At 40.1% G+C, this 144179-nt stretch overlaps 7 protein-coding genes across 11 annotated transcripts in view; 3 read left to right on the plus strand and 4 right to left on the minus strand.

Moving 5' to 3' along the window:
* Positions 1-5035: 5035 nt before the first annotated feature.
* LOC124272196 (alpha-(1,3)-fucosyltransferase 10-like) lies at positions 5036-10179 on the minus strand. The gene is made up of 5 exons (XM_046707340.1): positions 10098-10179; positions 9441-9644; positions 7532-7737; positions 6679-6868; positions 5036-5974 (listed from the first exon to the last, which is right to left on the minus strand). Exons 1-5 carry the CDS (start codon positions 10098-10100, stop codon positions 5450-5452), a joined length of 1128 nt encoding a protein of 375 aa, XP_046563296.1. The 5' UTR covers positions 10101-10179; the 3' UTR covers positions 5036-5449.
* A 275-nt stretch (positions 10180-10454) lies between these two features.
* Positions 10455-21930, minus strand: LOC124272197 (proline-rich proteoglycan 2-like). Its single transcript, XM_046707341.1, has 4 exons — positions 21336-21930; positions 12151-12233; positions 11428-11496; positions 10455-10975 (listed from the first exon to the last, which is right to left on the minus strand). The coding sequence occupies exons 1-4, from the start codon at positions 21398-21400 to the stop codon at positions 10455-10457; spliced, it is 738 nt and encodes a 245-aa protein (XP_046563297.1). The 5' UTR covers positions 21401-21930.
* An 11296-nt stretch (positions 21931-33226) lies between these two features.
* Positions 33227-47664, minus strand: LOC124272198 (protein MOTHER of FT and TFL1 homolog 1-like). Of its 3 annotated transcripts, none has more exons than XM_046707343.1 (5): positions 47570-47664; positions 40512-40763; positions 38921-39022; positions 38330-38366; positions 33227-33487 (listed from the first exon to the last, which is right to left on the minus strand). In XM_046707343.1, the coding sequence occupies exons 2-5, from the start codon at positions 40728-40730 to the stop codon at positions 33294-33296; spliced, it is 552 nt and encodes a 183-aa protein (XP_046563299.1). In that variant the 5' UTR covers positions 40731-40763; positions 47570-47664; the 3' UTR covers positions 33227-33293. The 3 variants fall into 3 exon arrangements, with proteins under 3 accessions (XP_046563299.1, XP_046563301.1, XP_046563298.1); XM_046707345.1 differs by having other exon boundaries at positions 47555-47638; XM_046707342.1 differs by lacking the exon at positions 47570-47664 and adding an exon at positions 41723-41909.
* Positions 47665-47838: 174 nt separating this feature from the next.
* Positions 47839-54419, minus strand: LOC124272199. Of its 2 annotated transcripts, XM_046707346.1 has the most exons (4): positions 54175-54414; positions 50947-51061; positions 49418-49507; positions 47839-48100 (listed from the first exon to the last, which is right to left on the minus strand). In XM_046707346.1, the coding sequence occupies exons 1-4, from the start codon at positions 54267-54269 to the stop codon at positions 47888-47890; spliced, it is 513 nt and encodes a 170-aa protein (XP_046563302.1). In that variant the 5' UTR covers positions 54270-54414; the 3' UTR covers positions 47839-47887. The 2 variants fall into 2 exon arrangements, with proteins under 2 accessions (XP_046563302.1, XP_046563303.1); XM_046707347.1 differs by lacking the exon at positions 49418-49507 and having other exon boundaries at positions 54175-54419.
* A 20954-nt stretch (positions 54420-75373) lies between these two features.
* LOC124272201 (protein BROTHER of FT and TFL 1-like) lies at positions 75374-78546 on the plus strand. Its single transcript, XM_046707349.1, has 3 exons — positions 75374-75471; positions 76626-76662; positions 78239-78546. The coding sequence occupies exons 1-3, from the start codon at positions 75385-75387 to the stop codon at positions 78532-78534; spliced, it is 420 nt and encodes a 139-aa protein (XP_046563305.1). The 5' UTR covers positions 75374-75384; the 3' UTR covers positions 78535-78546.
* Positions 78547-85715: 7169 nt separating this feature from the next.
* LOC124272200 (sphingomyelin phosphodiesterase-like) lies at positions 85716-110538 on the plus strand. Its single transcript, XM_046707348.1, has 14 exons — positions 85716-85803; positions 91028-91428; positions 92333-92497; positions 97831-97954; positions 98732-98838; positions 100041-100210; positions 101327-101437; positions 102478-102558; positions 103484-103571; positions 105247-105329; positions 106075-106267; positions 107520-107612; positions 108708-108802; positions 109954-110538. Exons 2-14 carry the CDS (start codon positions 91066-91068, stop codon positions 110066-110068), a joined length of 1788 nt encoding a protein of 595 aa, XP_046563304.1. The 5' UTR covers positions 85716-85803; positions 91028-91065; the 3' UTR covers positions 110069-110538.
* Positions 110539-110594: 56 nt separating this feature from the next.
* The window catches only part of LOC124272202, a 129964-nt gene continuing 96379 nt past the window's right edge, over positions 110595-144179 (plus strand). Inside the window, exons 1-2 of one of the 2 annotated variants that reach the window (XM_046707350.1) lie at positions 110595-111636; positions 123527-123581. In XM_046707350.1, the coding sequence (XP_046563306.1) occupies positions 111610-111636; positions 123527-123581 (82 nt within the window). In that variant the 5' untranslated portion in view covers positions 110595-111609. Of the gene's footprint in view, positions 111637-123526; positions 123582-136156; positions 136246-137592; positions 137648-144179 lie in introns of those variants that run through there. The other variant, XM_046707356.1, reaches the window with a different exon arrangement.

Genomic DNA, 144179 nt, shown 5'->3' on the forward strand with positions numbered 1-144179 from the left:
GGACTGGCATTGTCGTGCTGGAACACAGTGCCCTGTACCTGTTAATGAAGGAGGGGAAGTACAGTATAGGTAGCTATAGGACATAATCTCTGTAGCGTACGGCATTCGCGTTACCGTCAATGATGACGAGAGCGACGAGGTAGCCTATTGGTTAAAGCGTTGGCTCGTCACGAAGACCCGGGTTCGATTCCCCACATGGGTACAATGTGTGAAGCCCATTTCTGGTATTCCCCGCCGTGATATTGCTGAAATATTGCTAAAAGCGGCGTAAAACCATACTCACTTACTCAAAGATGAGCAATCGCTTCCACTCGTCAGCACAAATGCCTCCCCTCATCATGGCAATCCTACCCTCAAAGGGTACGACCTCTTGTATGCAACAACGAGCAGTACGTTCTCCTCTTCGACGATAAGCACGTTGTCTGCCATCAGAATGGAACATGCAGACCTGCTCTCGTCGGCTGGAACGGACGCGGTGCCAAATAATTATGACGTCGCCAACGCCTCATTGTTTATGCCCATCTCAGTCTTCGACGATGATGTTCATTGGACAACAGGGGGCCTCTGTAGGATCTATAGGCTCTGATACCGGCTGCCCTTAGTCATCTTGCTACTGTCTACCTTCCGACCACACGACTCAACGCATTCGACCCCAATGACGTCACAGACAGGAATATGTTATGCAGATGCAAGTGGCGTAGGTAGCGATCCCTTGGTCTGTCTATTCTTGGCCTGTCTCTTGTCCGACCTGTTATTCTGAATCGCTGGACCAATTTGCCCAAAGCATGACGGGAGCAGTTCAATGTTGCAGCATGGGTCTGTGGTCCCTCCAGCTGCAACATTCCTGTGGCCCTCTCACGCTGTTCTTGTGTTAACCAGGGCATTTCTGTTGTACGCTTAATACTGCATCTCTAACATGAGAAGTGAACAGTCTTTATACCGTTTGTGCACGTGCAAGTTCTAAACACGCAAGTCAAGTGTGTTCTAAAACAAAATCACTTCTTGAAACAAAAAAGAGCAAAAAACTGCAGCCATAACACGGATTTGTATTCTGTTGGGTTTGGGGATTGGATTTGTCTTGGTTACGTTTAGGTGAAGGTATCTGTCTTTTAACAATTTCATGTTTTAGATGCCAAGTTTCATTTGGACGTCAGTTTAGTCAATCTTTCGAACAAACAGGTTCACTAATCTAGTCTGTGGATCAGAAACTCTATTATCTCTGTACTAAATTGTCTGGTCATAACAAGAGGTTTTGAGACGTGAACGGGTTTGTAATTGTGATTACGAATGGGATTTTGACGATTTCAAACGTTACAAGTTCATAAATGAAACGACCGCCTCCGTGGTGTAGTGGTTAGAGCGTCCGCCCGGAGAGCGGAAGGTCGCGGGTTCGATCCCCGACCACGTCATACCAAAAGACGTTAAAATATGGTACTTGTTGGTCCCTGCCTGGCGCTCGGCATTAATGGGTACAACAAGGACTGGTCGGCTCGGAGTCAGTGTAATGTGTCTGAGTGGGGTATTCATGCTTCACTGTGGCATGGTATCTCAGTGGGCTAGCACTATCAAAAACCAGCTTCAGTCTGGGCTAGTACAAGCAGCCGCACATACTCATACACACGCATGCACGTCGTCATATGAGCGAAATATTCTCAAGCACGACGTCAAACCCAATTTCACCTCACCTCATAAATGAAACACATTTTGCCTTTGCAATATGACAACCCATAAAGCGCACGTATAAGGGCTACATCTCTTATATACTCTGCATGTCTTGCATTTTCTATTAAGGCCGACGAAATAATAAACATTTTGGCTATTGTGTAGGTTTGACGCTTCATCTTTTTATGCGTGTATTTCATAATCTTTTGTTGTTTTAAAAAAGGGATAAGTCTAGTGGGCAAAGCTTTCGTTCGCTCCAGGTTCGATTCCCGACATGGGTACAAAATGTGAAGCCATTTCTGATGAAGCCTTAACCATATTAATTTACTTTAAGGATGGATGAAAAGACACGTATATCTCCAACGTAGGCAAAGAATTAAGTTTCTAATACTTTACATTGGATTTTTTTTCAGCAAACTGATCACATGGAACTGTGATGATGAGATGATCATGTCGTCCATTTTCAGTCTCAGTAAGCTGATCACATGGAATCATATGATAATCTGATCACATAGGACCTATGTCTTCGTGAACTGATCAAATGTCCATCTCTCCTCGTGAATTAACACTGACTAGAACGGCTCCAACGGGCATTGCCTTTCACTTTCTACATTCCAAGAAATCAGGAAGAATGTCTGTTACTTAGAATATGACAGAGGCTACTGTACATGACAAAGTGTATTGGACACACTTTTAGACAGCGTGTCTTTACTATCGTTCATCGTGAGTGGAGGCGGTGGGGTAGTCTAGTTGCTAAAGCGTTGCTAAAGCGTTCGCCGAAAACCCGGGTTCGATTCCCTAAATGGCTACAGTGTGTGAAGCCCATTTCTGGTGTCCCCCGATGCGATATTGCTGGACTATTGCAAAAAGTGGCGTAAAAGTAAACTCACTCACTTACTCATCTTGAGTGACAACACATATACACTAGATGGGCTTCCACCGCTGTAGTTCCATCACGCAACACATTCAACAGAAACATATAACAAACTCTTAATGAGATCATAGAAAAATAACTTTATTGATATCAGCTGTTACGTGAGACATTCCATATACTTTTATAACTTTCGTACATTAGGATGAGACATCATACTCCAGTTTAGGTTATAAACTCAGTATCTATGTATAAAATAATAACAACGAATAGTAATATCAATTATAAATCTTTCATATCTGGCAATTGCTGGCAGATTTATAAATACACGTTATGTAGAAGCCAACATCACCAAAGCACCCTTGATGGCCACCCAATCCCTCGTATCCACGCTGACGTCATACAATAAGGGTCACGTGAGCAGTGATGGCAGACCACCTGGCAAGAACACGCTCATCACCATAACTAAAATACCATAGGGGTTCGAATCCAGATTATGATCATATGGGTTTGGCACCACCAAGCATAAGCAGGTTGTTTAACAAAACGTTCCGCACCTGTGCAACTATGATAATATTCTGAGATGAATCAATGTGTTACAAGTGAAATACTGTTCAATATGACGTCATAACCAAACTCCCAGGTATGCCCAAACTAAATGGCATCGATACAGATTCACTGTCTGTTACTACTAATGTAATATGCTACAGTCTCTTACTACAGTATCCTCGCGTACAGGTTCCGCGAAACCAGTTCAACAAAATTAACTCAGCCTCAACTCAAACCTTAATAACCTTCATTCAAAACACTAAATCCTTCGCCATATAGCTGTGCGGCGTAAAACTAAAACCACTCACATAAAATCCTCAGGAAGGCGATGTTTCACAAAATGGAGCTATACCTACCGTCTTGGCAAACAGATCACTCCAACATATGACATGTTAAAGTGAGTGAGTGAGTGAGTTTAGTTTTACGCCGCACTCAGCAATATCCCAGCTATATGGCGGCGGTCTGTAAATAATCGAGTCTGGACCAGACAATCCAGTGATCAACAGCATGAGCATCGATCTGCGCAATTGGGAACCGATGACATGTGTCAACCAAGTCAGCGAAACTGACCACCCGATCCCGTTAGTCGGCTCTTACGACAAGCATAGTCGCCTTTTATGGCAAGCACATAGGTTGCTGAAGACCTATTCTACACCGGATCTTCACGGGTGACATGTTAAAGACCTGACACGTATGATTTGGACATGTCATTTGACCAAAGGCAAATCATATATCAATATAAATATATAGCCACCTATATCTCGAGTTACACAATAGCAATGTCACTGCGTATTATAAATGTAATGCACATTACAAACGAAGCACAATGGCATTTCTACGGTCTCAACCCGGACGTATCTCAGTGGATGAAACTACTTATATCTCGATATACGTGTATAACGAAGGTCGATTCACATATATCCCAATCGTCGAAAGACACAGGTAATTTAGCTCAGTGGCTGAAATGTGTAGTTCGTAATATGTATTACCTCGAGAAGTATCTATAATACATGTATAATGAGCATATCTCGATGGGCAATCACTGAATTGTCTTGATTTTTCACAGAACGCCGCACTCGCTGGAATATTACTGAGCACCGCGTTAAACAGGAAATTAACAGAGCAAGATATGTCTTATTTGGAAGTACACTTTGGCAGTAAAGTACAGAATTCAGTACTTTTGGGGTTGAATCCCCTCCGGGATTCGAACAAACACTCTTAGAGTGAGGAATCTAACTGCCAGCACACAAAGCCAGCGCTCTAACGAACTTTTTGTATCCCTCTGACAAGTGTAAATTCCCGTTGTGCATACACAATTCCTTCTATAAAGTTGTCAAATGTGATATACTTTGTATTTGGAATAAAACTGTCTTCAAATGTAACTTACGCTGCATTCGAAAACCCTCTTACCGACATTGTGTATTCAAATTACACTGTATGTAAATTACGACAGATACCACCGAACCCTTTCACCAGCAAAGCCTTGTTTCCGAACTTAAGTGAAACAATATCTTCTCAATCTCGCTTCTGTAAATAGGGGGCGGTGGGATAGCCTGATGGTTAAAGCGTTCGCTCGTCACGCCGAAGGATCGGGTTCGATTCCCCATATGGGTACAATGTGTGAAGCCCATTTCTGGTGTCGCCCGCCGTGATGTTGCTGGAATAATGCTACAAGCGACGTAAAACCATACTCACTGTAAATAGGGCACTTCTCTCGCCCATGGAGAAATGATGACTGTACGGCCATTTAGCGCCTTGTTACGCGAACACAATCTATGGTACTTACAGGCCCGAGAGTATCTAATGAAACACAATGGTATGCTGATAAGTGACGATGGATCGTCGATGCCCATATACAGTAAACTATAACGAACATGCTTGTAACGATATAACGACTGTTTCTCGTGTCCTGGCAACCTTCTGTATATTTCCGTCGAAATGCGTTATAACGAACAACGGCTATAACGAACAACGCTATAACGAACTACGGTTATAACTAACTACGGTTATAACGAACTAATATTATTCGTCCCTTTGAGTTCGCTATACTCGTATTTACTGCACGCTTTGTGCTATAACTACAACTACTTCAACGTCACCGGTGACCTCACTGAGAACGCTCAATACCTAGAAACATCATGGAAGCAAACTGACGAATAACGCAGATGATTCACCACAAGCTTCACCTACACCGGAAGGGGAGGCATGGTAGCCTAATGGTTAAAGAGTTCACTCGTCACAACGAAGGCCCGGGCTCGATTCCCCACATGGCCACAATGTGTGAAGCCCATTTCAGGTGTCCCCTACCGTGATATTGCTCAAATATTGTTCAAAGCGGCGTAAACCCCACCTCACTCATTCACTCACCTATAATGGAAGTCTGATTCCATCCCGTAGGGCCTGTTTCAGCAGCCTGTCTGCATACTTGTGAATTTCACTTATATTTGCATTAATATTATTGTCAATATGATAACGAAGAGAATGTTCATAAAACTCAGCGTATGAGAAGGGTTCTAACCAGAGATTGTTCTCTACCACATAACGTCCTTGATCATCAAATACCTTTGGCACAGGACACCCGTAATGGTCAAACTTGCCGGACCACTGAGTCACCGGTTGACCATTTCGAACCTGGTTTTTCATCTCATGAAGTTTGTCGCATACAAAACAGTTAAAACCGGTAAAATGAGAAAGGTAACTTTTGCCAATTCCCCAGTCTCGTTTCCTCAGCTCCTCTTTCAGTACTGGGTTTGTGACTCCTGTCTGTTTGAAAGTCAAGTACTTCAGGTACTCCTCATCATTTGTGTCAAGGAACGTAATAAGATCTGCTACTTCTTTAACTGACTTAAAGTCCCGAATGTCGATGATTGAGTGGTCCGAAGGAGCCATATCCTGGATACAAAACATAAATAGTTTAAATTCAGAAAGTATATTTTGAAAATACAAAGACTTTTATGACCATTGCTGCAAACACCTCAACATTGTCAGTTAATCAGTATGACGTTAATCCCAGCTGGACCTCACATCGCCTCGCTGTGATGAAACCTGTGGTTACAAACCTTCCTTATAATCATTGCAAGCCAAGATGTGTATCCACACCTAACAGACGCAACTCTGCACCGTTGACTGCGGCTCCTCAGACGCTGTAGGATCGATCGAGTACAAACGTTTTCCAGGTAAAGGTTCCAACGGTATGTGCGAATGTTAACTTTCGAGATTTTGTAAACTGTGTTCTGATTGGTCAATTGAAAAGGTTAACTGACGCGCCTTCTACTAGGGTTTGTTAAACTCGGTATAGCAGTATAACGAACAATACTGAGCCTAAGTTTACTTAGCCTGCCGCACAGCAGTAGGCCTGCCATGCGACGGCCACCTGTAAACAAACCAGACATCGATCGACCAGAATATCCAGCCATTAAACACTGCAGTATGTCAACGCCATGATACAATTCTTTGTCCTCTCATGTATGAAACATCCTCTTAAATTTCCAAAAGCCGTTGTCAACACGAGGTCGAAAGTTATCTGACAATGCCTCATAACATAAGCTCCTTTTGGGATTTCGGTCCTCATCGCCATAAGCTGAAATTATGCTCACCTTAATTGTTGAGGATCCAAAAACAATGGGAACGATCCCAAGTCGTAGTGGTCTCCAGAACTTCTCTGTAATGTAATCGTCGCACACAGCGTTTTCAAAGGCGAACGTAAACTTGTACTGGGCTATAAGTTTGAAGAAACCATCCGACAACATAGGTGCCATACCCTTCAGAGATCCGAAAGTCAAGTTACTGCAAGATAAAATTACGACAGTGAAAGATGATTATTGACGCATCTCAAAGTCAATTCCGGAGACGCCATATATTTTGTTTTATCAAAACGGTTGCTGTTCTTAGTGCAGTTTCATAACCACCAACACATGCTAGACAATCACAACTGTGTGAAGACTGAACATTTTCCCTACACAAAGGTTGTCGAATGCTATGGTTGAAGTGACCCGTTGAACGTTATGAATAAATGGACGTGTAGTGCTACACATTATCACTGAATGGACGTTGAAGAATCTGACCTCATGGACCCTTTGTACATTGTGGCTGAATGGACGTTGAATAATCCGACTACATGGACCCTTTGTACATTATGGCTGAATGGACGTTGAATAATCCGACTACATGGACCCTTTGTACATTATGGCTGAATGGACGTTGAATAATCCGACTACATGGACCCTTTGTACATTATGGATATGACTACAGAGGCCAATTGACGCCATGGCCAATCGGACGTTGAACACATGAAACAAATGACGTTAAATATTATGACATTGAACACAGTGACAAATGATCGTTGGACACTGAGATGAAATGGTCTTTAAACACTATGGCTAAACGGACGTTGGAGTCAATGACAGAATGGACGTTGGATCTGCCAGTAAGTTGCTGGTGAATACCTACTTGGCAGGGAAATCCTTGTTGTGCTCGCAGTCGCTGTAGGAGTCTATTTTTATGTATCGTTGCAGCAGTCGCATGTAATGGCTGCGGTCGGAGGCGGTGTGGCAGTCCATGTGGACAAACACCACAGGAGCCAGACCTCCTCGTCTCAACCGGTTCTTCTCAGCGATGGACACCATGAACTGGGTGTCGGTCAACTCCCGCTCATCCTGCAAGTCACAATCATTACTTATAGTGAAATGTGAACGAACAATTTAGCGAGGGCAACTTTTCATTCTTTGCTAAAGTGTTTTCAGGATGCTTCTTGTCTTTATTCAAGACTACCCATTTTTCTAGAAATACCAAATATTTTGACAGATTTGTGTTGAGCAAACAATAGTCCATGTTGTTGTTTCTGGTGTTCTTTAACATTAAAAGTCTTCACTGATTACTAATTATATATTCAAAGGATAATGATGGATTTTTCGTATTGCACATAACATATTTATCTATTTCCCTTCACAGCTCAAATATCTCCGGTAGACAAATGGAAGGGTCGTTAAAATGGCAACAGTTTTACTGGGACTAGTATATGAGCAACAGTTCGCGACTAGTTCCACACGTACTCAGGTCAGTCGCCCATTTCCTGACTGAATGATTCAGACAAAAATATCTGGTGAAAATTCGCACCAATGGCTTACATCAGTAGAACTGAATATATCCACTGTGAAAATGGTCGGCATGCAAAGCCAAGACACAAGATGCATTGTAAACCAAAAGTCACCATGTTCCTTAATCTGATTGGTTGAAACACACGATCGAATGGTATTCGATTCCCTGAAATTGCAAGACAATTCGCTGCGTATTCATGCGTACAAACATCGCACACACCATTGTATTGTTACGTCGTCAACAGTGGTGACGTCATTCAAATCATATTGTGAAGTAAAGTCCGAATGACGTCACAAATGCGCAGTTCCAGATGCTACCATAAGAGACAGCCGAAACGGCCGGCTGATGACATTTCACTCGATGTTAATGAGTGCAGACACAAAAACGTGTGTGGACGTTTTGGTTTACTTTTGTGTTTACAATGTCGATAAACATGTGTTGGCCAATTTCCGGGTGTTATTGAGTATTTGAAGCACGGGGATACAAGAGGTTTCAAATGAAATATTCCGTGCTTCAAATACTCAATAACACCCGGAAATTGACCAACACATGATGTTTATCTCCTAATTTAGGCTTTGTTTCAGGGTTGTTTGTTGGCGTGTTCTTGAAGTGGCAATCAGCAATATTCCAGCTGTATGACGCCAGTTTGTACGTAACCGAATCTCGACCAAATCAATTCAGTTGCCTCTTAGGATAAGCATTGCTGAGCCAAACCGGTATCCCCACGTTTGGACTGACTGACTGAGTTTGGTTTTACGCCGCTTTTAGCAATATTCCAGAAATATCACGGCGGGGGACACCAGAAACCCCACGTTTGGAGGTAACGTTGATGAGGGTTGTATTATCGGGCGGCAATGAGCAATGTTCACAGCAATATGACGCAAAACAACGAATACTCGACCAGAAAAAACTCTGGGGCTGAGGGAGGGGGGTACGTGGAATTAACCTGTCATATGTCATCGATTACACATTACCAATATGCCTGTTACGATAGGCATTGTTGGGGGGCTATACCAAACCGGTATCGCGATGTGTTCGGCAGCTCATGGCAGCTGTACAATCCGGCAACAAAAACTTATTATTCCTCTGGTTTCAACAATATATCCAGGCACAATCTGGGTTCGAATCCCCACATGGGTACAATGTGGAAAGCCCATTTCTGGTGTCCCCGCCGTGATGTTGCTGGAATATTGCTACAAGCGGCGCAAAACCAAACTCAGTCAGTCAGTCCAGGCACAATCTGGTTGTCTTGCATACTCACACGGAGCCACATGGTCGGGAAGGAGTAGTGAGACTGTCGCTTGAAGGTTGCCGTCAGATTAAATAGGGACATGGTGGATTTAGCGGAAAACAACCAATCATTATTCTTTGGAGATTCTTCATGAATTACAGACCATAGATGTCCCGGCTTTCGAGGTATAGGCAGACCACCGAAGCCAAAGTCAGTTCCATAAAAGGTGATGGCCTGGAAAATGAAATGTCATGATAAGTCTTCTAAAAATGCAACACTTACTTCAGCACGTTCAAACCCTAGCAAACGTCTTGAAGGTTCATTTCAGACTAACTGTTTTCCGATTCATTTCTTAATGGAGCGAATTTCATTTTCATGACACTCGCTTTTACACTTTCGAAAGCCTATCCGTGGCTATATTAGTGCAAATATATTGAATACCCCATTTCACCTAACCTGTTAAAAATATTGATGCGCTCTTATTGTCAACATATCATATTTGATGTCAAATTTGAATGACTTAGAAACAGATCTGAACAATTATGTTTTGTCATGATTTTAAAACTTCGCTATTGTCTCACTGTTTATGCATGCATGTCAACACTTCTAATTTCATGACATGGTATATCTGTATTGTGATAAATCACAAAATATGAGTACAGTTATATGAACTTCAATTGAAATTACCATGTAGTCGTGTTTTTCCACTCTTCGTGGTCTTTTACCATGAAACACTTGCGAGGTCCACACGTAATGGTCATATCTTGAGGTCCTCCGATATGATGCCACGAGAGTATTACTGGTAGCTCATCACCCCAGACGGCGCACCGATGTTCACCTGAGGTTGGGCAGCCTGAGGTACGCCTTGACGCACACCAGGATGTGAGTCCTCCATCCGCGGTATCATTCGGTTCACTTGTGGCACAACAGGTTGGTTTGCCTCGTCTACATGACCAATACCTGCTTGAGGATGGGCGTTATTCAAATTCTGCCCCTGAAGTTCAACTTGGTGCATTTGGGGATGGGCGGGTTGAGGTTCCATGTTCAGCTGGCCCATGTTAGGAGCTGCATTAGGTTGACCAGGATTACGATTCTGCCCTGCGGCTGGGCGAGTTGAGGTTCCATGTTCAGCTGGCCCATGTTAGGAGCTACATTAGGTTGAACAGGATTACGATTCTGCCCCTGTGGCAGGGCGAGTTGAGGTTCCATGTTCAGCTGGCCCATGTTAGGAGCTGCATTAGGTTGGCCAGGATTATTATTTTGCCCCTGTGGCAGGGCGGGCTGAGGCGCCCCATTAAACTCCCTTTGGTCTTGACCTGCCTCCGGTTGACGATGGTACAAGTTCTGCTCATTTGGCACAGCAGGTGCCCAATTGGGCTTGTCTTGGTCGGGCACTGCTTTAGGCTGACCTGGATTAAACTTCTGCATCTGATGTTCAAACTGGTTCATTTGAGGCAGGGCAGGTTGAAGTGCTTCGTTTGGTTGGCCTTGGACAGGGGGTTGGTTCTCCGGATGTGTAAACCTGTTTTTTCTACTTCCAAAGTGAAGCAGTTTCTCAGAAGGATCTGGAAAAACAGGACTGGTGATTTTAACGATAATTTATGTTTTTTCAATTTAGACATTATTGGATTATCAGTTCTCGTGTAGACAAACCATCTTTTGAAAGCCGAATGCTCACGATACCGCCTTAACTGAGGCCTGGTGAACTGTGACCATAGTTTATGAGAAGCTACGTCAACATGCAAGTGCAGTTACATCTTGAATTCAAATGGCGGTGGGATAGCCTAGTGGTTAAAGCGTTTGCTCGTCACGCCAAAGACCCGGGTTTGATTCCCAACAAAGGCACAACGTGTGAAGCCAATTTCTGCTGTCCCCCGCCGTGATATTGCTGGAATATTGCTAAAGGCGGCGTAAAAACATATTCACTAACTCACTCAATTGAATTCCACTGCTTTCACACTAACTACGAATAACGATATTACAGAACGACTTTCTAAAGAAAAACATCTACGCCTACCTTTTCTCCAGTCCAAGAACTTGTATTTTAGCTGTGCGCTTTGCCCATGCTGTTTTATTGACAACAGAGCTGAAATATTAATAGAATGTAGAAATGAATGGTCTTTGGCGCCACAGTTTCTGTGTTGTCCCTTCAGAACGACGGCATATAGATAATCTAGTGAGTGAGCGAGTTTGATTCAAAGTTCTTTGCCTTTTGGTATTTTAGTGATACCAGTGATTTTGTTTGTCCTCTGTCTAACACTTCTTCTCCAAATACACGATTTCTTTGCAGATAAAATAAATAGTTGCAACCCACGAACAACATTTTCCAGGAACGCATATATGCCCAGCGAATGAGTCATTGTTTTGTCTAAAACGTGAAAGTTAATTCCGTATTTCAAGCATTTTCAGGAATATACTAAAAAATTAGTTTGGATTTTTTCTTTTAATACCAGCCCCCATCCCCTGTTACAAAATAGTCAGTCCCGAATATCTCATGGGGAGCCGGGAGCGGTGGGTTAGCCTAGTGGTTAAAGCGTTGGCTCGTCACGCCGAAGACCCGGGTTCGAATCCCCACATGGGTACATTGTGAGAAGCTCATTTCTGGTGTCCCCCGCCGTGATATTGCTGGAATATTGCTAAAAGCGGCGTAAAACCAAACTCACTCACTCACTCACTCATGGGGAGCCTAACATAACCATAACTTTAAAAAAACATTTAAAACATCCATAGCCATTCTCACCCGAATGAAGAGTCCTGTTGTCCTCCCTCACACTCCATACAGTGACGCCCACAGCAGCGAGCCCTACCAGGAGGAGGAACAACCTGCAACAAAGGACAGAAATAGATGCACTGTCTGGAAGTCCCCCAAATTTGTAAAACACATACTTGGCCGATTAAACAAGGAGAATGAGGAAATACCTTCATTTACCCTTCACATAAATAATTGGGGAAAGCTCCAAGTCATACATACTGGCATTATTGTAACAAACCTAACATATAGGATATTAAAGAAAATGTTTTTATTAGCACTACTGATGTCCTGATTGTGATCAATTTCAGTTACAGTGACATCGATGTTGCTTAATGTCGCATACGCAATTTTGCATCTATTCGCTTCGTGACATAAAGAAGAAAACATGCTAATTCTTTTGAATACAAGGTGTCCACATCAATGTGTCCTTGTCATGTTACCCGTGAAGGTCCGGGTTAGAATATTGATCTTCAGTAACCCATGCTAAGGCGACTAACTGGATTCGGTGGTCAGCTTGACACAAGTCATCGGTTCCCAGTTGCGCAGATCGATGCTCATGCTGTTGATCACTCGGTTGTCTGGTCCAGACTCGATTATTTACAGACCGCCGCCATACAGATGTAATATTGCTGAGTGCGGCGTAAAGCTAAACTCACTAACTCACTCCATGTCATGTTGACAACGCTGTATTAGTTATATAAATCGAGGACCGATAAAGCGTGGGCGCAAGACAGCAACTGTGTATACGAATAAACAGACTGTATGTGTTTTAATGACATTAGCCTGCAATTACCTTGAGACGCCAGAGCAAGATAAGCTGACCCATTGCCCCCAATGCAAGCGTCTTCCCTCCCACCCAAACAATGACATGCTGTGGTTGAAACGTGTTGAAGAAGTGGGGAAAATAGGTCAAGTCAAGTTACGAGTCGACAATATAAATCAATGTATATAGCATTTGTATATCAGGACAGGGGTCACGTCGAACGCCAAGACGTCCATAAAGGCTCGTGTGATTCTTCTATCTGAATGTGACATGTTCAGCTTGGCTAGTCACACACACATGATTTAAATAAATACACAAAAGTGCTGTGCTTTTGTGTTATGATAGAGTATATTATATGGCTTAGCTTGACGGCCCTTTAAAGACGCATGTTCAGCTTAATCACCCTCGTCTCAAAACTAACAGTAAGGCGAGCGTTATATAGAGGACGCGGGTCTTCTATGTCAGAAGATAGACCTGTACTCAGCAGTCCGTGAAGCAGTGCTGGTCGAGAGCGCATCGTCATCGTTGCGTGGATCGATGTTCATGATGTCAATCACTGGATTGCGTGTACAGATTCGACCATTTACAGACCGCCGTTTGTCGAAGAATGCCTTACATCCACAACAATGAACAGTTCGAGGAACGATTGTGGAATAAAAATATAATCCCATCTTGGTGTTTACGTTATATTTATCAAACTCGTTCTTAAAGTGCGTGAGTGAGTTTAGTTTTGCGCCGCACTCAGCAATATTCCAGCTATATGGCGGCGGTCTGTAAATAATCGAGTCTGGACCAGACAATCCAGTGATCAACAGCATAAACTTCGATCTACGCAATTGGGATACGATGACATGTGCCAATCAAGTCAGCGAGTCTAACCACCCGATGCCGTTAGTCGCCTCTTACGACAAGTTAGTTAACTTTAGAGTACTCTTGGTAATTACATCCCATCTCTTTTTTGTTTCTTGGTTTCAGTTATTGTACGGACTGATTTATGTTTCGTTTCAGCGTGGTTATCAGCATGCAACAAAACAAAGTTAAATATCTACCGGACAGTTACACCTGTTTTGTCGACGACAACACATAGATGCTATTCTATATGTCACGTGGTTTATAATCCTCTACATTGTTTACAACGTCACATACTGTTTTTCTAGAGATATTTTAAGAGAAGAGCCATAAGAAAGTACAAAGCACATCTTCCCTTACAGCACGCTGTAAACAGGGGCACCACAATGTACCAAACCAGACATGTAACCTAACCCTGTGCAACCAGGACGTTTTCTATTACAACCGTATATATCCAAGGTCACCTTGACAATAAATTCGATAGCAGTTTCTCACTGCGACGCATGACGATAATACTTGATTAAAATCACTTTAATGTATTGTTAAAATTTTCAATGTAACACTGACATTAAGTTACTGTATTATTATATAATTTATCTTTACTTTGTTAAGTCACCGACGCCATTTAGCAGGAATATTGCCGAGTGCGGTGTAAAACTAAACTCACTCACTGTTAAGTCGATTGTGGAGATTATCTCCTTAATATGATTCTTCCAAGTATTCTGCACACTAGTCTACTGCTTTGTTATTTAACAGTTATCCTGCATTTCCCCAAGTTAATTGTGCAGGTACATAACAGTGTACAGTAATCGGATGACCGTTACGGAGAAAAGGTTTCGAGTCTCAAGAGGTATTACTATGTTAGATTAGTGTAAGCGTGGAATACCATATACCTCTGAATACACCTTCACTGTAAGACACTAACGTGTTTTTTGTTCGTTTTTGCTGCAATGCCGAATCTTCAGTATACGCAGAAAAATCGTTGTTTAAAGTAAGCATATGCAGCTGTCAACAACAGCAGTCAGCCTCTTCGTGTAAAACACTTGAATATATCAATACAGTCATCACCACCAACGGTGTGAACACATCAGCTGAGAAATACAAGGGGTAGAACTGATGAGTCATACCCTCTCTCAGGAAGTGAGTGAGTGAATATGGTTTTACGCCGCTTTTAGCAATATTCAAACAATATGACAGCGGGGGACACTAGGAATGGGCTTGTGACAATGTACCCATGCGGGGAATCGAACCTGGGTCTACGTGACGAGTGAACGCTTTACCCACTAGGCTACCCCCATCTCACTAATGTTAAAAGATACTCATGGACGTTAACTGGACTACTCATTTTGGACTGTCGTCACATCCCGATTTACCAAAAGACGTTAAGATATGGTACTTGTTGGTCCCTGCCTGGCGCTCGGCATTAATGGGTACAACAAGGGCTGGTCGTCTCGGAGTCAGTATAATGTGTCTGAGTGGGGTATTCATGCTTCACTGCGGCATGGTATCTCAGTGGGCTAGCACTATAAAACCAGCTTCAGTCTGGGCTAGTACAAGCAGCCGCACATACACATACACAAGCATGCACGTCGTCATATGAGCGAAATATTCTCAAGCACGACGTTAAACCCAATTTCACCTCACCTCACATCCCGATTAACGGGATGCCTTATAGACTCGGGTACAGGTGAACCCGACACCCAGTCAGCAGAATGACAGGGTGAAGCCGCCCGACCCGGTTTACGTGCAGCCTCCTCCCATAGGCGGCTGGGGACCTCTCCTAAAGTTAACAAGTCAACCGCAGAACGTTATGACGAACCCGACAGTAGAGTCCTGGCCACAGGTGTCTATCGTTGACGTTTGAAGTGAAGTGTACGCTATGTTGTATATATACAGACACTATTGCAGGACTATTGTGTGGACTTCTAATGACATTTTGACTTGTTCGGTCGGTACCGGCCTCCATGTTAGTTCAGAGGTTCACTTAGTTCCACGTGGTCGAGTCCATTTTGAATTCCAGATAGCTTGAGGTAATGCACACAACGGTTGAATGAGGAAAGCGAGGGTGATGCTTACAGTGTTTACTCGCCCATGAGACCAACTGGTCGGTATTATAACGCTGACGTCTAAACCCGAAATGAATGGGTAATGTCGTTTAATGTGGTGAAATGAGACAATGCAGGCCCATTGATATCCCGTGGGAATGTATCGTACCTTCAGGGTTGGTTGGTTGGTTAACGCCGCACTCAGCAATATTCAAACTATGAGGTCTGTAATTAATCGAGTCTGAAGCAGACAATCCAGTGAGCGACACCCACATATCGGGGTCTATTTTTATAGACACGCTAGTAATTTTGTGTGAACGTGCGTGCGTGTGTGTGTGTGTGTGTGTGTGTGTTAACCAGACTATACCAAATGATCGATACCGATCATAGTGAGTATCTTGGGAAACCTTGTGGTCGAGCTGTTTTGTCGTCTAAAGAGTTGTCCATAACGCAGAGGGCACGGGTTTGATTCTCCACGTGAACATAACCTAGCATGTGTTGTCCATTTCTGGTGATCCCTGACAATGGCCTCGCTTGTGTATTGGTATGGGGACGAAATACGCGCCAGGCAGGGGACCAACAAGTACCAATGCATTTCAGATATTATCCTCAATTTACCTAATCAATAACACTTCACAACATTGGTAGTGGGTGTGTCAGTGAGTATGGAGTTAACCAGCCGATTTTCATAAAGTAAATTAAACCTTGTGGTCAGCTGTTTTGTCGTCACGCAGAGTGCACGGGTTTGATTCTCCAGGAGCGGCTAGTCGGCGTGATTTCGACCGAATGCTTTACAGCTGAGTATGAACCTATTTTCATAAAGTAAATTATCTAATAAATAATACTTCAGAACTGCTGATTTCACGAGTAGTGGATGTGTGAGTGAGTGAGTATGGAGTTGAGCCGAATTTCGTAACATAAATTATAGGAGCGGCTAGTCGGCGTGACGACCGAATGCTTTTACAGCTTATCTAAATATACTACTCATCAAAAGTTTAGTATCACCTAAAGCACTCACTATATGTTATGTATATATATATACATGTATATGGTTACATCGAAAATGAATTTCTCCTCTAACTTGGGGGAACCAACTGCAAACTTTATGTAGATGAATTGTATGAGGATCATGCAAAGAAAGAAATTAAACGATTTTCATAATTTACGAAAAGGACGTGAAACATTTTAAATTTGCAAATATCGTCCATGTGAACAGCTGCGTTTTGGTGTAAAGTTTCGTTAAGAATTCGACAATTTTCACTGATTTTCATCATTTACTGAACTCATGACAATAATCTTTTCAACGTTACGAATTTCTTTTACAATACATTCGTTCATGAGTAAAGAGTACCTTTAAACTGAATGGAATATTTGCAAAATCAAGTTTAGAATAGTTGACTGAAGTAAGTGGCTACATTTACACTTGTGAGTCTAAACTTTTGATGGGGAATATAACAATAATTCAGAACAGCTGATTTCATGGGTAGCGAGTGAGTATGGAGTTACGCCGATTTTCGTAATGTAAATTATAGGAGCAGGTAGTCAGGCCCTAGTCGCCGCGGTTTAAAGAGAACCGCGTTGTTCAGCTTCAACCACTTCAACTGCCGGTAATGAAATAACTCCATGGGGGAATACATTTGAACATATTAAAGTAGTGTTACTGATTGTATATGAAGGTCAGGCAGTATACGCTAACATGTCAAACCACTTCCAAGTTTAATTATTATTAGAAGCTATGGCCCACGTCCTCTGTTTGTGTCACGTTCGGACTAAACTGATATTTACTTAGTGTCTGTTTGTGTGCGTGTATGTTGACGATCATGTACCCGGGATTGTCCTTTGGAATTGTGCCTTGGGTTTCATTATCGTGATATGTTAACAAATTTAAAATGTTTCACGTCCTTTTCGTAAATTATGAAAATCGTTTAATTTCTTTTAATTGACAAATTGGAACTTTAACGGTCCTTAGCTTCTGAGCAAGTGTAGATAATCCCTGTTTATTGTACACATAAGGGCTTCAGTTACTAATTTTATTCCATTCCATTTAATCTTATTATTAATTGGGAACTTTACCGATCCTCTGCTGACGACGTGGGGATGATTATCATGCTACCGGTCGGACAGGGCGTGCTTACCCCTTCCGTGAACACCCGGTGTCATGAATGATTTCCATCGATATAGTTTCCACTTTTATTTTGCCTATTACGGATGGAATATGTTTCGGTATGTTATAAAAAACTAAACTGATGTTCAAAGAAAGTACACACCTGATTCTTGGGTAAAATATTTTCTATCAAACAGCATTAATATTTAAAAAGTGTTTTGGTTCTGCCTTGTCACAAACATTGTGTAAGTGTATCCAAAACATCACAGATATTGTACACAATTACAACATTGCTAGCAAAATATTTATGGTTTTATTGGGAATAGTCCCAAAACACCAAGTGTGTACTTTATGTACGTCAGTATATTAATATCTGGTTTTGACTTAATACATTTTATTCTTTACACTGTCTTAACTGTTATAGCCATACCTTAGCGTTGTATATAGGGGCACAATAAATCTAAGACCTAGTCAGGGCTCAGGTGTTAAGTGTACAACCTTGACGGGTACAAATCAACTTGAACTATAAATCTCCATGCCATACAATTGGTAAAATGTAATCATAAATGTGTTCATAAATACCGATTCACGAGTGTTATTTCTCTTTTGAACACGATGAATTGTTACAGTCTCTTCCAGTCAACAACCAAAATATATCAAAGGGTCGTTTTCAAAACAAAAGATCTCAAAAGGTTTCATCTTGTTGTATATCGCAGTATACAAAGGCTGTCCCAGTAACGCAGACATTCGGGGAGGGTGAGATTAAGGTAAACATACCGCAGACACCAACGTTGGCTACAGCCAGGCGCAATACATAGACTGAAACGGGTAATTCAAAACTTTGTAACAGATACTCGAGTAGCTGGTATGACACTGCATAAAATCTACTGCGACATATTTAAAATTTAAAAGAAAATATTGTGCACAACAAAAAATTCTTTGATGAAAGATACTTCACAATAGTGCACTCGCACCTCTTTTTTTCAGGATGATTATTTACACAGAAGACGAGTGAATCAGTATCATGCTTCGTTGACCTGAATGTTTGCTTGAGGAGGATGAGCCATGACACGGCTTTATGAGTAGTCTCATCACACTTCGCAGGGGCGATGGGGTGGCCTAGTGGGTAACGCGTTCGCTCGTTCCGCAGAAGACCCGGGTTCGATTCCCCACATGGGTACAATGTGTGAAGCCATTTCTGGTGTCCCCCGCCGTGATATTGCACGAATATTGCTCAAAGCGGCGTAAAACTAAACTCACTGACACACACTCATTCCTACTTCGTAGCTGCATAATTCGTGTTCAAATTTCAAAATGTTAAACATAGAGGGAAAGCTCGGAAATCCCCGGATACAGTTATCGACCATAAAAATAAACATAAAAAAGGAAATACATATGAAAGGAACTCATGAAGTGAACATCGTGTATGTTCCACACAAATTGTTCTACTAGTAATACTACAGAGCGATGAGGCATTGTTTTAGGAAATATGTGCATCATTATATTGTATTTTTCTATGCTACAGAAAACACTCTTATAGGTTTCCGTATAGAGGGTACGTCGCTAACCGAGGTTAAATGTTTGTCTCGAATATCTAGATGTGTGGATGAATGTCGAGCTCACTTCCGCCATGCGAGAAACAACCAAATCGATGTTACAACGGTACATGATTTTCTTTGTGAATCCACTAACGGAATGGCAATGAGTGAGTATAGTTTTACGCCGCTTTTAGCAATATTCCAGCAATATCGCAGCGGGGGACACCAGAAATGGGCTTCAAGCATTGTGCCCACGTAGGGAATCGAACTCAGCGAACACTTTAACCACTAGACTACCCCACCGCCCCTGGAATAGCGATGAGAAACATGATCTTAAAAGAGCTTTTAAGAAATGATGTACTTTTGTTTGTGTTTGTGTTAAACACCGCACTCAGCAATATTCCAGCCATTTGATGGTGGTCTGTAGATAATAGTCTGGATCAGACAATCGAGCGAACACTTTAACCACTAGACTACCCCACCGCCCCTGGAATAGCGATGAGGAACATGATCTTAAAAGAGCTTTTAATAAATGATGTACTTTTGTTTGTGTTTGTTTTAAACACCGCATTCAGCAATATTCCAGCCATTTGATGGTGGTCTGTAGATAATAGTCTGGATCAGACAATCCAGTGACTGACATCACGAGCATTGGGAACCGATGACATGTGTCAACCAAGTCAGTGAACCTGGCCACCCGATCCCGTTAGTCGCCCCTAACGACAAGCATGGGTTACTGAAGATCAATACTAACGCGGCGTGTGTGAATTAGGAGTAAATGTATTTAAATGAAGACGAGAAGACGGAACCTCTGGTCAGAATCCCTGCAGTGGTTATGACTAGAAGAAGAAACACGTATGGCCGCTGTGTTTTGTTTTCGTTTTTTTGTCTTTTTGGTTTTTTTTTGTCCTCCGGTTTATATTTGCATATTGCCAATAAAACACGTGGATGAATGTAATGTCATAATATATTTATCATGACACACAAGGAAACGTGAATCGGCTTGTGGTTGTTCAGACAGGTTCGGGCTACTGAATACACACACGACCTGTGATTCAATACATTCGATAGAACACCAATACACATATCCTGGTGGCTCTTTGAATAGATTGTTGGTCACAGATCACCGATCGCTGAACGTATTGAGCGTACAAGTGCCCCAACCTTCATCATGATGCACACACTTCCCATGCAAGAAAAACACGTTATAAAATAACGCTATCGCGTACATTCAATTTAGACGTATGGGAATTTGCTGTTCGGACAACTGTCTCTTCAGGGCGGGTATCTTCAGTCCGCATGGACCCTGATTACAAACTTGTTCCATCTACCTCATATCTGACGTTGTTATCAAGTGTCCACTCCATTGTACACAGCGAGACAAGCATTTCAATACAGTATAGGCTCTTGTAAACAGAATATGATCTAATTTTGGGACGCAACAAGTTATACTCGATATGGGCGTGGCAAGCACACAAACAGGAAGCGTTATGGTAAAGTGTGTGGGGGGGTGGGGTCAAGAGGAAGGCTTGCTGAGACGGTTGGGCTAGATATAACAGATACAAGTTACTAATTCACAGAATAACGAATGACATCTGTCTTTTGATACAATATATCCTTACAGAATTTCTGCTGTTCCACGACAACCATACCTTACCGTTTTTGACAGACAGGTGATATTCAGTTTAGTATCGCTGAATCGTGTTTAGTTTTATATTTCCACAGTTAAATATTGATTGATGATAAGCGTTAATACCAGACTATCAAGCTGGGATGGAATTCCATCTAACGCATCCTCCTTCACCAATACATATTTTATGTATCACATTACCAGGGCGTCCTCATGTACAGGTGAATCTCAGTGAATGACTTACCTGCTCTTGTAGCAGTAGCAGTATCTCTTCATACGCCTATACACTATACTGTAACATCCCGCCATGCCGATGTGGTCGCCCGAGAATAAACGTGTGTTTCTCGATCGTCGACTTGTGTTCCTTGCTTCCCCGCTATACCGCCCCTACCGCGACAACTCTTTCATTTCAGGCGTCTCCCGTCAAGCAAAACATGTCGCCGCAACCTGGCGCGGTGTGATGAAGGCGAGAACCTAGTCGCTTTATTCGACGGAGTGACTGGACTGAAGTCAGGCATGCTGTCAGGTGACTTTGTATGTATCTCATTCTTTCAATCGTTACCTGGCTTGGTAAACGGGAAGAATACCCTTTCAGTACGAACTACTCACGATCTTGAATAGATGGCATTTCGCAGACGTAAAAAAGCTTGTTCAAGCTCAACGATATGAAACGTGTCCCACGCTTTCTTCAAAAACTGGAAAGACCGGCTGATGGTTTATAAAAATAGGCATTCTGGTTTCGAAGAGATCCACTGGGTTAAATGGAAACTGGTTCACAATCACAGACTGGAGTCATTATGATCTATGAGAGGCGTGACACTGTGCACCTTCCCCGTGTCGAACCAAAGACGGAGGCTACATACGTCGTACATAACGTAATTCGTGTTTCGTTTCACTGACCAACCTTGAAGTTACGGTCATAGGCGGATCCAGAGTGGGGGTTGCAGGGGTGCGCCCCCAACCCCCCCCCCCCTTTCTCAAAAAGCTGTATCCGTCCCTGTACAACCTCCAACCCTTTCTCACGATCCTTTCACCTTGAACATTTTAACAACGATCCTATGGTTTTATATGAGTGCGTAATTCGGTCCCGGATACACATGTGTAGTTACTTTTCATCCCGAAGTTGCACTTTTAGGTCTAACCCATCTTGACTACTATAACCAACGAAGGCGTCTCTGCTTTATTATTTTAAGCCTTCGCTCGTCACGTCGAAGACCCAGGTTCGATTCCCCACATGGGTACAATTTGTGAAGCCCATTTCTGGTGTCCCCTAACGTTATTACGTGGAAGGAAAAGTGAAAAAAGGGTGTCAACAATTAGCACATTTAGCTATGTAGTATAGCTAGTAAACGAAACCCTTTTGTGTCTTTCACTTTTACCTACAATAGTTCAGGACAAAACTACACCTAACGGCACCGCACGTAGGTTTTGAGCCATCCCTATTTCTTCAACCCATGTTGTCTTAGATGTTACGTGTCGATTTGGAAGTTGAAACAATACGTTAACCCGAAGCCTGTTCGTGAAAATAATAAACAATAAAGTTAGTGAGTGAGTGAGTTTAGTTTTACGCCGCACTCAGCAATATTCCAGCTATATGGCAGCGGTCTGTAAATAATGTAGTCTGGACCAGACAATCCAGTGATCAACAGCATGAGCATCGATCTGCGCAATTGGGAACCGATGACATGTGTCAACCAAGTCAGCGAGCCTGACCACCCGATCCTGTTAGTCGCCTTTTACGACAAGCATAGTCGCCTTTTGTGACAAGCATGGATTGCTGAAGACCTATTCTACCCCGGATCTTCACGGGTCATAAACAATAAAGAAATGTGATTTAAGTAACAGTTGTTCTCTAAAAATGACAAGTTTACGAACCAGTAGAAAGGAATAACAATGCTGGTACAATTGTTAGACCGTATGCTCTAGATACTTCAAGAACAGTCATGGCTCTCATTATACCCGTGAAGATCCGGGTTAGAATTGGTCTTCAGTAACCCATGCTTGTCGTAAGAGGCGTCTAACGGGATCGGGTGGTCAGGTTCGCTGACTTGGTTGACACAAGTCACCGTATCCAATTGCGTAGATCGATGCTCATGCTGTTGATCACTGGATTGTCTTACCAAACTCGATTATTTACAGACCACCACCATATAGCTGGAATATTGCTGAGTGCGGCGTGAAACTAATCTCGCTCACTCACTCTCTGTTGCATCTCAACATATCCAAGCAACACTGTTCCACAACGAATAACATTGTCACATAAGAAAGTGGTATAGGCGATTAGAAGCCTTACTCCGAGACTGTCGTTTCAAAATCCCTTAAATGTACTAGAATCTGCACTTTACCAAACCGCTGTCTACCATGGATACCCCAACTCAAAGCCCTCAGACAAGAGCCAAATCGCGTGATAAAGTCGACGTCTGATTCATGAACAATTGCAGGATTAGCAACTGGGCGTTGACAGATATTTTCCAAATCTGTTAATGTTTTCAATCAAGGTGGTCAAACAACTTAATCCGCTTAAGTCCTGTGTTATTACAAAAAAAGGTGTCCTCCCATTTGCGAGAACTCCCAGTTGCGAGACACATTAATTAATGGTTCAGTGCACACAGGTGGTGCTTCCCAATCCCTACGATGAAAGTGGGAACAGCCCTGTTGCTGAAGAGTACCCGCAGGAGGCATAGTTCATTAATGAGACACAGAAGACATTGTTCATTGAAGAGCATTTATTGTTTTCAATAAAGAACAAGTTAAATACTGAAATACTGAAAAAGATTATCATTATATTTACACAGAAGAAATAGTTCATTAAATACTTCATTATCATTTTTTATTCACACATTTTGATGATTTGCGTTATTATGATGTTTGTGTGTCATTATAAAACACTTTTTTTACATGGGTCCATATTTGGAGATTTTGACACTTTTCATATTTTCAGCAGTTTGCCGACTGCATCAAGATACTGCATGTGATTTTTCGATCCATCTGCAAGTTGATCTTTGAGTCTATGTAGTCGATTGTCTATTTCCCTCACAAAACGGAGGCGTTGGACATCTTCTGGAGGATCAGTCACATTCCGAATATAGTCGCCGACTGTAGTGCATTTGCCGTTGCACGTTCGTATTGTACATCTCCATCAGGCACAAGTCCGCCGCTGCTTGTTCTTGTAATACAGGTTACCCTGAAAGAGCACCTGAATACTGCCTCGTGAACTGGTGATGTATTCTACTTGTTGAAGGCCTGCCATAATGGTGATCGGAAAGAGCAGTCACAGGTTAATAAATACATTTGGATTAATTCACGAAGTTACCTACACAAAGTGTTTATTTTTTAAAGCCATTTAACTGAGTAGGTTAATTACTTTATCTTTTAAGCTACCTCCACAAGATTCAGTTAAATAGCTAATCCCTAATTAGCTGGGGTTAATCCATTCTATCAGATAGGGGAGTAAGGTGTGTTTTCTTTGCTACTTACCTTCTCCACTGTCTCACAACTGGGAGTCTCGCAACTGGGAGTTCTCGCAAATGGGAGTAGACCGCAAAAAAAGATCTTGATTATTGATTTGATCTTGACCGTGCGCCGCCTTTTAATTTGAAGCAAATGCAAATTATATGAAGGTCCTAATTTGACTTGTCGATTGGTGCTTCATGGAGGGTAGTGCCACTTTGGCTCTATGATCGAGTGAGTGAGTTTAGTTTCACGCTGCTTTTAGCAGTATTCCAGCAATATCACGAAGGGGACTCCAGATATGGGTTTCACACATTGCACCCATGAGGGGACTTGAACCAGGGTCTTCGGTGTGACAGGCGAACGCTTTGACTACTAGGCCACGCCGCCGCCCCCTCTATAATCGAGCTTTCCGCCCTGGAATCTATAGGACACAGACTCCCTGACTGTACGACACGTGGCTCTTGGAGCAAGTGCCAAGACATTTAAGGCAGCCTATTACGGAATACGAAATACGTGTAAGAAGCTATTTAGTTCATTGGTTGTTGTTTAACGTCGCCTTCAGCAATATTCCAGCTATATGACGCCGGTCTGTAAATAATCGCGTCTGGACCAGACAATCCAGTGATCAACAGCTTCATCATCGATCATCGAATACCATAATATTTATTGAAACAGGAATCAAGTCCATATTTGTTTACATGTCTTGTTTATTTACTACTGTATGTAAACAGCTTGTGTTTAATGGTATTTAGTTTAATATCGGGTCATACAAACCCTTTTTACAAGAGGAGCGGTGAGGTAGTCAAGTGGTTAAAGTGTCCGCTCGTCAGACCGACCATTCGGGTTCGATCTCCCACCTGGGTACAATGCCTGGTACCTATTTCTGGTATCCCCCGCCGCGATATTGCTGGATTATTGCTAAAGCGGCGTACAATCATTTTCAGTTTTCACAAAAAACGACTGTAATGACATCGGGATGCTTTCAAGATTTGTTTTCCATTTGAAGCTGCAACCACATTCCAGGAATGTCTGTTTGTTCTGTCTTTGTTGGTTTTGGCGTCGCTTTTAACAGTATTCAAGTTACATAACGGCATGTAGGTTCACTGTGGAAGGAAGGCCCGAAGCGATGCAGATCTCAGGCGTTTACCACTTTAGTGAAACGAGTTCCGGTAAGATGGTGATAAACTAGAACCATTATCGGGGCGAACCAGGATTCGAGTGAGTGAGTGAGTTTAGTTTTACTCCACACTCAGCAATATTCCAGCTATATGGCAGCGGTCTGTAAATAATCGAGTCTGGACCTGACAATCCAGTGACTAACAGCATGAGCATCGATCTGCGCAATTGGGAACCGATGACATGTGTCAACCAAGTCAGCGAGCCTGACCACCCGATTCCGTTAGTCGCCTCTTACGACAAGCATGGGTTACTGAAGGCCAATATTCGAACCAACAATAATAGGTTTCTGAGATACCCAAGGGAAGCAAATCTTCATAGCTAATTGAGGCTCCTTAGGCGAGGCTGGGCAACCCATGATACTTCCTGGCCGAGAGTTCCCCGACAACATGGATTACGTTCAAGCCTTGGGCAACTCCCGTTTCACAAATTAAGACGAGAAATCTGTTCATCCATAATTAGAGGAAATCTTAATTTCTAGAACGAATAAACGAACGGTCATTTGAACAATCGTCTCAAGCAGAGGGCGCTGCAAGTCAGGTAATGTGAGGACAATTAGGGCAGAATGAATATTTTTGTGTTTCTCATCGCCCAACCTACCCAATTTTTTATTGCCGACCAAAAATATAAAACAAAACCCCCTTTTTTCCAACCATGCCGACTCGAACCTAGAACGTATCGACCCGTCATATAAAATGTTACAACACAGAAGGAAAAAAATCAGAGTTATGGCCCTTGACAACAGACCGACCATGATGTCTCCTACTCGCATAGCAGAAGAAAACGAAAACAAACATCTGGTCTATTTTGAAGTATCACCTTCGTATCCCTTTTGAGTGGGAGTAGTGTCATCTTAATTTGATAACCTTTATATATTTATGAACTCTATAAACTCACCCAAGCACAATATATTTGTGTTAGATACACTAGTCTCTAATATTTGTCTTTATAAAGGGCAGACTATACTGTTGTTTCGTTGATCTTAAAGCTACATTGGATTTAGCTAAGATACATAGCGTTCACTCACATGAACGCTATGCAGCGCCTCCATAGGCTGCAAATTGTGGAAATCCTTTGTCGCACTTTCGCCCACTCGTTACGACTTTTGCGCTCGAAAAACCTATATGAATTACTTCTTTGTACTTATACCTACACGTGCGCCCTATTTTCGTTATCAAAATATCCAAAAAGATAGATTTACAAGCCATCAAACATCTCAGTCGATCGCTCACATGTGAGCGGGGCCATTTTGAATCACGTGACCTGTGACGCGAAGGGGATATCCCTCCCAAAAATAGTAACACACGTGTTCCATACCTCGTAGCTTGTTTACAACATATTTTCATACATTTTAGGCAATTAAAATGATTGTATGGAGATTTTCGTTTCCAATCTAGACTGACTGACCACCCCTGCTTTTTCAACAGCTGTTTTCAAAGGAATTGCTGATGAGTTTTCAATGCTTCATATAATATAAGATTATTGCTGTCACCTTCACAGTTCCATGGGTGTCTCTGTACTACTCCTGAATATTTGCCTGCAAAACACAGTTTACTAATAAGACTTATTAGAATTTAGAAATTAGATAATTAACGAGTTCACGAATCAATTATCTATAAATTTCATTTGTACCAAAAACCTTAAATATTTCTCATTTCACATTTCTCCTACCTTCATCATCATATTTATTTCCTCCTTGGATAGGAGATTAGATGTTGATTACATCAAGGGACAGTGTTTTTCATCATGAATTATGAACAAATACTAAAACAAGGGGATACATCTAGAAAGCAATTGTTAAAACGGGAAGGATCATTCAAATTACAGCACAAAGCCAAATGTCAAATTATTAAAATGCGTTCCGCCCGTCCGTCCCTGCACATTCGTCTTTTCCGGAGCAGAACTTCAAAACCGTTCAATATTTTTCACCACAAATTGGCATAAATATCAATCAGAACCTTAAGTGGTGCCTTGGCTATTTGCAGATTTGTGACATTTTTATTTTTCTCGGTTCCATGGAAACGATTTGGACTTCTTTTCCGGAGCAACCATCGAAAACCTTTCATTATCTTTCAACAAAACGTAGCAGATATATGAGACAGATCTTGAAGTGGTGCCTTTTGTTATTTGCAAAGTTTTAGTATTTATATTTTTCATGATTTTCATGGAAACAATTTGGACTAAGTAAAAAGATCAAGTTGGACTATCAGTAACCGTCAGAAGATTTGTTCTTTCAAATTTCTGGAGCGTGGGGGGATTTGTCATCTTTTGATGACTCTTGTTATCCCACCGGCATGTAATGCATTTGCAGATCTTTGTGATTTATTATTTTCTCAGTTTCCATGGAAACAATTCGGACTTAGTCTCAAAAGGGAGGGGTAGGTTTTGTTTCTGGAGCACAAGGCGAAAACTTCTTAATATCTTTCAGCAAAACTTGGCAGATATGTGAATCAGATATTGAAGTGGTGCCTTTTGCTATTTGCAGATTTTTGTCATTTACTTTGTCATGATTTCCATGGAAACGATTTGCACTTAGTCTAAAATCAAGCTGGACTTTTAGTAACTGTCAGATGATTTGTTCTTTCAAAGATGTGCGGGCCGGGGGGATATGTCATCTTCTGATGACTCTTGTTTTGATAAGTTATAGCAGTGAGTTTCACATAAAAATAGACACTAAGCTGTAACTATATCTCTTCTATCCCTTTGTTTTTCTCATGAACTTGCCCTTGCAATGGGCACACACAGTGTCATCCATGGTTTCTTCTCTCAACTTTCAACCTTGAATACCAGTAGATAAAGTGCATATAAATGTTAATTATTCATTATCACTTTAATTTAACATGAGTTTAAACTTATACCTTCAAAGGATTCAACTTCATGCACAATTTCATATCCATCTAATTATTGCACCTTGAAAAGCAGACTTTCTAAACTAACACTTCATTGATAATTTGGAAAGCCTGCTATTTTTGCTGTCAAAAGATAAGAGGTACTGTAATGTTTGCAAATGAATTTTCTTCAGTTGACCTAATAAATCAAAGCCTTCTGTCCAATGGTGTATGCACAAGAGTTTAAGTACGATATTTGGTAGTGTGCTGTAATTTGAATGAAGCCCTCATTCAACAATTGATTTATTGATGTATCCCTTATTTAAGTATTTGGTTATAATTCATGATGACAAATAACACTTTTTGGCCACTTGGTTGCTAATATGGAAATGAAAAGATGATTTTGTCAAGGTTTGTAGCTGATGCTTGAGACCTAATACAACATGGAAATATTTAAAATATTATTCAAGGTAGGAGAGTTGTGAAATGAGAAATATTTAAGGTTTTTGGGTATACATGAAATTTATAGAGAATTGATTCGTGAACTCATTAAATATTTAAGTCCTATATTCAATTAGTAAACTGTGTTTTGTAGGCAAATATTCAGGAGTAGTACAGAGACACCCATGGAACTGTGAAGGTGACAGCAATAATCTTATATTATATGAAGCACTGAAAACTCATCAGCAATTCCTTTGAAAACAGCTGTTGAAAAAGCAGGGGTGGTCAGTCAGTCTAGATTGGAAACGAAAATCTCCATACAATCGTTTTGATTGCCTAAATGTATGAAAATATGTTGTAAACAAGCAACGAGGTATGGAACACGTGTGTTACTATTTTTGGGAGGGATATCCCCTTCGCGTCACAGGTCACCTGATTCAAATAGCCCCGCTCATATGTGAGCGATCGACTGAGATGTTTGATGGCTTGTAAATCTATCTTTTTGGATATTTTGATAACGAAAATAGGGCGCACGTGTAGGTATAAGTACAAAGAAGTAATTCATATAAGTTTTTCGAGCGCAAAAGTCGTAACGAGTGGGCGAAAGTGCGACAAAGGATTTCCACCATTGCGGCCTATGGAGGTGCTGCATAGCGTTCATGTCAGTGAACGCTATGTATCTTAGCTACATTGGATTCCATCAATAGTTTGACGTATAAACATTGAACTGGCAATGTCGAAGGTAATTTTTTTAGATTGATTAGAAATATGTACACAAATGTTCAGTCATGTATATCATTGCAAGATGGCTACACACAACTGTTTGACTGTGTGAGCGGAATATAACAGGGTTGCCAAATATCACCACTGCTATTTTCATTGTATGTTAATGATATTACTGAAGTTCTTGGTGTTGATGGAGATAGATGCATTGACCTTGGTGTCTGTCGACTTGTCATGTTACTCTTGGCCGATGATATGTTACTGTTTGATAGCACTGTCCCAGGTTTACAAAAATAGATTCAATAATCTATCAATATATTCTAAAAAGTGGTCTTTAACCGTCAATATTAGTAAAACTAAATGTATGGTTTTCAGGAAAGGTGGTGGATTAAAGAAATTCGAAAAACGTTATTTTAATTATACCCAACTAGAAATTGTGTCTTCGTACAAATATTTGAGTGTTCATTTCTCATGCAGTGGGTCATGGCAGATAACACAAAAAAACTTTGTCATATCCAGAAAGTGTTAAATATTTTACGTTTACAGAAATCACATTTCAGAATTTAACATTATCTGTTCTTCTCAACATCTTTGACCACAAAGTATTCCCAACTGTAGCTTGCGGCTCAGAAAGATGGGGATTTCATCCCTGATTGGATGCGGACAGAGTACACAATAATTTCTTAAAGCAAATTCTTTTTCTTGGTAGAAATGAACCGAACTTTATGGATGTTTATCTATCAAAACTAAACAATATATAACAATTGTAAAATATTGGACACGGTTATTATAACTTACAATCATGGATGTAGGTGAGGTGAGGTGAAATTGGGCTTAACGTCGTGCTTGAGAATATTTCGCTCATATGACGACGTGCATGCGTGTGTATGTGCGGCTGCTTGTACTAGACCAGACTGAAGCTGGTTTTATAGTGCTAGCCCTCTGAGATACCATGCCGCAGAGAAGCATGAATACCCCACTCAGACACATTATACTGACTCCGAGCCGACCAGTCCTTGTTGTACCCATTAATGCCGAGCGCCAGGCAGGAACCAACAAGTACCATATTTTAACGTCTTTTGGTATGACGCGGTCGGGGATCGAACCCGCGACCTTCCGCTCTCCGGGCGGATGCTCTAACCACTACACCACACCACGGAGGTGGTCATCAAGGATGTAAGTTGTATAAATAAGTTCTTACTTGATTTTAAAAAAGGTATACATCAATAGATCAACAGACATGGTTTGAATTAATATATTCGTTTCCCAAACGTATTGTATTTCAATCTCTAAAGAAGGAATATGTTGGGAAGAATATTCGTAAGTTGTGAATGTTACTTCATTTGAAATAGCCCTTACTAAATTTAGGTGTTCAAATCACAGGTTAATGATAGAAGAAGATAGAAAAAATCACATGGCTAAAGATCAACTTAACGATTTTGCCATCTATATTGTTTCCTGTATTGAAACAGAGTACCATTTCGGCTTAATATGTCCATTTTTTGTCGGATTTGATAAAATTGTTACCTGAATATTATATTGTAAATCCAACATATCCCACATTTTATCAGCTATTATCATCCCAAAACCTAGATGTTATTAATAGTCTAGCAAAGTATGTATTTCTTGCCATGAAACAAAGAAATAATCAGTTGCATTTGTAAAGAAGAATATGCCTGGCCACCTCTATACATGGTGCATGCATGTGGCCACCTTAGTGTAACTCATGTAATAACGAGTACAATAAATGAGAATAAAGAGCACTATTCGGCATTTTTTTTCTTTTTTAAGTTTGTTTTAGTTTTTTTTTTAGTTTTCGCCGACCGTCCGACCTATGTTCAGAATTTGGTGGCTACATGAAACACATAAAATAAAATGATGCCCTTAGGTGAATCAATACTTTTTTGCAATTAAGGTGTAGCTTTACCAAACATACTGAAACATTATAAATAATCTTTACGTCTAGTTGAATCCTACAGCTTAACATGTCGATAACCAATGTTACAACTGTCAACTGATGTCAATTTGTGTAACATTTGCTGAGATTAATTGTGCCCATAAAGAATTGTTTTTCCTCTAATCTGAAAATGTCATTATATTGAGTGAGTGAGGTTTTACGCCGCTTTTAGCAATATTCCAGCAATATCGCGGCGAGCTTCACACATTGTATCCATGTGGGGAATCGAACCCGGGTCTTCGGTGTGACGATCGGACGCTTTAATCACTAGGCTACCCCACCGCCCAAATGTAATTATAGTTTGTCCTGTTAAAAGAATTGTGAAATTGTTTAACAATAACTGCACACAGCTTGTATAACTGCAAACATCCTAATTCTTGCTTATCAATTAGGAAGGTATATAGTAGATCTTTATCGTTCGTCCATTTGATTAAACTGAATCCCGTTAAGACCCCGGAGTCTTCAGCAAGTCCAATCTTGTCGTAAGAGGCGACATCCTGGATCGGGTGGTCAGGCTGACTTGGTTGACTTGACTGACTTGTTCGATGCATGTCATTGATTCTGAATTGAATTGACCGATTATCCATAGGCCCCCACTGCGGGTAAGAAAATCGATAAACTAGGCCCCGCTTTAGTATCCACACCCCCTACTATAACATATGTATAGGTTCATCACAGAAATACGGCGACATGATCGAAAACTGGACATTTACGCAAACGTCAATGAATATATCGTATTTTAAAGGTCTCAAAAGTATCAAAAGATTTTGTCCATTTCTCTGATGTGTGTAGGGGGCATATACATGCGCTTTCCGTGGGGATGCATTTGTTGGTTTTTATCAAATCGCCAAAGACCGAGTTGCTCTGCCGGAAGTATACAAAACTAGGTGGTCTGCGCAATCAAATTGGTTAATATAATGACAACAAATGCACGTGCGAAATTGAGAGGGAAACTCAAACGTCTTTCATCCAAGATGTCACGGTCTGATGTTTTATCATGGTAAGAATAAATTTAAAAACGAATAGAAATATTTTTTAAAGAAACACATAATAATCCATTCATTCAGTGTAATGTGTTAGCCAATGATATCGCCGGAAGGTAGTGAAGTCAAGCGCTGACGACCTATTTTTGTATACTTCCGGCACAGCAACTCGGTCTTTGGGGATTTAATAAACACCATCAAATGCATCCCCACGGAAAGCGCATGTATATGCCACCTACACACATCAGAGATATGCACAAAAGCTTTTGATACTGGTGAGACCTTTAAAATACGATATATTCATTGACGTGTGCGTAATTGTCCGGTTTTCGATCATGTCACCGTATTTCTGTGATATCATATAGTAGGGGGTGTGGATACTAATCCAGGGCCTAGTGTGTCGATTTCCTGACCCAGTGGGGGTCTATGCCATTATCATGTCATTCACTGGGTTGTCTGGTCATTTACTGGCCGCAACTATATTGATGGAATATTGGAGGGGATTACCATGAAACGAATTGCACATTTGTCTACTATGCTAATCTCGCGAACACAAGCAATCTTAATATATATGTACTTAAGAGATCTTTTAATTTGTAGTTTCCAAGAGCAATACAACGTGATATTATCTCAGCTGAAGATTATGTGTGCGGGACTTTCAACTGAAACACCGCAACCGGTTCATTCAAACTGTTTTCCGCCTTGAACTGGTTGAGCCTGAAGTGGCCTCTCGACTGGTCCGAGTTGTGGAGCACTGGCCTCTGACTGGATGTCCAGGGAAAGACATAGAATTGGTACCGGTGTGTGCCTCTTGGTGGGTGCGGGCCACGGTAACCTAGATGTGCAACACAGATGTTGTATCTTAATAACAAGCATTTCAAGAGGACTTTGTGACATCAGTTAGTGCCTGTGTGAATACGGGAACTTGAGGATGCAAAGGTTGTTGGTCTTAGCGGGAGGAGAATTGTATAAAATAGTACACATCAGCATCTTAAAACAGGTGCCCTTGGGATATCCATGAGGCACAGTTCGTAATAACTGTAGTTCGCTATATGAATTTCGACTAAAATATGCCAGTGCTCGGGGCCAAAATGTCCTTCATTGTACCCGTCAGTTCGTTGAAACTGCGTGCGTATAAACGTAATTTAATGTACATGGTTTATTTGTATACTTTGAGGATTTACACAATTATACAACGGAACTATTAACTCTGGACATGCTCTGTTTGATCGAACAGTTTACCCTAATATTAGACGTACTTGTCTTTTAGTCGACAGTATGTCACACATATTTTTTCCAGTGAAATGAATGACTGTTGTATGCATTATGTGTATGCATATGTCGTGGATAGGTTGAGTTTGGACAAGTATGAGCAAGTGTTTCATTTGTAATGCATCCCGTTTTCAATGCTCATAATGATTATGTCCCATGTTGAAATGTTCAGTATACAAAGCGTCTACATCAAAGTTAAACTTCATGTTCATAAAGTATTCATAAAATCTCTCTGTTATACTTCTGTCATGCTTGAAATGTGTATTATGTACAATATATGTGACGGACACTTTCCTCTATCTTTCTCATAAACATAATATTTTCGCATGTTTTTTTAACACTTAAGACGGCATTGCTGATACACAAGTATCTTTCTTGAATACTGAGAATTGAGGATGCGAGGGTTGTTGGTCTTAGTGGGAGGAGAATTGTTTAAAATAGTACATTTCAGCATTTTAAAACAGGTGTCCTAGGAATATTCATGAGGCTAGTGGTAACCTAATAGACATGCATAGCGTCACAAAGACAGCCATTATAAATAGATCCGATGATCGTCTGAAGTAAATCGACGGACTGTATAGATAATGTTGTCGTGTTGGGTTCCTTGTGTAATACGCAACTAAGCAATGTGTCGTTCGATCCATAGTTTGGATAGAACAAGGAATTATATGCATCCATATAAGGAAGTGCTTACTAGGATACATAAGGAATTTGGTGGCTAAGTGAAACACAAAAATAATAATGCCCCAATCGTAACTCCCATTCTCTAACACAGACTAAGCACTATGGCTGCTTTGTATAACGGCACCCAGTGAAGCTGACTCGCTAAGCAGTGTCCGAGAGTCTTAAAACGACTTGTTCTGTCTCTCTTTACAACTATCCTTGTGCAATATTATCATAATAACAAAACAATTCGAGGAGAGCATCTATGTTTCATACCACACTAGCCATAAAAGACTATCCTTATGAAAAATATTCATAATCATAATAGATGTTTTCGAGAATCGCATCTGCCGTTCATACCATACTGGACAGAGACTCCATCAGACATAGAACAAGACTATCTGCTCTTAGACACCAGTTTAAAAAGCAGATAGTGGACTACACATGCGTCCGACATGTTTTGTCGATTTGTCATTCCCCTCCAGATAAGAGAAAGGGAATGGTGACAAAATTACGTTCTGGTCAGATGAATGGATGGTCATGCAAACAGTCGCAAACCCAAGTTTGTACAATGGGCAGACCTCGTGTCAACAGAAAGTGCTGATAGTGAAGCTTAACGTATGGACATTGTCATTTTAAGCTATCGGTTCGGTTCAATGTTTCACGCGATTACAACTACTCTACTTTAAAAACACCCGACATTGTACTTGTAGAAAAGAATCAATAAGAAGTATAAGCAACATAACAAACAAATCTGTTTCTCATGATGAAAGTAATATGTAAAGCATATATGTTAAAAAGTTGGTTGCATATTTTGTCACAAAAGTGTGAGATCGCTGCTTGCAGAAATGTCCTGGGTCTAGAGTTTCGAAGCTCTCTTAGCGCTAAGATAGTCATAAGTGCCATACATTAACGTTAACTTACGACTATCTTAGCGATAAGAGAGCTTCGAAAATATAGACCCTGGAAGATCGCATACACCTTCTTTTGATATATATCTAAATCGCAATATTGTTGCATCGTTTCTTCTTCTTTTTATCATGCATACTATGGTATGTATTCACATTTGTGGAGACCATATCTCATGTTCTACCTATGGGTTGTCTGTGACTTTCCATCCCTTTAGAAAATATACTAATGAGCAAAAAAAACAACGTCAGTACGAATTCAAAATTAGATAGGTACCGTAATCAAACCATTACAGAAATGAACATAATAAGCGGATCAAAAACATATTTTGTGTACAATATCCTGACGCATCAATGAATAACTCAGCACAATTCCATGACGTTACGTGAACGTTTGTAGTCCATTCAGACCCTTGACTTCAGTATCTAGTGTGACCACCACGAGCGGCAATAACTGCAGCACAGCGTCTATGCATGGAGTGCACCAATCGATTGATAAAGGCCCTTGGCACATGGAACCACACTCTGAGAAAAGGCCTGGCGCAATAAATCGGCTGTGTTCGGCCTTGGTATGATATTATTCAGTCTCCTCTGAATTTCATCCCAAAGATGTTCAATTGGGTTTAAATCATGACTAAGGGCTGGCCACTTCATAATGTTGACACCGTTCTGCTGTAGGAAGTCCTGTGTAGCGAAATGTGGTATGACGTAGGGTCTGAGAGCTTGGTCGATGCAGCGCACCGCTGTGATACCGGCTCCTCTCCCCTGGACCAAGGTTCTGGAACACCACAGGACCCACTCTCTGGTTCAGGCCTATTCCATCCCATACCATGATGCTTGCACCTCCCCATGAGTCTTTCCATAACACATTGGTCTGAGTAACGCTGGCCACGTCGTCGCCATATTCTTGTTCTGCCATCTGCAGTTGATTGATACGCAGTACCGACTCTCATTTGTGAACAGACCAGTTCTCCATTGCCTGTATCGCCAGTTTGGGTGTTGTAGGGCAAACTGAAGACGTTTACGCCGATGACGAGGGGTGAGGATAGGTCCACGGTAAGGAGGTTCAATGGAGGTTCCCGCTGTTAAGACGTCGGCGTACTGTATCAGTACTGGTTGGTCTTCGGTGTGTTCCCACTGTCTGGCTTGCTGTTTCGGTTGCCTGCATGAAGGGATTCTGTACATGCTGTCGCACAACATGGCTGTCTTGCGGTCTTGTCGTCTTGTGGTCACCCTTGGTCTGCCAGTACGGGGACGATCATTTGTGGTGTTGGTGGCCCGGAAACGTTGCTGCAGCCTGTAGATGGTCCGAACGTTGACCTGGAAGTGATTGGCAATGGCTTGTGCAGTGTGGCCAGCTTCAAGTCTTCCTAGCGCCTGGTTCCTCTGAGCTGTCGTGAGTCGCGGCATCCTGCTGACGTTGTAATGTGAATGTTTCAACCCGGTCTTGGGGTGCATTTTATAGGGCTGGTCCTTGTGAATAGCACGTGCAGCATGAGTTGCATGAAACACATGGAGAACACCGTACCATCTCCGAGATCAGGTTGCGTTTTTGAGACCATTTCCTGGGTTCCATTCTGAGTCTGGGAAGGAATGTCTTTGCTCAGGTAAATTAGATGTTGCCATAAATATACAATCAAAACATTAAATGAGTTTACAGTTATCCGTTTCTGCGAAGGAAACTTTCAAAGTGACGTTTCTTTTGCTGCTTAGTATATTATAACTTAAAACAGCAATAAGTGTCTCCTCTGTTCTGACAGACTAATCCTCTAGGTGAGGGGACCGCCTCCATGGTGTAGTGGTTAGAGCGTCCGCCCGGAGAGCGGAAGGTCGCGGGTTTCGATCCCCGACCGCCTCATACAAAAAGACGTTAAAATATGGTACTTGTTAGTCCCTGCCTGGCGCTCGGCATTAATGGGTACAACAAGGACTGGTCGGCTCGGAGTCAGTATAATGTGTCTGAGTTGGGTATTCATGCTTCCCTGCGGCATGGTATCTCAGTGGGCTAGCACTATAAAACCAGCTTCAGTCTAGGCTGGTACAAGCAGCCTCACATACACATACACACGCATGCACGTCGTCATATGAGCGAAATATTCCCAAGCACGACGTTAAATCCAATTTCACCTCACCTCTAGGTGAGGGTTCCATCTGTTTCAGCCAGTCCTTGAAGGTGGACGTTCGTGTTTCGAACAGATACTGTCAGAATTGGATATATATACCAATGAATAGGTGCAAAGGTCTTTCAGGTGAGTCTCTTCTAGTTCACACAAAAAATGTGGATGTCGATACTCAATTGACAAATGGTTGAGAAGTCCTTGTTTTCATGTAATTGACATTCTCCTGACATGTTAGTAAATTTCCTTGTTCAACCTAGCCAATCTGTCTTCGCGTTATGTAAAACAGGACTATCAGTTTAAATGTTAATTATAAACATGCAAGTGACTGTTCGAAATATGCCTCCATTCATGACGAAATCGTAATGTGCCTTGTAAGGCAAGTGTGGGTTATATTCTGCGGAAAGCTGATACTCTGACCCATTGATGTGCAATATCGTAGTCTTTGTGCATGTTTAATGCATGGCATTGCGGTTATTATTGGTATTATTTCTCATAACGACAGATTGGAATCAAGAAATGCAGCATTGAGGGATCAGGCGATACTGGCAGCCCTGCTCATTATCAACAGACCTTGCCCCATCAAAACGCAGACCAGACCGTGATAGAGGAGGGAGGCGCTGCCTAGTGAAACCCATCAGGAACTTTTCCAAGAATGTGTAGACTCCCCAAAACTGCAGCTTATTATTGCGATATATATATTTTAATAATACTTACGAACTAGTACTTGCGATGGCTGCAATTCGCCATTCTTCTGCGGAACAAACAAGTGTGGATATATATCAACTGCTGGTTATTATTACTGCTAGACTGAATTCAGGATCAGGTGTAACATTACAGAGGTGCACAAAGACACACTGAAGTTGCAGCAAGATATGCCTAGCGATAACAGAACAGAAACACAAACGGCCAAATACGACAGATAAATGGGTCAATCAGAGGTACAAACAAACATAATCTTAGACATTGTACTTAACCTACACCATGAAACACAAAAAATATATAATATCACATTCAGCTGTCGTAGAGACCTGTTTACAAACCACCTACAGCCAAGCAACGTTAATCGTCGAAGTCCGAGGGACATACGTAAAGTCTTTGAGGTACTTTATGTTCGATAACGGCAAAATGATTACTACATAAGGAATATGCATGGACCAAGCTTTTAATTCGAGACAACCGAACCTTCGACACAATAAAAGTCAATACAAAGGTGTTTGTATTTGATTTCAATAGAGAAAGAACGGATTAGTGTACATGTATTTCGTAAAACATTATTGCCTTACTGCAACGAGATGTTTCGCTTACCTGTGTCACAACAGCAGCATAATGGAGGTAGTTGCTACCGTCGGAGTTTGCGCACGGGTATGGAGCGTCTGGATCAGCGAACACAAGGACGTAACTTTCTCCCTGACAACAAACAGGGCCCCGTTTCACAAGTTATCGTAGCGCAAGGACTGTCGTAAGTCTATGTTACAGTATAGGAAGTACGAGGGGCGGTGGGGTAGCCTAGTGGTTCAAGCGTTGGCTCGTCACGCCGAAGACCCGGGTTCGATTCCCCACATGGACACAATGTTTGAAGCCCATTTCTGGTGTCCCCCGCCGTGATATTGCTGGAATATTGCTAAAAGCGGCGTAAAACTAAACTCAGTCAGACAGTATAGGAGGTACGACAGTCGTAGTGCTACGATAGCTTTGTTAAACGGCGCCCAGGTCCATCAAACACGACTCCATTCTCTTTACTTCTATGAGATGGGTCGCTGAGTTTAGTTACAATGTTTAACGGTTAACCCAGGCAAGGTTTACTCTACCGATGGTCAAGAGAATGTAGTGAGTCTATGCAAAATAAACGATTTGACCAACATCTTGCTTTATGCTGACCCTGTGTAAAAACTTATCTGGGGTCAGTGTTCATTTCCATCTCTGATACAAAATATGACGCCATGTTATTTTGATCTAACGAAACCTGGGGCCAATAGCCGTGTTTTCAGCATGACAATATTAAGACACTAAGACTGACTGACTGAGTTTGGTTTTACGCCGCTTTTAGCAATATTCCAGCAACATCACGGCGGGGGACACCAGAAATGGGCTTCACACATTGTACCCATGTGGGGATTCGAACCCGGGTCTTCGGCGTGACGAGCCAACGCTTTAATCATTACCCCACCCCACCGCCCCAAGATACTAAGAAGCTGTCGTTCGAGTGACCTTGTAACACCAATGTCGTTTTGTCTGTTGTGGCAAGGTAATACTTGACCACTATGTTTGCTTGAAACTCTCGGATCTGCGTGGCTAAGGGTAATAAAAAATAAGTACTCGCACTATCAACCACTGGCTAGTGATTTTTTTGCGACATTTGCCAATCGTGTCGAGTATTGGAGAATAAACCTGGATGTTAAGACCATTCTGTTACATCACATAATGCACCTCCTACCATAGCGCCCCGCATTCCCTCATCTCGTGTCCAACGTCCCTCATATGGTGCCACACCTCCCACAACTCTGACCAAGACATGCATGTGATTTGGTTAGGATAATGTCCTGACCCAACCGCAGTGTGGTAGGACTGGGGATTCCAGGAGAGAATGATATTTTATTTTATAATGTTGTTTAACGCCGCACTCAGCAATATTCCAGTTGCTTGGCGATGGTCTGTAAATACTCGAGCCTGGACCAGACAAGCCAGTGATCAACAGTATGAGCATCAGTCTACGCAATTGGGATACGATGACATGTGTCAAGCAAGTCAGCGAGCATGACCCCCCGATCCCGCTAGTCGACAATCATTGGTTACTGAAGATCAATTCTTTCCCGGATCTCCGTGGTGAGAATGAAAAGAAAATCTGTCAAATGTACATGCCACATTTTACACGGCAGTTCAATGTTTCAATACTCACTTCCCTCCCTTGTTTGAACTCGATACGTGGCGCCTGGGTAACGTCTCCGATATGCAGAAGAGTGTTACACGTGATCTGGTGTCCGGAGTAGTAAATATCCAACTTGGGGGGTGATGGGTTCGTGCAGAGGGTGTTGTCAACGTTACAGCCCGCGATGAGAGCGTCCGACCTGCCAGTCAGCTGCAGCAAGCAGACGACAATAAGTCCTGTCGAAAACATCTTAGTCCTGGTCAATGTTCACGTGGGCTTTATCTGTTGACGAAGATTTCTTATCAGTGGTAAATGACCCTAACAGCGCATTTATATATATAGTTTATAATGTAATCATGAAAGGAAACTTTCTTATTCACCAATTTGTATGTGACTCGGGTCACACTCGGGTCACATAGTTAGGGGTCGTCGGAGTGAGTGAGTATGGTTTTACGCCGCTTTTAGCAATATTCAAGCAATATCACGGCCGGGTGACACCAAAAATTGGCTTCATACATTGTACCCATGAGGAGAATCGAACCCGGGCCGTCGGCGTGACGAACGCACGCTTTAACCAGTAGGCTATCCCACCGCCCCCGTCAGAAGGTCAGACTGGCAGACTTGGTTGATTCATGTCACCGTATCCCAATTATGAGCAACTATGCACATGATGTCAAGCACTGGATTGTCTGGTTCAGACTCGATTATTTACAGAATACAGGTGAAATATTACTGAGTGCGGCGTTAAACAACAAACAAACCAAACGAAAATATATCATAATATGCTAAGCGGAAAGAGTTCCTTCCGTTCCCCCAACTCTAAACCAAACTCTAAACCTAACCCTAAACCTAACCCTAAACCTAGCCCTAACTTAAATTTTGGACTTTTAATCATTTTGTGAGTTCTCTAGTAATTGTTGTGTTAAGCTTTGTTTATAGTTCTAGAATACTTATACATATTATGTGGGATGGGGGAACGGGAGGAACTTTTACCTGCTAAGCACCCATGAGACTCAAACGGTGAGTTCAGTTCAGATACATTCTTTAACAATACCGAGTACTTCACGAAATCAGAATGGCCGTGAGGGTAATGTACCACGGCTACGGCGCATGAGTCAGTAGACTTGAGGCAATGAACATACACGCGTGAACAACAACATAAACTATTATTTTCATTAGACGTCTGTTATTTACGTCAGAACATTTACGTATTTTTTACATTTATCAAACTGACAACTTGCCTCAATTGCAATAATTCGGTCCCTTAAACTGATCAAACTGCCATGGTCCTGGGTATTGGGGATGTTCTGCTGACGTAGCAAATCCACGTGATACACGTGATGATTGTGCACAACGGGTTGCAAATATAAACGACGTGTATATTTCATCTGAGGCAACTTTCACAGTACAACGAGAGGGCACAAATTTCAGTTTCAGCTTTAGTCTTTTGCGTTGAAAACGTACCGATGAATTTCACTTCAGATAAAAGTAAATGAAATAAAGTAAAACATCAAAATTGCGAATCCTCATAATTTTACCTTGCCAATTGAACATTTAAATCCCAGAATTGTATTAGCCGTAAGATAAAAGTTGTTGAACAAACGATCATAGTTTCAAATCGCTGTTATTGGTTTGTATTACAAGGGGGTAAGCGCAGTAGTTGGAACATTGAAACAAAGGCACGTGCGGTCCCTGATGAGCGTAACTTAGACTACAGTACATTTCCTAATAATTATATCACTTTTAAAGTTTTTCAATGGAAATTATGATAAGAAAATATTTTCGATTTCTTTTAAATACAACATGTTATACAATTGCTAATATCTAATGATTAGAATTATTACAGCTTCGGACTTTGAAACAAGTAAATTCACACCATTAAGTCAATAAATTGACCATTGTACTAGGTTTATGGTAAATACGGCCTAATCATGAAGTTCACTGAAGACGTGAAGGCGATCATCTTCCGTGTGTATGAACTTTGTAAGAATGAAAGTAACAGAAAGAGAGTTTACTGTTCTATCTCTAAATACAGAAAGAGGGCAGCTTTAGCGGTTGGAATTTCTGAAACCAAAATGAAATATCTAGGACAAATGAGAGAGCATAAGACAGACGATAACAAAGAAGAAGGGGTCGTCTCAAGGCCAAGAAAGGTTGATAAACTGGACAGCTTTCATAAAGAACTTGTACGGAACGCTATCAAGAAGTTTTTTGTTGACAACAAGTTTATTTCATTGCGACTTATAAAGAAATACATGCAAACAGAACACTTGTTAATTGTGACAAAACATTGTCTATGGAAATTACTTCATTCTTTTGGATACAGGTACAAGAAAGTATGTGGTGACATGTTTTATGTGAAAGAACAGATATAGTGCAATTGAGAAACAACTACCTTCGAACAATAAGTAAAAAACGTGAAGAAGGCTTTGAGATCGTCTACCTAGATGAGACGTGGGTAAACGCTTGTCACACAGCACAACAGTGGGTGTCATCAGATGGTAAAGCTTCCCGGAAACTACCGATTAGTAAAGGTGAAAGGCTCATCATACTACACGCAGGCTGTAAAAGGCTTTCTTCCAGGTTGTGACCTGGTGTTCAGGGCAAAAGCGAAGGATAACTGTGATTACCACACAGAAATGAACGGTGAAGTGTTTGTTGAATGGATACAGCGGCAATTGCTTCCAGGTCTGTCGCCAAAGTCTGTGGTGATTATGGACAATGCCCCGTATCACAGCGTACAAGACCCAGCAAGCAAAGTACCCACCTCAAACTCAAGGAAGGGAGACATGGTATCCTGGGCCAAGATTTTCAAAGCTCTCTTAACGCTAAGATAGTCGTGAGTGCCATATATTAACATTAACTTACGACTATCTTTGCGCTAAGAGAGCTTCGAAAATCTAGGCCCTGGTTGACAGCTAATGATATAACATTTCCAACAAAGACGACAAAACCTGTTCTCTATAATATCACAAAAGCCAACAAAACAAGACCAGTATACAAAGTGGACAAACCCTTAAGATCACATGGACATGACGTTCTGAGGTTGCCACCGTATCAGTGTGATCTGAACCCCATTTAAATGATCTGGGGCGTGGTTATTAATGAAGTTGGGAGACGGAATAAAACATTCAAACTGTTTAACGTCAAAACAATTGTTTTGGAATGTTTGGACCAAGTGTCTATTGAAACAGGATGAAAAGCGTTGAGGTGGAAAATGCTGTTGAAGATTCCTATTGGAAACGGGATGGTTTGGACAATGCAACAGTGAGGCCTACCATCATGTCTGTGGACAGTGACAGTAGTTATAGTGACAGTGAGATCGATGGAAATTCGAATTGAAACTTCTGAAACCAACCCTACTTGTTCTCGCTGTTTCATTTAATGTACATACTCCCTTGTAATACAAACCAATAGTAGCGATTTGAAACTATGATCGTTTGTTAAACAACATTTATCCTACGGCGAATAAAATTCTGATATTTAAATGTTCAATTGGCAAGGTAAAATTATGAGGATTCGCAATTTTGATTTCACTTTATTTCATTAATTTTTTCTTTAAAGTGAAATTCATCTGTATGTTTTAAAAAAAAACAGACTATAAAATATACCAGTGCTCGGGGCCAAAATTTCGTTCATTGTATCCGTCAGTTCGTTATAACTGCGTGCGTTATAAACGTAGTAGGGATGTCATAATACATAAGTTTCATCACTCGATACGTATCACGATACCTATTTTCGAGGCATTATTGCATAAATTTAGTTACATTTTGTACATTAATATTTCATATTGTATAATTGTTCATGAAAAGATTAACATTTTTTTATTCTCAGAGATTAAAATGTTCTAATTTCCCATCTTTGTGCATGAAAAATAATCATTTAGAACTCTCATAACATTAAAATCATGATACAATTGCAAAATGTAAACGATACATAAACATATAGAAACCAAACCTTTCAAAACTAAATATCGATACAGTTTGGAATGTATCGATAAATGTATCCTCTTAGGAAAAGTATCGATACATCGATGTATCGTGGCATCCCTAAAACGTAGTTTATTGCACATAATTTATTTGTATACTTTGTGAATTTACACAATAATAATAACACGGTAATATACACGCCTTTTCTTAGACATGTTCTGCTTGATCGAACAATTTATATACAACCTCACACAAGATACAAGGTGTTTTGTTTGTACTATTAGACGTATTTGTCTTAAGGCGACACAGACTGTTTATTTGGTTTTGTTTAGCTGTATCCGGTTCAGAAAGCGATCAAAGCACTGCGCGAGGTGAACTTCGATGTAACCTGGTGTTCATTTGCAAAGTCATGCTTGTCTACTCATACTAGCCAGGGCGTTGTATTCTAAGCTATGAAAAAACGTACAAAGTATTTTGCATCATGCTGATCTTATGATCACATCTCTTGTACACATTCACACATCGGTATCCATTCCGTTACTTTTATGGCGCTTCATGTCATATCTTAAACTTTTTTATATACTGAAAGCCATTAAAAACGCAATTTGACATTTATACTTTCTTTACTCACACAAATGTCAACGTATGTAAATGTAACTGGCAGATGTGTTTTAAGTGAACATCTGTGTTGATCCATCATTGTAAGTACAGCCGGACGAAGGATATTGTCCACATAACGTTGAGCATTCAGATTGCCGTTAACTACTACCATCTGGGACCGGAAGTTAGCATTGATAGCACGAGATCATGACACCTCCCCCTCCAAAACGATCATGTTCAAGGACACAGTTTGGCGCAAGTCTTTCTCATCGACGTCGATAAATCCGTTGACGTCTGTCTGCAAAGGATACGTTAAACCTCTATTGATCTGAAAAAAATGACAGCTCGTCTGTTGCCAATATTGGCCCCATCGCTCTCTGGCAAGTCTGTGGGACCACGGTGCGGGCGACGACACCGGATGTTGAAGGCAGCAAGGCGTCTGCGCACCGTTTGGGCGCAAACATGACGCTGTCTTGTTTCAATTGTCCTCCTTGCCGTATCAGCAGCTGTTTGGAACCGATTTCGCAAGTGTGAACTCGGTTATTGCTGTCCTGTCTAGCTGTCGTCACAGGTGGTGCACCAGGTCGCGGGCGCTCAGCAACACTTCCGGTAGCCCGAAAACGTTGTCTGAGTCGACCAACAGTGGATGGATGCACATTAAAGTGCCTGGCAATCATCACATCTGAAGCACCTTGGCTGACCATACCGATAGCCTGATTCCTTTCGTCTTGTGTCAAGCGTGGCATTTTCTCTAAGTGATTGAGTTTCACAATTCCTTGTGCTTTTAAAGGGCCTGGGTGCAGGTAATGCACGTGCACAACGTGTTTCATGACTGTGGTTGTGTTTACGAGAAATGTCAAAGGTTCAGTTTTAAGCATTGAAGTTCATGTGAGAGGAATGCTCGGGGACCAGAATAACAGCCCTTTATCCCTACATCTCCTCTGTATTGTAGGGAAAAAAATCTTCAATAGAAATTTTCCAAGTTCCAGGACAACAAATACCAGCATATACCAATACCAATTGCGTTTTTAATGGCTTTCAGTATATGAATGTGTATAATGGCCGGTACCCCTTTACTGAATAAACTCTCTCTATTGGTCAGGATAATATTGAGCTTTCGACCTTTCCGTGCTACAGAGAGTAAAAGGAAAGCTGAAATTGTCTTCGACGGTGCTGTTATTTCATTCTGATATTATAAAAATGGTTTAAACAAAATGCGCGTTAATCAACATTATTTATTCATTTATGGCTACATTACGGTGATGATACTGTATAAACATCATTCGAAAATGTACTTAAATAAATATTATAATTATAAATAATAGAACCTTATCATTTTGTAAAATTACTAAATATATTAAGCACTGATATCACTATAATAGTATTATTTATCAGACATGACTGATTTTGTAATAAAGGCTTTCTGGGAGTTCTTTGACTTAAATACTCAAAAGGGTTAGTTTCAAGTGAAACGAGTCGAGTTGAAGTTTTACGTTACATCGGCACTGTTTTTGCAGACGAGACCAAGTCTGCACACATACACATTTTATATAGTTACGAAGTTCAAAGTTGTTTCTTAAAATACACATTTCTTCATTACAGCATCATTTGCAAATAGCAAAACCATACCACCAAATTATAAAACAAAACAGCCGATTTGTCACACATATAATAGTTAAAATTTATGGTAGAGACCAATTTTTCTCAAATACTTCTTAATGAGATGCCCGAACACGCGGGAAATTAGAGCTTTCAGATTTCAAGTGAAATGAATGAGTTTTAGTGAGTTTAGTTTTCCATTCCAGCTATATGGCGGTGTGAAATTAATGACTATTGTATACGTTAATATGATTATGTGTATGCATATGTCGTGCAAATAGGTTGAGTTTGGCCTAGAACAAGTGTTTCATGCGTAGTGCATCCCACTTTCAATTCTTATAATGATTTTGTCCCATGGTGGAATGCTCAGTATACAAAGCCATGTTCAAAGTGTCCACGTGAACGTTAAACTTACTGTTTTCTGGCAGACAATGACGCATTCGTAAAATCCCTCTGTATACTTCTGTCACGCCACATATTCTGACTGAAATCTTTAATGTGCCTACTATAATATGGGACGGACACTTTCCTCCATCTTTTCTCACAAACAGAATATTATACTTAAGACGACACTGCTGATATCATATGTTGAGTATGAACCAATCGAAACTTTTTTGGGAGTAACAGTGTCTATGCGACAAACAAAGCCAGTTAACACTGCCATCCGAAAACGTGTGACGGTGACGGTGTGATGTCCCAAAACTATTTTTTCGACGATGGGTCATATTTTTTCAAGCACACATGCTTGTACGCTGACACTGACGGGGTTTTCGCACTATGTGAAAGGTAGCCAAGACCCGCGATTCGGTCTTACAGTCAAGACATGATCCTGCATTGCGGCTCTCGGTTATGTGAAACAATGCTAAGACGCCAGTATGCGTTACAAGTCCCATGGTTTCACGTGTACATGCTCTGTACAATTACATGTAAATCTATATCACATACAATGAATATACTGACCACGAAGCGGTGGTGGACAGTGTGGCAATACCAAGTTTTCGGCCTGTTCAAACCTTCCTGTTAAGTAAATGGCGCCGAAGTAATAGGAAGGGAGATAACTCACGATTTTGAGAAGCAATAGTTAATCCAGAGTGAACTCCCTTACCTCGGTAACGCTAAATTGCCTCGAAAACATTTAACGAAAAACAGACGCGCTTTTCTCAATAAGTATTCATTCATTTAATTGTATGTTTAATTTTGAAGCAACCTTTTGGAAAATAACATAGTTATCACGTTCTGAATACTTTATTCGAGTAAAACAAATACTTAAACAGGTGTTTAACTGGGGACGCGAAATTGGAACACGGCTACCGCTTGGGAAAGGTTGTTGTCAGTCTCCAATTTCGCAATGCTGAAGGGGCGGGGATCGTAAGTAACACTGTCATCATTGCTGACCCACTCGTACAGATACATCTGGTACCTGTGGGTGCCGCTGGGTGGCGAAGGCGCTCTGTAATCCAGAAAACTCGTTTCTGTGTTCATTTGTCCATTCTACAAACAGAACACAAGGTTATTAATTGAACAACATGTATAACAGCATGTATATTGTTATCGGAAAATTGTTAGATACTATTTTTCAAGAATGAGGTAAATTTTTATGGATATACAACTTCTCTATTCTGTATAGGCGGCGTCTCGACATAGATTGTAATGTCGCTGTAAAGCAATGTCGTTGCGAAGCATAGATTAAAATCTTTGTCGAAACGTCGCCTATACAGATTAAAGAAGTTGTATATCCCTAAAAATTGTCCTCATTCTTCATCTACTTAACCTCTAGAATGCCAATCAAAGAAGTACTATTTTCCATGTTATTACAGTATAGGATTTCAAACCTTATGCGATTTTTATGGGAATATTTTCAAGGATGAGAAAACCCGGATGGAAATGACAAGAAATCAACATTTACAAAACTCAACATGAAATTGGCGTTTTTATTATATACATGTATATACCTTCCAGGAGACGTTAGGGACACTTGATATACGTGAATATCCGGGTTAGAATGGGTCCGAACTAAAGCATGCTTGTAAGAGGCGATTAAGGGGATAGAGTGCCCAGGCCTGCTTACTTGGTTGAAACAAACCATCGTATCCTAGTTACGTAGATCGATGCTCATGATGTCAAACACTGGTCCAGGCTCGAATGCTTACTATCCGACATAATAGAACGGCAGTGTTGCTGAGAGCGGCGTTAAAAATCACACTAACACCCAAATGAGTGGGCGAGTGAGAGGGTCGAGGTGTTGTGACGATGGAGGTCGGGAGAGAGAGAACCAGAATCTCAAAGTGTGGATATTATATAGTAGTGATGCTTACCAGGAATTAGCTTCATATATCATGTCCCGGCTCAAAAACTTACAATCCGTCATCATAGAACGGCAACGTTGCTGAGAGCAGGGTTAAAAATCACACTGACACCCAAATGAGTGGGCGAGTGGGAGGGTCGAGGTGTTATGACGATGGATATTACGATGGAGGTAGGGAGAGAGGGAACCAGAACCTGAAAGTGTGGTGGGTGGGTGAGTTGGGTTTTACGCCTCTTTTTGCAATGTTCCAGCAATATCACGGCGGGGAACACCAGAAATGGGCTTCACACATTGTACCCATAAGGGGAATCGAACCCGGGTCTTCGGCGTGAAGGGCGAACGCTTGGACCACTAGACTACCCCACCGCCTCGCAAAGTGTGGATACTAGTAGTGATGTGTACCAGGAATTGGCTTCATATATCACATCCATGTGCGGATTCGACACAGTGACTTCATCGTAATGACTGACCGTCTCAAGCACTTGGCTCAAGCACCGAATTACCTGGAACGTCACCATCGCCAGTGCGTGGAGAAATGAGCAGCCAGGGACAGGCGCGTCCGGGTCGAACATGACGAACAGGTACCTCTGTCCCTGTAAGAATGTACCCAATATACTAAAGAACAGATTATTGTATTCCATATACCAGGGCGGGGTGTCCTTTCGGCTCTTTTAAAGAAACATACTACATACTTTCAGTCATTGTACACATTGCCGGATTGTAGACATTGACTGTAACATATACAAAATATATATACATGAAATCTACTTTTTGTTTTGTTTTCTTTCATAGTGATATGTAATGATATGCCCTGGTCGGATGTCTCGAAGTTCGGATAACTCGATACTTTGTTCTTGGTCCCATGAATATCGAGACAACGGTGCTCGACTGTATATATACTCATGCCAATAATGGTTGTCAGCCCCCTCCCCACCCCAACCTCACACACACCTTATACCTCCACCCCACCCCCTCTCCAATTAAAAATATTGAATGGGGTGACAACCATCATGAGTATATCTGAAAGAAATGACCGACATAATTCCACATGCATCCCCCTCCCTTCACCCGTCTTCAAACAGAATATAACATGATGGGTCCGTGCTCTGATTAAGGTCTTAAGAACGCTGTTGTGATTTTCCTATGCAAAGTATTCGTGATTCTTAAGATTTTAAACGCAGATAATAGCAAATTCTAAATGCAAATTTTCAAAATGTCGTGACTGATATTGATCTAATATCGGAATCAGAAATTTAAGATGAAGCATGCACGTGGTCCTACACCGTGACTGAAGTGTTACATAATCTATTGACAACATGGATCAATAGTAGCCTCGGTTGTCATGGTAATAGAAACAAAATAAATTCCACGCGCATCGGAAAAGAGCGCTGTCAGTTTTCCTTTACGTACATAGCTAATATGACACCTTCAGTGATTCTTTCATTGACTTATTCTTTGAAAGAAATGTCAACGTCCTTTATTGAAAATGGTGATCGACATGGAAGTTACTTCAATCGGCATAGACGGATCCAGAGGGGGGTGTAGGGTCCCCCATCCACACACGCACACTTCTGTCCTGAAAAAATTATTAAATTACCATTGAAACACTCGTGAAAACTTTGCACTCCCCTTTCTCTGTATCAGCCCCTGAATCGTACCCCCCCCCCACACACACCCAGCCTATTTCCGTCCGTGTCTATCAAATCTATCTTTAATCTATTTGAAAATATATTAACTTCACATGTTTCGACATGCAAAGCAAATACAACGTGCAAACCAACGTTTCAGAGTATGCCTCCAGAGCTTCCAGACCCAAGCCAGAAAAAAATGGAGATACCGAGGTCCAAGGTCCGCCCCCCTGGAGCAAACGCATAATTTCAAATACCCTTTTCAGAAAACGATGTATTCAGGCCAATTTGAGAGATTCTAAGTGGTTAAGTTATCAGTTTTGTCGCGAGAGAGTGTCTTGAATGTCTCAAGCAGAAGGTGTCACTCTCAAACCAAATGTGTGAGAGTTGGCAGATCAGCTTACATGTTGTGCAGCTGCGAAGTCCACTTCAGGCATCTCGCTTGTTCGGGCACGAGCGAGTGTTTCGTCACACCACACGTTACCACTCAAACCAAATGAGATATCCAATTGAGAATTTCTGTAAGAAAAACCTTCATAAATAGATGAAGCACATGCATATTACTCCCCTTGCCTCCCTTTTTGTGAATAGTGGTACGTTTAGTGTTACGCCGTGTTACCAACATTCCAGCAATGGGTTCACACATTGTACCCATGTGGGAAATCGAACCCGAGTCTTCGGAGTGTAGAACGAACCCCTTAACCACTAGGCTAACCGCCTCCCTTTTTGAATAAGTTGGTCAACTAACAGAGAATATTTCATTCTAGAAGCTGTTAGTCGGTTGTCAAAATCTTCATGTAAATACGATCCGTCAATTATTCACTGGCATTTCAGATGTCCTTGTTTGTGTTTAAACATGGGTAGGGTACTAGGAAAAGACGAATAACCCACATCGCAGGCTTATCACAAAAGATTATGGTTAGCACCTTAACTTGGAAACCTACTTTCGTGGTACCCTGTTAAAAGATTATGAAAGTCCCGCACATGTGTGGTTGAACGATCAGTCGGGAGGGGTATATTTTGCTGTAGTTAACCAAAAAATGGTCCAAATGCCTCGAGGTTAGGGGGAATCATATTGGAATATGATATTTGCCTGACAACGGTTTGTACACATCGCTGACGTACTAATTGACTCTCCTCCGTAACTTAGGTGTAAGAAAAATTACTTTTATATACATGTACCTCTTAAGCTTTAATAACCATTTTTACCCTATTATTTATGCATATATATTTATTGCATATTTTATGTGTATAGTCTCTCATAATCCCATAGTGGATGGCTTATCATATTTATTTTATCATGTGACTGGTATATATTATATTTGTATGAGGTGAGACTTAATTAATATATCTGTCTGTTTGTCCGTAACACTTTTCAGGATCGTATCGGGAGTCAAACATAAAAATGGCTCATATGTACATGTAGACTAACGCTTAGTTTCTGAATAAGCATAGATTTGATAGTAACAAATAAACCCATTTAAACTGTAAAGGAGCCGAAGTGAGATGGGAGATTCAGAACTGAGGAAATCTAGACTTGCTTCATTCAGAGTTTTAGCATTGGAGAAAGGGCAGTAGGGGAAATAATGTGGTTCAGGGACTGTCAGCGAGTGAGTGAGTGAGTGAGTGAGTTTGGTTTTACACAGCAGTCAGCAATATTCCAGCTAACTAGCGGCGGTCTGAAAATAATCCATTCTGGACCAGACAATCCAGTGATCAACAGCATGAACATAGATCTACGCAATTGGGATACGATGACATGTGTCAGCCAAGTCAGCGAGTCTGACCACCCGATATCGTCGCCTCTTACGACAAGCGGGGATTACTGAAGATCGATTCTAACCCCATTTTAATTTTTCTCTATCCCGGATTTTCAGGGACTGTGACACAGACTAGGCGAAAGGAAAATAATGCAGTTGAGGTGAGGTGAGGTGAAATTGGGTTTAACGTCGTGCTTGAGAATATTTCGCTCATATGACGACCTGCATGCGTGTGTATGTGTATGTGCGGCTGTTTGTACTAGCCCAGACTTAAGCTGGTTTTATAGTGCTAGCCCACTGGGATACCATGCCGCAGTGAAGCATGAATACCCCACTCAGACACATTATACTGACTCCGAGCCGACCAGTCCTTGTTGTACCTATTAATGCCTAGCGCCAGGCAGGGACCAACAAGTACCATATTTTAACGTCTTTTGGTATGACACGGTCAGGGATCGAACCCGCGACCTTCCGCTCTCCGGGCGGACGCTCTAACCACTACACCACGGAGAATGCAATTGCGGGACTGTGAGGCAGACTAATATGTAAACCATGCCACGCAGCATATAACGCAATTCTCGTTACGGGACTGTGAGGCAGACTAATATGTAAACCATGCCACGCAGCATATAACGACTGAGCTTTTGGAAGATCTTGGGTCTAACCCTTCTCGTTACACGCAAGTTCTCTTGACGTAACGTCACTGTAAAACTCGTACAATGGGCGATAACGTCTAGATCTCGATTATTGATATAACTGGATATTGCTGTAAACAAACTTTAACGCTTTGGATTCATCATAACTAGTATGGCAACATGGTAAATATAAATGTTTTCCATACAAATGTTTTCCTGTAGATATGCAGCGTCATGCCTTTCACTCCCTCTTGGAGTGGCATTTTAGAAGTGGATTCATCATAACTAGTATGGCAACATGGTAAATATGAATGTTTTCCATACAAATGTTTTCCTGTAGATATGCAGCGTCATGCCTTTCACTCCCTCTTGGAGTGGCATGTTAGAAGATGGAATGTACGATATTGTTGAAACTTTATGGAAAACAACTTGTTTTATTTCACTCCTCGGGTGTATTACCTCTCTGAATGCGGCGACGTTTAGACATTACTTATAAGTTTTATAGCACGTGTTTCGCCATTTTGGTTCCTTGAAACTTAAAACCATCTTGATCAAAAACGAAAGATGGAAATCATGGACCGTTAATGTTACTGCTAATTTTATTCCGGCATTTAGAGATAGTTTAAATTCTGCATCTATGTTGTTACCGGCAATTACCGCCATTATTGAAGACCCGGGTTCGGTACAATGTGTGAAACACCTTTCTGGTGTCCCCCAGCCGTGATATTGCTAAACGCGGCGTAAAACTATTCTCACTCACTTTTCCACGTTAATGGCTATGAAAAACAAAGGAGAAAAATGCATCATATTTTTTTCTTGTGTCATTAACGATACACACCTTTTCAGCAGGCCCTGTACTGTTAAAGGCAACGTAAAACTATACCCACAACCCGGGGCGGTGGGGTAGCCTAATGGTTAAAGCGTTGGCTCGTCACGCGGAAGGCCCGGGTTCGAATCCCCACATGGGTACAATGTGTGAAGCCCATTTCTGGTGTCCCCCGCCGTGATGTTGCTGGAATATTGCTAAAAGCGGCGTAAAACCAAACCCAGTCGTACTCACAACCCAATCTAATTGAAGTACGAGTAACCCACATTGTGTTCAGATATGAAAAGCGCACGATCCCATACGCGCCCTTTTACTTGCCGACTAACGCAAATACATTAGCGTAATCACCATACACGCGTTAGAATGATTCATGAATAATGTATATATGTATTGCAGTTGATGAATACTTACCTCTGGCACAGATCTGAGTCTACTCTGCAGGGTGTTGAGGCGGCGATTAATGACATCGCTGTGGCGAGGAGGACGCAATATGTACTGGTATGCATGTTCGATGATGCAGACAAACCCTTGATGACTTAGATGGACCTTGGTTTTCGGAGTAAGATCTTTGGCCTGTTTCTGCAAATGGTGCCTCGCCTGATCTACACCGCTTTATAACGCGTCGTAGTTTACAGGGGAGGTAACTCGTATGGTATATGTTAACTTCGTGTTATTCCTGGTGCCACGCAAATGTCTATGTAAAGGTACGTAACTGCAGTGTATGTTAATAATCAATAATCGACACAGTATTGGCTGGAGATTAGCGTAAATATGAACAGCTGCCGCTTGTTCAAATTGATCCAAGTTTCCGATAACAGACTGAGTGTATAATTACGACAGTAATATGACTTTTGTGAAATAAATGCTTCACACGAAGAATGAACATTTTCAGTGAAAACATAAAAGAATTGGGGGATTTCACGCATTCGACATCATTACTGCTCCTGAATTATCAAGACTAATTATCAAGCAGCTACATATATAGGGCTGCGGAATAGCCTAGTTATCGAAGCATGGACTCGTCACGAAGTTAGTGAGTGCGTGTAGTTTTCACCGCTTTTAGCAATATTCCAGCAATATCACGGCGGGGGACACCAGAAATGGGTTTAACACATTGTACCCATTTGGGGAATCGAACTTGGGTCTTCCGCGTGACGAGTGAGCACTTTAACCACTAGGCTAACCCACGACTCCGCCTACCAAGTGATATTTCGGCGATGTACATCGCCCCATTAACACGGAAGTTCCGTGCCCATATACGTACAATGTGTGAAAATAGATGCCCTCGCCAGAATATTTGAGGCATCCGCTTAAACCAAAAGGCACTCATTCCCTCGTGTAAACTGTATTTTAATTTCGTGACCTCTCATCTAAATCTCATGCCAACTATCACACAAAGCAATTGGAAGTCAATTGTAAATCTGACGATCCTTCTTATGTATTCTAAGGGTAATGCCTCATATATAGCATCAATGTTGAAAAAAAGGACGAATAATCCTTTATTTCACAGAGTTTTTTATCCATATATTCTTGCTAAGTCTACAATGAAGTGCTAAATGAAATAGTACCATTATATTGAATTGATAGTTATACGATACAGGGGTTTATCAGAGAGTATAAATATTTATCATAATTTACTTTGAAAGATGGACGAAAAGACATTAATTTGAATTTTGATTGCTGCAATATTTTAACAGTTGATGTTTTCAAATATGTACATATCTATATCTCTCAAACAAAAGGTTTCTCAGTTAGCTTCTGTTGTACATATCTTATAATTTGCCTATGTTTGTCACTTGTGTACATCGTTGTAAGATGAATTGTGTAATTATTGGGAGAGGACTTTTTCTAAGTTGGATAACTTGTGCCCAACCCTTTTCTTGAAAGAATAAAATGTGTTTAAATCAAATCAGAGAGTATTATTTACTTCTATTCTAGTAATTCAATCTATTTTATTGAACAAATATTTTACAGTCTCGAACAAGCCACTTCTATAGTGTGACATGAGTCTTAAGAGATCATATTCTAGATCGGCTCAGTGACTGGCTATGTGTTATGGCGATTAATGTCAAGGTGTCACGTGTATTGGAGATTTAGACCTTTGCTTGGTTGAGACGGATTTTTATCGAGATTTCTTATGAACATACGCGGCGATTCGTAAAAAAGAAAAGCAGCTAACTATAGACTGAAACATTTTTAGTCCACAAATAGACTTTAGTACATGAATTTTGCATCAGTTTAGAAGCAGGAAATGCCTATACAACCAAGTTTAGATAACGGTGACGTTGAGCGCCATGGTGACGACGTAGCACGGGGCCGACGTCGGATCTCCTGGCTTTCAGTCCAATTTCTCTCAACCTGTTTCGTACAGTTTAACCGAATATCCTCCGAAGCCCAGACACCCTGGCTGCTGTGCTCTCACCCGTGGCAGTACGATCACGCAAATGTAGTACCCGGATGTACCGATCTTGGGCTACAGTGGTGACTGTACGGGGATCCAGTCGTCGCTCCAAATCCCTGTATTTCCTTTTCTTGGACGGACGCTTCTGGCCAGCCGCATACTGAACCAGCTTGTTTTCGGTGTTGGTCTGTTCTCGTAACAGCAACGACACAATCTCGAAAATGAGCCTTGCCGACGTATTTCTTCAGGCGTGAATGCCACCCTTCTAGGTGGTTGTTTGTTCTTGGCCCATCTGTGTTGTGGTGGTTCCATTGCGTCATGTGCAGATCTCCCTCCACCCAGAAGTTGGTCATGTAGTCTCCGAATTGTCGGCAGCGGTCTTCATCAGTCTTTTGCAGGACATATCCAAGATATCCAGACTCGTTTTCTCTTGCTGACTCTGTACATGAACCCGCCAACAACCAAGTAACGACTGCCGCGAGCTGTAGGGATGAATCTCTGATCGAGCTGTGCATTTGCCATTTCGAAATCGAATGTGAATCCTTTGGCCATTCCATAGATATTTATACCCAAGATATGAACAGTGTTCAATATTGGCACTCTGCTAAGTGTTATTGTAAACTTTTCAATCATTTGGAAGTGATATGTGCGACGAGTTCACCTTATCAAAACATCTAGAGTAGATTATCCGCAACGCTAATTAAGCCTAATCAGAACCTAACCTTCAAAGGAAACCGCAGGTCGGCGTCCCGAGACTAGTGGAAAATCGAAAGGTCGGCGTCCTGAGACGACACCATTTGTTATGCCTGTTTGGTTGTAATGAGCTGTAAGCCGTGATATCGTGCTCAGACTAACATTCAGACGCCTAGTAACAGAAGACTGGTAATCTCCAGCGTGCATTCTTTCAATGGCGATGTTCCGTGTCGCAGCGTCTTGAGACGTGGCATAGTGATTTGACCTTGAAACTCCTTCAAAACGAATGCCGATTTCCGAAAGTAATCTGGATCTTTATAGCCAGACAGTGCATGCTCTTTGCTGCACAGTTTCAACTGGAAGGGGATATCTTTTGCGTTGTGGTGATCCCCTTTTAATCCTTGTAAGAAGTCTCATCAAAATAAACATTTTCAGGTAAAGTCGATTTTTTTACTTGTGCAAATGTTATTAACACTTTTGCTACATATTTTGACGATTGTTTGAACACGATAGGTAATTGATAGCTTTTTCCAAAGTACAATACATCTATGCGTTTCTTTTTGGGGATAGTATAGTTTAAAGCTTTGTTTTTGGCTCTGATACATTATCGTTAATGGACGTAAATATATATGATGCACCCGAACTGTAGGCAACATCTCCCCAAATATAGGACTTCTTCCACCCATATAATAGGTATGAATTCGTGTACAAACGTGAATGAAAGTCCTAATATGATTATTAGTTAGTTGCATATTTTATTAATGAAGGCGATACAGGGCTTGAAAATGGCACTGTGGTTCTGGAGGTTTATTGACACTAATCTATATGCGACATGCTCTTGAAAAATAAATGAAAACATTAACGGGTTTTGTAAAACTTATGGTCAGTTGGACTAAACATTTTTTGTACTTTTACGTTAATTTGGATCAATTGTACATGTAGGTGACTGTAGCCACATGTTGATCCCTTTTTTATTTCACGTCATATTGACTACATTATAATTAAACATTTCCTATCAGCCACTGTTGAGTTAAAAGCCAATTATAGTAATTCAATGCATTGCGTCAATACCATCAGCGAACACAAAAATACCTTTGGTGATTTGTGGTAAAATTGATCCTGTCACCATATGTTACTGATTACCTTAATAGGTTGGTGCACGTTAAAAAACCAATTCGGGCAATAAATATGACGCAGTTTTATCACCGAATCGTGAAATATATACTCAATAAAATAATTTTCCATTTACCCATAATCAAACATTTAGGAGTGTATGAAACGTGAGACAGCTCAAAACCTTGACGAAGTTTAATTAAACAACAACATCGAAGAAAACATTTACAATATATTGGCGGATCCTGGGGGGCGGGGGAGTGAGATGGTAAGGGGGCTAGGGATGGGGTTGAACACCCCCCTTTGAAAATTCATGGATTCATCCGCATATGCGATTAATATAAGTTACACTTTCGAAAGTGAATGGAAACGATGGCCATATTTACAACCTGTCCTATGTAATCATAGCTACTTGAATGCCCACTTTTTGTATGACCACGGGTAGTACATGTACAGCCGTCGGCCACGTGACACGTACATGTATAGTATTCCCAGAAATTATTGGGAAAGTTGTTTCGGCAAATATCTAATACATATGTAAACTATAGAAGTTTTACTTGAATGAATATGTTGAGATATGATTCTTATAGTCTAAGTGTCTTTTCAGTACATTGTGAGACCTCTTTGCCCTACAATACATGACTGAATGCGCCTGTAGGTACATAACCGTTCGTAGGAAATCGTGTGACAGCGTATCCCAGTATTCGACCACTTCTTTCTTCACATCCTCTATATTTCTAAGTCCCCACACATTCTCAATAAGGTTAATATCTGGGCTGTAGAAAACATCGATCAAATATCGTGGGGTTCGTGATAATATCCCACCCCACATGTGAAATTTTGGGGGTTGGTAGATTGGTTTCACGGTAACTTTGTCGAAATGTTCACACAGTTCGGGAAAAGCCAGACAGAACTTTCATCAGAAAAGAAAACTTTATCCCAAACTTGATTTCGTGAGACCTACCAGCTTGAACGTCTTTCTTTTCGTGCATCTTTCATCAATGGTGAGGGAAGTCCGCGCTTTTCAACCAGTTAAGTCTTTGTAATTCTTGTCTAAGGGTTTCATTTCATACCTGAGGACTTCCTCTATTAATCATCTTATTTCTGATATTCTCGACGTTTTTACATTTTCCCATACTGAGGCTACTCACAAACTGACCAAGACGTCGTAGTAGGCCTACAGAACTTCCTGGGCCTCCCTGTCCCGGTGCTCAATCCCAACTCCTGACTGAATATTCTTCAAAGTTCTGTATACTGTAGACAGAGGAATGTCTTGCCTACCAGCTAACTCTTTTGCATTAGTCACGCCCCTTTCAAAATCATCTAGAAACAGTTTTCATTTCTCTTCTGCTGTCAAATCGGCCATGTCAACAAAGGAAGCCGTCTGCTACACCAGGTTAGATAACTCCTGATGTAGTAAGGGTCATTCTTAAGCCTACAAGAGTTACCTCCCATATTGAGTACCTTCCTACATAATATAACACCTATTTTAAAATTATATCATTAGTATCAGGAAACAAAGATTTTCTCAATAATTTCTGCGAAAACCATAAATTTCACGCATTGGTGATATAGGCCTCGGATGACACGTTCATTTCTTAGCATGCATACATTGGGGAAATATTCTCCCTTCATGCTTCCCATACTAGAAGTGTGTATCGTAGCTTTGATAAGCACAGGGATAGATCACAGCCCCCCTGGTGGGATGCAGAGCTGGAACAACTAAAACACGATAAATATTCTGCATTACGTGCACACAGAGACAATAATCAGGACTTGGATATATTTCGACAACTACAAAAACTATTTAAAAAGACATTCATATCCAAAAAGGAGAATTATCAGTGTAAGCAGAGACAGAAACTAGTGGATTCCAGCAGTGACTCAAGCCAATTTTGGAAATTATTGAAACAATATAGAGTGTGTGACAGTCTTCCCTCATCTATCTCATGTAATCAGTGGTTTGATCACTTTGTATCATTACTTTGTGTTAACCAGCCTGATGTTTTACCTATTGTTTCACCACATGTTGTAAATGCTACTGATGTGTCAACACTTAATGCTGCTATTACTGAGCAGGAAGTTTTGTTTCACATTTTACATTCTCCTAACAATAAGTCCCTGGACCTGATGGTATATCAAATGAGTTTCTTAAAGCATCAAGTGCCTCCATTGTACCTTTTCTTACAGTACTGTTTAATCAGATATTTGATAGTGGTAATTTTCCATGTGGTTGGGGCAAGAGTATTATATGCCCTCTGTTCAAATCTGGCTGTAAAAGTAACCCAAATAATTATAGGGGTATATCTCTTATTGATTCTATTTGTAAAACATTTTCCTATATTTTGAATAAGCGTTTAAAATCATGGTGCGATGCACATGAAATTATTAATGAGTCCCAGGCAGGCTTCAGAGCAGGGTACTCCACAATTGATCATATTTTCTCTCTTCAGGCTTTAGCCCAAAAATATTCTGGTAAAAGGAGAGGTAGATTTTATTGCCTTTTTATTGATTTCTCAAAGGCTTTTGACACAATAAGACATGATGTTCTCTTGCAATCTTTAGCTGAAGTTGGTATTTCTGGTAAATTTTATAATATAATATCATCAATGTACAGCAGTTTATCTGCATGTGTTAGAACTTCAAAGGGGTTATCTAAGTGTTTTACATGTAATATTGGTACCCGTCAGGGTTGTGTGTTAAGCCCACAGCTGTTTATCATATTTATTAATAAGTTGTTTTCCTAATGGAACAGGAAGGTGGTATAGGTGTTAATGTTTCATCTGATTTTTAACAATTTGTGTTCACTTATGTTTGCTGATGATGTTTCTGCACTTTCTGATACTTGTAATCAGTTACAAAAGAAGATAAATGCACTTGAATGTTTTTGTAAACAAACTGGAATGTCAATTAATCTTAGTAAAACAAAAGTTCTTGTCTTTAGAAATGGTGGGCCATTACGGGAATATGAAAAGTGGTCCCATAATGGCAATCCTATTGAAACTGTATCCTTTTATAAATATCTAGGACTTGTATTTACACCAAAGCTGGTATGGAGTAAAAGCGCAAAGCTGTTTGGTATCTCAAGCTAACAAGGCGATATTTTCTGTAAATGGTTTTCAAAAAAAAAAAGATGGGAAGAGTAAATTGTAAAGACTTGTTTAAGATTTTTGACTGCATGGTTTCACCTATTTTCTTTTATGGGTCTGAGATTTGGGGTACTAACTATTGTAGCATCATTGAGTCTGTTCAGGTAAAATTTTGTAAATATTTCTTGACAGTTGGTAAATCTACCTGTAATAACATGGCTCTTGGTGATTGTGGCAGACTTCCTCACAAATTACTTATATGACTAAAGTAATTAAATACTGGTGTCACCTATTGTATATGCCTTATGATAGACTGCCAAAACATTGTTATATTATGCTCAAGTCCTTAGATGATGTTGGCCGCACTACTTGGGCAACTTGTGTCAAAAATATTTTATTTAAGTATGGTTTTGGCTATGCATGGATCAGTCAGGATGTTGGCAATGTTGATTATTTCATATCCTTGTTTAAGCAGAGACTTTCGGATAATCTTAAACAATGTTGGTCCACTTCAATTCAAAATTCAAATAAGTGTTTTATTATTCCCAATTTAAGACATTTTTAAATGTGGAAAGATATTTAAATTCTGATATTCCTTTACATCTCAGATCTGCACTCTCTAAATTTAGATGTGGAAATTTTAATTTAGCTGTTGAAACTGGTAGATACAATAAAGTTAATTACAACGAGAGACTATGTCTATTTTGTAAATTGGATGACAAAAATGTTATTGAAGATGAATTCCATGTACTCCTTAAGTGTGAACGTTTTTCTGATTTAAGGTTAAGATATATTCAGAAATATTTGACTGATTTTGATCCAAATGCCAATTTTATTAACATTATGAAAACACATAATGATTGTGTCATAAGAGATGTCAGTATTTTCCTGTATCATGTACTTCAGCGCATTAGAAATGTTCCTCTTACGCAGCATGTGCACTAAACTATCTATATCATATGCAAATGACTGTATGATGGGCCTGTGGCCTTTTACTGAATAAACTTGTCTGTCTGTCTGTCTGTCTGTCATCAGTATCAGGAAACAATGATTTTCTCAATAATTTCTGCGAAAACCATAAATTTCACGCATTGGTGATATAGGCCTCGGATGACACGTTCATTTCTTAGCATGCATACATTGGGGAAATATTCTCCCTTCATGTGGTGTATATATATATATATACCGTCATATGACGGGGTTTGTACACCGTGAATATATGCGTTACAGCTGGTCATCAGCAACCAATACTTGTCGTCCGTCTTTGATTTGACAGCGCCCTCTGCAAATGTCCCTACACGAACAACAATCCACAATCATGGACAAAAAACAATCGGTCATCCAGGATGACCACACAATCAATCACGGCGGTGTAGCCTACAGGAAACAAACGTGTGCCCGTCACGCCGAAGAGTGGCGAAGGCCCAGGTTCGATTCCCCTCATGGCCAATTTTCGTGTCCCCTGCCGTGATGCTGTTGGAATATTGCCAAAAGTGGTTTACAACCATACTCAACTCACCCACTCACTCACTCACACGAACCATTGTTTCTTCAAATCAACATGGTTTGCCAGGAACACTTCTAGCAAGAGTTCCTCACAGGATGGATTGAATAGTTACGATAACCTCAAGCATCAACTTTGAATTACATACGAGCACTATATTTATTTGAACAAGATTCTAATAACACAATTTGGCAAATAAACATGGTAGGCAAGTGTAATAATTAACAACTGATGCATACGTTTGCAAAGTGCAAGAGTTTTACCATACCGTCCTTAAAACATTGATTAAAGAATTTGTTAAACTCTCAATTTACTGGATTCGCCCGTACTTCTATCTCCGAGTAAGCAGGTGGTGGAGACGTTGGATAGAGTGAGCCATAACCCGGAAGAGCATCACTCGGGTTACTATAAAATATGGAATTGCCAGCGGACCTTTGACTTCGGGGCGTGTTGTAAGAGAAGTGTATAGGGAGCCTCCCCCTTGGGGTATTGTCCCAGGACACGTGTGTCAGTGGTCGAACTTGTCTGTTAACCCCGTGTTTCTTGGAGCAACAGTGGTACCACAAGAGTATGAATCCGAAGACGAATGCAACACCAACGACGACCCCGGCCGTTATTAGGAGCGGGAGAGAACGTAGTGTAGCCGGGGAAGCCATTTTAACACTGCCTGATAAAGAGAACAAATTACCATTGTTAGTTGCTGTTCATAATGATCATGATCAAATAGTCTCGGTGTTGTCTAAACACAGCTAAATCTGAATCATAACAGATCTGAATCTGAATCTGAAAAACAATATACAATAACTACTATAACGAAGTCCAAGAGACCGCAAAAATTAGTTCGTCATAGTTCGTTATATATTTTGTATTTCGACTCACACATGCACCAAATGGTCAGGACAAAAACAGTTTGTTACGTAGTGAGTGAGTGAGAAATGGGCTTCACTTATTGTCCCCATGTGGGGAATCAAACCCGGGTCTTCGGCGTGACGAGCGAACGCTTTATGAATAACGATGTACGTACTCCAAAGATAAAGTGCAGTCACTTGCTGGCAAAAGTAAACGTATTCATACTTCAGTCAGGTAGATACAATATTTCTACCATCGCTATTTTAGTCGCTTTTATTTAGCATCGCCTGCAGTTAACCTGGGGGCCTTTAATAATTTGGTTGTTTGGGTGTAATGATTACACCCGTGTGTTTCAACGGTCTATATAACCGTCGTTTCTCAGCTGGAACATTCCAAATTTCCAAACGCTTGCATAACCCGATGCTATGGCCTGAAACCCGCACTAAAGCAATGGCGTACTAAATGATGATAATTGTTAACATTACAGTTTCTTTCATTTAGAAATATCTTGATTAAGATAAGAAGTTTTTTTTGTTTTTTGTTGTTGTTGTTGTTGTTTAACGCCGCACTTGGCAATATTCCAGCTCTATGGCGGCGGGCTGAAGATAACTAAGACCACAGGGGCGGTGGGGTAGCCTAGTGGTTAAAGCGTTCGCTCGTCACGCCAAAGACCCTGGTTCGATTCCATACATGGGTACAATGTGTGAAGCCCATTTCTGGTGTCTACCGTCTGGACCAGACAATCCAGTGATCAACAGCATGAGCATGGATCTATGCAAATGGGGTACCATGACATGAGTCAAGTCAGCCAGCCTGACCACCAGATGCCGTTAGTCGCCTCTTATGACAAGCGTGGGTAGTAGACTATTGCTGAAGATCAATTCTAACCCGGCTGTTATAACCCGGGAATCTATGAAGTAATTGACTTACGCCATTTTTAGTAATATTCCAGCAATATCAAGGCGGGGAACACCAGAATGGGATTCAAACATTGTATCCATGTGGGGAATCGAACCCGGGCCTTCGGCGTGACGAGCGAGCGCTTTAATCACTCGACTATCCCACCGCCCCTGAAGTAAATATCCAGAAACGTATCAGCACTTCCCATAACATTAATAGCAACAAAATGCATCTTATTCATCCCAAAGGCCTTGTATCTCCGTTTCTAAGACCACAGGGGCGGTGGGGTAGCCCAGTGGTTAAAGCCTTCGCTCGTCACGCCAAAGACCCGGGTTCGATTCCATACATGGGTACAATGTGTGAAGCCCATTTTTGGTGTCTATCCGCCGTGATATTGCAGGAATAAAACGGCGTAAAACGGCGAAAAACCTCACCCACCCACCCACAGACCAAAAGCATGAAATGACCGTTTCCTTGCTAATTATAATCCTGTACTCCTGATTTGATTGTGAATGACCATGACAACGTACTCCAGTATCTGATCTTGAATCCTCGTCTATTCAAAGTGCCGTCAGTCTTCAACTGGATGTGCAGGTGCTCGGAACTGCTGGTCAGTGTGGGCTCGCTGGTGCCACAAAACCTCAGGAGAACGGAACTTGCAGAAGAGGGACCTGACAATAACAAAAACCTGACATGACATGACAACGTACAGACTGGAATGACATGGATTATAACTTTTCTTCTGTCAGTCTGACGTTTCATTAGGACACAGGTTGAGGAATATCTGCAGTTGAAAACGAAGTGCACTTTATTACTTCGTGTGATTTGTATAACAAGTTGAGAAACATGTTTCTATCAAGTATCTGTACAAGTATTTTATGATGGGAAACTTAATCATTATAAAAGTTAATGATATACATTGTGACTTGACTATATATACACTATATATATACATTTACTCTGGGCTGGAGGCCTTTGATACTGAATAAAGAATCTTGAAAATCTTGAAGATTGATGAAATTACACATTTCTGTACAGATGGCACTTTGATAGTGCAGGTTCACGCAATTGCATGCCACTTCTCCGGTGATGCCTTTGCGCTTTAGTACGATTTGAACACTTATGAAAAATTTGATATTTCAGAAGCTTTCTTACAATTTCATTATTCTTCTAAATGTTCTACAGATCCTATATGTCATTGCAATACATGTGCCCTTTCGTACCATAATATACTGAGGAGAAAAAAATAAGGGATCACATGAAAGCACAAGTGTTCCTTTATTTTTTCCGGGTTTCTTCACAAGTTGTGCGATAGGTCTAAAGCTTGTGAAGAAACCCTGGGAAAAATTAAAGGAACACTTGTGCTTTCATGTGATTCCTTTTCCCCTCAGTATATATATACACGTGAACATTAATAAAGCACCTTCCACATTTATATGATGTATATATGATATGAAAACACTACATGCTGTTGTATTTACCACAAGATTCCTTAGGAAAGTGACTGTAACCGTGACTGTGTTATCATACAATTATGTTGCTTTCATAACACACATACTATTTACTTTCAACTTTCTTATCATGAATTGTACTAAGAGCTTAGTTATCAAATGACATCGAACTAAGTTAAGAACGAAATCATGATCAAGACAATTTACAGATAGTCATGAATAACTAATGAGTTAGACTGAACAACAACATTGTCATTATTGCTGGAGTGGTACACCCCCAGACTTTGTGTACCTGCATTTTTACACTTTGAAATTAATAACTCCTTGCTGCCAATGTATAACTAGCTCGAGCATGCCTGTAACCCATGAAGTTTGCTGCTGGAGTCGTGCACTCCCTGACTTTGTATACTAGTGTCTATATTTTCTTACTTTGAAAATTTGTAACTCTTTGTTGCCAATATGTAACCAGCCCTAACATGGAGACATGTACTCCCTGTCTTTGTGTACCTATCTGAAATGAATTTAAAAAAACAACAACAAAAACAACATTGTCATTTGAGTCTCTTTGTATAAACGTAACAGACCAGATATGTGTCAGATGATCGCAAAAAAAACCCATACATCTTCGTCGTTACGTTGCTGTTATGAAAAATGGAATGTAAACATATTTCTTGGGTTGGTGTCGTCCTTTCACAGAAAACAGAAAACCTAAAAATGTGTAGTCTCCCTGGTGGCACCTAAGGCAAAAGTTAGAAACTGGTACATGGTTGTATTGTGCATTACTCTCTACTCATGCGAAGTGAAAACTGAATGTGATATTGCGACAGAAATTCATAAAATATAGCGTATATTAGTAACGTACATAAAGGGGACAATAACTTATCAATTACCAAAGAAAGCTCTGCTAAGCGCGATTTCCATGTTAAGATTATGTCTAAAACATAAATAGATTCTGGAAGCAAGAAAGAATTTGGTATGACGATCATTGTTTTCACTGATTCGTCAAATATGGACATTTTGGAACCATACAACGTTCTGAAAGTGAACGTTTTATTCGAGGCCAATCAGTAGCTAAACGCGAATTCCATGTTAAGATTTTGGCTAAAACATAAACAGCTGGAAGCAAGAAAGAATTCCATATGTCATAAGATTTGGAACCATAAAACTTTCTGGTGAAGGTTTTATTCTCAAAACATAAGATTTTGGCTAAAACATAAATAGATTCTGGAAGCAAGAAAGAATTCATTGGTATGACATTTTGATCATTGTTTTATTCAGAGCCAATCTGAACCGTCAAATATGGGAAGCATTTGGTATGACGAATTGTTTTCCATATTCGTCAAATATGGACTTTCCATACAAAGAAGGTTTTATTCGAGGCCAATCAGTAGCTGATAAAAAGCAACTGCAAATGACTTCGCGTGTTACGTTAAACCACGTTTACGTCAGGTACAACCGTAGCCATCCGATAATCACGGCTGACGGCGACGACACAGATGGAATATTGCTTCGTTCATCGTCCAAAGACATTCACTCACCTGGCACCGTGGTATGCTGAGGCCCCATCCTACCCATAAATGCATATAGATCATTATTGTTGTCACGTCACCTACCGTTGTATACGATGACGTAGTCGTACGCACATGTACTGGAGTATTCTAAGTCGGCGTCCTCGACCGCAAGGTTGATGACGTGATTTGACTCGTTTGTTGTCAAATGCCAACTCTCGTCTTCATATCTAAATAAACGCAAAAATTTCAAATATATTTTAACTGAAACGAGAGTTCACTGCTCTATTCCGACATTATGTGTTCATGAATCGCCATCATTAATAATGAACCACTTATCCTGCTCCAACTGTGGCACCTATCACAAACACTCGCAAAGGCAGGTCAAGTGTCTTCCAGGAAACCAGAAACACGACCATAGTGAGATGCGTCATCAGACCGATCGTTCATATTTAGAGCCTTGAATGCTCTACCCTTGAGGCACATGAATCTTACGATGCATTGATATCTTCCAAGAAAACTCCCTCAGATATTTCCAAAGTTTCTGTTTTTGCGTTTCTTTTTGGCAGAGTACGAGTATTTTCGTAAGAGTAAGTTTTAAAGGTCAAATATTTTACGTAACTCATTGACATTTTTTTTAAAAGAAAGAATAGATTTTAAATAGAGGAAAGCAGGTTGTGAATGTTCACACTTTCAATGAACAGATATGGGTTAGCCAACAATCATAACCAATATAGAGTCTGGCACAACTATCATATGATCCTGTCACATAGGGGACGCAACTCTGGGGTTCTCTGGCACAACTATCATAGGATCCTGTCACATAGGGGACGCAACTCCGAGGTTCTCTGGCACAAACTATCATAGGATCCTGACACATAAGGGACGCAACTCCGAGGTTCCCTGAGGCAATACGGTTTCTTGTAAAAACTGTCTGTAGAATGTTACCTTCCGTAATTGCTGGGGTACCCTGGTGAGGTGAAATACTGGGGCGTTCTGGTCACTATAAGAGAAGTACTGCCCCCGCTGCATACCTGAAATACTGATGTGCAATTTATATTAGATACATGGCATGCTGTATATGAAGATGATTCGCTTGAGGGTGAAAAAATACAAAATACCACAGAACCCAAAAGCAAAATCAAGAACACAAATCAACAAGTAACACCTGTCCCACTGCAAAGAAACTATCAGATCTATTCTATTACTTGTTTTTTGTAAATATTAAAAGTCAATAAAAGAAAACCCGTCTTGGTTATCCACTGAAATATATTTCAACTGGCATCAATGACAAAATAGCTGTAAATATTATATCAAGGGCCAACGAAGATCAGTGATGACACCCGGTGTTCACATAAAACAATCTAAAGACACGATAGTGCTCACTGACTGACATTATCACTGCATTACATTTTGCATTACATCTGCTTTATTCATTTGCAGATATTCTGCCGCTAATGAACTGACGCACAAAAGAAAGTATACACCAGCTGTTTGGGGAATATTTTCAAGAAATAAATAGAATCAACAAATTTGAAAATTGTATTTATTGTTACTAAAAGGGCAGTAACATTGTGTTCATGTTGTCAACACAGGCCGGTGGGATAGCCTTGTGGCTAAAGCGTTCGGTCGTCGCGCTGAAGGCCCAAATTCGATTCCCCACATTGGTGCAATGTGTGAAGATCATTTCCAGGGGGGGGCCGCCGTGATATTGCTGGAATAATGCTAAAAGCTGCGTAAGACTAAACTCTCTCACTCAAAACACCACAAATATCAATTTCAGTATTAATGTCAATGGAATATCATAATAATCACATATTGTGTAGAATAACAGGCATGTTCTGCACTAACACTATAAAAAAGGATTTTAATTGTTAGTGGTAAACATGTTTATTTACAGCGAAATACCACAATTATCACTAGCACTGACTGACTGACTTAGGTTTTACGCCGCTTTTAGCAATATTCCAGCAATATCACGGCGGGGGACACCAGAAATGGGCTTCACACATTGTACCCATGTGGGGATTCGAACCCGGGTCTTCGGCGTGACGAGCCAACGCTTTAACCACTAGGCTACCCCACCGCCCCTTATCACTAGCAGAGCGAACAAGAACCATTGGAATGTCACATCCGTATTGCCAAAACGTTCGGCGGTAAAAGGCAGGCCAATATCAGACAAAATGAAACGAGTCACCGAGAATGGCCAGACAACTGGTCAGGACAGTTGTCCTCGTAGGCTCACAGTGACGTCATCAACAGCGTTGTGCATCATCAGGAGCATGGAGATGACACGCCGGGTTGCTGTCGGAATCCCTGCCCTTCGACTGAATCGTTCACATTGGGCTAGGACCGCGAATGGCTGTCAGCTTCGCAACTGGGCATGATGATATACTCAGGGTTTGTAACTTGTAAGTCATAAAGAAATCAGTTTTCAAAATATTTACGTTGTTTTGGGTTATTTTTACATGATCCAAAAGTGACGTTCGTATACTTTCTTCTTTACGTCAGTATATGTACGGAAAACGGAATCAAATCATTTGCACTATAGTCTGGAGATTTGGAGTGGTGTTGGGTAGTTCAACACATAGGTTTTTGTTCTCTAAAGACCAATACAACAAATCACTTCCATCATAAGCACACAAAACATCGATGTTTCAGCTTCTGTGTACTTGGGTTCAAATCTCTGTTCGCCAGTGACACAAACGAGTTTGTGAGGTAGGTATTCCAGTTACATCAGGGCTCGTCAGCTTAGTTTGCGAGAATAGCCCGAATCGACGGCCAAAGGTTTCTAGTTTTCTCAAAGCACGAACTAAACAAAGCGAAATTACGGCGCCTTAGAGGAATCCAACCCGTAAAGGTCAAAGTTAGAAGGAACCTTCAGTAACCCATGCTTGTCGTAAGAGGCGACTAACGGGATTGGGTGGTCAGGCTCGCTCGCTTGGTTCACACGTCATCGGTTCCCAAGCTCATGCTGTTGATCACTGGATTGTCTGGTCCAGGCTCGATTATTTACAAACCGCCGCCATATAGCTGGAATATTGCTGGGTGCGGCGTAAAACTAAACTCACTCACTCACTTTAGAGGAATCCCGTGCTCCCTGATGTAAACAAAAGTGAAAAGTATGGGTATAGTGAGTGAGTGGGTGAGTGATTATAATTTTATGCCGCATTTAGCAATATTCAAACAATATCACGGCGGGGAACATCGGAAATGGACTTTTAACCACTAGGCTACCACACCGCCCCTTCTACATGTGTAACACATGATGTATGCGGTGTGCGAAATAGCCACTGGTCCGCTAGCCCGTGACTGGTAGAAATCCAGTCGGGCCAATAAATTACCACAGTCACTGGCCCGGCTGGATAGTGAATTTTCATGGGGTCATTTTGTAAATATATCACTCTCTCCGACTTGTTAAGTTATAATACACTTTTAAATCATGCAAGATTATGATCTGATAAAAATGTTCATCACATTAGCAGCTTAATGATGACTTGTTTGACATACAAACTATTTCAGAAATTCAGACATGTCTTTTCTTATTTGTTTGTGATGGTATTTTACCTTTTTGTAATCTTTTGCTTAGTTTCTACATTCAAATTTCGGGGCTAGTGAATTAGTAACTAGCTCGAGGGACTAGTAACAACTTTCAGGCATAGCTAGCCCGACTGGCTAGCACAACTTTGAAACTACCTCTCACCCTGGATGTATGAATATATATGAACAGAACGGTGTAACATATGATATTAGAGAAGGATAGTATTTGTAAGGTGGTCAGGCACGAACGAAATAATATATGTGATGAACGTTTTTCTGGAATACAACAGAAAATCAGGTTGGAACTACTTTAAGCCTTCTTCAGTGAGTGAGTGAGTTTAGTTTTACTCTGCACTCAGCAATATTCCAGCTATATGGCGACGGTTTGTAAATAATCGAGTCTGGACCAGACAATCCAGTGATCAACAGCATGGGTATCGATCTGCGCCATTGGGAACCGAGCCTGACCACCCGATCCCGATAGTCGCCTCTTACGTCAAGCATAGGTTACTGAAGATCAATATCCTAATCCGGACCTTTACGGGTACTTCTTCAGTGACATTTTGGAGTAGGACTACGTGATATACAAAACAGAGGTATGCTCGTAATCTGTGACCTGACAAACAGCATCAGCTTTGTCAAATCGTCATCTCCCGTTGACATAAACCGGTTTTACATGGCAGTATTCTGTAACTATTCAAGAGCTTGTTCGTGCTCTCTACGGAGTCTTACCTGTTGAAAGAAAAACAGTCATCCACAGACAATCCATGTCCAGGTCTACAGAGTACAATTGTATAAGATTAAATTATCTTTTCTTTTCCATTACAGTTTGTATTTCTGTTTACAATCCCGGCTGCATGTGTTGCTATATCACCACAAGTGACCACCTATTTGGGTCCTTGTACCTCTTCTGAGCTGTACCCTGCGTTCTGAGTTAATCACAAATCCCCTGCCGATAATTCCACGCGGATTATCTCGACTTGCAAGCTCTCAAGGTGGTTGCGAAACTGTAGATTAATATCCCAGCGTTCTTCCATGCATATCTTGCAAGCCTCCAAGTCATACTAAGGGCATATGCTTATAAACATAAAGGGCAGGATAATAAGATTTGTCAACAGACATTGTATGCTAATAATGTAGATTTGTAGTACCGATTCACACGTCAACGTTCAACCCCTGTGACGCAAGTTTAACGTCGTTCAGGGTCCCGATCCACGTTAAGCTATAGAATAACGACAGGTCGTAACATTACGAACAGGATCGGAAACCTGGCCTACTTGTTCGGCTGGTAGAGATATGGCCAATTGTTCTTGACCGGTACCTTGAAGTGTCTCTATGAGACAGTAATGGTCAGTGACCTTGAGGTTTCATGCAACCCCAATATGATCCCGTATGTCGTAATCTTGTCCTGAGAGGCATTGTTTCCAAAACCCTTTTCTTATTTTCATCGGTCCTAACATTTGTTCATACATACGTGCACACCAGTGAATTACATATGGAATGTACAATACACTGTACGCCTGTACAATACACTGAGTTAGTGAATGGGTGGGTTTAGTTTTACACTGCTTCTAGTAATATTCCAGCAATATCACGGCAGTGCACACTAGAAATGGGCTTCACACATTGTACCCATGTGGGGAATCGAACCCGGTCTTCGGCGTGACAGGCGAACGCGTCAACCACAAGACTACCCAACCGCCCAGATTACAATACAAAACAGCGAAAAAATAACTAACATATAAGACAGAGAGACCCGTGAAGATCTGGGTTAGAATTTATCTTCAACAGCCAATGCTTGTAAGAGGCGGGTAACGGGATCGGATGGTGGTATTCGCTGGCATGGTTGATGCACGTTATCGTATCCAAACTGCGTAGATCGATGCTCATGATTTCAATCACTTGGTTGTCTGTCAGCAGTCGCCTCCGGGCAATCAAAGAGAGGACGTTGCTAGAATTATCAATCAGTGGTTTGTCTGGTCTAAATACCGTGATTATGTATTGTTTGAACATTGCGGTGTAAAATAAACAAACAAATATATATGCGTCATTCTTTTCGCGTATTTCAAACCAAGCTGTTTCAAACTGATTCAGGGCCCAGTGGTTAAAGTGTTCGCTCGTCACGCCGAAGACCCGGGTTCGATTCCACACATGGGTACAATGTGTGGAGCCCATTTCTGGTGTTCCCGGCGTGATATTGCTAAAACCATACTCACTCACTCAAAATAATTCAGCTGAATGTTCTATTTAATATTCTGTTTTGAGTAAAAGTCACGATATGGCTGAAATACTGCCGCTGTAAAACTCACTCACTCACTTTAAGAGTAAATTGTATTATATTTAGTCCTAGAAGAGCTAGTGTAAAGAACATCTCACTCTTAAAATCAAAATTACCGGTAAACCTTGGTTAAGTCTGCGCTTGTCACGCGGGTTGAGTCCCCGTTCGTACGGTTTCTTTGTCTTAAGCGAATGTTCTGTTTACCCAATCGTAATATTACTACCATACCATAACACGCTTTTCCGGGCACTGTCTAATAAATCTAATATTAATGCTGATACCAAAGGTTGACCTTGAAAACCATAAGCACGTGTCCAACAGCAAACAAGCATGACTGTTTGACTCTTCATCAAAGCGCAGTGGTCAGTTTAACCACGTGGGGTCAACAAAAACACTTTTTGCGCCAGGGGGTCAGCTTCCGTAAACACATTGTTTTTTATAGAAGGTCTGGACATTCAACATACTTCCTGTAACCCCAGCGCTCACTCGAACGAGGAAGACAAATAACCAGGTAATGGTGAATAAATCAAAGGGAGGTAATTGAATAGGGGGAAATATATCAAAGGGAGGTAATCGAATTGGGGAAACTGATGACTTTTGAAGGACACCAAAGCGTTTACGTTTTCTTGTCATTTACATCTAGCATGTCACCAGCAAATGTTACCACGACTTGCTGTTGTGGACTTGCTGCTGTATCTTCGACGTCGTTTCCTTTGCGTTGCTGTACTGACGCTCTTCCTACCCCGGGTGTGTCTGGAGAATGTCACCGTGTCGCCTCACCCCCCGGAGCAGTGTTTCCAAGACAACACACTGTGTGATCTCCCCACCCCTACGAAACTGGTTGTATCGTTCGGAGGTCGGAGACTGCGATGTAATGAAATTGTTTCTCGCGATGACGCCATTGACGTTCCCGAAGTGCACTACGTGGACGCGAAAGAGGTATTAGTATTGTGTTCGTGTTCGCTAGGGTAGCCTAGTGGTTAAAGCGTTCACTCGTCACGCTGCAGACCCAGGTTCGATTCCCTACATTGGTACTATGTGTGAGGCCCATTTCTGGTGTCCCCCGCCGTGATATGGCTGGAATATTGCTAAAAGCGGCGTAAAACCAAACTCTCTCACACTTACTCTTGAAGGCATATAAGACTCTATACCTAACTTCACTTTTGACTGAATGGAAAAATCTAAATCTTAACGCACATTCAAATTTCCTTTAAAACTAGAAACCTGATTCTGTTAACTATAAATTGTCAATTTTTAAAAATGTAACAAAGTATTACATAGCGTTTTGTTATTTTGCCCTCTTCGGATATAGACATAAATACAAAGTATGTTTAATAAAAGACAGCATATGCATCAATGTCGATGGTCGATTTTGTACGATAATCATGGAAAAATATTTTGAGACGTTTTATCAAGTGGACCGGCCTAAAATGTGTGATTCCAGCACACGATAAAATTAGAAACAGTGAATTAGTTTTACGTCACTTCTTGCAATATTCCAGCTATATCACGGCGGGGGACGCCAGAAATGGGCTCTACACATGTGGGGAAACGAACCCGGGTCCTCTGCGTGTCGAGCGAACGCTTTAACCACTAGGCTACCCCACTGTCCTTACATGAATTCCAAATAAGGGAAAATAGCTAGTAGTGTAAGCGAATGGATAAGACACGAAGGGCTCTTCTTTTAGTTCAGCTCATTCAAGCGAAGACTTTATTACAACCGTAATCTTTGTTGCTGGCTTTAATCTAGTTTATTTACAGTCTGCTGTGTTTGTTTGTTTGTTATTTTACGCCACATTCAACCTTATTCTAGCTATATGACGGTGGTCTGTAAATATTCGAGCATGGGCCAGAAAACCCCGTGATTGATATCTTTCGTGTCGATCTGCGTAGTTTGGATACGATGAGATGCATGAATCAAGCTAGCAAGCTTCCGATCTGGTTGGCCGCCTTTTAAAATGCAGTCTCCTCTTATGACAAGCATGGGTTTGTTGGAAACCAGTTCAATTCCTAATCCTCACGTGTTTCTTGAGATCGAGCTGGCATAAATGATGCAAGTATCAAAATCTCAGATATGTCCATATTTTCAGAAAACAAAATTCTTTGGCAAATTATACTTTCTTTTGACAAGAAAGTCAAGACACACCACACAATAAAAACAAAGCTTTTCGTCTAGTGTTTTGTGAAACAAGTCAAGGTTTATAAGCTGGAAAATGTGAAAATGTACCTGTGTAAAAGATTAATCATATTTGTTTTGGGGGATTCTTTTTTTAGAACCAGCTTTACCTGTTGATCATGATTGATCCTGATGCACCTTTCCCATGCGCTCCGCCCGACGTCACCATGGAGCACATTCTACACTACGTTGTCATCGTGACTGGCGTAAGTTTCCGTATGGTTTCAACTAGTGATATGCAAATAGTGACCTATATCTTGAACGCATTGGTGTGTACAAGCTGACAGGTTTATTCCACAAGCCCTTGTGTCTGAATTCTCATATATCTCTATATCATATCAATGTATCTAGTACCCGTAGAGATAGGCGTTAGAATTAGCCCTCAGCGACCCATCCTTGTCGTAAGAGGCGACTAACGGGATCTGGGAACCGTTTCACGAAGCTTGTAAGCCTAAGCATACACCTACGATATATCTTACGATACCACGCTGAGGACGTTCACGAAAGTATCTTTGCACTATCATTGTCAAAACTTACGGTAACTTTTAGCTATGGAAATGCGAACTCTTGGTGGTCAGGATTGCTGAATTGATTCATGCATGGCATCGTACCTCATCCCCAATAGCGAAGATCAACGCTCAGAACAATCACTGGATTGTCTCGCCTAGATTCGATTTTTCACAGACCTCCGCCAAGCAGCTGGAAAATTATTGAGTTTGGCATTAAACAGCAAACAAACACATGTATCTGGAATCAATAAGCAACGATACAAAGTCCTGGAATTGAGATTTTGCTAACATTTATTCGACTGCGGGTTCAAATCATGCAATACAAACAGTTTGAATGGCTCAGTACATTTTCACATGATCTTGATTTAAAACATATTAAAATTTAAAAGTGACCGGAAGCATGTATGTCATCAATAACTCAAAAATGAGATATTTATAGTAGACTTGGCCGTGGGAAGTATCGATTCGACGTAAACGATCTGTTTTTGAGGAGATTCATTTACTTATAACAAATAACACATAAATTTATATACGTTCTGGTGGAGTGATCGTTGGTCATTACAAATTCAATGTAAATCCGTTGATTCTGATACAGTGCAATTCAAACAATAAACGCCATACACCTTTCGTCTCATAAAAGTAACCAAGTATTTGAATTTTCACACATTTAAACCTTCTATTTGGCTGCTTTTCGTTTTGAAGTGTCTGTTAATCTCAAACGGGGTATTTAACTAAGGCATACGTCATTCATATCAGATCTTAGAAAAGCCATATTTAGGTTATTCTTGTCTTTAAAACCAGTACAATATACACCATATAAACATCAATAACTTAAAAAAAATATTTTTCAGATTAAAGGCGTGCTCTTCCCGGAAAGAAATATGCTCAGTAAGTATGTCGGTCTCGTGAAGTAACGGGTAATGTGTTCTGTTTTTGCTTGGGAGTGGCGAGAAGTGGGTGCGCGTTCATTCAAGTGAAACATGAAAGACTGTCAGGGCGGGGGACACCAGAAACGGTCCTCACACAATGTACCCATGTGGGAAATGGAACGCGGGCGTGACTTGCGAACGCTTTAGCCACTAGGCTACCAAACTGCCCCATGCTTGTCTCGGTAATTTACTTAGATGTGTAAAACAGTGTAATTTCCCTGTAATTATAAATACATATATGAATTTACATTGAAGTTACCACCTGTTATCATAGTCTATCTTACAACAATTTGCCATTTGTATAATGGGTAAGGGGCGGTGTGGTAGTCTAGTGGTTAAAGCGTTCGCTCGTCACCCCGAAGACCCGGGTTCGATTCCCCACATGTGTACAATGTGTGAAGCCCATTTCTGGTGTCCTCCAGCCGTGATATTGCTGGAGTATTGCCAAAAGCGGCGTAAAACCATATTCAGTCACTCACTCACTCTCAGTCGAGCTTTGATGTATCCAACTGACGGTTGTGTATTAATTCTTCCTTTTATCTTCTTTTGCGGTTGTGTGGAACCTCGGATTACGCGAAGTATTTACGTACAGCTTGTTCAGCTTGACCTGATCAAGTGAATACTAATGGATTGCGTGACCGTGTCACAACTGGCTGGGTCTATTATTGTGAAGGGGTGCACCTTTGTCAGTTGATTGTCAACATGTCCGAACAGCCAAAACAAGGTCGCCGTTTGACATCTCAGTGTCGAGAAATCAATGTCCTAACTTTCTTTAAAAAAGAAGCTACAGATGGCTTAATGTTTCCGATTCGGGCTTTTGGGCATTAATAACATTCTCTGCTCCCCTATTTAATAAAGTTAACTCGGCCTGCTGTTTGTGCCATTTGACCTCCCGGGTCATGCATATGTAGAGTAGCTCAGGTCAAGCTGAACAGGCTGTAGGTCCCTTCAACTTCGACTCTATTTCAGGTGTTCCCGGTCGTGATATTGCTGGAATATTGCTAAAAGCGACGTAAAGCTATGTATACTCAATCACGCTTTATCTTCGACACAACAGCGCTTAACATTTAACTGAAAATGAGGTAACTTTGAAGAACCTACGTCTTATCATTAATGTCCACATTCATTTTTGAGTGCGTGAGCATAGGTTTACACCGCCTTTAGCAATATTCCAGCAATATCACGGCGGGGGACACCAGAAATGGGCTTCACACATTGTACCCATGTAGGGAAGGGAGCCTGGGCCTTCGCCGTGGCGAGCGAACGCCTCAACCACAAGGCTACCCTACCTCCCCATTTTGCAGGATACATTTGTAAATAGAATAATACCCATGCGTGCTGCTGCAGCGTACATAACGCATATCGGGAACACAAACTATTTATTAAACTTCCCAATTTAATTGTCTACTGCAGTACCATTTTCCCCACACAAACTACGATCGATAAGGTAACCAATTGAGCCTGTTCTCCAGTGACACTGAATGTGAGACGATGTTCCTGTGCATATGGTAATCACTTCACTGATCCGCTTCCAGATTATCACGCACCAGCGCCACCAAGAGGAATACACCGGTACCAGTTCTACCTGTTCCCGTGGGCAGGGCCACAATTTCTGGATCTGGATTACAACTCTCCGTCTCAAAGATCCGGTTTTAACCTAACGACTTTTGAAAACGCAAACAAGTTACAGCAACCGGTTGCAGTATTCCAGTTTCGGAGTCAACATCATGTCTCCATATACCTGTACAGTCTTCTGTTGCTCGTGTTTTTTCTTCTGTTTGAAGCAATCGTCGGACTCACACAATTTGTAACATCTCGCATAAAACCATAATGTCGAAATTTCCAACCAAGCATTCTTTATAAGTGATTGATGAAAACTACCGTTTATCATAATGTGTTTGTATATAAATGCTCATGACGTCGACCTCTGGATTGTCTGACCCAGACTCGATCACCTACATACCATATAAGTGGATAGTCATGTACCGGTAGCTGAAAAATTGATGATTGCGACGTTAAAAAACAAACGAATAACAAACAAACAAAACTGTTTTTATAACGGTGAAAAATGCTAACATGTTACATTTTGCCGTTTCTCAGTTCTAGATATAAATAAGAGAAATGTATTTATTGGCGTAACCTGGGCAATGAAACGGATATTAGCGTTTTGCATTATTATTACGACATGGAACAATAAGGCACTTAACCAATTGATACTGTCAGTTTGTGAGTGAGTGAGTGATTTCGTGAGTGAGTGAGTTTGGTTTAACGCCACTGTTAACATAATTCTACCCGTGAAGATCCGGTGTGAGTGAGTGAGTTTGGTTTTACGCCGCTTTTAGCAATATTCCAGCAATATCACGGCGGAGACACCAGAACTGGGCTTCACCCATGCGAGGAATCGAACCCGGGCTCCAGCGTGATGAGCAAACGTTTTAACCACTAGGGTACCCCATAGCTCCTATCCTAACGAAACATGATGCTATTTACATCCTGTTGCTTCAAATCACTACAACTGAACTACTCCAATAACAATACAACGATTTGCAGCTTTGAAACACAATAGTGTTAAGGTAAATATACATGATGGCCTAACATCAGTCGGACTTCTTCGAGAATCCATTGAACCAGGAACCATGCGTACATATCATGATTAAATATTATATTACTTCCTCCTTCTGGTCACAAAGTGTTATGTTTGGATGTTGCGGCCCAGGGCTTTCCAACTTGAAGGAAGAATAGATGTTTTATGTTTCGACATGTTCGTCGACGCTGCAGTCAGAAATATTCCACCCTTATCACCGCGACCAGTATTAAGTCAACAGAAGCCTGTCGAGATGCGGCCCGTTAGAAGATCCGGGTTAGAATTGATCTTCAGTAACCCATGCTTGTCGTAAGAGGCGACTAACAGGATTGGGTGGTCAGGCTCGCTGACTTGGCTAACAATTGCCTAGATCCGTGCTCATGCTGTTTTCAGATTGTCTGGTCCAGACTGGATTATTTACAGACCGTCGCCATAAAGCTGGAATATTGCGGTGGCGTAAGACTAAACCCACTCACTAACATTATTCAAGTGGTTTTAAGCGTGTCATCTAGTGTAGGAGGGAATCCTGAAGTGATTCCAGCCCCAGAGGTTTACCACTTTCATGAAACTCTCGAGACCAGCCACATGGTGCTGACAAACCAAGTCAGCAAACATCTGGGCGATCCGGGATTCGATCTCGGAGCATTCGATTGCATCACCGACAACTGGGCCACCGGTATCGCCACCCATCACCGGTCAGTGTAGACAGCGTTCCACCAACATCGTGGATACGTCGTTTGTGAAACATAGTCGCGCTTTCCACCTTTCTGTCTGTATTTTCGATTTCTGATGATTAAAATAATTCACATGATTCTGGTCGTGCCATTATATAACCTGTCAGATTCTATTATACTTTTCAAAAAAGAAACGAATAACCCAAAAATCTGTTGCGAAAATGATGTATTTTTAAACATCTATAACTCGTCCACAAATAGACTTTAGGAAATATATTGTTGCATCAGTTTAGAAGAAGGAAATGTCTATACAACCAATTTTAGATAACGGAGACGTTGAGCGCCATGGTGACGACGTAGCTCGGGCCCTACGTCGGATCTCCTGGCTCACAGTCCAATCTCTCTAAACCTGTTCCGTACAGTTTGACCGAATATCCTCCGAAGTCCAGGCACCCTGGCTGCTATGCTCTCACCCCCGGCAGTACGATCACGCTAATGTAGTACCCGGATGTACCGATCTTGGGCTGCAGTGGTGACTCGAGGTCTGCCTGTACGGGGAGGGTCACTTGTTATGCCTGTTTGAATGTAACGAGTTGTAAGCCGTGATATCGTACTCAGACTAACATTCAGACGCCTGGCAACAGAAGATTGGTAATCTCCAGCGTGCATTCTTTCAATTGCGATGTTCCGTGTCGCAGCGTCAAGGCGTGGCGTTGTGATTTGACCTTGAAACTCCTTCAAAACGAATGGCGATTTCCGAAAGTAATCTGGATTTTTATTTCCTGACAGTACATGCAGCAATATCGCGGCGGGGGACACAAAAAATGGGCTTCACACATTATACCCATGTGGGAATCAAACCCGGGCCTTCAGCGTGACGAGCGAAATCTTTAACCACTAGGCTACCTCACCGCCCTTATCCGTGAATGACGTAGGTTGTGTCTAACGATGCTTTGAAATGTATTTCAGTTATAGCTCGACGTTCCAGCTTTAAGTGGGTGAAAGTTTAAGTGATGCAAATTTCAGAAGTGTATCTTTTTGTAAAAACCACAGCGCGTGTTCGTGGTGGATTCGAACCAGTGATCATAAGTTCCTGGTTCTTTGTGTGATGATGTGCGGTTTCACGCTTTATTGACCCAGTGAACCCTCGATCTCACTAACATATAGACTTTACACATCCAACAATTCAACCATATTGCGGCGCTCTACTACAAGAAGCCCATGCAGACATTTCCGAAACGTTACTTCAGTTGGCTGTCTTCTGAAAAGAAATACAGACGTACTAATAAAGTACATACCTGGTTTGGTGGAGATGGTATTATTTTCCAAAAGAAGAACGTAAATATTCTGAAAAGCGTTTGCTTGTGATTACCAAAACACCACAGGTGCCCTTTACTATGTTTGTGGGGGATACCATTAAAATAATTATTTTGCTGAATAACAAGTTTATACCATGCACCAACAGCATAACACACTCGGCTGAGATTATATCTAAATGCCACGATTATCAGTAGCAGTACGAATTGAAATGTCGCGGATAGTGGTTTGGAACGTTTGCCAGAACCGTCGGTTGTACACATCACACCACCATCAAGTTCATGAGAAGGACTGGATGTCCGTCTGACAGCCACTGAACTTAGGGCCTGTTCGATTATTGCGAAACTTGTTTTGGTTTCTGAAACTGGTTTCCCCTGTAAAACGAGTGTTTAGTTTCGGATACATGGTTTCAAAGTGAAACTAGTTTCTAGTTTTCTAAACGAGTGGATGGTTTCACCTTTCGGTTTCAACATTGGTTCCAAAACATATGTCTCAGTTACTATATATGTGGAACGAATTGAATGACAGCATTGCCGAAGGTAATATTTTTTGTCATTTTATCAGAGAATTAACAAATAATAAACAGATGAGATGCTTTTGGAGGTAAATATTTGCATATATGTAATCATACTGTTACAAGTAATTATATGTATACAAGTTACATAAAATAGTCATGTTCAATAGACTGAGGTTTTAAATAATATTTTCCTAGTTCTCAGAACAATGTATGTTTGCTTACCCGTCCTTTCCTTTCGTTTCCGCCATGTTTGTTGTGAGAGAACGCGAAACCGAAACTGCGAAACCTGCCTCGGAGATGGTTTCGAAGTTTCAGAACCCAGTTTTAGGTTTCGATATAATTGAGTGCATGGTTTTCCAGAAACCAAAACCGGTTTAGCATAATCGAATAGGCCCTTAAGGAGCGAGAGTGACCACCGGGCAAAATGACCATCACTTGCGCTGTCTCCATCCAGCTCGATTCCCTACATGGGTACTTTGGTGAAGCTCATTTCTGGTGTCCCTTGCTGGAATATTGTTAAAAGCGGCGTAAAACCACACTCACTCACTCCCTGAAACAGGTGGGATACTGAGCAAGTGTTGACTTCCTATTTCTAACGAGTACCATATTAATGTCAGAAGACAAGATCGAGATAAGTGTAGTTTTTTTCGAAACAGATTGATTAGTAGCTCAAATGTCTTGGGTCGGAGGGGGTGGGGTGTTTGAGGGGGTAGCCTGGCTTTCGCTCGTCACGCCGAAGACCCGGGTTCGATTCCCCACATGGATATAATGTGTGAAGCCCATTTCTGCTGTCCCCCGCGGTGATATTGCTAAAGGCAGAGTAAAACTAAAACTAAACTCACTCAAATATCTGAAACGTAATCATGTACTTTGTTGGTTTAACAATAGCAGTTACTCTATTATATCGACTGGCTGGACATGGCTGGACAATAAAACCTGATAGAGCCGCATGCGTCCAAAACTTCCCTGTAGGGCAGCACGGTCAAGGAAGTGACGTAACTTGGCACTCAGACATGATATATAGGATTAAAACTTTCCTTGTTCCCTGTTTCCCTAATGCAAGGCTTTTCCTTGGCCGAATATTAGTTTTGTTTTGTTTAACACCACAAATAGAAACATTCGCACTTGATGGTGGTGAGCGAATATCCGAACACTGGTTAACCGGACAGTCGTGTAACAGACATCCTGAGCATCGATGCTCTCATCTGGGATGTGATCATACATCAACCACGTAAGTCACCTTTAAATCAATCCTGGGCAAGAGGGAGTCTGCATATGTTCTATGCTGAAATCAACAAGGGGTTGACTAAATAGTTATGAAGAAACCCGGCACTAATATTTGTCTAATGGTTGCTGGTAGTTAAAGTTGTTGGTTTTGAAACGATATCACCCCCAAAACTAAATCCAGTCTAAGTGTCACAATACCACTCGCAATCAACTGAACGGAACACCTAGATTCTACTTGCGGTTTCGGTTTTTGGTTGCGGAATATGAATTCGTCCCCTGTTTAGGGTCCCCCCATATTTATGATACAGAAACGTACCTGGTGTACATACCTGCGATTCCCATAGACTCGCATGTTAATTAACTCTTGCTAGTGTAATTTTCATAAATTTGGTTTCGGTCGAATTGCTTTCAATATTTATCTACCAGCTGGGAAATCATCTCAGCTACATATACATAATTTCCATTCAATTTTCCAATGTTTATTAAGAAAACTGCAACTATTCAAACAACATGTATTAGACATACCAATCAGGTTTAACATGGCTGTCTATGGGATAGATGTATGGTGCTTAATCAGGTGTCATTCCATAACTAATCAACGGAAAGATGAAAGAAAATTATGTACAATATTTCAACATCAGCTTCACTAAAATAAAATTTAGAAATGTCACAGAGTTTTTAACACTGGTAACGGAAAATTTGAGATTGAAAGATGATGGTAACGGATCATTTTGTGTTCATTCAGGATAAGGAAGTGAGTTGTTGCGTTGTATATATAGAGAATACTACACGAGGTCTCATTACATACGAATTATACGAAACGAGTGTCCTTCCTGTGGTATCTGACCGAGCGAAAGCGAGGTCAGAAGGAAGGCCACGAGTTTCGTATAATTCGTATGTAATGAGACCGAGTGTGGTATTTTATTTATTACCCACGTCTTACATGCATTAAACTGACAAAAATAGCGTATTTTTGTTAATATTTTGGTTTCAAACCGAAACCGGTTTCATAAAGGGGTTGTGGAAGAGTTTTGTACTGTAGTACAATATTTGCATGACGTCACACCAAATGACGTCACTGCCTTGGTAACCGACGTCACGATGCATGACAGTTGTCATCGCCTCGAACAGCCTCCTACAGTAAACTACTCCGTAGCACCCCGTTTCTTGATTTGCAGTTGCTTCATTCGGCTAACGTCACTGGTGGAAACATTGCGTTTATGTTTTTCGACGGATATAATGTATCGGTTCGACTCACAATTAAACAGCGACCCGGCAACGTTCTCGATGCTTACATTCCCACAATGCATTTAAGTTGTAGAATGAATGAATTCACGTGTTTGTTATGAATGAAAATATAGTTACGTCAGAATGTGACCTAATTGAGAGGTCATCGGTTATCCAATCAAATCGTTAGAATCTCAGGTCAAGTCGTTACGACACAGGTCAACGCGATACGACACACGTGTGACGTACGAGATTAGTATGCAACTACCCATACGTTGACCACGTGGGTAATAAAAACATTTACTTGGCCAATATAATGGTGTGCATCAGGTAATTTCAAGTCGCCCACATGAACAAGCCACAACATAAGATGATTTCTTCATTATCTCAAGGGAAATTTTGTGTGCATCATGTACAATGTTTAACTAACACAGTCTGTACAAAACAATTATTTAACAATTTATGACTTTACAAGATTATCAAGGATTTTCAGAGTAATATAACTATATAAGTAAAGTGCTTGAACACATTCTTAACTTCTCAGTTCTCTACTACTCAGTATTCACTTGTAAACTAGGAGAGAAAGGAATGTGATGTTAGTGACTCTGGGTCAGCTCATTAATTACATAGGGGCGGACAGCATGGCTCAGCCGGCTCAGCTAATTAGTGTACTCATTGAGTCTGTCTTATGGGAGGTCTGTCTTTTGGGAAGTCTGTCTTTTGGGAGTGAACCCATGCAGCTGAAGATGATTTCTAAGATGTTTGCAAAATATCAAAATAAAATGACTTCTACTCAATTTCTGAAAATTGTTCTTGCAACAGTTTTTAAATTTTTGTCTTATTTGTTCCCATGGATACAAAATCAACAACAAAGGTATATGGTAGCAACTGACACAGGAAGGGTGAAAATCGATATATTGCTGTAAAGATGTTGTCATAATTAGTTGCTGAATATTGGGATGAGTGAATTCCATTGAAGATTGATTTTTTTCAATTTCATTGTTTCTCTATGAAGTATTTTTTTTCAAAAGAAAATATCTCTTTTAATACCTTTTTATAATAAATGAATTTTGGAATTGATTTTTTTATACTACATAAATTTATATGTTTTTGGCAGAGATAATGATTTGATTGCAACAGTTAATTAACATGTAAGTCTATGGAAATTTCACTAATAATGACTCACTTACGGCAGGGGGCGGGTAGTTGCAATGTGTGAAGCCCGTATCTGGTGTTACCCTCCGTGTCATTGCTGGAAAATTGCTAAAAGCGGCGTAAAACTAAACTCACTCACTCGCGCTTCATTCCAGCGAAAACAGATCAGGGGCGTAGCTACCATTATTAAAAAAATCCCGGGCTTACACATGTTTTTTGCGAAAGATCACCATGAAAGTTGGGCAAGCCGCTTTATATTTTTGCTATCGGGCTTGAAAACACGAATCGTTCCAATCAACGAACGTGTGATGAAGCCGCGTGACTGTCATGTGACGAAAACAACATGGCGGAAGGCACGAAGTATTAGCAGGAAGCGTTTACTTCGAAGAAAAGCTGTCAGTGAGTGAAAACAAACAACGCCATGATTTGAAATATGTTAAAATGTCTGTTTTGTATATGAAAATAGTCATCTAGATATACTAATTAGTTTGGTTGTATTGTGACGATCAGCAAGGAATTATTCAACCAACCTGTTCAACCTGATAACTCGCCTACTCGGGTCAGGTTTTATGTAACTTTGTAAGCTTGCGTATGAATTGACGCATAGAATATGTTCGCCCACAACCCTAACCCAGGAGGCGAACATATTCTGTAGTTACACCCAGACATTATTTCCTGTGAATGTCACTGTTCTGTTTGTGAGTAACATAAACAATGATTCATACATGGTTCGTCAAACGAAATATTGTTTTATGCAGTGTTTGAAATAAGCCAAAAACCCATCCAGACATCAGGGCTGGTAACTTCAAAATGTTACCAGATCAAAATGGATTTAACCAGACCAGACATTACAAAGAAAATAACTTTAGTTACAATGAATAATTTAATTAACCTGAATCTGAGACAACGTATTTATACTGTCTTACAGTCTATTCACAACAGTCATTTTCAGAAAATAGTTTTTATGATACGGTGAATTTATTCAGATGTATGAAACATGTTATCTAAAATGTTTCCCTGACCATCAGGTCGGCTAGCTGTAAACAATGGTAAATTTAGGTCGTCCATCAGAAATCAAGCCCATCTCGGGTGGTCAGACGAGCCTTATTTCATGCACTGTTTCATGAGAGGAATAATTATAAGTTCACAAGTCACCAATGTTCACATTTCTTTCTGACAATACTCACTTGTATTCCTGCGCTTAACTAATTGAGTAAAGATGAAGCTTCTGTAAACTTTAGTGTATTTATCATGTGTATCATCAGATCACATTTTAAATAAAAATGATCAAAATAGATTCTTCCTGGGTCTGTGATAAAATGGTTTTTAATCAGACATTTTGCACACAACCCTGGGGGCCTATGGCATGTGTACAATGGATGCCCAGGTAGGGTCGGTATTACAGGACCAGGTACACGGGTAGTAAATTTGGATTTGTTGTAGTCCTAACTGATTAACAGATAAGCTGCGTATCTGCGTAAATTACGCAAACATTTATGTGAAAACTCAATTCCTTTCAAGTCTATTGTGTACAAGTGCGCTTGAATTTTTGTAAATACTCAATAAATTTGATCTAAGGTGCGTACACACAAAGATGTCAAATCGTTTTTTTATCGTTTTGTTTTTCTATTTAGTTCCATCTTTTGAAGTTACATTTTTCATCCATTCTGAACATTCATAAGTTAAGTGTGCATCAGACTTTATGGCTATTGTTGTAAATGTATTAGCAACACATACATAGACACACATACAAATAGACATACATTATAACATACACATATGGGATGTCAAATCTTAGCTTGAGTGCTGTAACATTCAGCAAACCTACTAGAATGTGAAGTAAGCAGACCCATGCACTACATATGGAGGTTAATGAGGAAAGATAGAATAACTGAGGTATATTGAGAGGTTCTATTTCAGGACATGAACTTGGCAGCTGCTGCAGTCTTTCTTATCAAATATAAATAACACACACGATAACCTACATTTAAACTTTATTCTATTTTCACAAATAATGGAAAATGGCAAAATACCCAAATTGAGTTTGAGTAAGGTGGGTATAATTTATTTGGATACTCAAAGGAAAATTAGGATACCTAATTGAGATAAACACAAGTAGCGAGTACATAACTCAATGACCCAAAAGTTATCTGTCCTAATATGTACACATATATTTCTACAAACCCATGAAGATTCAGGTTAGAATTATCTTCAGCAACCCATGTTTATCCTAAGAGGTGACTAAAGGGTGGTCAGCGAGTCTCACTGACTTGGTTGACACAGGTCATTGTATCCAAACTGTGAAGATTTCATGCTGTTGATCACTGGATTGTCTGGTCCAGACTTGATTATTAACAGCCATATAGCTGGAATATTGCATACAGCATTTAACAACAAACAAACCCATGTTGCAAATAAACCTTTTGGTCTCATCACCTGCAATCCATGTTGCCTGATCCTCTCTCAAACACCAAACAAATCATTTCAACAACCATTTCAGTGGTTGTATTCACTTACATTTTTCATCAGGAAACTGAACATTAAATTTGCTAACCAGGGAATGTGTATAATTAATAGGGCAGCAGAGTATTACCGGTATACTGGTATACCGCAATACACTTTTCAAACAAACATATTGCAATATTATTTCTGAGGATCGGTATATTGGGTAAAGAACATATATGAAGTTTTTGATTATCTCGATGGTTTAAATTAAAATCTACACATACTTTCATTCACAACAAATGTTTTCCTTAAACGTTATTCAATGACAAAATGGCATACTGTAATGCTATAAAGTGTAAATAACACTGTGCAACCTAAGTTTGAGATTGCTGTTATCAGAACCTTAACATACATGTTTAGGGACTTATAATGTAGAAAACATTGATTGACATGCACATTTAGCGTAACTCACTGTCAGACACCTTCGTTTTGCCCCAATATGTATCGAATGCGGTATTGAATTGCAGTGTATTGCAAATATATTTGATTTAGTTTATTTGCCAATACACAGCTCTAATATTTAATAAAGAAGTTCTTATATGGGATACTCTTCACCACAATTACATCAACTTCTGTATGGTACAAAATGTTCATGTTTCATCAAGTTCATGTTTCAGTGTACAATCTCAGACAATGTCTCACTACTGAGATGTAGTTCACTTGTTTGTAATGTCTGGCTCTGCATTAATGCATTTTTAGTGGAGTCAGTATAATGTGTCTGAGTGGGGTATTCATGCTTCAATTATCTCCAGTGAGCTAGCACTATAAAACCAGCTTCAGTCTGTTAGTACAACATGGCAACACATACACAAGCATGCATATCATCATATGAGTTTGGTTTCTCAAGCACGCTTTTAGCAAATTTCACATCCTGAACTAGAGATGTAGTTCACGTTGTATTGCGTGTTGTGTGTATTTTTAATGTCAGCAATTGCTTTGTTTCACATGGCTTTCCCATCAAGAGTAAAACATCCTGAAAGATATGGTATTTTACATTCAACACTCAAACATCTACAAACCCTGTAACATGTATTTTATCCCCAAAATTTATATTAAAATTCTGTATTATAATGTTCCTTTGTTGAATAGTGGAAGAACAATGGCCCACATAGATTGTATATATCATACAGATGGTACAACCATGTTGAACGTATTGTTGTGTAATTTCAGCAGTTGCCATGGTTACTAGCATTTAATGACATGGTGAAATACAAGTGTGTATGAATTCTCTTTATTATTCACCCATTATGTTTATTACAAGGCATCATGACACAGCTGCCTCGTGTATCGATACATATAGTTGTATTTGAGTGATGTGCCACAGTGCTGAATTTCTGATATTTTTGCTTGAAATTCATGTTATTTTATATCACTACTGCTACCACTTCTACTGCTGCTGATACTTTCTGCTATTAGGCTAGACCAGTTTTATTTCTTGTTTTACAGAAGTTTGTCCTCAGAAAACCAAAAGGCAGGAGGGAAAAATCACCAGTCAAAGTAATATTCCTTTTAAATACTAAAAGTATTCTATTGTAGGCCAATTAATTTTGTTTTGTAAGTTTACATTTTTGGCCAATAGAAACATGATGATTTTATTTTTTTAGCTGGGTAATAAAACAATATATATATAATCAATTTACATTGTGTTAAATTCTATTCACCGGGTGATTTGCTGGAACCATTAAAATTGATTATGATTCCTACTCTATTATCATGCATTTGATATTCAATTTACTGTAAAGTATTCAAACCCAGGTGCTTGTGACTATGGTAACACATGCATGGAAACATGTATCATGCATATTATTAATTTTACTGTAGCCTGTTGGTTAAAGTGTCCGCTTGTCATGCTGTAACACCATGGGCAATTCCCACATGGGTACAATGTGTGAAGCCAATTTCTGGTGTCCTCAACCAGACCTTGTGGTTGATTCCCCTACATGGGTACAATGTGTGAAGCCAATTTCTGGTGTCATGTTATGCTTAATATGTACAAGATTCCATGAACATGACGTGAAGTGGAAGACAAAATTATTATGAAAACCCCTCCTATAAATGACCTGAATAAACATTTCACTCATATCTTGTCCCTTCAGTTGGAGGATTTCATCAATGGGAGGTTTTCATCAATAAGCTGCTCTTCATTTTATAATTGTGCATATAAGAAGTCTAGATAAGCTTGGTATCTGCGTGAATATGCATTGAAATTTCCAAAATATGCACTAATATATATCTGTAGCATCCCAAATACACAAAGGAAATTACTGAAATGCTTTAGTTAGTTGTTGATTTGCGTACCCTGACTTACCTGTAAAAAACAAATGTGTCACAGAAGTAGCTATTAACTGTCAAATGTTACGAGTGGTTGGGGTAGATTATCGATTGAATTTCACTATGTAACTGTACAATTTATGAACTACAGAACGTTACAGTCACACAAATGCAGCTAGTTAGATTTCCATGGTTATCTTCAATAAACAATCTGTTGAAATGAGACTATGCTGCATTTATTGTCAGTCGGCAAAGATAAGTTTGTCCCTTACAAGAATGTGGGTTAGCGATGGTACGCCATGTAACGACTATGATAATGCTCTGAAGTGCAAACAATTGGCTGTAGTTATCATATTTAACATTTTTTAAACTACTGACACTGAAAATACACACGTTTAGAAAAAAAAGGTGGGTATCAGAAAATTTGAATACTCACTGAAGATCAGTGGTACCCATTTATAACATGCTATGGGTAAAATACCCAGATTGGAAAAACCTTATCTAGAGCTCTGCATACCATTAAGTGCTGCAATACCCATGCAACAAGGATGGCTTAAAGTTGAGATAAATAAGTTTCTTTCTAATGTGTGTTACTATGGTTACAAGGAGTGGAATCCTCACTTAGGATTATTATGTTTCAGTATATAAGTGTGAAGCCCATTTTTGGTGTCCCTCGCCGTTATATAGCTGAAATATTGCTCAAAGCAGCTAATAAACATACACACTCTCTCACTTATCAGAAAAACTTGAATTTCATTCTGCTTTAATTAAAGTTTATTTATTGTCTGATTCAAAGTCTAGTAGGAGTTTGGTAAATCTTGTAACTCTTCTTCTTTTTGTTTTTCAGATCAGCTCCAACTAGGAACCAAATTCAGATCCTTGAAAATGATAGCTTTTGGAAAATATGTTCTATTTCTATGTATATCATGGCTGCTTCTGTCAAACGCTCAAGCCAGCCCTCTATGGTACAGAAGACATGATCAACACATAGCACCAAAAAGATTCTTTCGAGAATTTCTTCCGAAGTTAACTGAAACCTTCACCCAAAAGTTGCCTGTGCAAGCTGAACCTAGCTCATGGCTACACAGCACTGAATGTGAAGTGTGCAAGCTGTCAGTTAGCTTGGTACAAGTGTTGTTCAAGGAGGGGCACACCAAGGCAGAGATTGTGGATTTATTGGTGAAAGTGTGCATCAGCCTCGGTCTACAGGATGACAGAATCTGTATTGCGATAGTAAGAGAGTTTGAGGTGAGTCAGATCGTACAGTCGTACAATGTTCCGCTGTTCATTTGATTAATCAAGAAAACCCCAATGGTTCTTAAGCATCTGAAAACCCATAATACGAGGATATGTGAGGTGAGGTGAAATTGGGTTTAACTTCGTGCTTGAGAATATTTCGCTCATATGACGACGTGCATGCATGTGTATGTGTATGTGCGGCTGCTTGTACTAGCCCAGACTTAAGCTGGTTTTATAGTGCTAGCTCACTGAGATACCATGCCGCAGTGAAGCATGAATACCCCACTCAGACACATTATACTGACTCTGAGCCGACCAGTCCTTGTTGTACCCATTAATGCCGAACGCCAGACAGGGACCAACAAGTACCATATTTTAACGTCTTTTGATATGACGCGGTCAGTGATCGAACCCGCGACCTTCCGCTGTCAGGGCGGACGCTCTAACCACTACACCACGGAGGCGGTCACGAGGATATGTAAAATGAACACTTTTTATTGTGGTCCATACTGAATTTCGCTAGTTCACAATAAGATTAACCTGAGCACAACAGCAGATTTGTTGATATGCTATTTCTTATGACATGAAGGTGTGTGATTGGCTGGGAACCTCTTTTATGGGATCCACAGATTACCTCACAGTTTAACCAAAAACGTGGTATCGCAAAGGGCGTTAGCCGTTATTGCAAAGGATGATTGTATCATTCTTCATTAACCATTGTGTGATTACATCTTGATTCTGTCCTGATAAATATCCTTGACCCTTTGATGAAAGTATTTTATGATGATGATATTGATGATATTGATTCTGCTGCTAATCATCATTGTGTGGATTTTGTAATTGTCAGAATGCCATTGTTGACAGCTTAATACATAGAGTGACATTAACATACTCTCTAATGACATGATTTCAGAATGAAGTTTTGACAGTCATTGATAAGCTGGTGTTAAAACCCGATGAAGTTTGTGGAACACTCTTTGGTTCAACATGTGGAACGCCATACAATCCCCTGGAATCCTGGAATGTGTCGCTACCGAAAACCCCTAAACCACCGGTAATACCTCCCTCACCACCTCCTGTAAGTATGCATTATGTACATATTAGATTTTTGTTTCCTGAAATATTCTTCGAAAGAAATCACACAATTAAAACTCAAGCTTTTCTTCGATGTTGATGAATGAAGTCCATAAATCTGATTTTTTCTGATTTTTACTGGGTTTAATGAGTATTCAGTATTGAATTGAGTATGCAATAAAAGCCTTGATATGTGCAAATCTGAAAACATTTATATTTTATGACCATTGTAAAATGCAGAAGTGAGGAGTCTCCATGTTTGAACCCTTTTGTAGGAGGGTATGGTGTGGTTGCCTAGTGGTTAAAGCGTTTGCTCATCATGCTGAAGACCAGGGTTCGATTCCCCACATCGGCACAATGTGTGAAGCCCATTTCTGGTGTCTCCTGCCATAATATTGCTGGAATATTGCTAACAAGCGGCGTAGAATTAAGCTCGATCACCCACATTTGAATCATTATTGTGATTCATGGCAATAATCAAGTTGGGCAATATCTCATTAATGCTTCAGTATACTGGCAAACAAGGATAAGTTGGACTGGCACAGAGGACGCAGTTATGAGAAGTAGGCGGTGTACAGCAGTGAGCAAACCCATTTGGTTTGCGAAAGGCAGAACAGATGTGGGCTAGTGCATGTGCATTGCATGTCGCATCCTTGATAATCTCCAGGCTATACATTACGATCACTCTCCACTATACCCTGGATGCATCCACGGCTTGGCCCGATAATTATATTACCTCCCTTTGCTGGCTCCACATACTCACAGTAGCCAATCAGCTAAGCCTCCGTTATATCAGAGCTTGCCAGTGTCAACAAAGATAGCGGTCGCAGTCGCGAAGGTTTGTTCGCAGTGCCACTCATATTTTTGGGGGAAATCATACAGACAAATTGAAAGATCTGAAACTTTAAAAAGATATATGAAAGAACTCCTTCTACCTCTTTCAGAGTACCTCTGCATCAATTGTGTAGCCAAGTTTGAACGGTTAGATAATTTACGAAGCGAAAGTGAGTTGTGATTGGTTCGCTCAACTTCCCAGCGTAGACACCTGATTGGATAAACTGCCAGCAAAGGGAGGTAATAAAATAATCGGGCCAAGCCGTGGATGCATCCAGGGTATAGTGGAGAGTGATCGTAACGTATACCCTGGAGATTATCGAGGATGTGCATGACACTGAAATTGACACCTTGCTCACAAGACTCTCACGTCAGTGTGGCAAGTCGCACTACACTTGATCGCGGACAACCTGGGGCCCATTCGCTAACGCTCATACATGCTAATATGGGTCAATTGTCAGGTCAGTGCTCAACTTATCCTTGTTTGCCAGTATCTGTATGAAGGAAGTGAGATGGTTCTACCAGGAAACTTTGCTGTTTTTTAAGATATCATTTCTGGGTAAACAAGTTCAATAACCATGATAATATGAGGATAAAGTCACTGTTTGAGCATTGCTGACGAAGGATTAGAGATAGGATTTGCTTGTTAACAATTCATGTGACATGTCTATAAGCATTAGGAAAATGAACTGATAATTTGCTTGTCTTGCTTGTAGCATAAACATAACCTGTTCTGCATGTGATAAAGTCTCCAGCAATCTTTGTTTGCCATACCTTGCAATACATTTTATTGTGTATTCAGTTGGTCGCTGTCTGTATATCTGTGAAATATATAATTTGTGGAATAGATCTTGAAAACCATTTTATATTTGTCACTTAAACATACAAGTAGATAAGGTCAGTGAAGATATGTGTTTGTCTGTTTCCATGGCATCCGGTTTTACATAGATTAAAAGGGTGTTACACATGTTAAAGTTAGGATTACACTTACTCCATTTAAGGTCTGGAATATACGTATTAGTGGTGGTCCGATTAAGTGAAATAATCAGAGATTGGTCTCAGTGGCCAAACGACCAAGCAATCGATCACATTTTCTCATAATCGAACACAAACGATTTTGGAACGGCTGTAATAGAGTTTGAAATACTTGATGATGGAACATATCTAGGACGTTGTCAGGGCCTGAAAACGTGTTTATTTCTAAGAAAACTCACTTCACTTTCTGAAAAGTCATGACTGAATATTTCTTGAAGGAGCTGGGAAGTTAATGTTACACTGGAACTGAATTATTTTACACTGGATGTGAAATCTGCAATCAAAAACAACAACAGAGAACCAAATGTTTGTTTTCTTTATACATATCTGCAACTACAACCTGAATAGGAAAATCTAAAAAATGACGCTAACCACTTTTAATGATTGGTCGTTGGTATTGAACCAATCATGAATTGTGAGATTTCAACCAATTCCCAACACTAATACGTATACAAAAAGTGAATATCGTAAGCATTAATATAGTGGTTATGGTTGTACCTATTCAGGTTAATAGTAATACTAAGGTGAGTCAAGTATGTACACTAAAGGCCTCAATTATCTTTGGATGTGGTTATAGGTCTGGTATATACTAGGGGTGGGCGATAATACCGGTTAACCGGTATATTGCAATGCGAACTTACGAGCTATGTTGTGGTATACTTTTTGCGAACCGGTTCACCCGATACGATCTGTAATTTTCTTGATGTAGTCAAAACTACTAATAACATTTGTATTTCTGTTATATTATTATACTACATTTATATTATATATTATGGATTATACTCACCAGAACACATCCCATCTCCACCTGTTGTTGTAGGCAGTCACTGGAAGTTCTTGCCAGTTATGCCTCTTGCGCCAGTTGACTGTGTTTACTCCCAACTGAAGTCATTCTCTTTCTGGGGCGGTGGTGTAGTAGTATAGGGAATGATGGGACGGGACCGCAAAAAGAAAAAAGAAAAAAAAAGAAGGAGAAGACCAAAAGGTGCACCTCCACTCAACATTTGAGTATATAGGGAGTCTTCTTGTGTCTCTGCTGGTACTAGGGCTTGATGATGTTGAAGATGCCTTGCTCTGGAAGTCAGGTTCCTGAAGATTTCTATCAATGTCTCCAAAGACTGTCATACACTAAGGAAACAGTTCTTTATCTTCTTGTTTGTGGTATCTTCAGCAGAAGTATCTAGAACCAGCATTGCCTCTTGGATGTGTTAGGATTGCATTCCCTGGTTACCTCCATTCCTCACAAGACGAAAGCAGTCACTTCAGAGATCATGGTGGCTCAAAGTTACTGCTCCTTAGTGTCCATCATGGAAGAATGTGTTGGGATGTCAGGGATGGTATTTGCATCAACGGCCTTAGTCTGTAGTGAGGTCTGAGGTCTCCTTCAGTTTGGTCCTTTTTCCTGGCTGAACAGCTATCGACTGCAAGGCAATGCAGAGAGTTTTATCTACTAGGGCTGTGCAATATTACTGGTAAACCAGTGTATACCGGTACAGTATCTCACAATGCGAATATTGCAATATGGTTCATATTCTGAAATATATTTTCTGTCCTTGATTTCCAAAGCAACAAATTGAGCTCTAAAAGTATCAAATATACTGTTATTTCTATTGGTGTCATGTAACATTTTACAAGTGGAAGTATCTTTATAAGTGACTTCAAATGTGCCAAATTTTTATTTGGACTTAATGGTAGAGCCTGAGGGCTGGCTCTGAGTGACCATTTCACAATTCACAATATTTTGTTATTTTTGTTTGTTTCATAATGGGACATATGATGTCAATTATCATCAAGGCCTAAGTCTTATAAATTTTGTAGAAGTGTATAATTGCATTCTAGTCGAGGATCTTAGTTATTGGAGGTCACATGAGATTTTAAGCTCAAATAGTTCACCTAAATCATGTTTTTGTTTTATTTTTATATTGGAGTTGAATCTGAATGAATCACTGACATAAAGTAACAATAATTACTTACTGCATTGAAGTTCATTCTGTTAAAGCAAACAACACTGACAATGAAAATCATGTTATACTATTACCTTTATCATTATGTTCTCAAAACTTTGTTGCAATACTTCAATGAAACATTCCATATTAAGGCGCTATATCATTTTATTTATCTGTAAACCATTGGGGACGAGGAGCCAAATGTATGGTCTAACAGCAACTGAGAAGATGATGTCGCACACAGACCTATTATGAATGCATGATGTACACACTGGGCAGAAACTTTCCACTCAATATATCATTAATATGTATTGCAATATCGCTTAAATTATTGCAATATGTCGCAATATGAGAGTCAGTGCAATATACAGCCCTAGTATGTACCCAGTTACCATGGAAACTGATACAATATTTGAAAGATTGCGGAATAAACAATATTAATCCTTGATTGACCTTTCTCTATTCTCTTACTGGATCAGGCTGTCAGGCTTGCTGATTTGGTTGACATATCATTGTATCCCGATTGCGTAGATTGATGCTCATGCATCATTCAACAAGTATACCGTATATTACCGTCTATAAGCCGAATTTGGAGGACCAAAAAAAGCAGTCTGTAGAAGGGGGTCGTCTTATCATGGGATTTGGCTTATAAGCTTATGAAGCGGTAATATACGGTAATCCGCAGCATGGGATATATGTATAACATGAAATATAATATGTTTTAAAATTTGCAAATTTTATCAAACAATTATATATTTATGATACTTACCCTGTCTCACATGATGGATTCTAGCCTGACCAACCTGGCTACACATGTTACAAGTAACTAGATTGGTTCTGTCTTCTATGACAGAAGAACAAGATAAAGTGTTTAATGTGTAGGGCTGCAACGATTCGGTTCGACTCATTGAAAATCAAATCTGACACCTTAGTTTCGATTTTCGATAACCATTATCTATTTTGATTCAGTTTTGAATACCTATTCAAATTATTTCCACACAGCCAGAACCTAGTTTTGACTCCAACTCGAGCAGTTTCGAGCGCTGAAATGTGACAAAACGTGATTGGTTGACGTTGGGCCAATTATCCAATGAGAATGGTTGCTAGTAGACATTGCCAAGATTTCATGCTAAAAAAAGCCGGCTCTGAGAGGTAAATGAAATCTGATGTTTTCACTTGTATGAAGAATCGAATCGAAAATGATCGAATCCAGTGTCCAATATCGATAATCGAATCGAATCGAGGTCGGGGTGAATCGTTGCAACCCTGTAATGTGAAATAGGATAAGTATTGTTAATGGTTCTTAAAACAGAGCCATCCCTACTGATCAGTTGTCATGAAATAGAAAAAAATGCTGGTGCAAAACATATACACCCTTAACTCTTTCATGTAAGCTGACATTGTTACGTCATTGAAGAGCACGTCTCATTGTTGCAATGCAGTGGTTGTTAGGCTCACAGCTTCAAGCAAATCAGTTGTAACTGTTTGGATAACAGCAGTTTGAAAATTTAAATGTTGCCAGAAGGGATCCCCGAAGCTGCGAGTACTCCACATCTCCGACATCCACTTTGACTCCTTCTACCAGCCTGGAGCCAAGGCAGAGTGTAATGAACCTCTCTGTTGCCGTGCCAATGATGGACAGCCAGGTAGGTGACGCATAGTGTGGTATAGTATAACCATTGAATATGTTTCACAGTAAGCAGGGCTGCGTAATATAACCGGTTTACTGGTATTTACCAGTTCAGACATGAAATCGATACATATTGGGATATGCTGATAAAAAAACGGTATTTCGACATGCATTCGGAAAACTTTGTAACACTCGGAAGCCTTTGGATATTTCCGTTTTTCAGACCGGAAGTTCAAGTTAAGTTCAGTTTGAAGTTGTGTTCTTAATTTTTGTTCAAGTGTTTCGCAACGTTTTGGATCTGAATGTTTTAAATATTTACTCATTAATGACCAGGGATCTCTGATATGTCCTGACCAGGTCAAGTTGCTGCCTGAAATCTCAGCGCTTTTTTTTTGAGAGAAGAGAAACTAGTTCAAACCAGTAACCACTGTGTTGTTGTAAAATTGTTCTTTTCCTTGTTTCATTTGTGCCAAATATTATTTATTTTGTCATGATTAAAAGTTTTTATTGAAGAGTAATCAAGCATAGTGATTTTGTTGTATTTTTGCTTTATAAATCGAGCATTAACTCGATTATAAGTAGTTTTTGGTAAAAACATTTCTTGCAATATATTGCAGTACATATTGCAATATATGCTTTCACATCGCAATATGAAAATTCTCTCCAATACCCACACCTAACAGTAAGCATAACATTATCATATTTCCTCAATTCACATAGGACTGCAGAACCTATGTTTATATACAACACCCTTATAATGAACTGGCAGATATAAGATACAATTTTGACCTAGATCCAGGAGAGTCTGGTGCAGGCCAGTGGGGAGACTACAGGAACTGTGACACACCCTTGACCACCCTTGAGAACCTGTTTGAGCATCTGCACAACAGGTCTGCAGAGGTATAATCTTTTTCATATTTCTTCATGTTTGTCATACAAATTGTTTGAGGAGGATAGGGCGGTTATGTGTGACCTGGCAGTTGTTTGTCATACATCCATTGGCATGGCTCTTTGGTCATGCTGTCTACAGGCTCCTTTGCAATAGCTGCATTAAACAAAATCATTCACTCAGTACTGTAACCCTTTTGTCTAATGACAAATAATGGTTCAGTAGTGCCTGGCAAAAAGGTTCTTTTCCCCTCAGCACTATAACTGTCATAGTTCTACACTGATGCTCAATGAAAACACATATTAAAATTCAATTGAATGACATGAAATATATATTTTGCAGTAAATATACAGTTGTTTGACAAAGAATGATAACTTTGTGTTAAAAAGACATTTTCACTTTGTGTTAAAAAGCCATTATCTCATGCCTAAAACCACAGAGCAACTTTGTTGCCATTTTGCCTATATTATGTTTCAGTGTGTATTAAACAATGAGAATTACATTCAATGATTGCAGCTTTTGTAGAATGCTTTGAGGAGTGAAGCCTGGGTTTCATAAAGGTTTGTGTGAATGAAGTCACCGGCAACTTGGTGTCATAATAATATGATAACTGAATAACCCAGCAAAAATGACCAAAGGTGGACAAACTTAGAATGGCTCTTTATTCTGAATCAGGAATCCTAGTTACAATATGTCTATCCATGCAACCTATGCTAGTTGTGGGCAGGGTCTGTAACTTGGCTGATGAGATACATTGTTGCTCATGCTTTCAATCACTGGATTATCTGATGCAGAATATTTATATGCAACCCTCATATAGCATGCATTACTGAGAAAGATGTTTTAAGAAAAGCGTAGAAACAAGATTGAATTTTAAACCATCTCTCTATAAGATCAAGGCCCCATTCCTCAAAGCGATCATAGCGCTACGACAGTCGTAAGTCTATGTTAAACTATGGGAGTTACGATCATCTTAGCGCTATGACCGCTTTGTGGAATGGGGCCCAGGTTCCTGTAGAAATCAGATCAACCTGAAGCATCCTTTACTGTGTTGGGATGGTCAGTGTTGGCTGCAGAGGGTCTCAAGGTCTTGACCAGAATTGTTGTTTTGAATTTACTCAATGAAGATAGATTTAACATGTTTAATGTGATTGCAGATAAACATATTGTTGAGATATATGTGGTTTGATTGTTTGTCTGACTTGTGTTCCAGTACGACTATGTCATGTGGACAGGCGACCTCCCAGCTCATGACATATGGAACCAGTCAAGAGGTGATCAGTTGTCTGCCCTTGACAGACTCACCCAGCTCTTCAAGAAGTACTTCCCCAACAAAACCATTTACTCCGCTTTGGGGAACCATGAGAGTGCGCCTGTCAACAGGTTGGATGAGGGGATATTACCTTCACTAGTGCTGTTTAGTGCTCACTATCGATATAGATAATAGACATCGATAATCGGTAACTAAGTATCGATCGATTATCGATAAATTCTGGAGATGTAACTTTGAGGAAAAATGCCATAAATGGATGAAAGAAGTAAATATGTTTCACATCACTCGTGAGTGGTGACATGTTTTTGCATGGATTATTAACAAAACAGCATCCTGAACACAAGTTAGAAGCAGACCATTACTATAGCCCTAAATTTGTGTGTTGTGTCAGAAAATTAAAACTTCAGATGAGAAATGATATTATTGATGCAATTTTCATATTGATAATGATTAATAATATTTAGTATCAATGATACTTCTGATAATCGATCAATTTAGCCAGTCTTAGTGCTGATGTACTATTCCTCTCATGGTGAATCAGAGCCACAAAGTTTCAGGATTCAGATGTTAGTGAAATTTCAAAATAAAAGTGCCTGTTTTGGGCAGCAAGTGACATGACAATCAGGTTCCTTGGGTGGACAGTAAGTAAATGTACTAGATATGTACATGTTTAGGCCATTGATACTTGTGTTGTGGAACACCATATTTGATTAAAGGGGCATAACTCTTCATTTCTTTAGATTTTCAATGGTTATTACTACTTCTCATTTATTAACTGTAACTGTTTCATAAAATTGAAACCAAAGTTGCCCCAGGCCTATTTGAGCTACTGAGCCTTAGGAGTATTTCTGAAACAGTTTTGACAAATATTTTACGTTGGTGTTTAACTTGGTCCTTCTATATGGCCCCGTGAAGATCCGAGTTGTAACTGGTCCTCAGCAACCCATACTTGTTGTAAAAGGTGACTAACGGGATCGGGTGGTCAGGCTCGCTGACTTGGTTGACACATTTCATCGTATCCCCATTGCGTAGATTGATGCTCATGCTGTTGATCACTGGATTGTCTGGTCCCGACTTGATATTTTCAGACCGCCTTCATATAGCTGGAATATTGCTGAGTGTGGCGTTAAACAACAAACCAACCAACCTTCTTATTTGATAATACATAAATAATACCATTTTAAAATCTGAATGAGGACAATTTTCCCTTTTTTGACATTCCACAGTTTTCCTCCCCCCTTCATTACCAACAACAACTCCATCTCTTGGTTGTACAACGCCATCGCTGACAGCTGGCTCAACTGGTTGCCACAGGACACCAAGACAACCATCCAACAGTGAGAACATAACTGATTATTTCATGGGTACTAACAAGTCGGCATCTTGAAGATTTTCTCAGAAACCAGTTGGTCAGTGCCACATTCGGTACACTGCAGTCATACCCATCATTATTATTTTTTTATTACCATTATATCTGTATATAGGAGTCGCTAAATGGCTGAAATAATGCCAATGCAACATAAAATTTTAACTCTTTCACTTGTACTACACAAACAAAACAAAGAAACAATTATTTTCATGGAACTGGTTAATCTGTTATGACTTATTTGTAATGCAACACGGAGCCTTCTAATTGTCAATGATCTTTTAGGCACGCTAGGGTATAGTAGCCTAGTGGTTAAAGCATTTTCTCGTTAAGTCGAAGGTTTGAGTGTGATTCCCAATACAGGTACCATGTGTCCCATGCTGTGATATAGTTGCAATAAAGCTAAATGAGATGTAAAATCATACTCACTCATTCATTCAATGATCTTTAACTTATTTTGAGTAAAGGAAGTTATTTTGAGTAGTGTATATTGGATAAAAGTTCATATTAGTTTATCTTAAAACATACTTAAGGAAAATTCAGATGTTTACTATTTGATCTTTAGTGTTGCAAATTAGAAATAGCCTTGCCTGTTTGCCTAGGTGCTGGCTTGAGGGAGGATTGTATCCAAGAAGTTCAAATCATCTTAACACCTTAGGTTGATTCCACTAATATGTACAATATGTGTATTCTGTTTCTTGTGACCGCTGCCATGATGTTGCTGGAATGATGGTTAAAGTGATGTAAAATATAATCCCTTAGTTTCCATGAGCTGAACATGGATTGTCAGGATTGTTTAATTAGTTGACACATGTCATCGTATCCAATTTCCAATTGCGTAGATCAATGCTCATGATGTTGATCACTGGATTGTCTAGTCCTGACTTGATTATTTACAGACCAGTGCCATATAGCGGGAATTTTGCTGAGCACGGCGTAAACAACAAACAAACAAAACAAACTATGAGCTGGCGGGACTATCTGAGATTGATGTGTATTTTGTTTTAACAGAGGCAGCTTCTATCAGGTGTCTCCTTACCCAGGCTTGCGTCTTGTGTCCATCAATACCAACTATTGCAACAACCAGAACTGGTAAGGATTAAGTTGCCTACAAGCACATAATGGATGTCCTTACAATTCCTAATTCCTGGAGACCGCCTCTGTGGTGTAGTGGTTAGAGCGTCCGCCCGGAGAACGGGAGGTCGCGGGTTCGATCCCCGACCGCGTAATACCAAAAGACGTTAAAATATGGTACTTGTTGGTCCCTGCCTGACGCTCGGCATTAATGGGTACAACAAGGACTGGTCGGCTCGGAGTCAGTAAAATGTGTCTGAGTTGGATATTCATGCTTCACTGCGGCATGGTATCTCAGTGGGCTAGCACTATAAAACCAGCTTAAGTCTGGGCTAGTACAAGCAGGCGTACATACACATACACACGCATGCACGTCGTCATATGAGCGAAATATTCTCAAGCACGACGTTAAACCCAATTTCACCTCACCTTACCTAATTCCTGGTAAACTGTCAGTCAAATCCTTCTCCTTCTGTTTTCTTACTCAGAACAATGTTTGGAAAAAACATGATCGAAAATACATTACACATGATAATGAATGATTTTGAATGTTTGATTAAATATTGACTAACATGACAGCCAAATGACTAACAGTTAATGTGTGTATGTAATTCTATACATTGATTCTGCATGTTATTTGATAGCTTATGGTTACACAGAACACACAGAAAACAAATACTCTTGATCTGGACTGCTTGCTACGTAGGATGCGGCTGAGGATGTGCAAGTGATGTTTAGTTGTTTGATGACTATGCTGTGATTGATCATATCTGAGTAGTATACTTGCCCTGGTATGCCGAGAATCCTGGTGTTTAATCATAGAAATAGTTTGATAATATCCCCAGATCTGTAAACCTTGGACTCGTACAGACGATTTCTATGAGAAGACACCAAGTCCCCATGCTCTAGTCTTAACATAAAACATTGATCCTTCAATCTCTAGGTGGCTGCTGCTGAACACGACCGACCCGGCCGGCCAGTTACAGTGGCTGGTGGACGTTCTCCAGGATGCTGAGATGAAGAAGGAGAAGGTCAGTACTGGGAATCAGGGCCTAGATTTTCGAAGCTCTCTTAGGACTAAGATAGTCGTAAGTTAATGTTGCATGGTAGCCTTAGTGATCGAAATAAAGGAAAGGGGTGGTTGGGTAGCCTAGTGATTAAAGCGTTATTATTATGCAGAAGACCAAGCATTCGCTCGTCATGCAGAAGACCGGGTTCAATCCCCACATGGATACAATGTGTCCTCCACTGTGATATTGCTGGAATATTGCTAAAAATGGCGTAGCACTACACTAAACTCATTCACTCACTCTTGAGGAAAGCAGACATGTGAATGGCCTTTCTGTTGTGCTTATTATGTCAATGTTGTAGAGTTGGCATAATTTGGAAAACTAACTGTGACACGTTTTAATGTGTACTAATTATACTTGGTATTAGTGTGTGAAATGATGTTTCTCTTTGGTGTGCCAAAACTCTATGGCCCTGGGTTTGAATCCCCTTGTCACCCTGCTTGTGTTGGTTTGTCAGCACCATCCTTCCTTCTGTGCCTCACTAAAGCAGTAAGTGTCAAAGACCTGTGTCATTTGGGGGTTTCCTCCTCCATCAAGCTGACACATTGCTGTATGTCTGAAACTATTCAGAGTAGCATTGCGTTGACCAAACTATCGACTCGCTGGATTGGAATGCTGACAATTAGTTCACAGTAAATGATCTCTTGCAGAACAGTTTGTCATTTCAAAAGGTTTGGAACCTTATCACTGTTGTGTGTGATAATGATTTATTACCGTTCATGTACAGGGCCTCCTTTCACAAAGCACTAAGGTGACAGTAAGTCACTAAGCTAACCTTAGTGCAGTGTAAAAGAATGGGAGTTAAGGTTAACCTTAGTAAAGGTTGCTATGTGAAAGGAGCCCCAGGTAAATATTTCATACTTGACTCATGCATACTTGACTCACGTACGTGGGAAGATATGACTTGAGTAAGGGACCGTTTATAATTTATGGCTGGGGGTGGGGTGTGGGGTGTGGGGTGTGTGTTTGAATGATTTTATGGAGAAGCATGTACAATGTGATTGACCCCCTAAAATTTATATACAAAGTCAGTGACCCCCTGCATGTCATGTACAAAGTCAATGACCCCCTCCCCTTTTCCATATTTTTAAAGCATAATTTTTAAATATTTTTATGTACAAAATTGCTGACCCCCCCTAGAAACGTGTACAAAATTGATGACCCTCCTACCTCCCCAGAACAAAATGGGTGACCCCCACCCCCCCTTAAAATCATCATCACTACCCCAGCCATAAATTATGAACGGTCCCTAACCTCTGTGGGAAGAGAATGGCTGAAACATGGCTGGCAGCTGGCACTTGAAATGGGAAGTGCATTCATTTGGTGCCCTGTGTTAATGCAAAACTGTGGAGTTCTTATGTGAGTACAGAGAGATGGTTTGCATGCTTTGATTGCATGATTGCATGATTGTGTGATTGTATTGTTGTATGATTGTATTGTATGATTGAATAGGTATATGGTATTGTATGATTGTATTGTATGATTTTATAGTTGTATGATTGTAAGGATGTATGATTGTATGCTTGCATGACTATGATTGTATTGTATAATTATATTGTTGTATGGTTGTATTGTTATATGACAATATGGGTGTACGGTTGTATGACTGTATGGTTGTACAATTGTATGATTGTAGGTGCATATTCTGGGTCATATGCCCCCTGGGATCAGTGATTGTCTGAAGGCTTGGAGCTGGAACTACTACAACATTGTAAACAGGTGATAATGAATGTTCCTTTACAGTGTTGTTAGATTCACTGCCTTCTATCTATCAGTACAATTGCAGCGTCACATTAAAAGGCACATTATGTCAAGTTACGCACATTAGCATGACATTAAGAAACACATGATATCACATTAAGAAACACTTGAGCATCACATTATTATAAGAGGCACATTATATCACATTAAGAGGCACATGGTATCACATAAGGCACATGATATCACATTTAAAGGCACATGATCATCACTTTAAGAACCACATAACATCAAGTAAAGAAATGCTTGGGCATCACATTCAGGTACATTTGAGGATCAGATTAAGAAACACATGATATCACATTAAGAAACACGAGCATCATCGTAAGAAGCACATGAAGTCATTTTAAGAAACACATGATATATTAAGAAGCATTTGAGCATCATTAGTATTTTGTTGTTGTCTAAAGCTGCACTCAGTTGCTCAGCTATTCACCTACACTTTATAGTCAATACATACTGCATCAGTATCTATATATCCAGGTAGTGTAGTGCAATGAGTGATGTGTCTCACTGCATGATTAATGGCACACAAGATTAATACTTAAGACACATTTTCGGTGAAATATATGATCAATTTTCATTTTTGACTCAGCTTACTGAGAAGAGGTCCTCATTCTTTCTACTTTGGTATAAGCTTTTCTGACATTTTTATTGTTACAAATAACCAGATTAAATGTAGATTTCATGGCCATTTTTATTTCAGATTTGAAAGTACCATAGCTGCCCAGTTTTTCGGACACACTCACCGAGATGAGTTTGAAGTGTTTTATGACAATGTCAACTTCACCCGCGCAGTCAGCATGGCGTACATTGTGCCAAGCATCACACCGTACCCAAACTTGAACCTGGGATACAGGATCTATGAGCTGGATGCCAACCGCTCTGGATGTTCTTGGGTAAGAGTTACCTTTCCTTGATATTAACCTATGTTGATCATCCGTCACCACTCGCCCCTTTCCATAATCTCCAAGAAGACTCGTCCCCCTCTCGATGATGTTTATGTTTGAAAGTAGGACAAACCAATCAGAATGAGCGTAAGGACTGAGGTGATTTGATAAAAATAATCCCAGTTACTTAAATCATTTATGTCGTTTTGTGATTGCATAAAATATTGTGAAAGATATATATCTTCGCCTCGAAGTTTCAATTATCGATAACAGGCTAATAGTAAGGGATAATAAGTCTTTTATTGCATCACTAGGAAGCTAAAGTCAGTGCATATGCCCCAATATATATAGTATAGGTCAAAATATTGTTGAAAATGTGTGACATTGTGCCTTTAAGATAATGCGTTATATGTACATGTAGGGTACATGTTTTGCCCTCAGGGTACATAGTGTGATGCCTCCTGTGAATGAGACTACAAGCATCATCCCCTACTAGGGGTATGTAGGTCTTACCATATGCCCCTTGAGATAGCTGGCCAATAATAGTCTTTAATTGGCAAGTAAATCTTTGTCATTTATCACTGCATACCCTACTACTCATATCTTGTGTTGACCCTTTCAAATACCTGATGCGTGATGATCATTGATCAGGATCTGACTTGAATGATTTGTCGGTCGTCCTAACCTGTGGCAGTGATAATCATGATTACAGTCACTGATTTGCCTGGTTAAACATGATGACTACATATGGGCAGCGAGTACATACTGGAAATAGTTGCTGACGATGGCATATAAAACACATTATTGTTTGACACCAGTGCAAAATGTTTGTCATATGTGCATGATGTTTGACATAAGAGTATAATCTTTGACACTAGATCATAATCTTTGACACCAGTGCAAAATGTTTGACATATGTGCATGATGTTTGACATAAGAGTATAATCTTTGACACTAGATCATAATCTTTGACACCAGTGCAAAATGTTTGACATATGTGCATGATGTTTGACATAAGAGTATAATCTTTGACACTAGATCATAATCTTTGACACCAGTGCAAAATGTTTGACATATGTGCATGATGTTTGACGCTAGAGCAAAACGTTTGACACTAGTGCATACTCTTTGACACTAGAGCATAATCTTTGACAATAAAACATAATGTGTGACACATGAGCATAATGTTTGACACACATGCATAATGCTTGATTTTTGATTTTTAAAAATGGTTAAATATTTTAGTTGTGGTTTATTCCAGAGTGTGTTGGATCATGAGACATATATCCTGAACTTGACCCAGGCCAACAGTGCAGGCAGTCCGCCCCAATGGCAGCTGGAGTACACAGCCAAGGTACAGTATACATACCACCTGCACTCGTTCTGTGTGTTCAGTTGATCAGCCTTGCATACACAGTATCCTCAGCCATTTTAAGACAAACTGCATTTGGCAACACCACCTTTGGAATTTTGGACCAGAGTAGGAATTTGACCATGTTCCCATTTTTTGTATGTCTGACCCTTGTTGATCTGGGTTAGAATTGGTCTTCAGCAACCCTTGCTGGTTGTAGAAAGTGAATAACAGGACAGGGTGGTCAGGCAAGCTGACTTGGTTGATGCATGTAATCATGTCCCAGTGACCCGAGAAGGTCCAGGTTAGAATATTGATCTTCAGCAAACCATGCTTGTCGTAAGAGGCAATTAACGGGATCAGATGGTCAGGCTCGCTGACTTGGTTGACACATGTCATCAATTTCCAATTGCACAGATCGGTCCTCATGCTGTTGATCACTGGATTGTCTGGTCCAGACTTGATTGTTTACGGACCGCCGCCATATAGTTGGAATATTGCTGAGTGCGCCATTAAACTAAACTCACTCACTCATCATGTCCCAGTTGAGAATATTGATGCTCATGACATCAATCACTGGAATGTCTGAACCAGACTCTTATTAACAGAGACTATCATGTTGCTTAAAACTTGCTCAGTGTGCCTCTAATAGTTATACAACTTTATATCAAAGCTCAAACAACTTTAGTTTCGTGGCTTATTCTTTTACACTATATTGCATAAAACACCCACAATTTGCCTATAACTCATTGAGTTGAAGTTAAGCGGCGTTGGCCACAGAGAGGTTGGATGGGTGATTGTAGTTGGCAGCTTGACTCCTGAGAGTTTCCTGCCCCACAACAAAGCACATGTTACACATGTGGGATCACCTTAGGCAAGTGTGTTTGTTCAAAATCACCTCTGTTCACCCAGCAGTGAATGGGTACCCGGTGGGATAAGATGGTCATATGACTGTTAACCTTCTAGCACCTCAGAGTCGGCTTGGGTTACCTGGGGTAAAAATGTCTGTGATTTGCGGGTAATTGTCCTCAGCGCCACAGAGCATCTTTTATTTGGATGTTGGATGCTCCACAAATGTATTATTATACTATTTTGCAGAGCACATACAATATGGAGTCACTGTATCCCAAAGATTGGAGTAATCTTATCTACCAAATGAGAGACAACTCCACTCTGTTCCAGACTTATTACAGGTAGGGGAGCGAACTCTGTCATCTGTGTGTACATCACACTAGCAATAATGAAAGATGCTTTACTTCCTATTTTCATGACAGAGGTACAACTTTTTAAATAGTTTTGTGAAAGTATGATGTGTAGCAATTTCTTCACAATGTAATTCTCAACTAATTTAACTTGGTAATGTCTTATGTCTCAGATGCTGTCAGACCATTGCAATTTTCATCTATAAAACATTTTGCATTTATGTTCATAGTTTTAAATTTTAAATTTTATGAAATTCATTAAGTTTACATCATCTAGCTACTCTGGTATGTGAGTCTTTAGCTCTTGAAAGCAATGAGATTCTATCAGGAGATTTCTTGGTAATTCACTGAGTCCTTGGTAAAATATTAACTTAACTTCATATCCATCAGAGTTTGCTTATAACGCCAAAGACGGGTTCAATTCCCCACATGGGTACAGTGTGTGAAGCTCATTTCTGGTGTCCACTCCCTTGATATTCGCTTGCTCGCTCACTCACTCACTCACTCACTCACTCACTCACTCACTCACTCACTCACTCACTCACTCACTCACTCACTCACTCACTCACTCACTCACTCACTCACTCTCTCACTCACTCACTCACTCACTCACTTACTCACTCATTCACTCACTCCATGGTGTAGTGGTTAGAGCGCGGGTTCGATCCCCGGTTGCATCATACCAAAAGACGTTAAAATATGGTACTTGTTGGTCTCTGCCTGGCGGTCGGTATTAATGGGTACAACAAGGACTGGTCGGCTTGGAGTCAGTATAATGTGTCTGAGTGGGGTATTCATGCAACACTGACGCATGGTATCTCAGTGGGCTAGCACTATAAAACCAGCTTAAGTCTGGGCTAGTACAAACAGCCGCACATACACATACACATCATATGAGCGAAATATTCTCAAGTACAACGTTAAACCTATTTTCACCTCACCTCACCTCACCTCACCTCAGTAGTTAAAAACTCGGTAACTCAGGAGTTTAATTAACACTTAACCTAACTGAAACTATTGTCATACTGGTGTTTTAGTAACTCATTGATGTCAGGCCGTGAATTTCTATGGTCTGGTATGCGACTGTATCAAAACCAGACAAAATGGAGAATATTCACCTGTATGATTTTTTCTTGTTTCAGTCTGTACTACAAATCTCATCCCACTGACGCCTGTGATGACAAATGTCGCAGAGACCTGCTGTGCGCCCTCAAGTCTGGGCGGTCATCTGACCCAAAGCTGTGTTCTGACATCTAGATGCTGACCACTAAATATCCTAGGGTGGTGCACCCTTGTGTCATCTTGTGACACATATACACTCAAAGTGGAAACAGCTAGTTTTCAAATTTAATAATCTGAACCAAAAAAGAAGTATGCTTATACTTATGATCAAATAAGTACGAAGTAAAGCATATGTAGTCACCATATCTTTTTCTGGAAGTTTTTCAGGAGGATTGATATGAACCCCAAAAGCTCACTGTTATTTAGATTAATCTGGGGGTTGGGGTTGTAAGGCCTTACAGCTTCTGAACATACTTTGTTTTCAATTCATGGGAATCAGTGGTCATGCATGACATGATATTTTAGGACACAAGATGACTAAATCACCCTGTTTCCGAGTTTCTTGGCCTTCATTGTATGGTTGGTTAGTTGGTTGGTGTTTAATGGCGCACTTAGCAATATTCCGTCTATATGGTGGCGGTCTGTAAATAATCAAGTGTGGACCAGACAATCCAGTGATCAACAGCATGATCATCGTTTTATGCAATTGGAATATGATGACATATGTAAGCCAAGTCAGCGAGCCTGACCACCCGATCCGGTTAGTCGCCTCCTAAGACAAGAGTGGTTTGCTGAAGATCAATTCTAACCCTGAACTTCACTGGTCTCCATTTTACAACTCCAGATGACAATCAGGAATTAGGATATTAAGTCATGTTTTACATTTAAGAAAATATCAGGGATGGTAGTTTAGATCCTGAGGATTAGTTGTTTTCCAATAATTTATATGTTATATTTTCCTCACCACTGTTTTCTGTTGAAATGAAAACTGAAAGTAGTTTCCATGGCAACAGTTTTTGACATGGTTAGGCTTAGTTAGAATGATGTAGTGAGTAGAATATCCCTGAATGTGATAAGTGACAACCAGGGCTCCAGATATAGGCCGTATCGGCGTATGTACGGATAAAAAATACACACAATACGGTAGGAAAAAATATAGCAGATATGCACCGCAGCAATGGTGTACGGTCTTAGAATCATTTACAGACGTATTTATCTGAAAAAGTATTGCTTTATTGTTTATTGACCTGTTTACACAAGACTAGCACTGTTGTGGTGCATATATGAAACGAAACACAGGTTACTGACACGCCATAAAAATTCCATTTAGTACTCTAAATGTACTCTTAAGTTTTTCCAGTACTCCTATATTGAAAAAATAAGGAATACGTACTCCTGATGTTGAAAAATTATCTGGAGCCCTGGACAACCATACCGGTATTCAACTGACATTTTATAATAATATTACATTAGTATTCTATGCTGCTCATACCAACAAATTCATAACAGGAAATGAATGACAATGGGACAGGATCTTCACATGACATCAGTGATCGTCATGACATCCGGGTTTAGATGACTAGCACTCTGTTTGTCATTGTTCTCTTGCTGACTAAGGAGGATGTCAGAGATGATTTCTTTCCTGTTTTCTTAAAAATCTATTCTTCGCTGTTTGTATTTCAAACTGTTGGTGTCCATTGTTTTCTCACATCAGGCCAGGATATTCAGCATTTTCAATGCATGGAAGTGAGAAATCTAAAATGGTATGTATTGTTGTGCCTTCCTGCTGGCCCCCATTTTTTTTGTTGGTGGGCGGTGCAATAGGTATTTTTTATTTTGGAATCCATGTTTAACATGAATGTATTTCATATTGTTGCTTTTATTATGGATATAATTCACTAATCATATATATTTGTCACATGAAATATCCTGAACTGTCCCATAAATGTTTCACTGTGATGTGACATCACGGTACGAATAACTGGACTTGAGTTATGCCATATGCGGAGTCAGGAAATTGGCAAAGGCCCTCACTTCCATTGTCCACATTTTGTGACAGTGTCAAAGGTGTCATGAAAGTGGCTAACTCTGCCAAGAACTGCCTGTGCAATAACTGCCGCAACCCTCCTTCTCATACCCCATGTGTATTGACGTATTCGCTGCATTGGCAAATGGCGCCACACTTGATGCAAGACAACTTCCACTGGCCTCAAATCTGCTACAAGAGGCTCACGTTGTGGTATACGTCACCCAAGATAGTCCCAGATATGTTATATTGGATTGAAGTCGGGGCTCATTGCTGGCCATGAAAGTGTGGTAATGGTTTTGTTCTGGAAAAACGCTGTCACGGCATTGGAACCATGGGCTTAGCATTGCCCTCCATAAACACAGTTCTGCTGGCAAGTGTATGATTGCCAAAATGAGGAACAACGACTGGATTCGGTTCTTCCCGGATGTAGCGATCGCCGTTAAGGTTTCCCCGAACAGTCACCAAGTCAATCTTGCAATCGTATGACACACCTCCCCACACCATTATCGAGCCCCGGCCAAAAGCCACTGTTGGCATGATGTTTCTCTCTGCAAAAGTGGCATTCCTGTGCCTCCACATTCTCTTACGTAGATCGGTCATGTGGAGAAAAAACCCTCTCTCGTCTGTCCTATGAACATGTCGCCCTGTCCGTAAATTCCATCTCCTTCGTTGGACACACCATGCTAAACGTTACCTCCGATGGCGATCTGTTAACAGAGGACGTCTGATGATCCTCCTTGCCCTCAAACCAGCATGTCTCAAACGATGCCTCACAGTTCCCATGGAGATTCGTCAACCAGGTAACCACTGATGTCTCAGTTCGTTGCTTGACGCAAACGGATGTCGGCGCACATGCCGTATTAGGGCACTGTCTTCACACTGTGAGGTCACTGGTGGTCTTTCAGACCTGGGCCGATCTCTGACTTCGTTTGTCTGCCTTCACGTGCTGAAATGATTGTGTTTTCGTGATTAATTCCGATATACACTACTAAAACAGGTTCATAATCATCTATTCAAACAAATATATTCCTAACAAACCACTTCATCAAAGCATTGAAGTGATGTCACTACTTCAATGTGGGGGTGCTTAACTTTTTGTTTTATGTATAGATTGCGTACATAGATTTTCGGCAATATCTAATGCAGGTCATGTCAACAAAAATTTTGCATATTTTACATACTATCCTCCTTAAGGAGTTCCCTCCTGTGGCTGATGTGTTCCTCCCTGCTGTACCATAAGCATATAAGGAAGCTTCTGTAGATGATGACAAACAGGAGGCATGGCTTCAGATGCTGGATGGCATGGAGGTCATGCGGATGATGCTTGGCAAAAGAGTCACGAAAGTTAAATCGTCATTCATTTCCTCTTAGGACTTTGTTAAGAAAAGCAATGTGCAATGTATAATGCAAAATAAGCATATCACTAGACAATACTCTGATAATAATGTACATACTGCTATAAGATATATCCACATTTGCTTAAGAACCTCCACATAGAAGTTTTGTTTTTGTATATAAAACATCCATGAAAGCTAATATTGGGATGCTGTCTCATTTATTTTTTGACATGTACATATGGTAGAATTCACCCCCCTTCTGTCGTTTGAAATCCCACTGCATTTGCTTGCAGTGTTGGAATTCAAGCAACACTGTATGCAGTTGGCTGATGATATTGTTCATGAAACTTTGTTTATCAACTCTTTATGTGTATAATATCAAAATATAGCACTATCTATTTTTGAAGATGCAAAATATCAAAAGGGCCATCTCAACAACATTATTGGATTCTGGGCAAAGAAATGCATTTGGACTTTAAATGCACAGCCACTCACTGGAACAAAAATGTAAATGGGCGATAAAATTAGTTAATTAAACTAGTGCAGTGTCTGTTTACTTATTGAGAGCAAGTCACAACATTTATATCAATTTACATGGGGCCTCTATGCCCATGTGTTGAGATGGCCCTGATTCGGGCATTGGATAAACCAAATGCCATGTAATGTCACTTTTGTTTTCTTTATGAAGGCTGATTTTCTGGTGATATGTTTTCTGTAACCCTTTGTAGTCAACTCCAGACAGTTATAACTTGTTTTCTAGTCATGCTTAGAACAGTTAATTTAACATAATAACTATATGTGATGACAATACGGATATTATTAATGTGTTTTATATAATCTGTTTATATTGTGAAAATATGTCTACTTTGAATTGATTAATGACATTATAATTTTCATGCATTCTTTTATTATACTATATCCACTGTTTAACAGTTAAAAGTCCTTTTTCCTGCAAGTAATACTCATTAATTTAACTCGAAAAGTGTATATTTCTTGCAATATGGTAGATAGTTATTTGTAGGGATGTCACGATACGATACATATCTCAATACTGAGGTCTCGTCGCGATATGGTACCTATCGCGATATTACATTTCTGACATTCTGTGCATAACAAGCAGCCATTACTGGACAGCAAGCTCATACCATCGCTCATCAGTTACCAAACATGACTGAGTATTAGCCAAGTATCCATCAACCACACTCACTAAGTCTAGTCACATTCGGTGGTCTGTGTAACAAAATTACCAGAGAAAAATGTGTTAAGTTCACTTTTGAGAATGTCCACTGTTCTAAACACGATTTTGCAAAATATTCCATGCTGTTTGAAGGTGCTGTTTACACGTGAACTGATGTATTGTAAAACGAATTTGTAACATTGAAAAGATTATTGTCATGAGTTCAATAAATGATGAAACCAGAGTAAAGTGGCAAATTCTTAACAAAACTTTACACCAAAATGCAGCTGTTCACATGCTCGATATTTTCACATGCTTTTCAGCAATTTGATGCATAATACTCATGCAATTCATCTGCATTAGGTTTGCAGTTGCTTCCCCTAAGTTAGAGGAGAAATATATATAATATATAGTGAGTCTAAACTTTTGATGGGTAGTATGAATTGACACTAAAACAAATAAATCATGTACTGCATCATGCAGAGCTTGCTAGCAATACACCAGTGCATCGGTGAATCATGGCATTCCTAATTGTTTATGTCCGTAATGTCCAGACAAGCCATGGCATTCCTAATTGTTTATGTCCGTAATGTCCAGACACGCCATGGGCACTAAATCTAGGATATTACTTGTCTATTCAACTATTTATATGGATGAGGATGTAGATTTGACTTTACCAAGTTTCCTCCCTGATCCAATTTTAGGAATTAATGTGCTTGTGAGTGGATGAACATTGAGATACATACTTGACTAGTTTCTTTTGACATCATTTTCAGAGAATTCAGCCACTGTTCTGTCACTCACATATATCTGTGTATAACACATTTAGATGTGTGCAAATTTGCTCAACTGTTTTTGTAAACTTCAAGAAACCTTCAGATGTGGCTTTGGCAGGTAAAATGATCAAATATTTTTATTTAGTTGAGAAATAGACATGTTATTGTTTTCGAAAATTTAAAGGCATTTTTTACATTTTCAATAATGTAAAACGAAGCATTTAGGCCGCTTTGTCAGTATAATGTATGTGACCTCTTGAGAGTGATAACATTATTATAGAGGCGAGATTAAGTTCAATTTAGGAATTTTGTACTGGTGTTTGTTGCAGACTTGAGGATAATATCAGTGTCTCAGCAGGTTGAGATATATCTGTATGCTGCCACTGTAAATGCAACTTTATGAAACTGGATTCTGCTGTCTGATGATGTTATTTGCTACCTGATTTCTGGTGTTATTCTGAATCCATGTCATCTTGTTTCTACATGGGGATTGTTTCAGAAGTTATTTAAGTTAATGATATACACGATACAAGAAGGTGACAATTTTACTTTGAAAAATGTCGCTTGTTGGTAAGTAAATGACTTGTAAAATGTATAGGGTTCTAGCTTGTACATTTTAAGCTTCCAATAAGTGTTCATTTAAGGTTAGTCATACGTTCATTGATTTAGCAAATGACAAATAGTTAGAAAGGATTAATAATTTGTCTTTATCAGATGTTTTTTACATGCGACAAAACCAATCCCATACCTCTGAAATGATACATTATTTGTCATGGTTCAGCGTCACCTTCACACTTGAACATATTGACTTATGACAATCATAGCACTTAACTTACTTTTGTAAAAGTGACTTGGCTTGTGTCTTTTGAATCCAAATCAAATGCTGGTTCTCTTATCAAAGACCAGTATAAGTAATGTAGTGGTGTATTATTGGCATTTATTACCCTTAAGATAAATTTGTCGAATTCTGATTGGTCAATAGCCAAAGCATACGAAACCATGTAGGCAGATTTGCCAGAGTGTACGAACCGTACACCCGTCAAATCTGTAATGTGACACACTACACTGGTTGTACAAATGACCTTGACCTTAGATGGAATGTGGCTGCCAAAAAGCTGATCGCCTCGAAATTTTGGAATTGGCGTATACAAGTATGAGTGTAAACAGAGTAATATAATTGCTTGCCACAATTTCATATTTGTTTGTGTCAGTTACAATATCAAGAAATATTTCTGTATTTCACTTTGTCCATCAAAGAAAAACCTCAAATTCGATCATTTTATTATAAACTAAGACATCCCGAGTTATCTCCCTTTATGCGAGTGTAGGAAAAATCATTACGAAACAGTTATTATCCCACGCTGCGCGTTTCGAGCGATGCGGGGGATATAGTATTAGGCTCCGTCCGTACGTACATACATACCTCCGTACGTACGAATTGGAAAATCTTAAGAACTGTTGACTGGATTCTTTTCATATTTGGTACCTAGGTTCATCTCAGTAAAAGAAAGGTCCCAGTCAGGTTTGGTGACCTTGACCTTCATTTCATGGTCACAAGGGGACTTTAAAGTTTTACCCTTGTCAGCAAGATATCTCAAGAACCGTTAACTGGATTTTCTTCATATTCAACACCAAGCTTTATCTAGGGAAGGCGCAGGGCCCAGTCATTGGTGACCTTCCCTTAATTTTCAAGGTCACGGCGACAGTTTAAAGATTTCAGCATGTTAACCTGCATGTAAAGATTGTCAGCCAGATATCTCAAGAACCATTCACTGGACTTTCCTCATATTTGACACCAAGCTTCACCTGGGGAAGGTGCAAGGCCCAGTCGATTTTGGTGACGTTCACTTAAGGTTCAAGGTCACGGCGACACTTTGAAGATTTCAGCATCTTAAACTGTATGTTAAGATTGTCAACTAGATATCTCAAGAACAGTTCACTGGATTTTCTTCATAGACTTTCAAGACTTCCCTTGAATGTTTTTCAATAAGCAATTTCTTTATTACTATTTTTGCATATTTCATACACTAAGACATTCATGTCAAGGTCAAAGTGAGTCTTGAAAATATTATTAAAACTACAGAGCAAGATATCAAGAGAGGTTGACTGGTCATGTTTTTGTTTACATTTAACTTCATCTTAAATTACGACCTTCACTTTCATTACATTTTAAGTTTGATTTGATAATTTGCGGCTGGGGATTATGTCACCTTAGTGACAATGCTTGTTTTCTTCTGAATGTTGGTTTTTAAAGATAAGCTAAATAAGGAGACCTTAAGGGTAATAAATTTGTCACACAGTGTTTTGAAAGTGTACGGAACTGTAAGACCTGTATACCTTTTCAAAACACTGTGTAACTAATAGTATACTGGACTCAGCATGATGGTATGGTAATGAATGGTGAAATGAAGAGATGATGCACTGGATTATTGAGGGTTCATCAATGGACCAAAAGCTGAGAATAGGTTCAATAGGCAATTAGTCACTCACACATTCCGATACATTTACCCATTTGGTGTTTTTTTTGAGTTGCATTAAGTTTGGAAGTACAAAACTGTGAAATTTTACGGATAACAACTTATTTGGTGAGTGTGATATTTTGATGCAGATTCTTGGACCTTTGTCATTTATGTTTGGCAAAGGTACAAGAATCTTTATGAAAAAGTCACACTCATGAAATAAATGAAGTTGTTATTCATAAAGTTTGTCAGTTTTGTACCCATGTGGTGGTAGGACTTTTGTAAACTTAATGGTATTAAGAGCCAGTGCCTTGATGCATGCATGGATTTGATATTTTGTCTTTTTTTAGGGTGATTAATATTCTGAGATGGATGCAGTGGTATGTCTGGAGGTTTTTTCACAAGTTAAGGATATTTTGAGTGCCTTGAGAAATGAATTCTTGCTCTTTTGTCCTCTTAGGTTCAGCTGTGATGACCTGTCTTGTCAGTTACAGTTAGATAATAGCATCTCAGTTATGTGATATTGTGATGATCTGATGATATGTGATTACTAATTGTTGATAGATCTTTGTATTAATCAATGTAATTGTTCTGAGAAAAAGTGGAAAATGTGCAGTTCCTCATCACAAGATGAGACATGAGCCCAGTTATGGCTCTTGTTTAATGTGACAATAACTAGATTATATATCATGAACAATAGGTGACATCATCTTATATTTTCTCCTCTGTATTCCTGTGCTATCCCATTGGGCCTCTTGTCAGGTGATGAGGTTGATGTAACAATTGGAATGAATTCTCCAATCAGCATGAGGCCAAAATTATAATGGTCAGTTAGAATTGCTGAAATCATTTCATCAACAGGAGAGCCCCTGAAGGTAAAATGTTGGGAACAGCATGCAGTTTTCTCTGATTTTATCTCCATGTAATCTCAAGTTTAGTTATTATGTTCATATACATCTTGTAATCACTGGCCAGATGTGGAGTAGCCTTTGAGGAAGAAATGGTAGTATGTCATGACATGATAGTGTGGAAATTACTCATCTACAATCTTGTGAAAATATCAGATAAAATAACAGTCACCCCAGCACAGAATGTTTGATACTTGCAGACTTCCTTCCGGAATGAAAGCATAGCTGATGCAGTACTAGGACTGATAGTAAAACAATCTGTCAATGTTGTACCTGGGTAGCACTCTGTATATGGAACTGCAAATCAAAGCAATATCATCAACATTGATGATGAGATTAGTTTGGTTTTCAGGTGATATTTCTTTGTATTTGTGGCCCCAGAGTTGTGATGTGGTAGCACTCATTTAGGTGTCTGTTCAGTAGCTTCTCCATTTTTATGCCAGAGGCCATATGAAGGTTTCTGGGAATGCTGACCAGAACAACAGCAGAGCTACATGTATGGCCAGAGTCTTTCAACAGTAAAATCATTTGTCATATATTTTCTGTCTTGTATTTTTTTTATTAATGTTCAACCTTGGTCTGTGGAAAACATTCTTCAGATGAAAACCTGTGAGGAATTACACCAGCCACTCCTGCATGGACTAGTGGGCCCAGGTGTCAACCCACATTTCCAACATTTAACATCTATAAACATGGAGCCCCAGTTTGACCCCTTTTGTTGTGCTGTTAACTTTGGTCATATGGTCTTAACTTGTGTTAAGACCCTGAATATATATATATATATACTGAGTCAAAAAAGAAACTTCACATTCTTTCTGCAGGGCACTATAAAAGAACAAGAGATGGTAAGATGTTAAATTGTTATTATTTCATTGCTGAGATCTGTGTGATGTACTTGATACACAGACAGTGCCATAATCAGTTCCATTAGGCTACACCGCCGTTCCAAAACATGGGTATACAGAATGTCAAGTCACAAGAATAAAAATGCGAAATTTCTCAGTTCAATATCGTGTATGGCCGCCCCGCGCATTCACCACTGCCAAACACCGTCTCCTCATCGACTGCCTGATGCTTGTGAACACGTGGTTGGGGATTCTGCGCCATTGCTCTTGCAAGGCAGCGCCAAGTTCCTGCAAATTCTGAGGTTGGTTCCTAAGACCACGAAGCCTTCTCCCAAGTGCATCCCAAACGTGCTTTATTGGATAAAGGTCAGGGGACCTCGATGGCCAGTCCATGACGTTGATTCCAGCGTTTTGAAGGAAATTTCATGTCAACATCGCGCTATGCGGCCGAGCATTATCATGCTGGAACTGTAGACCTGGGCCATGAGCCGCCATGAAAGGAACGAGTTCAGGGGTGAGCACCTGGTCGCGGTAAGCAGCAGCTGTGAGGTTTCCACGGATGACCAGAAGTCGGAAACGGTTGTTCCCACAGAAAGCACCACACACCATGCAACTTCTGCCCCCGAATCTGTCGACTTCCTGTACACAACATTGGGCATACAGTTCACGACGTAATCTCCAGACTCTATGCCTGCCGTCCGCGAATCTGAGGGTAAACCTGGATTCATCGCTAAAGACGACTCAATTCCAGTCTCTCTGGGTCCATCGGAGGTGACGTTGGGCCCACAGCAGACGTTGACGTTGATGAAACGGCGTCAATATTGGCCCACGATATGGACGTCGAAAATGGAGATTGGCAGCCCGCAACCAATTTCGAATGGTCTGTGAGGACAGTCGACCTCTAAACATCTCAGCCCTGGTTCGTGTAGCCGGCAGAAATCTGTCATGTAGGTGACGTAGGATGATTTGACGGTCTTCTGCTCGTGACGTCACACGTGGACGACCCGACCTTGGGCGACCAGAAGTGGTGCCAGTTTGTTGTAGACGACCTTGCAAGTCATACACAGTACGACGGCTGCATCCCATTGCTCTTGCGACGTCAATAACTGATCTTCCCGCTTGCAACATGCCATCGGCGCGTTCACGTTGCACATTTGACAATCGTGGTATTTCAAGTACCGTTAGAACTGTGGTTTAAAAGTGTTTTTTCAATTCTTGAGGCCAATGCAAACACGTGCATATGAAGAAAACTTCGATGCAAAGATCACGTGATCGACTGCACGTGCAAACCCTGATTTGGCACTAATGTCCTTTGCACTACGAATGGATGGGTTTGAGTGGGTTTTGCTAACGTTTTTCTAGAGTCGAAAGATAGGGATCCCATTTCGGATACATAGATGTATCATCAGAGAAAAATTATTCATTATTTTTCAAATTACATTTTGTGAAGTTTCTTTTTTGACTCAGTATATTTTTGATAGTAACAAATAAACCTATTTAAATTGAAAAGGAGCCCCATTGAGTTGGAAGATTCCTGAACCTGGGAATTAAGGGCTTCAGCATTGCGGGGAGGCCAAGTAGTAGGGAAATAATGTTGTTCAGGGACTGTGAAACGACTAGATTTTAACAAACGTGTTCATTTTCAAGATTCAGGCATTCAGACATCAAGAAACCACAATGTCAATATATGGTGTAAGCTCCACCGACTGCAACATCCTTCACCCTCCTCAGACGTAGAATTGACGTTGAGGTACTGCTTTTCATTTTTGGTGGAGGGAGTATTCCAATGCATCATAATTGCATGCTGGAATATCTTTCTGGCGAATTCTATGACCCGTCTTGTCACAAACATGCTCTGTGGTTTTGAGATCTGTACCCCTGACGGGCGAAAGTAGAGTTCGCCTCTTGAATATGCCCTGTTGAAAGAAATCACTAACGACACATGCACGGTGTGGACTAGTATTGTCCATGAAGACTGGCCTTGTGTTCAGTGAGTGAGTTTGGGTTTACGCCGCTTACAGCAATATTCCAGCACTATTGTGTTCAGAAGATGGTACAACAGCCCTGTATAGGATGTCGGTGAAGTACCGTTGACCATTGAAACATTGTCTGGTCGTGACAAGGTCAAGTTTACAGTCATGTTTGAAGAACACCCGCACCATCAATAAACCCTCGCCAAACAGTTCTTGCTCCAAGGCATTCCGTTGTGCGCTTATTCAGTAGTGAACACGAGCTCGGCCACGAAACCTACTTTCGTTCGACCAGTGGACCCTTCCCATGACGTCAAATTCTTGACACCAATCTTGTGCTGCTTTGTGTTCTCGGGATAACAACGGACGTCTGATAGTCCGTCCTGCTTAATCCCCGGCCGATTTAAACGATTTCGGGCCATTCTGTTGGACAAACGACGATGTTGAAGCCAGTTGTCTTGAACGAAAACGTCTTATGATTCTGAGAAGGGTTTATCCTCCTAGGAGTTGCCACTCGTGCATAAACGTTATGATGTTTGCAGGCCAATCACCTGATAGTCGATGAATGACAACCAACATCTCTTGCAATAGCCCTCAATGACATGCCAGCATTCCACAACTTAATTACGCTCCCCTAATATATTTCATCACAGTGAGGTACACATAGCTACATGTATCGATGATGATATGTCAATGATCCCATTGTTTAGGAGCACATTTGAGATACTGAAAAACAAGATTTTAGTTTGAAAACTCCACGTTAAGTCTGCTGCCCACCCACATCATGAAAAGCAGTACCTCTGACAGGAAACTTGTGAATGCCATCCGTTTCATCCACTAACGTTAACACACGAGGAGAAGTCTTTGGGACTGAGATGTCGGACAGAGTATGTATGCAGCTGGCGTGTCATTCAAGGCCGTCGGGTGTCAGCTTGGTTCCTGCCACTCTGTCATCAGTAGACTTATCCAGAAACACCAAAAACCAGGCACTGTCAGGGATCGACCAAGGCCAAGGCAACCCAGGAGGACCACTCAAACAAAGGATCACACTCTGACCTGAACATTACGTTAGGGTGAACCCATTGCCACGAACGCTCGTTTCAAGCAACAGACGTTTGTCAGACAATACCGGGCGTAACCAATTCAGGCCTTTGGTTTGAGCTCCCGTGTCCAACGCTCACTCACGAACATCATCTTAATTAGGAAGTTTCTGTTTGTGTTAGTATACAACTGAGAAAGTATATGCTTAAGTTATTATATCGGCCCGGAATGCTTTTGTAAGTGAGTATATCAGTTGACTTAGTACGTGATTTGTACGGACTTGTTTATGTGTGCATGTCAGCCAAGGAAGAACATGTCTATGTGAATATATTAACTAAGAAGTAGATGTTCATGTGGGCATATCAGCTGATTACATACATGTTTGTGTGACAAATCAGCAAATCGATACGTCGAATACGATCGAATACGGTGGTCACAGCAGGTACACCAAACCTACCAACCGCCCAACATATACTACCCATCAAAAGTTTAGACTCACTATGTTATGAATATATGTATGGTTACATTGAAGATAAATTTCTCCACTAACTAGGGGGAACCAGCTGAACTGGATGTGGTTCACGCATGAAAATGCTGAAAATCATGTGAAAATATCATGCGTGTGAACAGCTGCGTTTTGGTGTAAGCTTTTGTTAAGAATTCATCAATTTTCACAGAGTTTCATCATTTATTGAACTCGTGACAATAATCTTTTCAACGTTACAAATTTGTTTAAAAGTGCATCAGTTCATGTGTAAACAGTACCTTTAAACAGTATGGAATATTTAACAAAATCTAGTTTAGAACAGTTGACTGAAGTAAGTGGCTACATTTACTCTAGTGAGTCTAACGTTTTGATAGGGAGTATATATTCAGTCCTTTACGTCATATAATAAGCATGGGGGTGGTATGCCATTATGTTGCAGTTTTAACTGTGTTTTTATACCACATGCGCCTTGTTGTATTTGTGCAATAATCCTGAACACCATGTCACCACCACCATACCAAATTACCTCATGATGACAGGTTTGATTTCACACATTTAGCCAGAATACATGTTGATATTCAATATCTTGTATCAGTATTTGATACGTATAAATTTCCTTTGCAGAACATGACAGGGATATGCCTTCTTCTGTTTGCAGTCCTTCCAGGCATCTGTGAAGGTAACAACTATTTCATACTCACCATGTTTCATATAATTCTCTTCCTCAGTTATATGGCGGTTTGGTTGTGGTGTTTCATGTGAGCTCGACATTTTGATGCATAACTTGAAGTCACAACAAAATTGGAATCGGTCGAGTACGGATGTGTAACGCAGTTAGTGTAATGTCGTGTGATGTATATGGAAGCAGACATCAACAATCGATACCTGTAATTCAGAATCATGTCCATTATTTTAATCACATCTCACACTTTCTCCTACAGGAAGGGTATACCTGCCAGGAAGGGTATACCTGACAGGGTCCTCCACTACTGCAGTCGCTGGCCAACCATTCACCTTCACCTGCAGACGCGTTTTGGGAAGGCATTATCGTGTCAACTGGACCGCACAGTTACAAAACGGAACATCTTTATTTAGAGTGAGATCATACATTGATGAAACATGTATATATTACTTCAACCCGACGGATATCTATAACTTCACATGTCAGCCAGGCCGCCCAAACACTCTGACAATTCTTGACGTCAATTACCTGACACATCATAATTCGAACTGGACATGTTTTGACGTGTCTATTGGTGAGAGGAGCAACACGGTAGTCCTAGACGTCAATGGTAAGTGTTAGACCAATCACGGATGTAAATATTATGTGTTTGTGCAATGTTCAATGAAGTACCGAAAAACATTTGGCAGGTTTTCTGCCTTTGGTATATCTTCTATTGCACAAAAATAATTATTTCCGGTTTAGAGTAATAATATGAATACAAGTTAATCTTCAGGCACCGTTTAATCCTAGTTCGTCCCATATTCGCATTCATTGAAAGGACCTCATGTAACAAGGTGGTCCTAGATGTCACTGGTACGTGTCATACAAACCAAGAATCTAGATAATCTGTTGGTGCAATATTTCATGAAGTACCAACAAACATTCACATGTTAATTGCATTAATAAATCCAGGATATCGAACAAAAGTTTTATTATTTCCAGTCCAGAGTCAAATATGCAAAAACTCAGTGCATGCAGACACCATTTTATCCTATCTCGTCCCATATTTGCAATCATCCAACTGGATCTGTTTATGAACCTGAATTCCACATGAACTGAATAACTGGAACATGAAATGTAGCATGAAACTGTTTTGCTTCATTGACTAACAGAGGCGGTGGAGTAGCCTAGTGAAAACGCTCGATCGTCACGCCGAAGACCTGGGTTCGATTCCCAACATTAGTAAAATGTATGAAGTCCAACTCTGGTGCCCACCTCCCTGACATTTCTGGAAAGTGGCGTAAAACTAACTCACTCACTCACTACCTAACATGGAGAGATACTGATTTTTGCAACCTCAGAAACATTCATGGTCCATAAAGGAGCACTGGTACTGATCTCCGACAAATCCCCTGACTCGTTTGTTTCGTGTATAACTGGATGACATTCCAGGAATCTGTTTGCGATCAGTGCCTAGCCACGCGTAAGCGTAATTCTTTCCAGTTTATTATAGATATGATTATTCCACACTTTATTCAGCTGAATTTCATTTGACTAAAATGTTAGGATTTATTTAGTAGAAATCCAAAGTCTATGTAGGTATTTATTTTGGTGGTTTATAATCCTAGCATAATTCAGCTATAATTATGTTTGCATGCACTTTCCAGTTTACTTAAAAGTTGATGCGATTTGTCAAATTAATACAAGAAAAGATTACTTTGAGAAATTGTACATAAGGTGATTGTAATGTCAAGGCATATTACGAATTCTGTTCAATGACGCAAAAAAAAGTGAACACAAAAATGTATTTATCGTAAAATACAATTGACAAAAGTTGTTTTCATTTTCAACTGTTACCTATTTCAAAAAATGCATGCGTTAATATCCACAATTATAACTATTTATATGATATCAATGATTCTTTGTAATAAGCATTTAGTTTGAAACTATGAAAAATCAAGCTAGAACCGTCAGGGATATTTCCAAATAACGTCACCCGATCGGCCTCCACCGTGATTTTTGTCTTCTTGTTTAGGTTGAAGAACTTTACTGACACGCGCCCTGTGGTACCTACATATAACGAAAGTAAAAGTAATGTAAGCATTTTATGTTCTTCCAAAGTGCCACTGAAGACGATCAGCTTGTTGACTTCCACAACACATGTGCTAAATCTGACTGAAGGCGACACGATGTTGTTGGTGTGTGAGACAAACCCGACCAAACCACCGTCCAACATAACGTGGATGAAGGATGACGACATTATAACAACTGGCGTCTCTTCATCAACTCGTGAAGACGGAGGACTGACTGTTACTGTAGGTCGTCTTTCAGTGGAAGTCACAAGAGAGTTCCATATGAAGAGAATGTATTGTGTTGGATTCTACGAAGGAACCAACCTGAGAACGAACTCGACTCTCCTTCACATCGATGGTAAAGTACAGAGTCTGATATTTAACTTTATTACCCACGTGGTCAACGTATGGGTAGTTGCATACTAATCCCGTACGTCACACGAGTGTCGTATCGCGTTGACCTGTGTCGTAACGACTTGACCTGAGATTCTAACGATTTGATTGGATAACCGAGGACCTCTCAATTAGGTCACATTCTGACGTAACTATTTTTTCATTCATAACAAACACGTGAATTCATTCATTCTACAACTTAAATGCATTGTGGGAATGTAAACATTGCGAACGTTGCCGTGTCGCTGTTTAATTGTGAGTCGAACAGAGACATTATATCCATCGAAAAACATAAACGCAATGTTTCCACCAGTGATGTTAGCCGAATGAAGCAACTGCAAACCAAGAAACGGGGTGCTACGGAGTAGTTTACTGTAGGAGGTTGTACGAGGCGATGACAACTGACATGCATCGTGACGTCGGTTACCAAGGCAGTGACGTCATTACGGTGTGACGTCATGCAAATATTGTACTACAGTACAAAACTCTTCCGCAACCTCTTTATGAAACCGGTTTCGGTTTGAAACCAAAATATTAACAAAAATACGCTATTTTGTCAATTTAATGCATGTAAGACGTGGGTAATAAATAAAATACCACACTCGGTCTCATTACATACGAATTATACGAAACTCGTGACCTTCCAATGTTATCTGACCTCGCTTTCGCTCGGTCAGATACCATAGGAAGGACACTCGTCTCGTATAATTCGTATGTAATGAGACCTCGTGTAGTATTCTCTCTTTCTTCAATTTACCAATGATGAATAAAAACAAAACAAAACAAACAACTTTCTTCAATTTTCTGCTATCAGTTCTGTTAAAACCGGAAATATTCTTTTCCATCTCTTTTTGAAAGCGGTTTTTCTAGGATTAATAATATTATTCTAACCTCTCGTAACTAAAACGGTGTTTATTGTCAAAATCGTTTGTACTTACAATGAGAGAATTCACAAACGTGTCATATGAAACAAACTGTAAATAGGGGTGGTGTGCTCCGTATCATCGCGCCTGTGCTAATGTCACCACTGTTTACCCTGCGAGTATATCAGCGTGCAAGATGGCAACATAAGTGCTGTTTGCCGATCTGAATGTAGTCACGTGTAGTCAGTGATATAGATAGTGTTTATTTACCCAGATTTCGTGAAGCTAAGTTACTGGGAACTCCTTATCTTGTACATATATTGTGATTGCATGTATGCATATGTTTCTTTTTGAAATGCGCTGTCCAAGGATTCTATTTCTCGAAGAGATGTTGCATGTATTTGAGATAACTTTCTTATGTCTATATTTTACTTTATTTCATAATTCAAACCAATAATACAAACAAAATATAATCATATAACTTATCATATGAAAGTATCTTGTCTTTACACATTTACAGTACCTCTGGTGGAAATAAGTATTATCAACTCAACAAACCTCCCCATGGCTATGACGGAGAATGAAGACGTCACGCTTATGTGTGAGACCAATCCGACACGACCGCTGTCCACCATCATCTGGACGAAAGGAAACCAGACACTTACAGAGGATGTGACATCAACATCACGTTCTAGCGATGGTGCAGTTGTCGCCGTCAGCATGGCGACATTCACGCCCTCTTGTGATGATCATCTTTCCCGGATCCAGTGTTCTGGTTTCTACAAAAGTACTCGGATAGCATCTAAATCTCTGACCATGTTTGTTCACTGTATTGACAAAGAAGATATATCAGGTGATTGAGAATGATTTGAATGTTTTGAAAGAAAGATAGTCTGCTGCCCAGATGTAGATGGTGAAATTCTCGCCATATGTGAAAGTGAGAAATTGTCTAAATATAATAAGGATTATAATTAACTTTTTAGAAAGGCGATTTAATGAACATTTACAATCTTGCAAAGACTGGGCACCAGTTGCCCCGTTATTGTCACCCCTTGTGCTGCTGGAAACGTATTTTGTAGAATGCCATTTCAGTGTTCTGCCTTCAACAAAAGTACTCATTATAGCATCTGAATCTCAGCCCTGTTTGTACACTGTACCACAAAGAACGAGACGTCAGGTGATTAAGAATATAATTGAATTTTATCATAAAATAGATACAGTTTGTTGCCGACTTTTAGCCCAGAGGTAGATGATGAAATTCGCGCCATGTATTAAAGTAAGAAATTGTCTATGTGTAATAAGCATTACGATTAACTTTTTAAATAACGCTTACATACTTGCCAAGACTGCCAATTATCCAATCTGTTTATCCCTCTTAGCTTTTGGAAAGGCATTTGTAGAATGACACCAACATAGGACTTTCGGGTCAGACAAGACCCCTAACGCTCCATGACAGCTGCAAGAACTGATGTAAATTAAGTGAGTGAGTGAGTTTAGTTTAACGCCGCACCCAGCAATATTCTAGCTATATGGCGGCTGTCTGTTAATACTCGAGTAGGACCAGACAATCCAGTCATCAACAGCATGAACATCGATCTGCGCAAATTAAGATAAGTTGATATTTGTCTGATATGTCCTATTGCTTGTTGCTATGCCATATGGTGTTTAAACCACTGGTGTGTGTCAGAATCAATCAAAGATTCTCATGAGACAGATGCAAAGGTGTTGTCTAAAGTATACAACAATGCTTACTCACTCTCCCGTTATTTACGCAGATTTATATAATGTAAGCAAATTTCACATTATCATGTAATTGTTTTGCAGTAAACAGAGTACTCCGGTTTTGTTGATTGTGTCCCAATGCGATAGGTGGAATAATTCATCAAACGCTTGATGCCCTGTTTTGACATGGACGTGCGTAAATTTCTCATGATGTTTATAACCATCGAGTTGATATCATATTACTTTTTCTTTTCTTGAGTGTTGGTGGATCATTTTATGCAGTCTTGAAACAATGACTGTATGAATGTTTTTTTTTTATTGATAATAACGAAAAGAAAGAGACAGATAGTATAACATACATTGTCCCTTACCGTGGAACTTTCAGGGCTCACGTTCAGTGTTGGTGTTGGCGTTGGCGTTGGAATGGCAATATGTCTGGTTCCCCTTCTCGTAGCAGCGACTGTTTGCATCGTATGGTGGAAAAGACGCCACACAACGACGGGTGGGTCAAAGACGTCATCAATGTTCAAATAAGCTAAGATCAGAGTGTGTATGGTTTTACACTGCTTTGAGCAATATTCCAGCAATATCACGGCGGGGACACCAGACATGAGCTTCACACATTGTACGCATGTGGGGGAATCGAACCCGGGTCTTCGGCGTGACGAGCGAACGCTTTTACCACTAGGCTACCCCATCGCCCCTCTTTTAAGATCAGAACAATTACCGGTGTCAAATATCAGTTCAAAGCTACAATGTTAATCGGTTTGATTGACTAATTTGTACGTACCAACAACAAAGTGGTTGGACTTGGTACTTATATTGAAGACCGCCTCCATGGTGTAGTGGTTAGAGCGTCCGCCCGGAGAGCGGAAGGTCGCGGGTTCGATCCCCGGCCGCGTCATACCAAAAGACGCTAAAATATGGTACTTGTTGGTCCCTGCCTGGCGCTCAGCATTAATGGGTACAACAAGGACTGGTCGGCTCGGAGTCAGTATAATGTGTCTGAGTGGTGGTATCCATTCTTCACTGCGGCATGGTATCTCAGTGAGCTAGCACTATAAAACCAGCTTCAGTTTGGGCTAGTACAAGCAGCTACACATACACATACACATGCATGCACGTTGTCATATGAGCGAAATATTCTCAAGCACGACGTTAAACCCAATTTCACCTCACTTATATTGAACGCTATACAAAGTTCTGTTATTTCATTGTCCTTGTTGGCGGTGGGGTAGCCTAATGGTTAAAGCGTTGGCTCGTCACGCCGAAGACCCGGGTTCGAATCCCCACATGGGCACAATGTGTGAAGCCCATTTCTTGTGTCCCCCGAAGTGATGTTGCTGGAATATTGCTAAAAGCGGCGTACAACCAAACACAGTCAGTCAGTCATTATCCTTGTCATCAAGTTTATTTTAGATGACCAAGGGCTATATAAGAGGCTACACATAGGGAAGGGTTTCATACAGAAATCACCGACTGTTTGCCTACCTCTGCAGTGCCCAAAATATTCGTGTGAGACATTATAAGCCACGTTGTTATCACATTGTCACGAAACCTTTCAAATACATTTTCAGAAAAGCCAAAGGCACCTGAATCGACAGAGTGAGTAAAACTTATCTAATATCGTTGTGTGTTTTTGTTGTATGTGCTAATCAGTGACCACACTATAATCCCTATTCACACACGCACAGACACAGCCACACACACACACACACACACACACACACACACACACACACACACAGCACACACACACACACACACACACACACACACACACACACACACACACACACACGACCATCTACATTAATATTAAAGCCTTAATGCAGACATGATACAGAACGTCACGTCCACTTCAAACACCTATTTATGTTTTCTTTGATTGGCATTCTAGAAGTTGGGTAGATGAAGGATGATGACTATTTCTATGGATATACAACTTCTTTATTCGATAGGCGACGTTTCGACATTAGAATCTATGTCGAAACGTCGCCTATACAGAATAAAGAAGTTGTTAATCCATTAAAATAGTGCTCATCCTTTACCTATTTATGTTTCTTTTGATATATTTTAATGAATATTCCTTCTGTTGTTGCAGGAATACAGCGCCGGCCCAGTGTGGTAAGTAGTCATCCTTCCTCTTCATACATGTTTGTATTCCTCCATGTCAATTTAACTTCACTTGTCATTGGATTATGTTTTGTTTGTTTGCTGTTTAACGCCGCACTCAGCAATATTCCAACTATATGCCAGACAATCCAGTGACCAACTGCATGAGATCTACACAGTTGGGATACAATGACATGTGTCAACCAGGTCAGCAAACCTGACCACCCGATCCTGAAAGTGACCTCTTACGACGAGCAAAGGTTGCTGAAGACCAGTTCTAACCCGGATCTTTGACGTGATCACTGGATTATGTCATATTGCGATGGTAGCCCTATACGTTGTAATTGTTATATTTCTATTTATACGCTCGCATTTATTTCTTGGAAACCTGTTGTTTTGTTTTTTTCGCAGATGACGGACACCCTCCAGTCCTTTATGAGAGCATGGACGAAAGCACAAGAGAAAGAAAAGAAACAACTTATGAGGAGTTTGATATGCAGGTCTATGAAACACCGGTTGAGCCGAATAGTTCTCCTCAGGATGATGCTGTTTACGAAGATGTCTGATCACCTCTATTGCTATTATATATTATTTGTACGTTTCTTGTTTCGTCGATGATATTGACATATGATCCCTCTTTTGACGAGCTAGGCGTGGATGGGAAAATGATTTTGATCCGTCTTAAGTGCACGAGACTGAAGGCTCATGAGTTTCCACTTATCTCTACCTGACCCCTGCCCATAAGAAGCAATTCGTTTGCTTACATATTATATTTTTTATCTTCTTACCCAGCTTTCACGTGTTTCAAGGGTTGCAGCAATTTTGTATTTCTAGTTTAACATCATCTCTGTAAATGTAAAGCTTGTGAAAGTTCAGCCTTGAATGCATGACCCTAGCCATTATGGTCCTGGTTGTTGTTGGCAGCAGGTACATGTGGTATATGTGTTCCGCCATTGATTTGTGTACCCCTATTGTTCTAGTGTTGGTGCAATTCATCGAGGCCCCCTTAAAAACTACAAAGCGAACTTCTTCACGTTTGACATGGGAACTTTACTTTACCTCTTTTCTATTGTTTTCATTCATATTAGACTGGGCCTGTGAAGCTGAAACGTTTGTCTGTTGGATGTTTTACTGCACGCTCTGCCTGGACCAGGCTATCCAGTGATTTATGCAACGTCCCAGGATGGGAGAATGATGCTATCAACCATGTTTGGCACGAATATGTGACTGGGTATCTATTCTGACCAGTTGTCTCTGTGGATTTTCTACATGTATTACAATGATATGAAATTGGTAGTTTCATTTATTAGTATTTCGTATGCATTACTTTAGCGATTGCGATTACAGAATAACATATGTTGTGCCTCAATACTCCTTGACGATTGACACAGTTTCGCTCACAGTTGGGGGGTTGTCAGTAGTACCAGATCGATCACGTTGAGCATTGAGATCTGTAACTCTTCGTATATATATATATGTACTGAGCCAAACAAATAAGGGAACACTTGAAAGAGCAAGTGTTTGGTTATTCTTTTCCTGGTATATTCACGAGCTTTGTATCTCACTGTGGATGAGAATCTGAGAATAAATAGAGAACACTGCGATGAAGTGATGTTCCCATATTTGTTTCCCTCAGTATATATCATGTTGCGAGATTTATGTTTCAGCTACAGAATGTTGTTGCTCTTGAATTGTTTCTGAATCATACAAATAGATCTGAGTGTTCGTGTTGTATTGTTAAAGCTTTTGTTGACACTTAGTTTTCATGTTGATTTTGGTAGATTTGTCGCTAGGGTTGAATGGGTGTGCCCAGTAGTAGTAGAAGAATGTTTGTGTGTGACTTTTTTGGGTTAATAATGTACATCATTCGTCACCACTCGCCCCTTTCCGTAACTTGAAAGACGACTCGTCCCCGTCTCGATGCTTGTTATGTGCGAAAATACGACAAACCAATCAGAACGCACGTGATAAATGCGGTGCTTTGATAAAAATAATCCCGAGTATTTAAATCGTTTATGGCATTGTGTCATAGTTTAAAAAATCATGAAAAATATATGTCATCATTTTGACAGTACAAAGAACGTAGCTAACAGAAATTTTGCTGCCTAATGTAAAGCTATTAATAAATATACGTGCGTTTGTTTTGCATAATGGGTCCAACTGAAGAAGAAGAAGAAAATGTTATGACTGTCTCACTCGTAGCATACATGAATATACATAGGAATTGAAATATATACAAAATAACTACGACCAATCACTTAGTGATTCATGAGAGACATAAAATATATATACAAATATAGATTGAAACTGAGTGTATTTCTGGCAATCTTGTGGGCCTTTTCTTTGGAGATTGTACGTGCGCTTTACAATATTTTTAGGAAAAGTAGTTATAAATCGCTACGAGTTTCAAAGCAATAATATTATATCTGTATATAACCAATCAACTTTAATCTTTAACATAAATGGTCAGATTGAGAAATATTTTAACGCCATTTTTGAGTATCTGCTTTGGGATTTAATGTTAATGAAAAACATTATACTATTTACATATTCAATAAAATATATCCCATTTGCGATACTCAAAAATTACGTTAAAATATTTCTCAATCTGAACATTCATGTAACCCTGCTGCCAAATCCCTCGATGAATTGTACAATGAATATGCTGAAAAATGTATGAACGACCTCCAAAACGTCAGCCTAAAATATCGCCAGATACACAGCTTTAAACCCTATGAACACATATACATTTGGAAATATAAGGTAAACAGCTGGCAATAAATACGTTCCATTATTTGTATGACATTTTTTCCTTTTAGTTGTATCCAATAGGTTTAATTCTTTAATAAATATAAACAGAAGCAAAAACAACAATACAGTCGGTGATATGAAGTACCATAAGAATCAAACAGGAATAGAGTTATCGTTCTTGTTTAAAGTAGTTCTGATGTTGATGCGCGAATATGAAATCCTTCCAGAGGGGCACGAGTTGCTATTCGGCTTGTCCCTGAATAACACGAGTTGGGGACGAATGAGTGTACATCATGCTTGACGGACACCACATAAGCTTCCAGAACCAATTACCAATTATACAATTGGGTTACTTTATATGCTTTTAAGTTTTGTGTTAACTCACTAATATATTTTGATATATTATATAATGTTGGTTTCTCTTATGACATCACAAGTATAGTAATAATTCATGCGACGTTTTATTGTTTGGCTATTGTTTGACATCGAGCATGGACCAGACCAATTCAACTAATTACGACAACTGATTTGCAAGTCAGCGAGTCTTACCACCCGATCCGGTTAGTTGCAATTGCCCCTTAGGACAAGCATGAGTTGCTGAAGAACAAGTCCAACACACAATTTCATGACATCAGGAAAGAGCATGTTTGTATTTTTTCAGTAATATGATCACGCAAATGTATATATTTCAATACTGTCATGTATATTCAATGTTGTCCGTTCTTGTAGCTTTTATTTCCTGGATTGTGTTTGTTCTTTTGTGCAGTTATATATACGTTCCATTTAGGAGAATAAAGGACAAGTTTCGTCTGTCATGCATGAATGTGTTTCTGTCATTGCAAAATAATTTATTATATATCATGATAAAACCTGTTTTACACTGCCATGTAGTTTCTGCAAACATCAGAATGTTTTAATATACCCCAAAAGCAAAATGCGTGGTTTGTTCTATCCCTTGTGCATTGACCAGATATTTAAAGATCATCTGCTCGACGACTGGGGACACAGATGACGAATATACATTATAATATGGGAGGATAAGTCAGTGACTGACTGGTTCGAAATCAGTCTTCAATAACCATAGGTCTATTCCACATCACTTCAATGTCTTTTACAGGTTTTGGAGACAAAGGTCAAAGGACAACAGTTTGCCTACTTGATACACATGAGATTTCTTTCTAATTTGTATACTTGACAACAGATGTGAAGATGTAAAGAGTTTCTTCTTATGCTAGATATCAGATACTGTTGTCAGAACTGGTCTTGATAAATCGCTTCATTGCAGTGGAGAACGCAACTTGAGACAAAGTACCCACGACTGATATGAGTTGTGTATTTCCTGCCGTTACTTTGGTTTTAGCCTTGTAAATTTGTTTCCAGACTTCATAACAATACTAGTTTATAAACTAACAGTTATTTAGTATATGCCATTTATGTCCAATTGAAACCAAACTCATGGTAGTGAACGTCTTTGAGCAATAATGCAGCAATACCACGGCGGGACATGAGAAATGGGCTTCACACAGTGTTGGGATTCAAACCCGAGCCTTTGGTGTGATGAATGAATGCTTCAATCACCATCCTTTCCAATCGCCCCCGTGTTAATGTAGTAACACTAGGAACATGAAACTACATCTCCAAGAGATTCCATGTGCATAATGATGGTGACAATTGTTAGGGATTCTGTTTACTTTGCTATGTATGTTCAACAACAGGGTTGTATGTTATGGTGTGGCTACTATCAACTAGGTTTTTGTTTTGTAGTTTTGTCATTTGTTATGTCAGAAACAAGGCTTTGGTAATGTTGATTAATGTTGATTTAATCCCCAGCAGTGCCGTGGCAGCTGTCCTTTAAAATAAAGTCAATTGTCACAAATCTAGAGTCTTGTTGTAAGAAGGTGTGGGAACTAATTGGGTTGTATCTGAAAGATTTGAAGGACGTCATGCAACAATGAACTAGTGCACAGATGCAAAGCATGCTCATATTGACTCACTGATAGATTAGGATCGATTACATATAGCACACCAGGAAGCTTAAATAACTTGATGAACCAGAGCGTATACTTAGGTAAACCGGTCTTCCCGGTTAAGTTAACAAGGAAGGCTCGAATGGGGTACGTATGTTTGACGTTACACGTTGCCATATCAATTACTATAAACATGTATTTGGGGCAAGGGTGTTATCTCATACTCCAGGGTAGTCAACAATGCTGCTTGTTGAGTGCATGTGCACATGATATATGATGCTATTATAATGTAAACTGATTTCTGTTTACTTCCTTGTTACCTCGTCGTGATCTAGCGGGTGGGGTGCATGTTTCTGTAGGTTTGTGCTTGTTTACAAGGGTATGTCAGCTGGGGAATCACATGTTGATATGACAACATCATCTCTGTAAGTACATGTTTGTATAGCACACCAGGAAGTTTAAATAACTTGATGAACCAGAGCGTATACTTAGGTAAACCGGTCTTCCCGGTTAAGTTAACAAGGAAGGCTCGAATGGGGTACTCATGTTTAACGTTACACCTTACCATATCAATTACTATATATATGTATTTGGGGCAAGGGTAGTCAACAAAGCTGCTTGTTGAGTGCATGTGCACATGATATATGATGCATACATAATGTAAACTGATTTCAGTTTACTTCCTTGTTACCTCGTCGTGATCTAGCGGGTGGGGTGCATGTTTCTGTAGTTTTGTGCTTGTTTACAAGGGTATGTCAGCTGGGGAATCACATGTTGATATGACAACATCATCTCTGTAAGTACATGTTTGTGTTTGTATTTCAGCTGTTTTGGTGGATGTGTGTTTGTGTGGGTGTGCAGAATTGCTATCTGATAGTCGAGGTTAGGCCACCAAGCAGCCTGTGAAATGCATGTGCGCATGTCACATGTCATGAATATAATCTCCTTAAGCACATGACAGTGTCTGCATGTCATCTGTTTAAAGGACTAGTTATGTAAGAATATTCTCCATGGGCGTGTCAACTGTTGTAGTACTCGTCTATCGCCTGTTTATGTGTTTATATCAGCTGAGGAAGTGTATGTGAATATATTGACAATGGAGAACATGTTCATGTGGTTCTATTAGCTAGGGGAAGTGCCTTTGTTGGTCTGTTTATCAGCTGAGTACATACATGTGTATGTGAGCAGGTCACTTTTAGAAGCAGATATATGCAGCAGATGTATACGTACATATTCATGAGCTGGGAAAGTATGTGTATATGTAAGTATATATAATCTCTACTTATCAGCTGTTTGTGTGAGAACAGGCCCAGGGTGTGTGAGTCCTGAGAAAGTACTCGTTTGCGTACATCTGTTGAAGACTTACTGGTGCTTGTCTATGGGTGTAGATCAGCTGAAGTTCAGAGTAATATTTGAACTGCGTACGTCCATGTGCATGGAAGTGTATGCGAGTATATTAACTGTGGAAGCACATGTACAAGTGAGAACATCGGCTGTGATAATACTTGGTCCTATCAGTAGTTCGTGCCACCTGGGAAATTCATGCGTAGGTGAGAATATCAGCGCTGTAAGTACACATATATAGATGAGAAATGTATTTTATTTTTATTTTCGTGTCAAAACACGAACTAAGAAAGTATAATTGTATCCAATCTTACAGCTAATCGGTAACACTGTATTAAAGACAGATCATGTCGCTGATGTCTTCCTTCATTATTCACTAGCCAATGTCTTCCACATCTTCTGATCTGAAACCGACATAAGGACAGAATCTTTAGACTTATCATTCACATATATCAGTCTGTGGCAAGGAGATGAAGAGCAGTGACACCAGCACACAGCAGGTACTCATTCGAACGCTACCACACAACCTACCCAACCATCCAACATGTATTCAGTCCTCTATTACAAAACTGGGTATAGGCAGCATGGGAGCGTCCATTAGTAAGCCATTATACTGCAGTTTTAGCTGTGTTTTTGTGTCTCATGCACCTTGCTATATGTGGTCAATAATCCTGAACGCCATTTCACCCCCATACCAAATTACCTCATGACGACAGGTTTGTTTTCACAAATGTAGTCAGAATTCATGTTGGTATTTATATCTCAAATCAGTATTTGATGCATACAATGTCCGTTTCAGAATATGACGGGGATATTTCTTCTTCTACTTGCGACCCTTCCTGTTGCATGCGAAGGTAACCACTATTTCATATTCATCATATTTCATATAATTCTCCACCTCAGTTAGATGACGGTTTGATAGTGGTGTTTCAGTGTGAGCTCAGCCTTCTAATACACAACTTGGAGGCACAACGAATTTGAAACCAGACAAGTACGGATGTGTAACTCAGTGTAATGTCGTGTAATGTTGGATATGGAAACAGGCATCAACAAAAGATACCTGTAGTTCTCGTCATGTCGATGATTTCAATCACATCTCACACCTTCTCCCACAGGACGAGTAAACCTGACAGGGTCCTCCACTACTGCAGTCGCTGGCCAACCATTCACCTTCACCTGCAGTGATGATTACGGAAGGTATTATTACGCCATCTGGACCGCACAGCTACAAAACGGAACGTCTTCATTCAGAGTGAGATCATACACTGATGACGAATGCAGATATTTTTTCAACCGGCCGGATATCTATAACTTCAGATGTCCACGAGACGGACCATTCGCTTTGACAATTCTTGACGTCGAATACCGCACACATCAGAATTCGAACTGGACATGTTTATCCGAACCTTTTTTTGAGAGGAGCAACACGGTAGTCCTAGATGTCAATGGTAAGTGTCATACCAATCACGGATAGAGATATTATGTTGATGCAATGTTCAATGGAGTACCGAAAAATATTTGGCAGGTTTTATTGCTTTGATAAATCTTCTATTGCGCACAAATAACTATTTCCGGGTTAGAGTTAAATATGTATACATCTTCATCTTCAGGCACCGTTTAATCCTATTTCGTCTAATATTCGCATTCATTTGAAACGACCTCATGTAACTGGATGTGTTTATTAACTGAATTTCACATTATGGAGTTTCTTTTGTAATAATATACATAACTGGAACATAAGGAAATGTAAAACCTCTTTGTTGCATTAAATAACATAGATGCTGATTTTTGCAAACTTGGAAACTTCCATTGCCCTTAAAGGGGCACTGATCTCCCAGTGAGTAAAATGTTAGGATTAGAAGTCTATGTACGTTCTTAACTTCGTTGGCTTATAATCTCAGCATAATAATCTTTCATTATGTTTGAATGCACTTGGAACTTTCTTAAAGGTTTACGTGATCTGCCAAATACAGGAACAGATTTGTTAGTGAAATTGTAAAGTGATTGTAATATCTAGGCCGATTTTATTTTATGAATAGCCGATGTGGATCACATTTTCCACAATCACGCCTCTAACGAGAAGGTTTGTTTAACACTTAGTGTTGTCTTTCTGGCATCAAAGAACTTCCCAACGATGACGTAAATGAAGTGTGGTGAATCTATTCTAATATCGAAAATATAACCGCCAAAAGCTTTCAGATTTCATTTTCAGGTAGTGATGAGTTTCGAGGGCTATGTCTGTTAATATCCACATTTGTGTGACAATATTCCACCAATTTAAAGCTGACACAAAACTCGTGATAGTTTCTCCCCTGGTCATGTAGCCTATTTTATCACATTGGCATTAAGTTGTATTGTACATTGGCGTGTCAGCTGAGACACATGGCAACTATTTATTTTCAATATGACCATGATTCTTCAGAATAATCATTTAGCTCGAGACTTCATGAAAATCAGGCAAGAACCGTCAGGGATGTTTCGAAATAATGTCATCCAATGGGCATGCACCGTTATTTTTGTCTGTTTGTTAAGGTTGAAGAACTATATTGACACGGTCCATTTGACATACATATATGCGTATACATATTGTCTCAAACAGATAGGTCAGTGCCCCCTTAAGCTTAGGTAGGCAGATTCACCAACATTGTGACGAACGAAAACTTTCATACAAGGTGAAGTAAAAGTAAAGTCAGTATTTTATGTTCTTCCAAAGTGCCACTGAAGACGATCAACTTGTTGACTTCCACAACACATGTGCTAAATCTGACTGAAGGCGACACGATGTTGTTGGTGTGTGAGACAAACCCGACCAAACCACCGTCCAACATAACGTGGATGAAGGATGACGACATTATAACAACTGGCGCCTCTTCATCAACTCGTGAAGCCGGAGGACTTACTGTTACTGTGGGTCGTCTTTCAGTGGAAGTCACAAGAGAGTTCCATATGAAGAGAATGTATTGTGTTGGATTCTACGAAGGAACCATCCTGAGAACGAACACGGCTCTGCTTCACGTCGATGGTAACAATAAAGACATTTAACTTTCTTCAATTTTGTGCCGTCAATTCTGTCGTAAAACCAGAAATAGTCTTTTCCATCTTGGTTTTGAAAGTTATTTTTCTAGGATAATTAATGTTATTGTAACCCCAATTGTCAAAATTGTTTGTACTTGCAATGAGAGAATTCACGAATGTGACATGTGTCACATGAAACAAAAAAGTTACTGTAAATAAAGGTGATGTTCTAATACGTGCTCTGTATCATGTCACCTGTGGTAACGTCGCCACAGTTCACAATACAAAGTAACTTTTGGTGTATTTCTGTGACCATTCCATTCCTGGTGATAACCACTGCTTTTTCGCCTCTTGCGTGCAAATCTTATTGATTGATGATGACGAATAGAAAGGAACATAACAGTATAACATGCAATGTCCTTTTCCGTGGAACTTTCAGGGTCAACGTTCAGTGCTGGTGTTGGCGTTGGCTTTGGCGTTGGCGTTGGCGTTGGCGTTGGCGTTTGCGTTGTGACAATATGCCTTGGTCTTGTAGCAGCTGCAGTGTGTCGGAAAAGCCACGACCCAAAAGACTCGGACAACAGAGTGAGTAATTCTATTTGATATTTTTGTTTGTGGTAGTCAATGCCCACCATTGTGTACCTACAATGATTGATAATTGGTCAGTGACGTCATGCAACAGCCATTGTGACGTCATGCGCATTTACATTAATTATAACGTTATAAACAGACATTAAGCAGTAGCTCCCGTCTTTGTGCTGTGATGAAACACTGCATCCCAAAATTATTTTTTCTATATATTTAATGAATATCCATATATTTCAATAAATGTTTCTTCTGTTGTTGTTGCAGTAGTGCAGCTCCACCCCAGTCTGGTAAGTAGGCATGCTTACACCTCGTAAATGTTTGTATTCCAACATGTCACCTTCATTTCAATTGTCATAGAGTCATTTTATATTGTAGTGGTAATCTCACATGATACGTAGTTCATTTGTTGACATTCTATATTATGTACATGCTCAAACCTCAGTGGGGTACGTAATGAGCCTTTGTAAATGATTTCTAGGACATTACAATCTCGCAGAGAAAATAAACGGTTCCTCAGAGTGATGAACAACGATAATGTAATTCTTATATTTCTTGATCATAAATCCTGAGTTTTGGTGTTTTACAGATGACGGACACAACACAAATATGTACGAGAGCATGGACCACAGCGCAAGAGAAAGAAAAGACACAGCCTATGAGGAGTTACATATGCAGGTGTATGAAAACACTGTTTTTCAGCCGATAGGTTCTCTTGACCATGTTATTAGAGAAGATGTCTGATAACTTCTTTTGCTTTATATATCATATGTACAATTCTTGTGTCCTCTGCGATATTGATACCATATCGAAGAGTTCACTTCAAAGTGAAAAATAGCATTATTGTCTGCTTTCATTGTGTGTGACTGTAGGTCAAATAAGCTCAAGCCTCGGTTTTCTTGCTCCTGTGCCGGAGAAGTAAGTCATTTTCTGACTTTCCTCTGAATTTCTATCTATCCACGTGACTTTCATTACCCCGATGTTTCCAGTGTAACTGCATTTTCAAAATCGTCTGTGAAACAACAAGACAAGGAAAGAAATACACAATGCCATTTTAGAAAGTGGTCAAATGTAACATATGTTATATTTGGGATTACACTTTCTCAGTAAAGTACAGGTTCTAGTACTTTTTTGTGGTTGAGTCCCATCTGGGATTCGAAACCACACCCTCAGAGTCAGGCACCTAATCGCCAGCACACAAAGTCAGACGCCTAGACCGCTCAGCCACCGCGGCTTCCACAAAATGGAAGTTGGACAACTGGTAGTCTAGACTGCTGACTTTGTGTACCCCTCTGATCAGTGTTACTTGGCACGGATTCCACCTAATTAGGTGCCAGACTCTGAGGGTGTGATTTCGAATATGTTACAAGGCAAGGAAACTTCTACTTTGAATTCCAGATCCTAGCCATTATGATGGTACATGTGGTGTATACATTCAGATTTATCAACGCCTCTTCTACAAAGCTCATCAAGATTCGTTGTTTTGCATGCATTCATCCCCATGGTCTGCTGTCACGTATGGAATCCTAGAAGGGGCACTGTTGTACACAGCCAAAGTGACACACTTGACCAAAGTGCGAAAATGCGACATTTTTGCCTTTTACCGCTATGTCACATTGTCGCGCTTTGATTAATATTTTTTTATTCATCCAAAAGGCGACAATGCGACATAGCGACAATTTTCAAGGTGAAAATATGTCGCCTCATTGCTGCCTCATCTAAGATGTGTAGGAAAACCTTAAAATAGGCGACAAAGCGACAATGTCCCTTCTATGGATTTCCCATCAGGACCAGAAAGATGAAACTTTGTATGTGATACCAACTATTATGTATAGCATTGATCTTTATCACAATGTATTGTTTCCATTTTCAATCAGATTTGACATTTGAGTTTTGCGTTTCCTCTTTTCATAGTTTTACGTCACATTCGACAAGGCCTTAAAGCTGAAACGGTTGTTTGTTAAATGTTAAACCTCAGGATCTGTTTGGATCAGATTATTCTGTGACATACAGTGCATGCAACATCCCGGGGTGAACGGATGTTAATACCAACGCATGTGACACAAGGTATATATTCTGACCGTGTTGTCCCTGGGTATTTTCATTATGTATCATAATGTTATGAAATTATTAGTTTGATAGATTGTTACTTTTCTGCATTTATCACTATACAGACAGTCAGGTAGACAGACAGTATTTTTTCAGTAAAGAGGCCGTCAGCCCATCATACAGGCAAATGAAATAATGATTGTATTTAATGAGAGTACGCAGTTTGACTTTGCAGCTCTACATCCTGGAATTAATCAATTTCTGTACATGATAGAGGTATAAGCCAACGTTTTATATAACACCATCATTTTTGTTTTGCAAAAGATTTACAATTGAATGATAGGTATATGGTTCTTTAGTAAACGTTGTTATGTATTTAGTTCTAGTTACGATTGCCAAATAATTATTTCATGTGACCTTTGAATCTGACACAGCTTCATTCCCCTTTTGATTATCTGGTTTACCTTGTTTAGCTGTCCATTGTGTCATAGCAAAGTACATAATTTGGGTCCTAGTATCTAGTTATGTGTATGTTATTAGTTTTGAACATGTTTGGAGATTTATGGCAACTACATTGTGGCTATTTTTCCTGTTTAGAGAAATCATACTTGTGGATCTGAATGTTTTTCACGAGGTATTGTTAAACCAGTTTCAATTCTAGCTCGACAATGCATGTGACTGTAGGTAGAAATGAGGCTGTGGTTGAGTGGATGTGCCCAGTAATAGTGGTAGGTTTTCATGCGAACTCGTTTGTGATGTTCGTGTAAAACATGCCTGACTGACACAACATAAGCGATAGGTTTAAAAAAGCATGCAAACAGCGAGTAACATCATTGTGCTCAAGGTGCACAAAATCCAAAATCTAACTCCACGACCCCCTCCCCCACCTCTAATTTTTAAGCATAATTTTTTAAAATACATATATGCACAAATTGCTAACCCCTCTAGTTCATGTGTACAAAATTGATGACCTCCTACCTCCCCAGATCAAAATGGGTGACAACCCACCCCCCAAATTCATCATCACCCCCAAGTCACAAATTACGAACATTTTATTTATAATTCTTTAAGTAACCTTAATTTTATGCAATTCTTTTGTTGTGCACAGTCACTTTTTCCGTGTGAAAATGACTGTGAGTTTTGCTCATAAGATCACGCAAGCGTATCCATTTCAGTATATGGACTTTTCATACCCTCATTTCCTGATGAATTCCTTTCTGTCTCAGTTTTAGCTCTATGGAACAGTGTCCTGTACATTTCATATACTAGAATAAATTACAAAGTTCATCTTGGATATGTGTTTTCGTCAGTATGGCGACATTCACGGCCTCTTGTGGTGATCATCTCTCCCGGATCCAGTGTTCTGGCTTCTACAAAAGTACTCGGATAGCATCTAAATCTCTGACCCTGTTCTGTATCGCAAAGGAAGAGACATCTGTATCGGGTGATTGAGATCTTGTTGCATGTTTGGAAGAACATGTTACAGTCTAATGCCAATTTCTGTTTTGGAGCTAGATGTTGAAATTCGTGCAATGTGTGAAGGTGATCAATTGTGTCTGAGCAATCAGGATAACCCTTTACATTTACATAGGTTTACGTCATCCAATTTTAGAGAGGTGATTTAAACAACACGAATCTTACTGGGACTGCCAATTTTCCTACCTTTATCTTCCTTTAATCTATTGGAAACCATGATGTACACTATTTATCCTTTATACGCCCATTGGACATTCCGCG

Source organism: Haliotis rubra, unplaced genomic scaffold (genome assembly GCF_003918875.1).
Source record: "Haliotis rubra isolate DU_JTF1 unplaced genomic scaffold, ASM391887v1 Scf167, whole genome shotgun sequence".
Lineage (NCBI taxonomy): Eukaryota > Metazoa > Mollusca > Gastropoda > Lepetellida > Haliotidae > Haliotis > Haliotis rubra.

Excerpts from the sequence above, each read along its gene's own strand:
- LOC124272196 (XM_046707340.1), bottom strand. Across the intron at positions 7,738-9,440 it reads TCCCGACCATGTGGCTCCGT|GATGAGCGGGAGTTGACCGA; the intron begins GTGAGTATGCAA and ends TGTGACTTGCAG. Across the intron at positions 5,975-6,678 it reads TTGGATCCTCAACAATTAAG|GATATGGCTCCTTCGGACCA; the intron begins GTGAGCATAATT and ends TTTTGTATCCAG.
- LOC124272197 (XM_046707341.1), bottom strand. The coding sequence starts at position 21,400 with ATGGCGGGATGTTACAGTATAGTGTATAGGCGTATGAAGAGATACTGC. Across the intron at positions 12,234-21,335 it reads TGCTACTGCTACAAGAGCAG|GTTGTTCCTCCTCCTGGTAG; the intron begins GTAAGTCATTCA and ends CCTTTGTTGCAG. Across the intron at positions 10,976-11,427 it reads GTTCTTGGACTGGAGAAAAG|ATCCTTCTGAGAAACTGCTT; the intron begins GTAGGCGTAGAT and ends CTGTTTTTCCAG.
- LOC124272198 (XM_046707343.1), bottom strand. The coding sequence starts at position 40,730 with ATGTTTTCGACAGGACTTATTGTCGTCTGCTTGCTGCAGCTGACTGGC. Across the intron at positions 38,367-38,920 it reads ATGCTGCTGTTGTGACACAG|AAGAATGGCGAATTGCAGCC; the intron begins GTAAGCGAAACA and ends TTTGTTCCGCAG. Across the intron at positions 33,488-38,329 it reads GCCATCGCAAGTACTAGTTC|GTTACCGTGGCCCGCACCCA; the intron begins GTAAGTATTATT and ends TTGCACATCTAG.
- LOC124272199 (XM_046707346.1), bottom strand. The coding sequence starts at position 54,269 with ATGCATACCAGTACATATTGCGTCCTCCTCGCCACAGCGATGTCATTA. Across the intron at positions 49,508-50,946 it reads ACTTCGCAGCTGCACAACAT|GGACAGAGGTACCTGTTCGT; the intron begins GTAAGCTGATCT and ends ACATTCTTACAG. Across the intron at positions 48,101-49,417 it reads TGGCGATGGTGACGTTCCAG|AATGGACAAATGAACACAGA; the intron begins GTAATTCGGTGC and ends TTCTGTTTGTAG.
- LOC124272201 (XM_046707349.1), top strand. The coding sequence starts at position 75,385 with ATGATTGATCCTGATGCACCTTTCCCATGCGCTCCGCCCGACGTCACC. Across the intron at positions 75,472-76,625 it reads ACGTTGTCATCGTGACTGGC|ATTAAAGGCGTGCTCTTCCC; the intron begins GTAAGTTTCCGT and ends AATATTTTTCAG. Across the intron at positions 76,663-78,238 it reads CCCGGAAAGAAATATGCTCA|ATTATCACGCACCAGCGCCA; the intron begins GTAAGTATGTCG and ends ATCCGCTTCCAG.
- LOC124272200 (XM_046707348.1), top strand. The coding sequence starts at position 91,066 with ATGATAGCTTTTGGAAAATATGTTCTATTTCTATGTATATCATGGCTG. Across the intron at positions 92,498-97,830 it reads TACCTCCCTCACCACCTCCT|AAGGGATCCCCGAAGCTGCG; the intron begins GTAAGTATGCAT and ends AAATGTTGCCAG. Across the intron at positions 100,211-101,326 it reads GAGAGTGCGCCTGTCAACAG|TTTTCCTCCCCCCTTCATTA; the intron begins GTTGGATGAGGG and ends GACATTCCACAG.